Genomic DNA, 133,707 nt, shown 5'->3' with positions numbered 1-133,707 from the left:
AGAGCAACATCGAGCGGATCGCGGGCTCCGAGGCGGAGGCGAAACCGCGAAATACGGGGTCCAGGACGCGGTTCCAGAGAAAACAGGAACAAGACAAGAGGAACATTTGCCGGGGCTTTTGCCCGGTGCCGACGCGCCGCGCTGTGATTCTAGTCCGTTTCGATACAAATTACACGACCAGCGAGTCGACAGACAGGAGAGACACACGAGAGAGGGCGCGAAGAGGGAGCGCGATCCTCCAGGACGAGGAAGAACGCGGCAGGACCAGACCCTCGACGACAAAACTGATGTTATCATCAACGGTCCAGCCCAGCTTTTTCCCCTCTCTTTTTGTTTTCCCCTTCGCCGATCGCCGTTTTCTCATAACAAGTTCCTATTCTGCACTGTTTTCCCGAAATAAAGGCTGCTGTCTACATTGCTGACCGGAAATTAGCACCTTTGTCAGCCCAGAATCCTGCACTGTACGGATATGAGGTACATGCACAATATAATGCGTTTCGTCATCGGCGAACGCATGTTCACGCTTTTTCAACCTCTACGTCTTCAGGAATTCCTGACGCTGAACACAGCTCGACACCATAAGGTACCCATCAGTATCCTGGCAATTCATCATCCCTGCAGCACCGTTCAAACAACTTAAAGTAGTAACGTTTTTCTTAACCATTATTCGGCACCTAGGGGTGTAGACCACCTCAGGTTTAATTTTAAGTACTTAAACGACTGAGCTAAAGTTTGAGCCCTTAATGTTGAAAAATAAAAAATGATGCATTTATTTTCAAATAGCCATTTTTATATTTTTTTCTATTGCATTCTTTTTTTTAGTACACCCTAGTCTGGCAAGTACGTGATTCTACAAAAGTACGGCGAGTAAGAGTTAATGTTGTGAGCATGAATTTAACGATCACGTCTCACATGTTTCTGCATAAGACTCAAAACAGTGTTAAACATCGATAAACACAGTTGACGTCGCATTTGGTCTGTTTGAAGGAATTTTTGAGAATCTTGTGTCACTTAAGATATTGCTGAAATGTTTCTAAGAGTTTGAATTATTAGATCGCAATTTCGGAAATCTTTATCAATGCCGCAATCATTGGTTTGAAAATGTCCTTCGAAGTAATTTCGGCAGCAATCCGAAAACCGCGATGATTTAAAAGAGAAAGAATTTCAATAAAAGACAATGCGAGCTATTAATTTGAACTGCGGTTCTATAAAAAGATGGAGAATTTATTAAAAAGTAGAATGCCAACCGATCTCAGCTTTTTCGAGGCAATAGGTCATTTCAGCGCGGCGATATTCTTTATGGTTCGAGCCTAAACACATTCCATGTTCAGAAACGAGTTGAGTTGAGGAGACGGAGAAGTTCTCGACGGGCATAGCAAAACGGAGTGAGGACGATGCGATGTTCCCGGTCATTTTGGTCCTGCAAAGCAACGCAGCGCGCGACGTCCTCTTTGAGATTGATACATTTTTAATGCGCGAGCAACGCCGACGAAACCCGCGCGAAGAAGACAGAGGCACGCAAGGATTTCGCAACTGAACGGGAAAAACAAGGAGGAGACGCGAGAGGGGCGGACACATCAGGAATTCCCTTCGCTGACGTTTTTGCCCTGAAAGGAGAGACGGCGACGAAATTCAACAGTCGACAGTGCCCAGCTGGGCTGGTTAACTCGCCCCCGAATACTTCTGCTTCGCAGTAATCGTATACAGCGCTCTTAATACGTTTCAGTTCCCAAATTCTTAGTCCGCTTCTTTGGTCTCTGAAGAACAAACCGGATATCCACGGGAGGTTTCAACTTTGCCGCTATTCAATAACAATTGCAGTGTACCCTTAAGATGAATCCAAAAACATCTCTCCGTTAATCTTTTAACGACGTTTCAAGTACGCAGTCCGGTCAAAACAGTGTGGAAACGGAAAAATGAGCAAACATAGACTGAACACTTAGGGACCTCAACCTTTACGTTTGGACATTTTTTGAACTCGACTGTAAACATCGTGAACCCTCGAACTAAAAAGTTACTGTCAAGATGTCAGGATAACGTGATAAGGAATACTACGAATATCTACTGTACGTACAATATGGGACACGTAAAAAAAATAAGGGAAAGACCTGGCATAGAATCACAGATTCTGAAACAACCATGAGTCTGGAAAGAAACGGAAACAAGGGTCGGTAAAGAATATCGAATACCTCCGAGCACTTTGTAAAGAATGCGATAAAAAGTATTTACTCTTAAGTGAAACTCGAGCTCACGGTCATTATTTCTTATCCCCGTTAAACTTGAAGGTATGTAGACACTATTGTTCTCAACAGATTGAGTCCAAGCGATTGAAAAGAGGATATACACCAATTCGAAGAATGTTTTGCGTGGTTGTAATGGCTCGAGTTGTGCCTGGATACAGTTACTAAAATGACGTAGATCGCTCTCATTCTCACTTTTCCTCCCACCAGTTCACCGTGACTCATTAGATGACCGGTGCAAGAGCGTTTCTTCATTCGTAAGGTAATCATAATCCCACGCTCACACCGGCTGGAGTGCAGCAGCGCAGTCTTCACGGCGCATTTCTTGTCGGCATGTTACACCGAACGCTAACAACCCTCGATAACGCCGACTCAACTTCTCTCGCATTGTGCAGGCTCGTCAATGGTGCCAGTAAAACCGGACCGAGTTGAACTTTAGCACCTACTTCAAACCCTACGTAGGGTTTAAGGATAGTAAAGCGATTGAATTGATCTTACTTTGACGCTAACGATAAGAATTTCCGAAATTTCCTGACGTTCCAAGATTAGGTTCAAAGTAGAGTCTGTTTAACACCTCCTTTAACCCTCCAGAGGCAGTAAATTTCAATTTAAAAAAACAAGGATGAAAAAGTTCTGCGAACTGATCGAAAGACAGTTGAAAATTGATGGACTGATGAGACGTTATACTCATTGAAAACTGCGCCTGAAATTCAACTAACGATTCTTTTAGGTTGGATGGACGTATATATTTAGTCATTAATGAAAAAGATCTGCCGAGAAATCAGAAGGTAACCGAAATTTGGCCGACTAAAATGGCATACCAATTAAATACGCAAGGAACGAAGGTTGTAGAAGACATGAAAGAGTATCGAGCGCTTAGACCATGTGGTCTTTTACGAAAACCGTGAAACATTTTTTAGGTAAAACGGTTGTTTATAGCAGCGGATTTAGCAGCGGTAATTCGTGCAGCGCATTACCCTGGCGATGAATTAAGCGAGGAACAAACAGATTGGCCAAGTAGTAAATGGTATAATAGTCGGCTAAATGGAGGCGGCACCTTGTTATGCAAAAGCGGGAATGCCGGTGAACAAGCGAGCCAGGAGGAGACGAAGGAATGCGGTGGCCGACGTGTTCCGGTAATAGCGTTCGTTTACACTGCCTTTTAACATAGCTGAAGGGACTTGACATTTGTGCCTCTCTTTTCCTTCGGTCTTGTCGCCGATCCGGAGATACCCATGCATGCAGAGAGTGCGAAGCACGGAAGCAAGAAACGGTCCATCGTTTCGATCGGCGATGACGACGATGATCGTCTGCAGCGTTAAAAAGAGCGTGAAAATTGATCTCGTATATGCTCATGCGGGACGGAGACCAGCCAACGTCAGGTTAAGAGCCCAAGGATCGCATCTCGGAAAGGAGAGGAGCTCCTAGGAACAAGAAGAAAGACGCCGTGGTCGGAGCTGTGACACAATTTAAGGTCCTGGCCCTGGAGTTGCTGCTGGGTCCGTTTTTGCTTCGAAAACCGAACGCGTCTCGCGCCGCGCGAATCCCTCGGATATCTCTCGCCCCCCTGCATTATTTTATTAGGATGAATAATGGATGCGCGTCACTTACACGGTATGCATAAGTTGCACGCTTCCATCACCCGGTCCTCCACGTCCACCAGCATTCATACATTCACCGTCCGCTGCCAGATTCGCGGCAATCTGTTTGTCGCCTCATTTTGTTATTCCTCCTGTCTTCGACCCTCCCGGTATTTTCTTATTTCTCTTATTCTGCTCCTCTTACTCTTTTAAATTTCTTTTTGTTTCTTCTCTTCAACGATCTTCTCTATAACGATATGTTCGTCCGGTGTGTAGGTAAGTATATTAATGTTCTAAACGGTGAAAATACCCCTTAAGTTATTTGCTGGAACTACGCGGCTACACTGTATGCAGGGAGTGCCGTACTCTGAATTTCAATCCGCATCGCCTCGCGCTCCTTGGCCTATCAATAAGCCGACTCTGTAGGTGGTACGGTATCAAGCCATGCATCTTCTTTTCTCTTAATGTTTTTTATACATACTTATACGTATACATATCTACGGCCGAGGGTAAAATATTTGCTATGTCAATCAAGCTTACAGGCATTAAATACGCCGAGGAAAATTACTCATGGCTGTGTAAGCTATACTTGGTACAGCACTTGGCTATTTTCAGTTTTCGAATAAAATCGAGAAACGTGCTTCTGATTACAAAATTGAAAATTAGTTTCTACATGTAACTAGAAAATTTCTCTTCGAATATAGCCACTCGTAGCACATTTTCACGTAACTGGTGCGACGGTTTAATGATGATGAAACAATAAATAAAGTGATTTTAACGTTTCATTTCACTGAATAACATAGTAAACTATTCAAACAGATTAATCCTAGAATTGCCAAAGAACTTAATATTGGTAACTATAATCACACTGTAAATAGTTTCTTGTAATAAAGTTTCTTGTCATTGTCATAATTTAACGGGAAAAGGAAGCGATTTTCAAAAATCACTCTATTCTACAGATCTAAACGGCGACTTGCGTAATTTCGATGCAAAAAAATATTAATAACTTTTGCCTACCAACGTTCTTCAACCTTTCAACAATGCTTATAGAATCGCGAAGTAAGAATTTTTCTTGCGAATTCTGCAATTCGATAAAGAGATCGCAATTAAGACATTCCCACGCGTTTATCACGTAAAATTTTTTCATCTCACGATAAGTTTATCCGAAGGCCACGATTACTTGGTATGCATCGAGTATCCATTCGCGGCATGTGAATAAGGTACAAGGTGAATCGGTACATAGACAATGAATTCGGATATGCAGTAGAACCGGGGGATAACGGACGGTAAAAATTCTCTGATCTCGCGCGGGCTTTCTGCAGTCCGCAGCCTCATTCTCTCCCTTTTTACTCCCCCTTCAGCTCGTCAAAGGACGGCGGGATTCTCACGGGGCGACAGTTTCCGCGGCGGCATCACGGCCCCGACTTACATTCGCGCGGCCGCGAAAGTGCGACATCGCTCAATGTCAATCCCACTTGGCTTGAGGAGAAGATCCGCAGGACGATTTGAATGCGCGGCTACCTCCGGCTCCTCGGCCCGTTTCGGCCGCGGCCGCATTCCGCGTTTCCTCTCTTCTGCGCCGAAAATTCACATCCGTCGGTTTATTTTTACCGCACGTATTCACCGCGATGCTGAGACAATTAGACAGATTTGGTTCGAATCTAGAATTCTTCCGTAGATCGAGAATCACGCTTCAATCGTTTCCCGATTCCTTAAATCAGGAATGGCTCGAATTTAAATTTAATGAGATCTCATGAAATTTCATTCAAGCTTCCAGCAAGGCGGTATAAATATTTTTTGGAAATCACGAAAATCCTATCGTGAAATCTTTTCATACCTATGAAGCAGAGTCTCAAAAAGTCTTGACAGTTTCGATCTGGGCAATTTTTCAAATTCATTTCATCAGTAACTTCTAGCCTTTCGATCCCAGTTTCGAATAACGCAATCATAACTTTTTCGTCGTAATGCGCTAAGTGTAACGGCAAGTTGAAATTTTACGAGAAGAAAGAAAACACGAAGTATAAGATAATAGAATTGAACAAATCGGAGACAGAAATGGATCAAAGCTAGGTAAAATTTTGAATATAAGTATGAAATTCGATGCATGATGTTCATTCATAGAAGGTTCTCACAGGCACGGATATAATTCAATCAAAGACTTAAATCCGAAGAATATATCCTCGCTAAAACTGTGAAGACATGTTACTGCGCGTGTCAACGCGAACACGAGTCAGATATTAAACACTGATAGGTGAAGACTACCTTAGGCTATGATTCAGTGTCAGTGGAATCCTAATATCTGACATTTGACTTCCGCATCGCCTTCAAAATTAGTTTTTTATGGTCCAAAACGATAAATTTTGATAAATTGAAACACGAGAATTTTTCCACAGTGAATACTAATATCAAAATCGAAATTTGACCAAGTCACCGCTTCACCTATTTCTGTAATAAAATGTTCGGAATATGACTTCCGGGTATAATTTATCGGCTAGTGTAATGGGGTGTCGCCCAATAGTTACCGAGGTGGCTGGCAGTGTTGGGACTTGAGAGTTAACGGGTATATATCTCAAGAGTGAAGAGATGTGAGAGAGTCGGTATAACAGTGACGTTAAATCGGTTACAGTGGAGGTCAGGGCAGGGGACAGACCGAACGAGGGGTGGAAAACGGAACCGGGTATTATTATACGTCTGCGTATATCTGGCGTTGGCAGGGTGGCGAGACGGAAGCAACGCTAAGCGAACCGCATTACCAAATGTCGCAGAATCCCATCCACGACTCGGTTGTGTCCCATTGTTATTGTGCGGTAAGTGGAGTGGTATCCATGGCGACCCCTCAGCTCCGTGCCAACATGGCGCCTATTTGCGATCCTACGCCAATCGAGGACGGTTTCGCTGTGTGTCTCGATGCACACCCTCGCAAATCCTCAACTCTTTCGCTCCGTCACCATTCGACAATTATTTTATACAATGCCAGACATTCCATGCCGAGCATGGATCGCGTTGCGCACCTTTATCATGCACTTTCATCGCTTTTTGGCATTCCTGAGCTGAGGTCGACAAGTAAGTGGTCAGTCTTCTCGGTCCAAATGGCCAAAACTCCGAATGGTCCTAATTCTGCAAGTTTACGCAAGGAATTGACTCGATGTGTTGCTGCATTTGAGTGAAGCCACTATGTTTGCAGATATTCGTATTACCATACCGTCATAGAACCTCCATTTATATAGACTTTCGTCGATTTGGTACTAGTCTTGAAGTCTGGACATCGCGTAAGTGGCCCGTCTTCTTTCTTTCGGTAAGCTTATGGGGCGAATCGACTCAACGCAAGGATGTTTTACTTGAGTGAACTAACCCTGTTTTAAGGTTAGCTGATTATCGTTGAACGGGAATATAATCCTAATCCTTTTTCACCGTCCAACAGTTTTAAACATGATAAAATTTGCGAACAATTTCTTTCCTCAAATATTGATTCGAATAATTTGAATTGCCGAAATACTTACAACGATCCTGTATCATTGGCACAAATATCCCTACGTGAATAATCCAGATGCATCTTGTATCTCAAAAGTTGCGTATATACATGGGAAATCCTGCAAGCGACGCAATTACCCCGAGAATTTGGCGAAACCTGATCCCGAGGATAAAGAAAACTCCACGAGTAGCTCGTAGTTGCGAAGCGAAACGATAGGCTTCGGAGTGTGTGAAGAGGCGACGAGAAATCCCTAGAAGGAAATAAAATCCCATTCAACGGAACTGGATTCAGGTACATATTCAGTTTCATCGTAAACATTTTTATCTCGAGCGAAGAATAAACGTGTGTATATAGGCACGCGAGTGTGTGAAGGAAAGAGGAAATAGAATTTTCCGAATCCCAATCGGAATCGCTATTTCAATTCGGGATCGAGGAGCTGAAGAAAGAAGAGAGCGTCTGCAGGTATACGGAGCCGTGGAAAAGGGAGACAAAGATAAGGAAAAAAGAGAAGGGTGGGGGGTGGAAAATGGAGGAATGAGAAAAAGCGAAACACAAATGGCCGCGGATCGTAGGAACGGGGAAGAAGGGACGGAGCGGATGCCCGTCGAGGGAGACATTCAATTGTTTGACCGCAATGTCTTTTACCAAGATGGCGGCCGCCACCGCGACACGGTGTCCTCTTAATCGAGGCCGCCGCCACCCCCCGCAAGATATTTATGGATTTCCAGGGAATTGCCAACGAAATTGTCTTGTTTATAGCCTCTCCTTTCCACGGTTTACAATCCGGCCTCCGATATCTCGGCTCCGGGTACGCGGATCCGCCCGATCACCATGCTTCACTCGGATAACCTATTATCGGAAAGACCGACTCGATACACTCGACCGAATACCCATTCCGAAACTGGATCAACGCGATTCGCTCCCGACGCTCCGACTCTTCTCAATATCCGGCAAATTGATCACCCAACTCTTTCCAACTCCAGGTTACCGTGTAAAACACGAATTCCGAACTACTCGTTAACCTTTCAATACTGCGAGTATTTCAACTTCGTGACGTTATTGTAACGACGCGATGTGATAATTTGCATTTTATGAATCTTGGTAAACCGTAATCGAGTAAAACATGATTTGAAAAACTCACCTCGTTCAAAGTCAATCTATTAAAATTATGAAGTGGTGATTGTCGATTCAAATTTTCTCAACTTCCATTCTCGTTAAATTCTTGCTTTAAATTCTTCGACCCAATCTATACGATAAGAAAATTGATCGTGCCTATCCTTCTGCCGCGTATCAATTATACACGTAAAGAAAAATATTCTAGACTTCACATTTCCTCTAGTAAATACATGGCCAGTACATTTTTGGATTTAAATTATTTACAAATCCGATTAAAATAGTTACAAAACAAAAAGTAAGAATTACAATCTGCTCAGATAGATCTACCACAATTGATGTAGAATTGTCTGCAAAAAAGTGCTTTCCACATATTCACCACAGAATATCTAAAATTAAAATTACATTTTTTTTTTGTGTACCGTTGACGAGAACGCGGACAGGTTAAACATTAAAAAATCATGGTGACATCTATATGTAACGAACACGTGATCCTAATACTCTGGATCGCTTCAATGACGCCGTTTCGACTGTGTTCCCTGTGGTTTCTCGGGCTCCCGGGATTCGGATCCCTTTCGAGCGATGTGCATATGCCAGCTCCAGGCAGATCACGATCATCGATAAATTGCAAGCTCGTAGGTAGCGCACGTCTCGACAATGGGCTCTGCAGGCTCCTCGTCCTCCGGTTATACCAGACAGTTCGGGGCCACCGTGACAATTGACAATTGACAAATCACTCCGAGGGCTCCCCCCTCCCTTTCCTCCCTTTCCTCCCTTTTCCCCCTCCGCGGAATGATGTTCGTCGGCCATCTCCGTCAGCCTCTTCCATTCCGTTTCGTTCGTCGTCTCCGAGCCGCATTTTGCTGCTGCAACCCTCGCCAGCTAGCATCCCGGCAGCAGGGCGACGACGGGGTTGATCGTGACTATCGGTCTGACGACCCTGTTGGCGAGCAAATTTTTACACATATGTTTGCGTATCACGTGATGTGTACGTTCCTATGTATATCGGTTCCGGCAATTTTACATTCACGTCAGACCACGCCTGATTTATTGTAATGTACGTTTCGCGCTCGCCGTTTCTCCCCCTTCGAGGTAACTCTCTCTCTCGTTCTCTCTCTTTTTCTCTCTAAATCTCTCTGCCAAACCCCCTTCATCGTCGACGACCATTTTGTTTATTTTTGGTTCGTTTTTTTTTATCCTTCTTTTTATTCTTGCTCTTCAATCCTTGCAGGAGTTTTTACAATGAAGAGAAAAAAAGTCACATCGACTCAACATCGAGGTTATTGGCAGATCTGCTGTTACACGTATACTTATCACACGTATTAGTATGAAAAGAAAAGGGAATTACGAAGCACCGTTTTAGTATTTCATATTTTGAAAGAAAAAAAACGTATAGATAATAAAAATAATTTCAAATTATCGAATTTTGAAAAACGCGACAATTTTATTTGGAGGATGTGAAAATGTGTAAATTAGACGAATTAGAGCAAAGTAAAAATATGAAGAGGTAAAATGAAAGAAGAGTTAAAATGTTGAAAAATAAGAATACAGAAAGGTAGAAATGTAAAGAAATCAAAATGTAGATTGGTAAAAATGCAAAATCGTCAGATTGAATGTGTTAATACGAAAAAAAAGACGTAAATTCGGCCTGTAATTATTATTCTGGCAATCTGCATCTTTGCCTCACTATATTTTTCGGCTTTCTACATTTTCACAATATGTAAACCTCGATCAGTAGCACATTACTATAGATGAAAAACCATATTATGCCCATTGCAAAAATCATTGTTCTTTTAATATCGAGTACAACGAATAATTTTAAATTGGTAGAAATTATTCGTAACAAAAACTGCCCTATTGTTAGTCCGATAACATTTTCACATAAACTGAGAAAGCCGGTACTGTCGTCATTCGAAAATATGAATGAAATTCATGTAGGAAGATCAATTCAGTAATTCAGGATATTCATTGCTGATCGTTTAATCGCTTTTGAATAAATCACTGAAAGAATCCTCGTTCCTATACGATACTCGGGTTTGAGTTCCCTCTAATTCAAACTCTCATCAATTTAACAGGGTGATGAAAACGCGGGGTACCAATCTACACATGGTGTAGCCGACCGAGAAAAGCCGAGTGTGAGTTGCTGGAGCATCTCAACCACTGAATACTTTCACGCCATCTATATGGATATCAGGTCTAGTCGGAAATTTATTCGAACCACTGAATCAATTAGTATTTATTACGGTTTCATGGTCATCAGTCTTTCAGAAAATTTCTTTTCACTGTACCTCCTCCTCCTCTTTCTCACTCTCTTGGCACAAAAATCGTGCACACATAAACACAGCGTTTATTCAAGTATTATGAAAGAACAAATTGTTGAATTCGACACTCCACAAATCTTGACTCACTAATTGTATCACTAGACACTAAGCGATGTAATAAATTAATAGAAATACAAGATTTTAGTGGTATGTGAGTAATATCTTGACCGTATTAATCTGTTCTTGATCATAATAGGATTGGAATTGAAAACAGTTGGAAATTCAGTCGCCCATTTCTTCACAATAAGATGCAAGAAATTTTGTTGAGTGAATTCGAACAAGTGAAGAATCGCGTTGGGTAGAAACGTTAAGGATCAGTACGATATTACAAGGTACAGCTTCTTCAAAGGAGCTTATATGAGTAACGATGATTGCCCTTGGGCGGATAAGCGAGCAAGCGGCTAAAGATGTTCTGGTTTTTGTTGAAAGGTAATAATTATAAGAGATTTGTATGATACCTTGAACACATACACGCTGGGCTAGGACCGTCCGGCAAAGAGTCTCGGTGAAATTGCTATCGCGTGAGTCTTCACGGTTGTGCAAACAGGCTGCAGACAAAGAGAGGGAGAGAGAGAAAAAGAATAAAAAAGAGAAAGAGACAGAGATATCTGAGGGTGTGATAGACGCGTAAGAATCGCGGGCAAATATACATACCAACGTGTGCCTGCCGTTGTGAAATGAAAATGAAGAGAACCAAGGAGGGGTGGGGGGGGGGGGGACAACTGAGAATGAGACAAAGAAGTGAAGGGGAGGGATGCCACGCAGTTCGGAGAATTTTAACAAGAAGAACCCTCGCCGATGCCTCGAGGCGACGCCAGGCATCCATCCTCCGTAACAACTAACAAGAAAGCCGAGGATGCGAGACTGAAAAATAATGAAGTCTTTAAACCGCGGTGATGTGGCCATACTTAAGCCGTCGTTACACGTGAGAAAACTCTCCCCCAAACAGTTCGTATGCGATGAAGCACAGACGAATGCCTGGAGAAAAAGATACCTCGAAACTCAAACAGGGTGTAAAAACCTTTTCGAATATGGGCAATCGAGCATGCCCACCATGCAGTTTTTGGAGGTCATCCTTCGTAGACGAGACGGGACGGAGGATGTGCGGGATGAAACATAGCGAGAGTAATTTCACGGAGCAAATCAACCCCTAATCGTCGGACCAATCAGCGAACGGTTAGCTAATGTTGCGAGGGTATCCCGAGGGGGTTGTAAGCTGTAACTGTAACTGCGGGGTCGAGAAAGGGTGGCAAATTGGTAGGGAGAGCCGCGGTGCGATTTTATCGAGCGGGGAGTCGTGATGAATTACACCGTACGTATAATCTGATCTGATGATTCCAGATCCCGTCTTCTTGTCTGTTCGTTAAGCGATCATTTTTCCCGTGATATAAATTTTCTCGAATCCTGTAGGTAAGTATCGGAGCGTTTAATATAGTAAGAATGTGAAGAGAGGAGACGACAAGTTGGAAGGAATCATTCTGAAGCGAAAGAGATAAAGCCGGTCGTCCCATAATAATACATTTCTGCGAAGGACGAAGGGCTGAATACTGCGAGGGGAGTTTTGTCCCGGGCATATATAAGTTATCCCGAAAAGTAATTGTCTGGAACGTAAAATGTAAATAGCCGCCATGGCGAGGACTGTAGGGGTGGGAGAGCCATGCAGTGGCTCGAAAAGCGGGGATGGCAAACGGCTGTGCGGGGGATGATGTTTTGATAAGTTATTGATTGGCCTACAAGGGTGGGGTTTCGCCGCAGTGTCGCCATGGCGACGGTACTTGCGCGGTAGAACCTGCCGGTCGTTTAGGTAATACACTCAAGAATAGTTCGACGTGATTTGCCCGGAATCCGTGCGGACGAACAGCCCATCACCATCACGAATACCTAAAACTTGATTTCACCCCGGAAGCTCGAATTAATTTTGTAATTAATTATATTGCCGGGATCTAAATCGATTTCCCTTCAGCCCCCATCCTTCGAGTATATATAAACTTTCCAAGTTTCTTTTCTTTCCTCTCCGCAGCTAGTCTTTCACTAATTCCTGTCTTTTAGTAGAACAGTTGGCAAGTGTCCCCGGCGTTTCCTTCTCTCAAGGGAAACGCGCCCTTATTGGGAGGCCAGAAAACTGCAGTTCTGACCGATCTCATCGCCGAGGGTCTTTCGTGTCAATGTCAAAATTCGTTCTCGTCTGCGGGAACGAATCCCGAAGTCCTGATTCGGCGTACCATCGATCCGGGAATCGTTTCCGGGGCGTAAAATCGAGGGAAGGGAAAGGAAGTTCAGGTGAGCAAACAGCTCACGATGTCGACGGTGCGGAAAGTTCATCCTCCCCAAATTGCAAAGTTTTCATAATTATTGTTTCAATATACCGATGAATAATCAGCTACATAAATATTTACCACCTATTAGAGCCGTGTCGTTCTTGGTAGTCGTTGATGTTCTTCGTAATCGTGTATAAAATATGTACAGAGGTGAAACCTTCGTATCGAACGTCAAGACACGATCATACGAACGGTTTATTATATTATAAGTAAAAAGTAAACACGTGAATGGCGACACGATTTCCTACAAGGATCTTCGGTGTTCCGAGGTGAAGAAAGAAGGAAAGAAAGAAGAGTAAAAAAAAAACTTGCCAGCGTTATGTACGACCGCACGAAGAGTGGAAGACAATTTCCATAATAATATGTAAATCGGGCAGGATTACCTTATATTGCAAATTGGAAATTCAGCAGGCGTCCTGGACGAAACGCCTCCATCATTGCCGCGAGTAGCGGATGGCGGAGGCGTGAGTGAGGGGTAGTTTACCCCCGCCCTTATATATCACCCTCGATAATCTTCCAGGGGCTCGTTATACACATTAGCTAAACGGGTGCTGCGATTGGCTGGCAAACGAGCGGGGAGAGGAGTATTTTCTTTTATTTTACATCAAGTCTGAAGTGAGATTATGAGCCAAGCAATTTCGCCACGAGTATCAACGTTGAGCTTCAGATGATTTTGTTTTCGACGCTATGTTCAGTGGCTACGAAATCTGATGTCTGTTTCTAGGCTGCAAGGTTAGGATGCCGAACATGCGCCCGTCTACGGACATCGACAGCATCGAAGATTCCGATTCTGACGAGCTTAGCTCTTCGTTGACGAGCATAGTGACGCTCGACGACCTCCTGCACTACCTCGGTGAATGGCGTTTCGTAAATACGAGCCCCCACGACTCGATGAGTTTCTCGAAATTTGCATAACCTTACAGGAACTTTACCTTGGCTCCGAGGCGACTTTGGACTCTACCAGCGTATGGTGTCGGTTATGCTGATGCCTTTCGGCTTCTTTAACGTCTTCGTCTACTTCGGTCAAATGTTCATGACTCTAGTGCCCGAGGAGCACTGGTGCAGACTTCCCGAGGTCGACGGCATGTCTCGAGAGGAGGTCAGGCGCCGGGGAATACCTCCCAGTGAAGACGTACCCTACGAAGGTCACGAGCTTCCGTTCTCTCGGTGCTGGAGGTACGATGTACCGCTGGCGACTCTACTCTCGGTTCAAAGCCCGGACCCCAAGTGGCCTATGCAGCGCTGCCACAACTGGGAGTTCAAGTTCACGTCGAGCGATGTTCCATACACGACGATAGCTTCGGAGTTAGAATGGGTGAGCCAAACCTCTGAATTCGACGGATAAAGTTAACCGTTCTTGATAGTGAACGCTCGACTTTGATGTCGACCCTCAACTTCAATGGTCACTCTCAATTGTTCTTACGGATGAACTCTCAAAATTGAGAATGCACCCTCAAAACTTCAGAGTCAGGCTTCAACGTTGGGGATGAAAATGTAGTTTATTTCCACAAAGGGTCTCATTTCAGGTGTGCGACAAGCAGTACCTGGTGAACCTGGCGCAGAGCATTTTCTTCGTGGGTTCAATATTCGGCGGGATTCTGTTCGGCTGGATGGCAGACAAGTACGGAAGGATCCCGGTGCTAGTGGTGGCAAACATGTTCGGTTTTTTCGCCGGGATGGCGACGGTATTTGCACGATGTTTCTGGCACTTCGGAGTGTGCAGGTTCCTGGTCGGTTTCGCGTCCGACAACAATTTCACGATGATGTACATCCTGGTGCTCGAGTACGTCGGTCCGAAGTGGAGAACCTGGGTGGCGAACTTGTCGATCGCAATATGCTTTCCCTTGGCATGCTGCACGCTCCCGTGGCTGGTACTGGGTCTCTCAAATTGGAAGAGCATCGCTATCGCAACGTCAGCGCCGCTGGCATTTGCGATAGTGACGCCGATCGTGGTGCCCGAAAGCGTGAGGTGAATTCGATCTGACATCACCGGAAAGCAGTAGTCCACTTTTCGTATATTTTAGGTGGCTGGCTTGTCAAGGAAGACTGAGCGAAGCAATCAAGATAATGCGCAGGATCCAAAGGGTGAACAAAACCTCGGTGCCTGAGAGCCTGTACACCGATTTCAAAGAGGACTCGGAAAACGTAATACGGCTCATTCGCAACGAAGAGTCAAGGGTCTTGGACCTTCTGCGAACCCCGCGACTGCGGCGAATCACAATACTGTTGATAGCCATTTGGGGCATAATCGCTATGGTCTTCGACGGCCACATAAGGAACCTCGGCACCACGGGGCTCAACATATTCTTCACGTTCACCATATCCTCAGCGACGACCTTTCCCGCGGACATATTCGTCGCCTTCACCCTCGACTACTATGGCCGAAGGTGGTTGTCCTTCGCGTCGATGTTCCTCTCGGGCTTGGCCTGCTTTTTTGCCTCCATGACCAGCGGTGTGTACTTCGCTGCCTTCGGACTGGTCGGCAGGTTCCTGATCAACATATCGTACACCATTGGGCTGCAGTACGCCGCCGAACTTCTGCCGACGGTGGTGCGAGCGAAGGGAGTCGCTGTGATCCACATATTCGGGTACGCGACCGCCATCATCTCCCCCTTCATCGCGTACACGAGGATATTCGCCTGTCAAGTGCCGGTCATAGTTCTTGGGATTCTATCGACGATCGGCGGGATTCTTTGCCTTTTTCTACCGGAAACGCTGGACCAAGAACTGTCCCAAACGCTGCAGGTGATTATACCGTCGGGCAATTTACTCGGCGATTTTTCAACTCGATTAGAGCTGCACCGGGTGATCACGTAGGTAGGTATCATAGAAATATCGTGGGTGCGTTTTTTGTCCACCACTTTTTGTGACCAACGAGAGTAGATCATGTCGGACACGATCGCGGCATATGGCTGACGGCTGATCGGCGAGTAAGTATCATGCCGTGGGTAACCCGAGAGCCACTCGCTATCGGTTACACCTTGAATGGCCCGGAGATCATCGGACAGGAGACGCGGGCGAGGATATCAAGTTCGCCCATGAAATTAACCTTGACATTCTGAGACGGTCTAGTACTGTTGTAGATACGTTATTTCCTCCCTGGGTATGTAGATGCGATATCGAAACTAGACTGCAGCCGTTAATAACCGTGTTGCAGGAAGGCGAAGACTTCGGTAAGGACCAGAGGTTCTTCGACATGCCGTGCCTCGCGCCCAAGCAGCTTGAGCCCAAACCGAACAAGCATCATCTTCACGCCCAGCGGCCGGCGATCCGAGGCGAGATCCTGAGGAGCAGCATAATCTCGGGTGCCGTTGGGAGCAAGTATCGTCTTTCGGTCTGGTCGCGGCAAGTCAACTCTGAGGGAATGAGTCTGTCCTCGAGGAGCAACCGAGTAACGTTCAACGACAGTCGACCAGCCTCGTCAGGATCCAGCAAGACGAACATTTGAGACGTGAAATTGACCATCATGGCAAGCCTTCGTATGAAGCCAGGCTCTGCGTGGATGTGTTAACTCGATAGAGAAAGAGAAACAGCCGGATGTTAACCTCGAGCGGTGTTGTTAAGTCTGGGCGGTTAGAAAATCCTAGACGTTTAATGGTAGCGCAAATTCATCAACCCCGGACCACGGAGCTGATCGTCGTCTGATTAATGCGGAACTTGTTACATCGGGAGACCCAATGAATGTTCGGAATTAAATTTACTAGAATAACATGATCGAACTACTTTCAACGATACAGAGTAATCCGTTTGTAGCAAAGGACATGGCTTCGAAGCAAAAGGACTTTGTTACTCTGTCAAAATTGATCGAGACGTTTCTTCTTAATAAACATTTATGTAGGAACTTGATTCGTGGATGACAAATGGTGAATAAATTTGTCTAACACCAATCCTCAATCACTACTGATCCTTCGTGATCTATAATTTGCATCTCTTACAGGAAAAGTGATTGTATGAGCTTGTTTTGAGAAAGGTGTTTTGAAAACTTTCAAATAATTATTATAATAAATTTTTGGGCTTCTCCACACGTCTTCCAAGTCGAAAACAGATCTCCAATATCGATATCTTTTTTTCACTGACTTTCAACAAATCAAAATCAAATAACCACTGGATTCAACTGCACCTCGATAAAAAGCCAGGGTGTTTTGGAGTTGCTCGTCTCAAATTCCATTACACGTATTATTATTTCAACATATGTAAATACTACACCGGGTGTCAAGACATTAGCATAGAATGGTTAATAATCCAATAGCTTAAAAATGAGAAACCAGTGCTTATTCAACGTCGGTCTACTCAACGTCCGCCACGTTAGATCTGCCATTTCAAAACAACTCAAACGGTTGTAAAAGGCTTCCAAAAACGACGCTTTCTCGAAAGCTCACGTATTCCAAACCGCCAAAACACGAAGGAGTAACGACTGTTTCTCATAAATAGTGGTAAAAACTTTTGTCGTTATTTTGAACATGGAAACAAAATCCATACACTTTGGAGTCACGTTCTTCGAGCAAGCGTTTTCTTCGACATGCAAATGGCTTTGACCCGGGGTCGAAGGCTATTTTGAAAATACATTTTCTAAATTACGGAAATTAGGGCCACTCTTTCAGGTCAGGCCGAGGATAGCGCATGTGGTTTCGTTTAGCGGTGCATTCCTTGGATTGTGCCCGTAGTCTTGGCGCGGGCGGAGGAGGATTCAGGTTTCATTTCTTCTCGGAAAATGCATAAACAGCTAGTCTGCGACGGTATCGTCTGGTATTTTTTGCACGAAGGGGGCGACAAGGGGCGCGGCGTTAAGCTGGGGCCTGGAGGCGTGGCAGCCCGAAAACTGCGGGTGGCTACCTTAATGAATTGCAGTCTGAAGAAGGATTTTCACGGTTCTTCGACAAATTAGCAGAGTATATATATATATATATATATATATATATATATATATATATATAGTGTCGTTCGTGTGTCTCTGCGTCTGCAAAACACTGAAATTATCGAACAATACAGGATCAGCGGAAATTAGACTACTGACGAGGAAGGTTGAAAAACACTTCATTAATCTCGTCAACTTTTCGATTTTTCGTTGATCCTACAAATGTCATTTCCGTTTTGTTTTTTCGTACTCTTTTTCCTATTATACTTTCAAAGAAGCACGAGATCCAATAATACTGAAATTAATTTTCGATATCACTTCTGTCGACTTGTATGTACATACTGTAAAAGAATTTTTGCAGGCAGCTCGGAGATTTGGTATCAGATCTGGTTACTAGGTTGACATTCGTAGCATTAAATTGACACCAAATTATGGTTTACGCTGTAGTATAAGTCCGTGCTGAAATGTTGTTCACAGTGTAAAATAGCAAGAGTTAAGAAGTGAAAAGAGTCTGACTCTCTTTTGTAGAAAAAGAAGGAATCACTTGGCGCAGTGGCGAAGAGAAAAATCGTTGGACTTCAAAGGAGACGAAGTAATAAATAAAAATGTGTAGAAATTCGAGAGAAATATAAGTAGGTAAGAAGTCGATGTTGATAAATGTACAATTAGGCCACGGAAGAGTGCCGCCACTTCAACTATAACATATTTTAATTATACAGCCGAAGGTGTGACTACATAATACTAATATATAAATCCTTTGTAAACTGGTCGCGTAATATTAACGGAGTAAGAGAGAACTACAGAGTGTCGATTTGACGAGTTTTAATAAATTTGTCGTTTTTACGATTTTCCAGACGATTTGCATTCCCGAAGTTAAGGCGCGATCATGGGAGCAAGCTTGCAGCTCTGACTGGTCTCGCCTTCTCGTGAGGTTGAATTCCATTTTCACAAATAATCCCGAAACCCCCGATACACATACCAACAGTCGTAAAAAAGCACAAGGCAATCACGATTTTACGATTTTTCCAGCAACCGCGCAGCGCTCATCGTGCATGCGCAGTATTATACTCCACGAAGGCATAAGGTCCCCCGCTTTTCCCTCCTCGATGAAGAAAGAGGAGGAGCACCCAGAGTCCCTAAACTCCGCGCGTGACGTTAAACCTCTTGAGTTATCGCCCCGCGGGCGATGCTGCTTGCAACCTTCTGCCAGGGACATTTTCCGCTCGGTTTGAAATGGGCGGAAACCGGAGACGACCGACGGTCATTACCGAGCATTAGCTTCGCCGATTGACAAGACTCGTTTCGCCCCGGAGTCCACGAGTCGCGACAAGCTGAGCAAAAATGTAATCATTGTTACATACAGAAGAAATAAAATAATAATATCGTTTTACTAACTGAGGCTGAGAGACTCTTACACTTTAAAAAAATCACGCAAGTTTTCAACTTGAAAATATATAGTCAAAATTTCGGTTAGATACTCTGCAGTTTTCAAATAATTCCATTTTTTATCAAAACTGAGTTTCGATAATACAGTTTCGAATACAAAATGAAAATTACTGTTTCGTAGCTGTAACCAGAAAGTCTAGTGTTTGTTGCTATTGTATTTGAGCATGGTCACTCGTTTCTGTAACTATGGCGATAATTTGACTATGATGCAATAAAAAGTTCATGTAACTATTTAATTAGAGGAAATACAGTAAATTAAACAATCAAATAATTTGACAATAGCCTGGATAAGTCATATTGTCAACTACGATTACCTACTGCACTACCTCATGTTATTACAATGTTTTAATAACAATTGCAAACCTAGTTTTCTCACTGACGATTACACATCGATTTTCAACCATCAGCAGAAAACGTTTAACGATTTTATCCCAAAAATAAAAAATAAAAATGGACAAAACTGATCAGGCTTTTGTAAAACAACGGTTCAGATTGAAAGAGCAAAAAAGAGGGAAGTTTCGTGTTGCCAGCATCCGTTCGGAACCGGAGAACCCATTTCATAGCTCGTCCCTTTTTGCTCGAAATCAATTTGTAGTGCACAGTCGATTAATTTTTGGCAGGCTCTATGCACACTTTATATGTATACCTGTGTGCCTTATACACGCGTCTGCTATTGGCAAACGCGTTTGTGTCGATGTGTTTCAGCCGCAGCTGTGCAGGATCGGTGTGGTTGCCAGTCATCGAAGAGAAGTGAATAAAATAATCCCCGCCTGACCAAACCTTTATTACAGATGAATATTTTCATTCCTGTTACGTCGTTATAACCGGGGATCTTGGCGTTCCGATTTAACGCATCTTATACCCAGCATGCACCTGTGTTTTCAGTGTTCGCCGTAATTCGTCCCCACTTTGAATAATTGAATAAGCCCTGAAGTTGTCGTTATAATTATTGTTTTACCAAGAATAATCGTATAACTTTTTGTTCATAAAGAAATGAGGAGATAAAGAGACAGAAATTTGTTTAACAGTTCAAATAGAGTATGACTGAGATAAAATTACCTCGACTTGATGCTCCATCACATAATAACATCGAAAATAATACCTGACGACGAACGAACCGTTGATACGTTTCACTTTTCAACGTTGAACGTTCTCCGCTCAAACTCGACTCGAACAATGCAGAGATAAGAGACTTCGAGGAAGGCCTTCATCGCTGACGAAGAGTCGGACGGAAACCAAGACGATTTCCACTTTACACCTGAAGATGACCCTCGAGCCGTACTCGAACGTGCGCTTTTGCGCCGGCTTAAGGTGAATTACCGGAGAGCCAATTTATGGCGATAAAACGTCGAAGGTAAATCGCAGCCCATCTCGTTTGGCTACACGTTACACTTTTGAAAAGTTGGCAAAATGCGCGATGCTTGAAGAAGCGAAGGAGAATAGAAAAAAAAACGGAAACAGAGACTAGGTGTAATAAAAAAAGTGTAAAAAAAACGGCAAAAAAACAAGAAGAAGAAGAAGAAGAAGAAGAAGAAAAGAAACACCGGGTCGTAACTGCGGAGGCAATTTTCACCTGATCTTCTCGAGAATGCTTTTACTGCACCTGACAACTACTGTGTTTACACAGTGCACGGTGCACTGTCTGCACTCGCCGCTGCTGCTGTGCAGCGAAATGGAAGATAGTTTCAGGTTGTGGGTTTAACCTCATACTTGAGGATGATCATCACGCCTTCTACCCAAGGAAGAGTAGTTACCATCCACTTCTCCCGTATATTCTATATTTTGATTGCTATGGTATACGCTGCACGCACCCTGCAGGGTGCTACCGCCATTCTTCTAGGGGTCTATTACTCGCTCTCAAGGTACTGGCTCCAGGCCTTCGATCGTAATGCTCGACAATTTTCGCTACCATTTCCGGTCCCACGTTTTCTCAACAATTCGTGCCTACAACTATTATACCGAGAAATTTATAGAACGCGTCCGGGTTTTAGAATCATTATATTTTATGCTCTATTATACAGGGGGATTTAGGTACAAGAGTGAAGTGCATGATCGGTATAACAAATAGACTCTTAACGTCTTATTGTCTGCAACAATCATCCTTGCACGTTCAACGAAATATCAATCGATCTAGGTTGGTACGATAAATTTTATACTTTAAGGGGTTAAATGGGTTTCGAAGGGTAGGAAACATATACTTTGTCCAATTTTTTTTTTTTCATCTCGACGAAAGAATTTTTTTTTTCTTTTTTTTTTTTTTTTTTTTTTTCTTTCAAACTTCGGACATTTAAAATAACAATGTTTAAACAACATTTTGTGAAATATTCATACAAAATTTTCAAAAACCAAAAACCGTTGGGGACTGGTTTTCGTGGGAACAAGTATCCTCGCTGTGGACAGGATAACTCATGATAGCTTCATCTGAAATAAAAAAAACCAAATATTTTCTGATAGTAGGTGAGTATACCTCGTGATTGAACGAAAGATTATTTTTCTTTGATCACAACTTACTTTACAAGGCAACACTTGGTCTAGATTTCACTGAAAATCGTATAATTTTGCATACAACTCTACCGAAAATTCAAATTTCAATTTTTTAAAATCCTTCGCTCAATCACGAGCTTCTCTCATCAAATAACAGAAAATATTTGTTGTTCCACCGCAAGGATACTTGTTCCACCGAAAACCAGTACTCAATGGTTAAATTTGTTAATTCTTTTATAAAAATCGTATAAAACATTGTTCGAATATTGTTATTTTATATGCTTGAGGATTGAATGAAATAATTGGTTTATTGTGTAAAAAAAAAAAATGGAGGAATGTACATTTTCACCCTTCAAAACTCATGTAACTCCTTAAATAACCAAACGAACCGAAAACAGCCAAATTCCCGAGACAACGCGAATTTGATACGCGTTCGAAAAGACGACGAAGACCATTCGACTGTAGACGAGACTTGGTCGAATGATGAATTATCATTGTAACATCACGAACTCAGCACAAGAAAGACAGGATCTTTGAAGATAATATTCGATGATTTATCGCACGATAGTTATTATAATAATGTCCATGCAACTTCGCCTCATCGCTTCCTCTCTCTCTCTCGTTATCTGTATAAAGAAGACTCACTACAAGCGCACCTACAGGTATATATAATAAATTGATGCTGAGTGATAATTTGCCGCTGTAACAAAGATCATACAGACCTTGGGGAGAAAATACAGAGCTGTGATAATAAGCCCGTTTTTCGACCACGAGGCAAATGCGGTGTTGCATTATAACGTGGCGTTTACGGTACGCAGTGCTCCGCAATAAAGTAACTATGTATATTACTACACTCGTGTACATTTTCACCCGCATCGCTTCGGGCAAAAATGAATGATGGGAAAGTAGCAAAAACCCAGACAATAAACAAAGCTGGTCTTAACACATAATAGGCGAGCTGTGTTACGGCGGACACTGGATATAGGCGTCTGCTAAAAACTGTGCGGCAACAATTTTTCTCGCTGCTAAAAATTTTTCATTTTTGGTTTTTTTTTTTTTATTTTTTTTTTTCTATTACGTTTTAACATAGAACAGTTTATATTTGTTAAATTTCGTCGAGTATTATATTTATGTGACGGATCGATGGGGCGGAAATTAATCTTTAAAAGATCTTGAAGATTTTTCATTTGAATGAAAAAAAAAGTAGAAAACTATTATATTGTCATGTATAAAGAACGATAAGAAAAAGAGAATGAATGATGAGGCAACATTGAATGTTCATTAACTCATGCGACTGAATTGTAAAATAATAATATCGCAAATTGGCGGATCGAGCGTAACAAAATGTTAATTTATACTGCGGCGATTATGAATTTTTATAACAGTGTATCGAATATTTATAAGTGTGACGTATATGCATACATGTATGAAAATTCGGTCAATTGATAAATATATAATTCTCTGTGAAATGAAATCGGATCATTTTGTGCGCTAAAAATTCATTTGCGCACTTTATTCCTGACTGTGATTGTATAAACAAGCAATTTTTCGCACAGACATTTGGAGCATTCAGATCAATGATTATGAAAAGTCACGTACAAAATACTTTGAGAACAATTTAATAAGAATTATAAACAATTATTGACAAGTGTCGAAGTGTCGAATGTAATTTGGTTATAATTATTTCAAACTATTAACTGTCTGTTTATACTTTTCTTTTACATAATTCAAAGAAAAGTGATAAATTACGGAAAATGTATACAGATTATTGCTATCGCCAAAATATTTTCAGAAATTTATAAGAATCAAAATGAACGACGTGAAACGAATAGTTTCCGATAAAAATCGATGCAACTTTGCTATTTATTCTACATCCAGACAGTGACGATACGAAAATTACAATACAATATGGATATAATAAATATTAATTAAATAGCGAAATAAGCGCTGGTGTTGTGCAAATAATACGAGATTAAATGAATGAACGATCGCGGTTCCGCTAATTCGTAACAAGGATATGCGATAAAGAAAGTTGCAGCAAAAAAGGAAGAAAAGAGAGAGAGAGAGAGAGAGAGAGAGAGAGAGAGAGAGCAATATGTACGGATAGAGAAATTTGTAGCAACGTTAAATTAACGTAAGCATGTCAATTGTGTGTCAAATTTTATCTTATTTTGTCGAATTTTATAAAAACACTCGACAGACTGTGTTGATTAAATCTTGATCTCCTAAAGTATAAATCATAAACTGAATTAAATATTTATATGTTATCTTTACGCGTCTCATTCAGCGCTGTAGAAGATATCAGTAGAAATGATGCCAATATGAATGGTCAAGAGCAGCTGCTGCCTGGTAAATTATTGTACTAACCATGAGGTCAGTTTGACATAAATAAATTCGTCTGACAGATTAATTTTTGTCAGAGATAAATTACATGCTATAAAATGGTCCCGACTAATTTCAATTAACGATCATTATAAAATTTGACCATTGAACGCGAATAATGTGGAGAAATTGAAGCGCGGTTGCCCTTTTTTTTCTTTTATTCTGTATAAACAAGAATAAAATTCAAAACAAAAAAATAAAATAAATAAAAAATAAATAATACTCAATAACATTCAATTAAGAATAATTGCAGATTTTACAGGTCGTCAAAAAACTTCATTAACCTTTATGTGTACCCGCTGATTATAAATTGCTGACGGATTATGTTTTATCTTTCTTAATTCAGAGGAGAAAAAAAAGTGTATAGCTATTTAGGTGTGTGTGTGTATATGTATATGTATATAAATATTGTACAATGAATTAATAAGGAAAAAAGAATTCGTTTACGTACGTTTATACGTTTTTGTAACATAAATATATATATAACAAATTGTTAAGTGATTAATCGGAGAGAATTGAGCCTGTGCAAAGGTGAACGCAGCTGCTCGCAGCTGCTGTCTCTTCTTCCTATAGCCGGATATACATGTTTCTGGCGGCTGTCAATTACCGCAAACCGTATATAATCCGCTGTTGGCTTCATAGAAACGATATGCACTCGAGGAAAATGTATTTAACACATAAATTGTATATGTATATGTATGTAAATAACGTGTGACAGACGGTAAGTAATTTCATTGCATGTAACAAATATATGTAATATATAAACCTGTGTAACATAATGACGATGATATGCGGTGCGAAAAATTAACATACTTCGCTCAATCTCAAAATTTAATCAATTCATTTACTAAAGAGAAACCGTGAGAGAGAGAAAAATAAATTAAGACATCGTTTATACTTTTCGATATGAACGGTTGTCTAGTATCTATTTGATAAAAATCTGCTGTTTGTAGGAATTGCAGAAGAGATATAATAAATTAAAAATTACATAAAACCTCGACCTTTTTATGATTATTTTTTTTTTTTTTTTTTTTCGATTCTTGCAGAAATCGGACAATTGAGGAAAAAGATAATTGTCCGTAATACTTGGCGATACATAATAACTCATAAAAACAATTTATACCGTTTCATCGAGTAGGTATTATTATTACGTTGCAGACAAGTTAAAGATAATCTTCGTTCATTTTTCCACGCCAAATAACAAATTATATATATTATCTATATTGATAAACATTTGTAATTTGTTATTTGGCGTTAGAAAATTTAGTAACACCGATAGCTTTGAAACTCTTTCTTTTTCTTTCGATTCGTCTGACGGAGTATGAGTACTGAGTAGTTATAATGTTAATAGAAGAAAATTAAGTAGTTACATGATGTTAAATTGCAATTTTTTTCTACCGGGTGTTAAAAAAAGCGTGAAAATAGGTTGAGAACCGTCACATCTCGCCAGAAGCTAATGTACATTGTGCGGATAAAATAACAAGGGGTTGACACCCTGTTCACTCGACCAAGCGCAGTCTCCACGTCGCCCAAAAACATCCCCCATAAGAGTATATCGTCTATGTCTATGTACATTTAGTTTTATGTCGATATAGGATGAACCGCTTCAAGTATCTCTTACGTCGGTTCTCTTCCCTGCAACTTTCCGTCTCAATTTCAATTACCAAATTCCACAGGGATGTGAATAGTCGCAGGGAGAAACAGAGAGAAAAAAGAAAAAGTGTTACAATAAGCATACGATACACTTGCATTATTATATATAATGTGAAGATATTTGTCAAATCAATTGTCGTTACCTACGTAAATAAATTTTCAGTCGACATTTCAAGTACACAATTAAGAAAATTAAAGAAAATTACTGATCGTTGGAAAGTTGTCTGGTTAAATAATTGTCATTCCTTCGATAGATTTTATGATAAACTTTATCCAAAATTTTCATTCGACGTAGCATAAAAACGTAAATTTAACGAAGCTCTTTCAGTCACCAACGTATAGTGTAAAAAAAAAAATATACATATATGTATATATATATATATGGATAGTATATAGTGTAACGAACTGATGTTAATAGAAAAAAGTAAATTTTACATTTGTTTATATTCCAGCACACTATAATTAATTAATCAGTTCTGTCATATATAAATCTGTTTTCGTTTTTCATTGGGGGTATATTTTGTATATATGTGATTATCAGAATTTTTTTTTCAGTATGAAAATATATGTAATGTATAGTCTGTTATAAAATTTTGAAGAAAAAAAAAGAATCTGGGTTCATTTTACTACTCTTCTACATATCAAACAGACTAAATAATTTCTTAAAGTTTTTAAACGCAAGACTAATTTGTGTACATTGCGTACAAGAATCTGCGCGAAGGTTTATATTTTCTACGGTAAACTTTAATTAATGATTTCAAATAGTATTCTGATGAAAAAAAAAATTAATTAGTCGGAGTAAAAAACTCCCGTTAGAAAAGTATCGGAAAACTAATCAAAGTTCAATCAGAGTTTCGATTATTATTAGATATACCCTGTGCAATAAAGATTCTCGCAAATATATTCAATCTTCGATGATAGGATATAAACATCGTTAAACAAAATGGATAATTATTTATAAAAATTGTTTAAAAAAAAAACCTATGAACTGAATATTACTCATTAAATATCAAAACATGCGGTACAAGTACTAAAATTTACGTTATACGGTCTAGGATGTAGTGAAAAAGATTGAAAAAACTTGTAAAAGAAAATTGAGAGCGAAATAATACTTCTAGAGAACAGAGTTTGGATCCGTCATTTGACTCGGCCACCCTGTAAATACATTGGGGCTGTATTCTGAGTATCAATGGCAGATCCAGGGTGCCTCGGAGTTTTATACAATGAATGCCTATGGTGTGGTGTTTGTATACGGGAGAGGAGCGATCAGCCCCATACAGTAAACCAAATTTGGATTAAGGAGGCCGGTTATGTACTGCGGCAGGCAGCGGATAGATACAGACACACCCTGGAATAAGGACCTCGCTGTGCCGTCCCCCATGCGAAAACCATGGGGTGCAGTGTGTTCCGGTGATCTAGCAGACTAGCTATTTGTTTAATAGGGGTTATTGTATCGGGGATGATGTCGTTTCGAATTAAAATTAAATGACACGTGACACCCTTCATTCGCCCCCGTAACGCGTCGGTTTCACGCTATTCACCATGAAAGCCTATTATAAAGAGAACTGACCCGGAGAGCGAGATGCGGCAGGATCAGTGAATCCGATGCTGTAATGGGGATGAAAACGAGTGTCCAACTTTTCGCCAATTTATCTTACGGCGTACGGGAGTTAAAATTATTTTTTTTTGTTTCTCTGTGTATGTATGGAGAAAAAAATTCTAATTCAGGATCCTGTTGTTAGAGAGTCCTTAATTATTTTTATTTTTTACGGTAAAAAAAAAAACGGCAGAGTTCCGGGTAAAAAGTGAAAATTAATGATTTTATTCATATATATATGACAATTTAATGTTGATGCAAAAACAAATCAATCTTAAGGTCTTATTTAATTAAAAAGAAATGTTAAGCTACGCAGATTTAATGCGCGGAAACCGGAAGATTTAATATTGACAAATATAATCCCAATAAATAGTTCCTTTTTCCAAATTTTTGCTACTATCTCTGACAATATTTAAACCGTTATATTGTAACGACTGAACCCATGAATGAAATTACTGCTATGAAATGAATGATTATATCATACACTCTGAAAAATTTTTGGTTTTAAAAACGAAAATTTCGTTACCCGTATAATATAAAACCAACCAAAATGTTGCGTCGACGAATGAACGAAAAACCGTAGACTCAAATTATCTTTCATATAAAATAATAATATTTTAGCCCTTGATTCTAGTAAAACCGTTTGATTACGCCTCAAAATCTAAAAGATTCTGTTAGGAATACGAGAGTCAGATTTACACGTTCTAAAATCAATTTTGAAAATATTTTAAAATAATGATTCAAGTCGCTGTACTTAAAAAATGATATTATTTCAATGTGATTTAATTCTACATGAATTAAATATGCCAGTATAAATAACAAAATTCTATGACTTGCATAATTACATAGGTGTAGTCAAATTGTTTTAATATCGATCACTCTTCTCTTATTACCATTAAAAATTACGCCTTTGATTGGCATAAATATATATACATATATTATATACGATGAATGTGTGTGTTCGTGTGTTTGAAATGTACAAGCTAATCGATTCCATCTGATTTTATAGCGGCTACGCCTCCGAAAGAAATTTCGCAGGCAATCGAATTTTATCGTTATATCATTATTATTATTATACGTATATGTATATACATTATACATGTATATAAGGTATCATTGTAACACTGTCCATTTCGATTTTATAATTGCTACTTGATTTATTATTATATACGCATGCACCCGAAGCTGCAGGTATATACATATATATATATATATATACATAAAGTATCATAATACATATAATGGCGGAATTATATTACCAATTTCAAACCTTCCGTCTTTTAATTTTTATTATTCTAGCCACAGATACCGATATATTATTGTGTATAGGGACAATAATTATTACTATCATGCAGTCGCCTTTATACTGTACATATATATATATATATATTTATATATACACATATAAATATAATTCAGAAGAGTGTCAATATAAAAATTCTCGCCTTACGTGATTGAGACAGTTTTGAAAAATGTTTATCATATTTTCGTTATCATATATATTATATATTGAATTATAAACGTATGTAAACAACTATTTTTTTTTTTTGCCTCTATTCTCTTTAAGGTCATGCAGCAGTCCTACTTTTACCGACCGAGCAACCCCCCCCTCATTCTTCCTATATTAAATGAACAAATAACGATAAGGTTCAAATTTCGACGATCCATCGTTCTTTGGTAATTAGCAGAATTCAGGAAAGTTACTCATACCCTGAAAATCGTCAATAAAATGTGTGGTTTTTTAACACGAGTTACTGTTTTCACATGTCTCACATTTCAGGGGCCAAAAAGTGCACAGTTGAGATACTTTCCACACAGCGGGAAAGAATGTGGAGTAAAATGAGCCATAAGACTGTTTTCATGCAATATCGAGGTCGCTAAACTAAAACTGGGAATTACAATATTTTCTCAAATAAAATATGACGACCACGCCAAACACCAGAAATATTTTTGACAATTTTCGGGATACTTGTAACTTTCCTGAATTCTGCAACGAAAAAGCAATGCATCGTCGAAATTTCAAATTTTCTGTTCATTTGTTTATTTAACAGCTATAGGAGGCAAACGGGTGAGTTTACTCCGTCGGTAAAGGTAGGAATGCTACACGACCTTAATGACGCAAGTGTTTCCCCGTCTTGCGACAATGTTGACTACGTATCCAAAATAATAAACGACACAAAGCGATTCGTACAACTAATTTATCTGAAAGTGTAAAATAATTAATCAACACGCAGCGCTGCGGCAGCGTTAAATCTCTCGTTCACGATCCCAGGCTTCAGCGTCAAGTCAGCCGTTAACAACTGATAAGCTAATCAACGCTAACGCAATGATCACTTGTTCTTACGTCACATTGTTATTATACGTATGCAAAACGCGATGCATTTAACTGGTCTAATAATATTTCTGAATATCGGTTATTAATTCGTGTCCAATTTCGGAGCTTGTATAATTTTCTGAAAAAGTTATTCGCATTCATGAATGTTGCAAGTCGATACTAATTAATTTTCCTGTTTAATGTAATTACATATAATTCAATCGGCGAAAAAAGAAAATCTAATATCGTTAACAAGTTAGATAGAATACAAAAGTTTCTTTAAGTTTTGCTAATTTTTTCATTGAAAATAGTATTTTTACAGTTTTCCTGAATTCCATCATGACTTTTTGTAACAATTTCTCATCTACTTTATGTTTGCTTTAGTCGAGTACATTTTTCACGCAATATTCTTCAACTGCTTTAAATTAAATACTTTTTTCTTTGGAAAATATCATGTAATGTCTGTATTATATCTACGCGGAGAAAAAAATTTGATAAGGATGAACAAATATGTTTCACATTCGGCAGCGTATGATCCTCAAATGTTTGTAGTTTTTGATATTCACGTATATATGTATATAATATAACGAAGCAAACGATATGTAAATCCGTTTAAAACAGGTTCGTTTATACCTGCAATAAAAAAGGCCAATAAAATATCTTTCCACCCTGCTTCTCTCCCTGTGAATACTTATGTATGTATACGTATATCGAATGTAAAGTATAACGTATATATGCATAGACATCAGCCTCGGCCGAGTTTTCCCAAAAAACTTCACCGTTCTTATATTCTCTCTCCCTCGCTTTATTTATTATTCCTTTTTCTCTTCTCTCTCTCTCTCTCTCCGTCTCTTCGTCGCGAAAACTCCACCCTTATACATCTAAGATGTTATATATATATATGTATGTATCGTCGATATTATTATTATGATTATTGTTGGTATATTCCCTTCTATGTATATATATATATAATATATATCTGAGAAAAATAATGGATCATAAATCGTTTGCACGCGAAATAAGGTATGTATGTACACATATGTACGCACGTACATTATATACATATATTATATTATGTGAATATGCGATAAACAACAAGAAAAAAAAAAAAAAAGGAGAGGGGGGGGGGTAAAAAATGTAAAGTGAGAGAAAACAAAAGTAATAAGATGAAACACAACGAAAGGAAGAAAAAAAGTGAATAAGAAAAACGAAAAGAAGCAGAAGAGGAAAAAAGTTTTCTTCTTTCTCCTTTTTCTTCATACATATATATATATATATATAAGCAACCCCCTCGCGGCGACATCTTTCCAAAAATACGAGAGGAATCGCTTTACATATTGCGGGGAATTGACCGTCTTATTTTTCCCTCTTTTCTTTTCTTTTCCCGTTCTTTCGTATATATCCTACGTATACGTGATAGGTGTGTGGTGCCATGAACGTATGCATGTATGGATATTCTTGGGTATGACAGAGTTTCGTACGACGACGATGGCCGCGGCGGGTGAGCGGGAGATAAATGCCCTACGCGATTGCCAGAATTTTAGGGAAAATCCGAGATGATGTGTATAAATATACAATATACATATGTACGTAAACGGCGAGATGGATGCACAGCTAACTTTTACCAAGGAAGTGGAAAATTTATTTTCAAGTATAAACTTATAACTGATCTGTCTGTATGTTCTCTGATCGAAACATAATTATGCATTATCGCGGTTTTTTCTTTCAATAGACGATATATTTTTAAAGATAAGAAATGTTCTATATTTTTATTATTGAATTAGATAGATAAGTTTTAATGTCGACGATAAAATTATTGCACACTATAAAGTAGTACCTATGTTTTGAAAATTTTTTACTTTTTGTTAGTGAGATAAATACAAACAAATTGGGTATAATAATGACCGTGACCGAAATATATTTTTCCTACGCATGGGGTCAGCAAAATTGTATTAACGAAGTACAAAAATTAAGTCATAAAATTCTTGCAGGGTAAAGTTGTGTATTAGATGTTTTTCATCCTCGTTATACGATTATAAATGTAAGTCAAGGTATTTGATGAGAAAAGTAGAAAAATTAAAAACAGCGCTACAAGATAATCAAATTATAATAAAAATAATCGTTTCGCAATATCTCAAGATTTCTAAAATTCTTTTCTAAGTAGATACCAAGAATCTCGCGGATGATTAAAAATCTTTCAATTACTAATCACCACGAACATATTTACTTCATTATTAGATCCTTTCAGTCGTTAATGCTGTATCCGATTTTTACCCAAGAGTTTATTAAAGCGAAAAAAGGTATTTAAAAAAAATCGTAATTAGATGAAATGCAATAACGTTTAAAATCAAATAAAATTTATAAAAATCACGTAACGATTTCAAAGATAAATCAGAAATTTAGATACCTAACGATAATTCCCGGTACGCGTTTATTACGACGAATTATACCGGGTGTTTTCAAACGTTTTTGATATCGCAGCGTCCACGCGTCATGCAGCCAGCTAGTTATCTCTAATCCCGAGAAGATAATCGTCTTAATTAGAGTGGCGAGATTCCAGAAATATCGTAAATCGAGGCAGATGTTAATTGGGACACATAGTTTCCGCTATCTTCCCCGGCACATCTTGGCTGGCAGTCGTCGTTCGGACCCTTCTCACTTTTTCTTATTTATCTTCTCCCTCACCCCCTTTTCTCTTTCTCTCTCTCTCTCTCTCTCTCTCTTCTCTCTTTCTCTCCTTTTCCCTCTCTCTTTTCACTGGGTTCGATTTTTTCTGCCACGTTTTTCTTCGTCCTAGTTCTCCGTTTTATTTTTATTTATATTTGGTTTTTTTCACTCCGTTCCTCCTCTTTTCCTTTTCTACACACATGCATATACATATGTATATATTTATATGTATACCTTATACCTTGTTTAAGACACATACACAGCAGGCAAACACAACTGGCACGCGTTCGACGGCGGCGGCAACGCTTTGCCATCAAACCGGGAGTAATTTGAAGCAGATTTTCTAAAGTGGATTTTCTCGCCTAATCTAAGTATATATATATATGTATTATATGTGCATATATACAACATAGGTCCTTAAAAAGGTCATTTTTGAATTTCGACGGACGCAACCCCCAAATCGGCTCCGGATAATTCAAAAATAATTCCCTAATTTATTCAGATTTTTACCTCAACTCCAACACGTGCCCCAAAGAAAGTGGATTTCCACATCAAATCTACTGAATGGATTTAGATGAAATTTGGTGTAGAGTGTTTTTTTGGTTCGCTGTTTACGAATTTGAGTTAAAAATTTGAAAATTGCAAGCAGCGGATCAAATATGGTGGACCAAAATCTCAAAACTTGACATTGCCATATCGGATCCACGGTTCTGAATTTTCAAATTTTGAGTTTAAACACCACCCTAATATAGTATAATTAAATACAACGATATGAGCTTCATCCTTCCAGCTACCCTTATTCGTACACGTCTTTTCAAATTTCCACGAAGGAAAAAAAAAATAACTGTATTTGAATGCATTAATAAAATGAAAAAAAAAAAGCAAAAAAATCCATCAAAATGTATACATACATATATACACTTCTAACAAGTTTTTAACAGTGCAAATTAAAATAGCAAATGTCAAATTTTTTCTTCTCCAAGGAAAAAAATATGCAAACAAGTAGGCCACCGTGACGAAATATTTTGTCAGAAACCAAAGAACAAATTGATAAAAAAAAAAGAAAAATACAGCTATTCACTTTTCTTCATATTTTTCAATGGCACCGCTATATATAGATATTCGTGTGGCGGTTTGAGGTATGTAACCTTATGTATGTATCGAGGCTTTGGCGCATCTGCGAACTCTGGCATCGCTAACGACTCACTCTTTGACGGCACGGTTATACGATGACGTATTAATGTGCAGAGTACATATGGTCACGGTTAAAATACACGTGTGATATTCAGGGGGTGCAACATGGAGTCGAAACTTTACGATCCAGATTTCACGCTCTCCTCGCTTATTATCTATTTCACGCCTCCTCCATTCGGTCGGTGCGGTATTTTCGAGAATGCATATCCTGCGCCATGCACCACTGGGGTAGAAAATTATACGCATTATGGTTCGAACAACTTGTCAAATATATTGCAAGCTTATATAAAGATCTCGATTGGAGTAATTGAAAGATCGAAAAAGTCAGATAATCGACACGAAAACACCTGCGATTGTAGAATTGTAAGCTTGATAGATTTTTTGATGTTATATATGATGTAGACATGAGAAATGTGGCTCAAGTTTTACGCCGATAAAAATAAAAAAAAATGTTCTTTTGCACTTTTTTGGTCCACTTAACGACAATTTTCCATTATATATATATATATATAATGGTCTATATAAACTGAAGCGCGTTTCTCACCTTCGCAAGGTTTGAAAAAAAAAGAAAATATTCATTTTGATTATTTTTTATGTCTTTCCTCTCGTTTACATACGATAGTTATCGTGTATAAAATAACGCGAATGGCGGCATGAAATAAAAGGGATGAATGCCCGTGGCTGCGCAGACGAAGTGTTGGTTCGATGACGGAGACGCGGTTTTAACACTTATTACTTTATACATGTATGTATGTACGAAGAACTCGTCAAAGTCAGGCGCTTAATACTTCTCTGGGAGTTGTTTGTTTACTTAAACAGGAAAAAGCATACGCGCATTTAGTTTAAAGCTAACCGTTTTACTCCCGACCCGCAAGTCTCGAATGTACACAAAAGAGCGTCAATCAGCTTCTCGCTAAATGGATACAAATGCATTGAAAATTTTATTTATTTACACGTATATCTTGCAAGAATGAAGCTGTATACGTTTAATAGGTATAAGAAAATCCGGAAAATCAGGGGGAAGGTTGAAGAGCAGAAGAGAAATTCCGTGATATTAAAACGTATTGAAGAGAACTAAAAACAAAAATGATATCCTACATGTATAAACAAATAATAACAGGCGATACGCATCATGCAATGAAGTACAAAGAATAATTATTGTGTATAATTATTTTTCATTTTTTACTATTTCCTTTGATATAAATATGCGTGAAACACTTCATTTCTACCGCAGACATTATCATGATCTACGATTAATTTGAAATTATCTATCAGAAATTAATGATATATGATAATTATTCGAATCAGCCAATTACACAACTTATTGTATAGATCAAACGAGCGGGTACATGGAGAAAATTATAACAAACAACGATTGAAATATCCAACAATTAATTAAATTCATCGAATCATCAACATCCGATCATAAATGAAATAATTATAACATAGACTAGGAAAATATTTATCAAGTCAATGTTCCCATAACGTTGGGATTTCGTATTGTGGTGAAAATAACACGCGTATAAACATGTGATATTAACAACAACAACAACAACAACAACAACAACAACACAATGTTATATAAATATAAGCCTCTGAATATAATATAATTCAATATTGTAATAGTTCCTTATTCGATAGAAGTCACCGGTACCCATGAATTAGATTAATTTAATCCACCCCCGCGGTGTAATCGTACCAAAGATTTCGTTTCACTCCCTTTTCCCCCTCTGAACGCAGCCCCTGGTCCCTGACAAAGCGCCCTAATATGCTCACGCAATACTTGAACGGTCCCTGCTTATACCAACGTTCACGCGTGTATAAAACCACGTTAAACAAATAGTTTCCGAGACCATTTTACGACCGAGTGAAAGAAACGAACGATCAATTGAATGCTTGAACTAGCAGGAGCAAGAACTGATTTTGAGAGAAGAAGAAGCAGAAAATACCGATAAGATAAAACTGCAACGATGGTGAAATAGAAAAAAAAAACAAAAAAAAACACATCTAACAATGTACAAGGGAAAATTGTCTGCGTCAATAAAATTCATCCTATAGAAGAAAATTCAAACTGTAATGAAAGAATCTATGCGAACTCATTATGAACCCTCATTATGATTTTTTTTTTCAGCGGTAGAATTCATTCCGATGACGATATTGTCTTGATCGGATTCTAGAGCGGGTTTGAATCCGTTCCTAGTCGAAGTGGAGGTACGCCTCCGTGGCAATCTTCTCGCATCTGTAACTCCTAAAAGCTAGTGTGTTAAAGCGTTACGAAAGAGAGAGAGAGAGAGAGAGAGAGAGAGAGAGAGAGAGAGAGAGAGAGAGAAAGAGCAGAGTGTCGGTTGGATGTGTGCGCAGGCGCGCGAATGAGCGAGCGCGACGGAGTGAGGAAGGGAGGGGGGGAAGGCGGAGAGCATCGACGATGCGCATGCGTGCGAGCGAGCGCGAGCGATCAGCTTGGCCTTATAACACGGCGTATATACGCGGTGAGGTGTTGGTGCAAGGTTTAACAAGGGTCTGACAGGCTCGTTCCCGGTGTTATTTATAGTTTATGTCGGCGCATCTCTCCCATCTACGCGCCGGAGAGGAAGAGAAGGATGTTAAGAGAGAGAGAGAGGGAGAGAGCCATCGACTAGCTGCGCAAACGCGCATAACGCAGCACAATATACCTGAACGATTTGGAAAAAAAAAAATAATAATAACCTATGCACGCGACATGTTTATAGAAAATTATTTTACACAGGATGAATTCGCGTGCGTTTTTATGAAAAAACTTAATTTCATCAAGTTTCAAACAAACATAGAGGGCTTAATAATGCTTTTTTTTATTTTTTAATTAGTACTGGATTGGCACTAATTACTACCGCAGGTGTTTTACGTGTGAATCAAAGTTTCGAAAAGCAAAAACAACTGTTCGAAATTCTTATCCTATAGACGGTTGCAGTTCATCCAAATCACTTTTCTCTGTATGTATTGGTTTACCGGTTTCGATGGTTTTCGAGATTTTGGTGTTTACGGTGCTGACGTAATACAATTATTCTAGAATTATAGGCCAGGATTGAGAATTTTTCGACGAATTTTGCCTTATCAGATGTGGAGCAAACAATTGTTTTGGCAGCGGGACAATTTTCGAACATATTGTTATATTTATATCTTGGCTCCCAGCTATTTTCGGAAGATTTTTCAGAAGGAATTTGAAACCGTAACAATTTTAACTTTCATGATGTGCAATAATAAATTGTTGCTAAAATGTATCACCATGAAATTTTAGAAATATTTTTCTTTCTTTGGTTTTACCAAAGAAGGAATCATTCTTCTCGAAAATCTTTCCGATTGTAAATCCTCTGAGACAAAAAAGATACTAAAATTCGTAAAAGAGTGTTGTTCTCGTTTATTAATTTTTTGAATTCAGTTTTAACATTGTTTAATTTTCTTATTACAGGTACAGAAAACAACAATTTTTTTCATACGCGAAAGTGATGCCATTGCTTTCTTTCGACGTCTATTCAGGAAATTCGAAAAATTTCATAACAATTTGTTTTTAATGTTAGAAAATTTCCCCGCGGCTAAAAAACTTTTTTATTGCAGATTTAGCAAGATAAATATTTGATCCCAATGATTCAGCATAATTTGAGCTTATCAATTTATAAGAATAATTGTTCAGATTATTCTGGGTGATCAAGAACAAAAATCTCAAAACTCGAAGTTCGGTTGAGGCCACCCTCGTTATCTTTAAATTCATAAAATATGCATACAATTTATCAAGCGCACAATCCACCAAAATAAATTTATAGTTGTCGTTACTGTACAGTTTTTAACTGTTTTCATTTTTTACCATAACTGATAAATATAGATCTGAGTACAGAGTGAAAATGAATTTTATACCCGTGACCAGAAGTCTGGTATATCATATTGTCGTTTTTGATTCTTGTTACTAGTGCTTCATTGTTTTGTATTTATCACGATAAACAATTTAATTGGTGTAACAATAAACTGATATCAAGGCCTGAACTAAGAAAAATGTAATCAACTAAGCTGACAAATTTAAAATTAAGTAATAACCAGAAAATATAGTATCGACAACTATAATCACACTTAGATAGTTACTTGTACCAAATTTTCGTGTAATTCCAACAATATTTGAACCGCGATTGAAACGTTACCAATTTTACTAAAAAACAAGCAGCTTTAAGCTACCCATGAGCCAACCCTCGAACTTCCTGTTCTCACACTGCAGGTTCCAAGTGCACAGAAAAAATAATAATAATATCTAATTCGAATTTCGAACTACAAATTCGGATTTGTGATTAGGGATTGAAAAGCCCTCAAATACCATATTACTTTGAACCACTTTGAATCACTAATGGATCTACTATTACAAATTTTGGAAGTCTGACCTCGGGTTCGATATCGGTGACCCAAAGCCTACTAATTTCTATAAAAATCGAAAAATTTTCAGTTTCTTTTCCACCAATTTGAATTCATCATTTTGGATTTCAGAAACCTGATCTCAGATTGGTGATCAACTACCCAAGAAACCAGCGAGTACCAATTTTCATAAAAATCCAAATGTTTTTGGATTTCTTTTTGCAACATACTGAATACGTCAAATAAAAATTTTGCAAATCTGACTTTAGATTCGCGATTAGCGACCCCAAAACATACCTCGCGACACCGATTTTCATTCAAATCCATTCATCCATTCTTAAGATATGATCACTTTTATTTTATTTTTCAGAATTTAGTTATTTAAATTATTAAAAAAATACTGAACTGATCATAGCCAAAATCTAATAAATTCTAAGCTGCGAAAAGCCACATCGTTTAAGATATCTGTCCCAAAATGATCGGAAGTGATATTTTCTAGATCTCGAAACCAACGTCGAAACCATAAAAACTCAACCGTTCATTTTCGTGGTCATAAAAATAATTTCATTTTTTCTTTAAAAATAGCAATGGAAAGTTAAAAAATCTGTCAATTATAACAACACATGAAATTATTCTCATCGTGGTTCTTATTCTCTAGCCTACATGACATCCATGTCGCAAGATCAACAGACAAGTAAAACGTTACTCAGGGCTTACAGAGAGACGAAAAATAATGGCGATTTTGGGAGGGATGAGGAAGTGCCGACTCTCGACGCAAGCACGTGTTAAAAACATAACCACTTACTTGAACGGGGTTAGGCACCGAGGCATATTTATCTCCGAAGCCACTCCGGCAATTCGGTTAACCTGCAGCCCTTCTCTCGCTGCACCCGAAAACCCCCGCAGTTTACAACACATAAACGGATATGGACAACGTTAATCCATACTTTGTTCCTTTATGTGTAATATGGGTGTAAATGTGATGATTTTTGGATTTTTTTCTTGAATGTTCTTCAGATTCCGGGTTTCCGTGTTTGATTGATTTTCATACAAATCAACTACTGCAGACAACTATTTGTGCGATTAATTTAAGAGCGATTTGATGTTTAAAGGTTTCGTCGAATGTTCGCTTTCTTCGACAACTTTACCGACGAAATTTTTGGAAAATATGCAACTTACAATTAGTGGCAGATGTTTAAGTTTCGTCGCGTTACGTCAATCAAGAATTATCTCTCAAATTGCCTAATTGTTGAAAAACGGAAAATAGTTTACAATTAAATCTGCATAAGATCTTCTAGAATATGTAGTGACAAAAACAAAAACGGTCGAAAGCGAGCCATTTTTCGAGTCGACACACATCTTTGAAGTACAAAAACCTCGGTATATGTATAGAGTCTCGTGCCTCAAGTATGCAATACCAACACCTTGGAGCTGTCCCATAATTTAGGAAGATTTTGATGAACCGGCAGTCATGGCGTACGGAATGACATGGCATTGATTGCTTGGAGGAGAAGGAAGAACGAGAGTCAACTACGAACGAGGCGATCATTGTTTTCCGTCTAGACCGTTTGGACAATTATTGCAGCGAGTATAATGGCCGAGGTATTATAAATGGTCAGCAGTCCTGCGGTTGGTATCAATGGAAAGTCTAGACAAGATCGTTGAAAAATGCAGTTAACGACGGGTACAATATTAAGTTGCAGGAAACTGATTTTAAACCTTAAAAAAAGGAGCCCCGAGAAAAAGGAAATCGAAGAGGCGATGGTCGGACTGAAAAAACTGTCTTTGTGAATGAAAACCCGGATAACAGAAAGAGAGAGAGAGAGAGAGAGAGAAAGAGAGAAAAGGCTACTTCCGACTGATTGGTATTCCTCGTCGAGGTGATTCGTAGTTATCTCGTAATTCAGAAGCCACTTAGAATTAACTCAGAACTAAGATACCCAGAACAATGAGACAACGGTTATAACACGTAAACAGATAAGTTAACACGACTCGTAACAACAATACGGAATAGACGATGGGCATGAATAATATGATGTAGGTACACACCGGTTGCAAGGGGATTTTTTTAATTTCTTTCATTTCATTTCATTTCATTCTACTCTTGTGAGAAATTAATATTTACAATATGCAGCCTGACAATATGAGCGTATAGTGCAACAGAACGTTCATCAACCCATTCGAGGATAGCTCAGCCTCGTGTTTTATATACATAAGGTTTGGTTGGGGTGTGTGTCCAACTTTGAATATCAAACTATTCGGGGAATGATTTATCGATGAACCTAATATGGTTGGTATTCATTATCGACGCCTCGAGACTGCGCTGTGAGTATATATACATACAAACATACACATATATATATATATATATTACGCTGTACACGTGTACAGAAATACGTGTTATCCGTGCGTATATTATTTACCACCTGTCGATTTAACCGCTCAACTCAAAATCTCAGACTCATACATCATTTTGTTGTATGTCCTATATTGCCTCGTATATGTATACGCGGATGAAAGTATGAAGTATAAAACGATTACGCGGATGAAGAAGAATCATTAGCATTTTTGTTTATTGTGAACTGTTTTTTTTTTTTCATTTTTTTTCTGCTCAATTTGAGTGCAGTTATCTCGATGTCATTTTTTTTTTCAACAGTTCAGTTTCGGCTTTTGACGAGGGGATTTAGAGATTGAAGAAAAGAAAAAACAAAACGGGATTTCTACTAAAATTTGGAATCGTTTTTTTTTTTCAGGCGATTTAGAAATGTTTCCAGATTCTTGGAGTATAATTTTTTGTTAATAAAGAACCGCTGAAATGTCGTAGTTCTCAAAATTGTATTTTTGATAATTATTATTGCTTTGATAAAGCGTATTAGTTCAGCTTCATATTTCTCGTGGGATGATTGGAAAAGCTTGAGAAATAATTTGTCAGTCTCTCTGGTTATTCCAAGTGTTGATTACAAACAAAAAAAATGGATAAGAAAAAATTAAAAGGGGAAATTTCTTACAGATCCACCGAATCAGAATTGCTCAGCTGAAGGCTTAAACTCGATCTGCACTCATCCTTAAACTTAATAAGACTGTTTAAGCGATCTATAATAATTAGTAATACAGTTGAAGCAAGTCAATGTTTCATAAGAAGAAGAATTTTTTCAAAATACAGACTTATTGAAGATGATTCATTAAGCGTTTTTCAATCGATCCAACCGCTGACACCGTTTTTCGATATCAAATTTGTCGCGTATGTAAACGAAAGTGTACAGATGATACAAAAATAAAACATAAATAAATAATTCTATAATACAATTACACACAGCAATATTTCTTAAGCTGTTCATTTAAAGAAAAAGCAGAAGTATAAGTATGTTGTATTGTAAAAAAGAATGAACAAGAAACAAATACCTATTTGCACATGCAGTTTGAATTTTAATATCAAGCTCACACTGCACTGGGACAGCTATTTTGAAAATAGCCGGAATGAAAGGAAGGAAGGAAGAAAGAAATGAAGACAGGAAGGAAGGGAGGAAGGGACGCACGAAGCTTTTATCGCAGAGCGAAAGGTTAACTAACCCCCGCACAGAGAACGAAGTTAACTGCAGGGTGAGGACAGATTTACCATAAGATCCAGTGGGACTTGTCTGCACCGTGACTAAGCGCTCCCGGGGGAAAACATACGTTGCGGTATATAACAGCACAACGAATTGGTAAAATTTATATAAGCACGTGGGTATAACAGCCGACCTCCTCGCACGTTCTTTCATACCCTCCATCGTGGATATGGGTGTCAGGTATAAGGTGGGCGCTGCTCTTGATGGGGGTTGCTACACTGAATGGAGGATCGTGTCGCAGGATGTACGTTTCAACGAGGCAAATATCGCCCTCCTCCCTTCCCCCACACACACACACACACACACATACGTGTACTTCGTGTACAACGAAAACGTATGTAAACCTGCGTTGTATGCATATTTTATGCACGGCAGTTCAGAATATAATTTGTACCATCAACTCGCATCGTTAGCTCCGCATATTAACGCAATCACGGTTTCGCTTTTTTTTACTTCTTTTCTCTTCTTCATGTATCATGAAATTATACTTCCCATCGAGAGAAATTTCCAGTTGTGAGGTTAATTGTAATTTTCATTTCTTATCGTGACTGAAAAATGTGTACTGTTAAAAAAATCTAACTAAACTTAACGTACCAACCGATACATCATATATTTGTGTCACTTGATACATTTCTGTTAGTAAATACGACACAATAATGTAATTTTGTAATTTTGACATTCAAACTGTTATATCAACATTTTATTTATAATTTTTGCTTTATCTTTCATTCAAAAATGGCCAAAACTAAACAAAAATTACAGCGGGCCTGCTGGGCCACTAAAAAGCTAAAATTAGTTTTCGAAGTGTATAAACGAACAAATTTATTAGGTATGTGTTATTATTCTTGTTCATTTAATTTAAAAATAATTTCATCTTCATGGCCATATTTGTCTGAAAAAATAAAGTAAACTAAACAAACAGATTCCACGTTGCATTAACCACAAAATGTGGAACTAAGAACCATAATCAAACTATAAATAGTCAAGATTCGCCAAAGTTTCTTGTAATTCTAACGATATTTAAACAGAATTATTATTACGATACCGATTTTACTAGAATTATCTGGGCTTCCACCGTAAACAAATGTAATTTCTCTTGGTGTATCAGCGAGTAGGTATGTATGTACTCATATGACAACTCGATGACGGTAACTTGAAAGCAAGTATGTGCCATGTAAGCAGCAGCAGCAGCACGCCCATCGAATAATGGCTGCGGGTGCAATTCGTTGGCAAGCCTCGATGATGTCGTATTCGAATAGTAAATCGTAATCCCCCGCATATGGGTGACCCCATTTATCACTCGGCTTTACAATGGAACTAACCGAAGCCAATGAGGCTTGAACCGATTCTCGTATGTGCGATCACCTTCTGCCATAACTGCAGCAGCCGATACGATCCGATCCGATCCGATCTGTCCGATCGTTATTGAGTGGACGATAATTAACCTCCTGGTAATTCGATTTATCACCAGAGTCTATCCGACAAGAATATACTCAATGCGAACAATCTAGCTGAATTACAGCTCGACGTTACGAAAACCATTTTTCGATGGTTAAGGGGTTGGAATTTTGGTACAGAGGAGGGAGAAATGGTCGAATTAGTTTCGGTGTTTTTTTCAGTTTTAGTTTATAGGGTTGGTTAATTTTTTGAAGATATGGACGTGATCGTAGTGGTTTTGAGAAAACAAACAATCATCAAAATCTGGTGACAACAAGATTTCTTCAAGAGAACAAAGCGAAATAACGATATCTGCGGAATATCATAATTCCATTATTTCATCGTTTCTATTTAGAAGTAGGTATACTGCACGGAGAAAAGAAAACTAAAGAGAGCAGCTTTTATTCAAAACTGCAAGAAAACAGAATTTAGTTTAGAAAAACTGAAAATCACTGTCTGTGGAGTAAAATCTGCTACATTTATATTAAAAAGTCTACTCGAATCGGGTATTTTTTTACCAAAAACCTTGACGTGTTCCTTCTTCCCAGCAGTTTTGAGTAAAATCTGTTCTTTTTCTTTTCTCCGTGTGCAAATTTTCTTTTTTTTTTCAATCAACCGTAAAGAAGTTACTGTTATATACTTTGACTACAGCGTCAACTAAAACCTGTCGCCAAAATTCCCTGAGACTTTCAAGATTTTCCTGGTAATTTCATGGTATTTCAGATTCGTCAAAAGCGTAATTTCTCATTCATATGACTACCCAAGCAAAGCATTCAAGAAATACGACTCAAATCACGTACACTTATAAAATTACCTCTCTTTTTTCAACAATTTTTAGTATACAATTCCTTTGATTCCCACCGTCAATTTTTCAGTAAAATAATCTTTCACCGTCGAAAATTGTTTACTTGAATATAAAGATCTGTAAAGAAAAATTCCACGAGCAACTAGAAATTTCCAGGTTTTCCTTATCTTTTCAATCAATAGACGCTCTGGTGTCACACAATTGCTGCAAAATCTCAAATCAGAATTCTACCAAACTTAGCCTTCTCGTTGTTAGCCTTGTTGCTTTCCTCAGCGCGTTGACCATCTCATTTTTAAATACGCGTATAATTTATTTCGTTAGTACGTAGGAACCATGGAGAAACACGCGAGCCCCGCGGTGTACCAAATGAACATGGAACATCGAGGGATATATATATATATATATATATATATTCGAGTTGTCGTTGGATCGGTAGCTTAATTATTGTGTAGCTTGTCAGAAGCCCTGGAGCAACTTCAGCAGCGAGGCTGCAGGTAGCCAGAAAGAAAAGTATATGACAACGATCGTCAACGGCACTTATTATTAAAGAATATTGATACGACACGCTGTGTCGACACGGAGTCAAGTTTCTTTCGGTATAATTATCAAGTCGAAGAGCTTATGACGGGGTTTCAGATTTGGTAGCAATTTCACCCATTTTATCGCTTACAAATACTATCTGGCACTGCCTGATTACAATTTGTAATTACAATTGCGTTTGTGATGTGTAATTAGAAAAAAATATCATTGATGAAAATTACTCTGTATTTTTTAACTAGGGCTTTGAAATACCATGCAAATTAGCAGTGTAATACGAATAGCACTTTGCTTTTATTTTTTAATCAAAGTCAAATACAATACAAGTTATATTTCTTTTTTTTTTACTTGGAGTGAAACAAAATGAAAATTCAATTTTGACATTATTTCCGTCTGATTATAAAACAGATAATGTTATTTGTATTGTATTTAGCCTTGATCACAAAATACAAGTGCAATTTGTATTTATTTTTTCGTTCTACTACGTAAGTCAAGCACGGAGAGAATAGACGAGCAGATTTTAGATTTTTTGGTAAAATATCCTTCCTAAAGTGCATAATTCAGTGAAAACCACTGTGTGCAAAGTAAAATCTGTTACTTTATACTTGACATGGGTATTTTTTATTACCAAAAACTCTGATGTATCCCTCTTTTCCAACAGTTTTGAGTAAAATCTGCTCTTTTCCTTTTCTCCGTGTGTATTTTATAAAAAATTATTATAAAAAATATGTAGTTCGTACCTACTCTGTTTTAATTATGAAATTCTACTTTGTACTCGACTCTGTTCTAATTCCTATTTCTTTTTTTCTTTTTTTTTTCTTTTATTTTACTGCTGATTGCAAAATACTAACATAATTTTTATTTCATGTAATTTGATACACTTCATTGTCGTCACAGTTACAAATTATAATTCGTAATTTGTAATTTGAAACAGACTAATTACAATTCTGCCTGTATCACTGCTCAAAGGAAGGAGCAGGTGGCTGATTGCTTGTGACAAAAATAGTCCTAAGAACACCCAGAGGGTAATTTGTGGGTCCTAGTTGATCTCTCCGCATAGTTAACAAAAGTAAACGTGCGAAAACGACGGTCCTCGTCCTTTTGCCTGTAGCTCGGATTCTATTACCCTCGAAACACGCCGTGACAAAGACACCCCGCTGGGCATTCGCTGCTGGACCGTAGAGAGTTTAGAAACTAGCTTGCGAAAAACTCGTGGACGGATGAAAAAGCATTTTTCAATGATAATGGCTCGATTATGTTCTGCAACATTAAATTCGTCGTGTGTCAAACGTTTTGCAATTATTCTCATCGCATTCGACAATTCCCTCTGACAATGCAATCGAAGAAATTGATTTCTGAGGGTTTTCAATCAGATTTGTAATTTTCGTTTGTACGTAATGCGGAGTGATTTTTTTTTAAATATGGTGCCAAAGCATTTTGTATAAATAAAAAACACGATAAATATCTTAGAGCAAGTTTCCGGGCCCCGACATACGTTTGTTGCGATATTTTACTACAGCACGAATTTCGATAGAGGTACAAACGCGAAAAGACACGGATAAGAGGAAAGTGACGAAAAAAAAAAAATCATTTCTATGCGGAGAGATTGACAGAAAAATTTGTTGTGAAAGAATGTGCATATTTTGAAAGTGTTGAAGAAATTGAAAAGTGCGTTTCATCGGGATTATTATTAAAGCATTATTGTTTTTGCGTCAAGAATGCCATCGAACACATTAAATTTCGATTGCTGCATTGATTGTGAAAGCGTGATTTTGGGAAAAACTCTTATTTCGTTATTTGAGTACAACTACTTCGAAGTTAGTACATAAAATGCAAATTTATCAAATAGTTTAAGATTTTCAACTTTATTTTAAATCAAATTATAATAATTAATTTCAACCCCGTTGGTTTTATATCCGCACTCAGGGAAATCGAAATCACTGTAACTGAGACCCAATCGAAAAATCCGCATCAGAGAGCTCTTACAAGGGTTGACTGCGTTTTGTTTTTGTAATTCAAGACTGTCCGTGTTTTTTGTGTGTCGTGTGTGTGTCGAGGCCTAGGTGACATCGATAACGAAGAACCTGGAGGCTCGCTAGCCGGTCCTCAGGATAATTTGTTACGCTGATGATCGTCCTCGCGTTCACCATCCCTTCCTACCTTCCTCCTCTCATTCTTTTTCCTTTTCTTCTTCTTATTCTTCTTCTTCTTTATCGAACAACAGAAACGTGCAACATCTCGAGTTTCACAGAACGCTTGGTGCTCCTGCAGGGCTGCAGGATGATCTCTGACGATCTTCCGAGAAGAGAATTATATGGCAGGGCAGCTTTTCTCGTTCGGCTCAAATTTGTCCCATATAGAAGCTCGAGAAAATAACGGTACATAACATAAAACGCAAAAGAGGGCTGAAACGTGTGATTTACCGACGGCTTCCGAAGCCTCGACACCAATCAGAGACCATATAACTAAACAAAGAATTGGTTATCTCGAAATCTTGCTGCACCACCGCTGCGCAGGAGACGCGGAAGAATTAGAAATGAGAAGAAACTGGGAAAAGAAAAATGTCGAATAGAATAAATAACGTCAGGTCGGGTCGCTCATCAAGATCGCATTATTTATTTCTCTTCAACATTTCTTTCTCTCCCTGTCCTGGTACAAAATAAAATTTAAAGAATCATCCGCAGCCCGTATCAAACGTTTATACAACGATTTTCTTCACATCCTTCATCGGTAATTCATATTCCTGCAGTATTCAGAATAAAGTTTTTATTTTTCTTTCGATTCGTAGTCACTTAGTTTTTAATGATCTACAATAAGAGTTGTAGGAGAAAATAAATAAATCATCAAAACGCCGAAACGAGTTAGAATTTATAACAACAGCTGTAAAACCGTTTTATACAATATACCGTTATTATTGGGTCCGTAGATTTTCCCCTAATAAAGACATAATTTTGTTGAAGATAATATCGCCGATCTGTCCATGCATAGCTACAATAAATAAGCGCAGGTTCTTTTCAAGGGTCGTTTTTTGGCCTATTATATACCCGAAAATCCGAAATCAAGCATGATCTGAATGCTAATTTTTTGTCTTACGTTCGTTTTCCTTCTTTATGTATCTCTCTATCTCTCTCTCTCTCTCTCACTCTCTTTCACCAAAGCATTGACGCCGATCTAACCTTGCGATAGTCACACGAGACCATCGAGTCTCTGGAGTAAATTTAAATTTTTTATTCTTCCTTTTTTTCCGTTCTCCGACTTTCCTCCCTCTAAGTAAGGGCAACTTTAAGGGACGGAGAGAGCTGGTCTTCACAAGGAGATAAAAGAAAATTATAAATCAAACGAGATGAGGAAAAAGAAAAGAAAAAACTGTTCTCACGTGGCACCATATATACATATAACACTTATATTGTTATAAATCATAATTAACTGCAACCAAGCGGGATTAAATAGACTTAACGACTATATTTCCTAATGTCGGTTGCAGAGTAAATAACGAAAACTCCAAATCGAGAAGTATAGATAAATAGGATCGGAGATAAGATCACCCCTATATGTATATTGTATTGATGCTCATGCAGGGTTGGGGATGAACGACGCAAGAATATAACCGTGTATATAACACACACCTATACGTATATGAACTTTTCCAATAAGACGCCTGCAGTTCACAGCTCGAGTTCCGAGGGTGGGTGTAATAAATTTTTATTTGGTTTTTTCTTCAACTTGCGGGGTGTGTTGTATGTTATATATGGACCAGCGTTTTTTCTTATTTTTACTCAGTATTTTATTTCCGCTTCGGTTTTCGCGTATCATTCTTTAACTGATTATGGGCATTTGAAAATAACTTTTCAACGGGTGTGGAAGACATATTATTGTGATAAATGAACTTGGCACACGGTAAAAAAATATCAACTAGAGGAAAAAACTTTTTCAATTATATATTCATTAAACGAATAAACTTTTTTCGCGTCTTTGACTTATAATTTTCATAACCGCGAAAAGTTTTCGTTTCGACTTTTCGTTAACATAAAAAAAAAAATAAAAATAAATAAAACTAACGACTTAATTCTAGTCCCGCAACTTTATATCAATTGACTCAAAATATGATTGGAGAAATTAATCACTCTATGACGTATGACGTAATACCTATTAAAAGATATATTAGAATTTTTATTCTAATTATCACCGATCACCATACGACAACCACTGAAGACTTTATTGTTAATTCAATAATTCCCCGACAAATATAAACCAGCATTTCAAAGCTTAAAGTGAACCTTCAACTAAGAAATAAATTGAAAAAATTTACCTGCGGAAAAGAAATTTTCTAACATTATCGCACAAAGATTAATCATTTCTTTTTGACACTGTGTATCTTGATAAAAAAATCATGAACGCCATTAGACCGAACTTGATCGCCGTAATATCGGCGTCGCCATTCGTCACGTACATTATACGTTTATATGGTCAATGTATATGTATGGCATCTACTGTATGCCCATAGATACACAACGCATGTTCAACGACAGCATGACTTGACGCGCGAAATTCCGCATCGCAGCAGCATCTGCAACGTCGAGTTTGCTACATCGAGGCCTGAGATGAATATGTTCGTAACCATTAATATATGGCCTACGTAGCCATTGTTGCGAATTAGCCGGCATTCAGGCAGCTTTGTTAAACGCGACGGGGGTTGGACTCGGTGTAATGGTCGGTATATAATATGGTGGCTAGATCGAAGGGGAAACTTTTCTCCATCATGAAGATGAAGAAAAATGGTTAACATTTTTTCTTCTTTCGCCAGGCAATCGATCGGAATCTAATGGTCGACTGATAATTATATAAAACTTCATCAAATGGAAGATAGTAACATTATTTTTTTATTAAGAATATTTCTGTACAAATTTAAACATGTTCTGGACGTGGTTAAGAAAATCGATCTTTAGCTGATGGAATTGAATTTTAATCAGAATGTTTCCTCAGAATAAAAAAGTCATAACTTAATGGGTAAATTCCATGACCCAATTTGTAATGACAAGATTCATAATAATAGATATTAAAGTACGATCAACGCTCTGGATAAAATCATTGTAACCGGAATTTTTATAGCCTCAAAATTCATCGGTTTCGAAAAAAATTTCACGCAAGGGATGTATTGTTTTAATTAAATGTAACTTGATCATCGACTTTTTTTCTGCATTATTTATAATCATTCTCGAATCTGTTGGACGTTCTGAAATTCGTATTTCATCACACATCACGGTATAAATAGGATAAAAATTATGAAAATTGACGAGCTTAATAATTCTTGGTAATTGTTTCCTATCATGCAAGTAGCCTGGGGGTTAAAAAACTTCTACGAACTGATGTCCTGCAGCAGTGGCTAGCGAGCGAGTCAAGAGGTCGTCTCGGCTTAATTACCGTGTAAATTAATTATTATTCACGCGGGTCAGTTTCTTTTTTCGCGGTTTTATATACGCACAAGTTTAGCCGAAATAATGATGTGCTTATAAGGCGTGTTGTTCATGAACTGCATAATATATCGTGCTGTGTGATCAGCTATATACGCGGTAACGGCGCGTTAAAACAGTTCCGAGCATTTGAATATAGTTTTCAACATTTATACACGCGAACAGCCAGGATTTTTTTCAAGACCTAAACGTCTTGTAATTAAATGCAAATTTTTGATTAACGTTTTTTTTTCCTCTCTCCTTGTTCCTAGAATTACAGACCAATTTTGTGCGGCCAAGGCTATACGGGTGATTGTAAAAATACCACTAATGATCACTTTAATCGTGCAGCAGAAAAACGTTTGCCTAATCGCCATAATGTACCTTGAAAAACATATTCGCGGTCTGGAATTATAATATAGTTATAATATCTGAGTGATTTCTGCCAGCCATGATATTAACGAAAATGGTTACATAATAGCATTCCGTTTTCACTCGACCGTAAAATAATGATGATACGGTAACTAAGAATAACATTATGAATTATTATTAACCTTTCTGTGATCAATATAATGATATTAAGATTGCAAAGAATAGAGAAGTCAAACGTATATATATAGACCTAATAAACCCTCATTAAAAATGCATAAATTTTGTTCACATTCTATTTACATCTGTCAATCGGTTTGTAGTTTTCCGATTTTCGTGCCAAAATAGTTGGACGTAATTAATGCGTTCATGAATAGCATAATAATAATCAACGATACATTACACGAACTGCTTAATGTCCAATTTTAACGATTCCGTTTATTATATACGTATGATCTATGTAATATGTATAGACATTCACAAAGATGTGTGTGCAAACATGCTGACCAATTATAATATTATTTAACATGTAATTATAACTGTAGAAAAGACATTTCGCTCGTACATCATTCTGACAAGTTTAATTAACATTCCTAACTAATCTCGGATCTTAATTATTCTCTACCCTTAAATTTCAAACCCACCACCTTGACTGCTCACCCTCAGGCTATCTGTGAGGAACTTCTTGCAGCTATACACCAAAAACATATCGCTCGGTACAAGCCTTTCAGATTTTTTCTAACCGACTGCTGGCAATATAAAAAACAGCTCAAACCCGTTCCGTCGAGGGACGAGTTAATATTCAGAAAATTCATTTCCAAAACAACTGAGTCAAAATTAATCGAACATTGGACAAAGGGAATAGAATTTGAGGGCTGAAGAAATTGCACGACAGCGCAATCCTTCCACAGTACTTAGTCATGTGGTAACAAATAATCTGTCGTTAATTACTCACCGAGATTGTGTTGCGTCGATAACTTAACAGCGACGATCGGAAAGTGGCGGAACTAGAACGATGCATCCAGCGATAAACTGCTCGGATATTTCGTTTGTTGGCGTGTTGAAAAAAACATGTTGACGAGAAAAATGGCCGACATCGCATTGGGTCTGAGGGCAGTCCGAGACAAACTAGCAGCTGCATCGGCGAGAAGAGGTCCGGTACGTATTGAAAAAATTCCCATAACCCGTTTCACTTAAAGCGAAAAGATAGCGAATAATAATTCACCCATTTTTCTCGGTTGTTACATAAGCATCTACCTGAGCAACTCGTCCGTCAATATTTGCGGTTATAACCGCGCGACGTTCTTCTGTCAACCATGATCAGAGAGGTTCGATTTCCTGATAAATTGACACGATTTATCAGTTTTCTTTCCGCCTCGTGTCGCCTTGTTTCTCTGATTTTCAATCGCATATTCGTCGTATTGTTCTCGCACGCGTCGTGTTTTTCTGAGAATGTTTATACAGCTGTTCGCTTGGCGATCGATACTCAACACGTTCACTTACCACAAGTCGTCAGCTGACCCAAGTCTGATCGTCAACTGTTCTCACTCGCGCTCTTTTTTACCGGCAGTCAGTACAGCAGCGAGGCAGTTTGAACTTGTGTTAGCTAAGAATAGCTAAGAATCGAAAATTACACGATATTCGAACGCGACGCGACCTGACTTGACGGCGGCCTAAACAGCACTGACAACAGGTCTTCGATCCGGATCAAAACAGAACACCGACTCATTGTCAAACCTGGAGAATCGAGTAAACAGAAAGGCAGTAAATAAACGGAAAGTCTCGAACTTTGGGAAACCTTTCAGTCTACGAGAAGTACGTTATGTAATCCGTATATTACAACGAAATTAGAAACATTTTTTTACCGAAAAGTACTTGCTATTGTTTTAATATTGCGCAAACAATCTGCATTATATTTGTATCCCATCTGGCGATGTTTTCTGAACTCGTAACGATTTTTTTTAATCGTCTATTTCTTGCTCTTGATTTTTTCCACGTATATTATAGGTATATACTTATTTTTTATGCTAATGGATTTGTACTTTTCAACGGAAAATTTTTACACACATTGTTTGTGTTTAATTGCAAGTTTGTTATACTTACTTACGGGTGTTTGATACGTATACATTTCTAATGTATACCACGTTCATTGTATTCTTTTTATCTTGACCATTACTTGGAATTAAAACAAATCTAAATCACAGGAGTACCTACCAGTTTAGTTTTGGAATTCAAACATACACCGTCGTAATTTCGTTAACTTTTCATGTATTCACAATTTGAAAACAATCTGTATATAATTCATGACTTATATACGAACTTTCAAAGTACAAAATTTGGAATCAAAGTAGAAGGAAAAATAAGATTTTTCAATATCGTAAACAACTATTGCATTCAAAGGGTATAAAATGAAACTTTCAGACCAATCATTATAATACATCTAAAAAAAGTAGTTTTTCAAAACACGTACAGATATTTTTTCGCCTACTAATTTCGATAATCATTTCCGTGGTCAGTTGTTTACTTTTTTTTCTTATTTTAATGCAGGAATTAGCGCATTTTGAGCCTCGACTGGTTGCCGTGAGCAAAACTAAACCTGCCGCACTTGTGATCGAGGCTTATGAGGCGGGTCAGAGGCATTTCGGTGAAAATTACGTTAACGAATTGTTAGAGAAGGGCCACAACCCGGATATATTATCAAAATGCAAGGATATACGGTGGCATTTCATCGGTCACCTACAAAGCAACAAGATAAACAAAGTTCTAGCAGTTCCGAATTTGTACATCGTCGAAACTGTACATTCCAAAAAGCTTGCGACTGGGCTGGACAATGCCTGGCCAAAATTCCGAAAAACTGACGAATCGCTGCTGAAGGTGATGGTACAGATAAACACAAGCGGCGAAGAAGGTGATCAGAAATTCTATTTTTCATTAGATTAAAAAAAAAATGTCATGTTTTCTTCCAACAAAAGATATGTTTCTACTTTTAATTCTTCATGATTAATGATCATGTGCTCTTCTCTCGTGCATAGAAAAAAATGGCTGCGAATCGAGCGAGGCTTCTAACCTGGTGAAACATGTGATAGACAATTGTAAAAACCTGGAATTCACCGGTATAATGACGATCGGAAAGTACGGTTACGATCCCAGTACTGGTCCAAATCCGGATTTCCTCAGTCTGAGAGATTTGCACAATAAGATTTGCGAGGAATTGAGTCTCGATCGCAAAACCGTTGAGCTCTCCATGGGAATGTCGAGCGACTACGAACATGCGGTAAGTCCGGTCGTGGAATTCAAAAAATCCCAGATTCGTGTTGGCAAATTCGTATTTTTGTCTTACAGATTGAACTCGGTAGTACAAACGTCAGGGTTGGATCATCGATATTTGGACACAGACCGAAGAAAGGAGAATGAAGGTGATCTCTGCTAATGATGTTCAAAACGCATTAGTAACAGCGCCGAAGAGAACCGAAGAATACTTGGACCTGAAAAGTACTTGATTTACGCTTACAAAGACAATATGTTATACATATAATATTACCCGAATCGTTCTGGGAATACTATGAAGAATAGTCTGAACCGTTCGACAAACGCTTTATTACAGCTGACCGCAATTGGAGTACTTAAATCACTGTACCTAGTACTTATTGGTCACAAGTACGTTAACGTACGTACCTACAATTTAAACCGAACGGTGGTCGCATCTGTTATGAATAAAATCCTATGTTTTTAACAATGTTGAAATACAAACTTGTCCGTGCTTGAAAATGGATTCCCTTTGAAGGTATCATTGCTATTTCATGAGTGATTCTAAATCTCTTCCATAAGCTTCCGCTTCCTTTTCAATGTCTCTGGTCTTTTCAACGTTGCGAAGACCGCAAATATCTTGGCAGAATTTCACGTAGTCTATAAACGTGTCCCCGTCCTTTTTGTATAACGGCGCTTCCTCCAGGGCACGCTCTGCTTCTTTTGCCGAAAATTTATCACCCCAGGCCTGAAGATCGCGTTTCAATCTGTAAGATTTGAAATCATGATCTGAACTGTTTATCCTGATTTTTTTTATACGTTCATTCACCTTTCTTCAGATATCATTCCGTTGCCGAGGTAATCCCACTTCGATAATGCTGCTAGCAGCTCTTCTTCAGGGTCCAATTCCACAACTTTGTACCTGTTCATTTTTAAAGAATTACTGTTAACCCCGAAACCGTCGCTTCGGTGAGCTCTGCAAAGTTTGCATCCAATTTTTTGGAAGAGCATGTTCGTTTTGGTTATTTTGGCATCAGCATCGAGAGTTTTATACTCCTAACGGTTTTAACTAAGTTCTACTGCCTAATGATCAGTGTTCAGAAAATGTGGCACCTCTCCATTTCTGGTAAATAACTTTCCGTTTAAGAGACGCGTAAAAAAAGGTCAAACTACTAACCCAAACAGTTTAACAAACGCATCAAAGTCGACATCACTAGACGACATTTCGATGAGCATTTGGTCGAGTGCTTCATCAGTAACATCCGGTTTCCCCATCGAGGTAAAGGTGAACTTCAAGTCCTCTTTGTCGATGTATCCGTCTCGATTAATATCGAAGAGGTGGAAAGCCTGAAAGGTGTTGAAAATGGTTCTTAACATTGTCATGGAATGATTACCAAACAACGCAATTGTCAATGCTCGCCTCCTTCAGCTCAGCCAATTTCCGGAAGTCCGCCTCCCGCAGCATGATCACATCCTTTTTCTGTACTTTGGACAACGTTTCAACATCCGGTTTTTCCTCGACCGTTCCATTGTTGTGCGACGAATCATCAGCTGCGACTTCTCCTTGAATGATCTCTTCTTGTTCCTGGATTTGAACCACCGCATCTTCACTCTCCGCTGGTAAAACGGTCGACGATTTTCTGCTCGAACTTTTGGACTTTCCCTCGGACGTTTTAAGCGACTTCTTCTTCTTCTATAATAGTGATCGACAAGAGACACAAATTGTGTAAAAAAGATATTGAAACCGTAGACTAGAATTTGGTATCAATTCAACCCCGCCTGATGTCAATTACACAAAACTATCTTATGTTGAATTTCTGAATTGACCACAAAAAATGGTCCACACGAACCAATTACAGTTAACTTCAGCACCACCTCTTTTTACAATGTATACTGCATTTCCGAATGGCTTATGATGAAAGAGACCTTATCTTTGCTGGGATTAGACTCCTTGAACTCTTCAGAAGCAACCATCAAGTCAGACATGGTGTAGCCACAGTTTACGGATTCAAAAATGATGGCAAACCCCGTCGAATTGAGTCGAGACGTAATGTCGTGGACCAGCAACTGCCTGCTCAAACGTCGACACGGGTAGTTTTATAGAAGCACGGTAAGTGCCCGACCCCCACTTGCGGAATGAAATTAACCTCATCTCCAGCAACGAGATGTTTTTCTAGATATTAGATGAAATTATTGCTGAGCAGGGGGGCGTTTTTTACCTGTAGGTACCGAATTCCAGTGGGGCGGTCAACACGGACGGTGTGCTATTCGTCAAACTTAAAATCCAAATCCAAATTCTCAGGAGAGAGATCAACTCCCCCCAATCGCCAATATGGCGCTCGGCACCGTGCTCACTGCCTAATCAGGATCGACGATGAGTGACGAATTTCATCAGCTGCGACCCTGCAGATCCAGCCTGGAATGGTCCATTCCGATTCCGCCCACCATCGTAATTCGCGTCACTTGGCAAGTACTCATCGCATTCGCGCTTCCTGTTTCCACCTGTTCCTCGGATGTTACAATTTTCTTCCTCCGACCCGTTAACGCTGAAGGTTGTAACTCCGCGGATAAGTGGTTCGCTTCAGTCTCGAAGAAGACGGCGTTCGCCAGCCTGCTCATCGTCCAGAATCGGTGAGTCTGATCATATTTTTCACCCTTTTTTACTCTTTGAGTAAATTAATGTGTTAATTGATTTTATGCAATTCATCGACGTGAATATAGATTAAGATTAAAGATTCCGTCACCGCGTGGTGTGTTGAAAAAAGTAACATTTGTATTTAGATGTTAATTTTGATGGTTTATAACCCCTTCAATCTCGATAATGCCAAAGTTATAAAATAATTTCGTTGTATCGTATGAATAATGATGAAATATTGTTAAGATGTTATTATGAATATCGACTAATCACGTTCGTAATTTGAAAACGAGCCAAACCCGATATTTCTCTGGAAAATATTTCCCACCAACTTGTTAAAAGTGTAAACGAAACGGATAAGTTACACATAAAATTTAATTAACAATACTGACTGTTTTTTCATCACAAAAAGGGACAAAGTACGTATATTTTGAACATGATGGAACAATTTCACTTCTCAAGTAATGAACTGGAGTGTAGTTTCTGTATATCAGACCTTCATGGAAAAAATAATTCACTGGACGTGCATATTTTAGTGTTAATATTGAGATAACAAAAATTTCAACGATCGAATCAAGAATTTTTCCTGCAATGGTAAAGATTTTTCAAATGTACCAAAGTGCGATTCCCAATGTAGCAAACCCGTCAATCAAACTTGCAAAATTCGAACTGTTGCTACAAATTTTCTTGTTACCCTTAAATAATAACACTAAAATTTGCTGGTCTAGCAAAATATTTTCTTTCATATTTCGACACAGAATACAGATCATTCGTATTTTAATTATTCTAAATCTTCCAATCGATTGCGTAAGGAGTTGTTAACACTACAGAGAGTACAAATTTTTATTTTCATAATGTTTTGCTAATTGGCGACGTTGATAATATTTATGATAAAATCATTACGTTTTTGAGAACGCGCCAAAGATGGTGTATCAATTCTGGTGAACTTTGGTTCAGTTTTCTTTTTTGACCGGAATAGATATTGAAAAATGACTTCTAAATCACTTACAGTTAGTTTCATATTTGTCCATGTTACCTCTCTGATTATCTAGAATCTGCGGCGCCTTTTGTCTGACTTGACTGCAACTTGCAGCGACATCACGTATCCCTGGTAGGTTGATCACAGGAGAAAATATTCTCTGCATTGCTTATTTAATATTACCTTAATTTCCAAATACACTCAAATGGAGAAAATTAAAGCAAAGGAATGGTTTTAATGAATTTTACTGCAAAAGAATCTTCTTTCGGGTTGGTTTTCACGTCTCTTTCTCGTTCAGAAGTTTTAAATGACACATTTTTTTTTTTCACAGAAAAATTGCATTAAAAACGAATTTGTGAGAGCAAATTTGAACTCTTACAACCCGTGAAATTCATACAGCTTTTGCCTGTTCAAATATTTGTTTATGTACAGCTTATCAAAATGTAACTATTTTGAATTTTGATGCCGTTCCAAGTTTATGATGAAGAGTCGTCTTCTCTTGGGTAAACGGTGCCAGCAAAATTATAGATGCTTAAAGATGAAGATTGGGGTGGACAGATGAGGAGTTTAATAATATCGAGGTTAACTGCGTTATTTTGGTTCAAGCCGTCGTCACCCGGTAAGCGTTTAACTCAAAATCCCACTATTTTGACGACCGAGTAGCAAGATTCCAGAAACGAACCGCGATTAACTTTACTGCGCAATTAAACCTTGGAATCGAGTTATTACTCACAGTAAATTCTCGTAGTTTTTTATCTTGCAGCTCGGAAATGATTCATCATATGAAAATATTTGCCGTAAAGTACCGTAGGTCAGCTGCTGGCTAAAGTTATGAAAATATTATTTAATAAATATTTGCCAGACGAATTCGAATCCTGGCACTTAATCAACATGGCCGCCGTTCACTCGCTTGCAATTCTATTTCGAATCTACAGTCGTGTCGAGCACTCATTAGCTATCGGGTGACATTTCACTCCAAACAAACTCGCGGCAAGAATAATGCAGTCATCGTTTCACCCGCCAAAGGAGCGTAGTAATTGAAAATTTTTATCGTGAAATTCACCCGTGTCACGTGTAAAATGTATATGCCTGTTGAAAATGAAGTCTTGCATCCCTGATTTTTTTATCGTGCATGATCTTGTGCACGTCGTAAAACTAAACTAATAATGGTCAAAATTAACCAGATCTGAATTGTGGTGAAATCAATGTGATATAAGAGTTGAATAAAAACTAGAGCAAAGCTTTTTTCGTCGCAGAAGCGATATTACGTCATCAATTCATACGCAAAAACTGAGATGCTAAAATACGATATTAATATTTTTGACTTTTTTGAGGAGACTGATACGAGTGGATGCCGATCTTATCGCGGCTTAATTTAACTCTTTCGATAAGATCTTTCGAGCTCGCCTGAGAATTAAAAATATCAAGCTTGACACGAGTTAAAATATAGCCCGAAGAAAAATGTTGATTTCTAAATAAATTCTATAGAGGCACTGAGTTTAGGCAGTGGTAATGCTATGGTTATTATTCGCAACATTTCATCAGTGTGCTATTGCATAAATTCTGAGAACGGCTTTTAAGGTCCTTCGCAATTAAAAATAGCGATAAAGGTCGTTTCAAAAATAGTGAACATTACTGTGTTTTTGCCGATCGAAACTTTGAAAAAAAAAAATCATCTTGGATTTTTGAAAAAGAAACTTAAGAACACATCTGATATGTATAATTTTGGTAGTTGGCGCGGTTGCAAAATTAGCTGATTTTTTTTGAGACAAGTTGAGACATGATTATATGATAATAATAGAAATGTGCCTGGGCTTTAAAATAATTTTTTATTAGATGAAAGATAACGTGTGGTGAATATGTCTTTGAATATGCGTATGGATATGATGAATGATGATACGGTGTAATGAGAGAATTGACAATCTCACAGGTTGAAACAATAATCCGGCGATAGTTAATTTATGTCATTTTGCAAGATGATAATGAATGGTACGTACCTACATAGGATAACATCGCAAGACTTTTCCCCTCCTCCAAAATATCGATCGCAAGCTTTTCTAAACGTGGAATAACTCGAGTTCTAGCATCCTATATGTTATAAGATATCGATAATATACACGATATATATACATGTACAAATATATATATATATTATATGCGGAGCTTGACGTGTGAATTGTATTTAAATAATTTAAGTAATATATATTAACAATGTAATAGTATTAAGTACATAAGTATTTTGGTTTTTAATTCAAAAAAAAAACTCTGCATGTTGTGTGGAGATGTTTTCCCAAACTGCAGCCGTTCTTCACGCAGTTTTTCGACCATGCGCGTCATTTCTCCATTGTACGTTTATTGTTTTTCATTTTGTATTCGGTTGGTTATTTTTCCAATACTTTTCAACTTGTCTCACGCATCGACGGAGTCTCTTTTCCTGTGCATCTTGAAAATTGTTGTGTCCACGACTCCCTCTGTCTCTCCAGTTTAATTTAAACCGGTCTACGAGTCAATCTTGCGACGATCGTGGTGATGGTGATTGTTTAATTTGTTGTTTGCTGTTTACGAGGTTTGGTCGTCCTTCTTACTCGTCTTCTTCCTCGCCGGTTCCGGTCAACATGGCGATCAGGGAGGGTGTGTCGATGAATCCTTTGTCGTCGATGTACATCTGGTCGAAGGCGTCGTTGACCTCTCGTGGGGTGAATTTGTCTCCCCAGGTCAAGAGGGCGTGCCTCAGCCTGAAAAATTTCCAAAACAATTTCGCATTTATACCTTATCTTGTTCATCAACTAATTAGGCACCTCACATTTTTTCTTGTAATCAACTTCGTAAATCGTTAGATATACGTCGTACATCAAAGTGCCTCAGATCTTACTTTTATTATCAGCAATGAATTTTTTTAATCTCAGACTTAGATCGTACGATTTTAGCATCATAGCACTCGCATTGTTTCGAAATTGTATATTGATATAACAAATTTATGTCTGAAATCCAGATCGTTGGGTGAATCGTGACAAATTTTATATTCACCTTTCACCGTCGATTTTGCCGTTCTCGTCGTAGGTGTTGAAGGCTTTGATGACAACATCATCGTCGTCCTGACCTGCGATAAGAAAAAAAAGTGGAATGAAACTAGCGTTCACGATTTTACATACACTTTGGAATTGCCAATGAAATTTTTTAAAGTAAATGTCAGTAAAATGTTCAGCTGAAAAATTGGAATATGGGTAAAAATCAACATGGCCGCGGTCCGTGCACTTCAGATTCTATTTCCGCTCAATAGACGTTCTCACAACTCTCTAGTTATCGAACAACATTTCAGGCCAAAGAAAAGCATGGCAAGAGCAGTTCAGCTGTCATTTCACTTTGGGCAGAGGCCTAGGAGCAGAGTATTTAGGCTTGTGAATTCGATCAATATAGCGAACGTACCTGATCCAGACATGCGGGCGGCGAAAAGGTTGAGCAGTTGGGTGAAGTTGATGGGTCCTGGAGCCTCACCGAGCATCTCGTCAAGTTCCTTCTCGGTAGCGAGTTTACCGAGAGAGTCCATTGTGGCAGCAAGATCGTTCTTGCCAATAATACCATCCTTGTCGTGGTCCATTAGCTGGAAAGCCTGTCGATCGATCCAGAGTAAGTTAGGAGCATTTCCGGGCAAGGGCTTTCGGGCTTTTATCACACTAATTCTTTCACGATCTTCCGACCCTCCTAAACAACGCGAAACTCTCGAGGATGTGTTCCTCGTACGCACCAACGTTGCTCACATTCTGGCATAAATAGCTCTTTCAAATTCTAAGCTTCAGCGTACGAGAAAGAGATCATCCTCTTTTCAACTTATTTTCAAATAGAACTCATAGATAATGCGTTGCAAAAAAAATTTTAGGGTGCGAACTTTCATCGAAGTTAAGGTTTTTTTTTTCGTGAGGGTAGAGCTACGTGATTGACTGTAAATAATGCCAACATGACCCTGCTTGGAAAATGATGAATGATCTTGCAGGGAGTCGCGAGTTGCAAACCACTCATTTGAATAAGTCTAAACAATTTCCAAAAACTCCGAACCTCCTTGAACTCAGCAACCTGCTTCTGTGAGAACATAGAGAAGACGCTGGAGCCGGAACGCTTGGCCTTTCGGCTTCCACGGCTGCTTGCTCTCTGGCTGGCAGTTTGGGATGGTGGTTTTGCTGGTTCCGGTTCAGGTTCGGGTTCGGGTGCGGGCGGTGGTGCCGCCGCCTCCTCCTTCTTCTTGGGCTTCTTCTTCTTCTCCTTATCCGCCTGTAATCGTAATTACCGCATCAATCAATATTGGCGGTTCCCGAAAAATTGCTGATTTTCTTTATTTGGGATTTTTTAGGTACTTGGGGTACTCGGGTACGGTTAATTCATCTATCGAGTGAGCATAGTCTCTTAGACCAATGAAACAGTTCACTAAATATATTCAGTTAATTCCATCACCATTACCATTTTTTGTGTACAATTCATTTTAATCAGCTCAGGAATTGTTCTCAAGTATTTCAACAGAGATCTTTACCTAGAACATAGTCATTTAGACTGACCATAAAACTTTCAGGGCATGATGATCCAGAAACTTCATCATCGCGCAAATCTTGGCAAGTAATTTGAACTATTGATGAGTGATGAATGGATCATGGTTTCTAGGCAACTGTGAACGAACATGATAGTCGGTAGTTAATTCGACCCTGACGATTACGCGACAACTAGGTAATATAACGAGTTTCTCAGACCCCGGGAAGATCCAGGCGTGGCGGGTTAAATCACCAGGGAAATCTCGATCGAGCCGTGAAAATTTCTAAGGCGTCCCTCGCGCAGAGCTGAGTCTAATTATAAACTTGGCACCGGCCAAGACGTATTTAGACACCGGGGGCGGATTACGCCTCGACCAACGAGACCGGATCTCGAGTTACTCTTCCATTACGTAATTTTCTTATTTCGTATCACTGGGACGATTGTGAAAATTGACGTACTCCTTTTGCGCTATTGAATCGGTTTCAGGCACGTATGAAATCTATTACACAGTTTCATGTGTGTTTATGTAATTCAAAAATATCCCGACTTTTTTCGCAATGCAAATTGGTGCAATAATGATCCTATTTTTTAAACGGTGATCATTTCAAAATTTCTAATTTATCCTTGGTTTTCTTTACACGCTTACTGGGTACCGAGAAAATGTACTTTCAGGGTGTTTTGTTAATTACTTATTCGTTTTCATTTTAAAAAATTAGTGAACAACTTTGTAGCTGTCGAAATTTGAGTTGCAGTTATGTGGAAGACGATTTTAAATTATGTGCTGAGAGATATGAAGAATGTATTAGTTCATCACGCGTGAATTCCAAGTTGTTTGCATAGTTCTTGGTGCCAAATTCCTCGCCGCTACATTTCCGAGTGATATATCAACCAGCTACAATTACGGGCTTCCGTGCACTATTTATTTAAATAGGGCTTGCATAAAAGCATGCTGACACGCGAAATTTGGACATACTTCATTTCTGAGCAACGACAAGTAGTCACGATCGCGATGCTCCGGGAAGCCGAACACCCTAACGAGTCTAAAGTACACAGTGAAGCACTTGGTAATTCTTGTCGAATGGAAACACTGTACATTTATAATTGAGCACACGTAATCCAATTGTCCAAATGAAACGCAACCCTTGCATCTTCGTGCAATTATGGCATCTGTAATCAGTATCACACTTTTCCTTACATCACACCCGGCTTACATGGTATTTCGTTCGTTTAACAACATTCACTTGCAATTTTTCCCGTGACTATAAATTTGTACGACATTCACTTCCGTTGAAAACACTTGAGCTGGACTAATATGTTGATCGGTTTTTTGTTTTTAAATTTCGTTTAAACTTGATCATCATTAATTTTTCTTTTGGGAGGGGAGCTCATCCTGGATTTGTGCGGGTATCGTGTTGGTTTCCTACTTACCATGGCTAGTGTTGGTTTCTGGGAGGATGGATCGAGATGGTCACTACGAACCAACTGTCGAACTCGTAGAGGTGGACTTCTCTAAGTAACTTTCGTCCGTTCCCCCACCATCCGGAACTTGAGTGGTCGGGGTGTTCTGCCCGGCTACAACGCCAACGTCTATCTGACCATATTTAGTGCGAGGGGAACGAAAATAGCGCCCTTACAACGTTCGAAACTAAAACAGTTACCCAGGCTACGGGGACTAAGCCTGGAGATCCACGCTGCCATTACCAGTCTTACCCGATCGAGGGGGAGTTCGCCTTTCACTAAACCAAAATATATAAGTCAAGGGTGCGCCTATCCCACCCGTTCTTTCCCAAATACTGATGAGTGCGACGGCCATTGAGGGAACCAGTGTGTCACGGGAACTGATTATTATAGGCTCGAAACATTGTTTCTTTTCTCGAGTACCAGAACTTCGGGAAAATTCCAAAAAATTGTGGTCACTTTATGCCGTTCCAACATCAAAAACCAAGTTTTAAGTAAAACCAGTTGGTTTTTCACAAGGTTGAAGATACATACATTTAACTTCTAGAACTTAATGTTCTCTTCGAAAAACATGACATTTCTGCTTGTACCTGGGAATCTGGAAAGAACAATTTGGAACATAAAATTTGTTTATTTACCAGAGTTTGAAGTTGAAAACAAAGAAATCCCCCTGCTCAAACGGAAAAGGCATGGAAATCAGTGCCTTACGAAGTCAAATTGGACTAACGGCGAACTGTCAACCTCAAGACAACCATATGCCCTGCTCATTAATTGGTTACGTAAAATGTGGGTTCTGATGTTCAAAGAATAAATGTCAAATATGGATTTTTTGAATCCTACAAAATTTGCAATACGCGAAAAATCTGATATTTGCATTCTACAGGATGTAATCAGTTTCCTTGGCACATTAGTCCTCTTAAATGTTCAGATCTTATAACAAACATCGACGTTACTTCTTGGCTGCCTATAAGCCTCAGTCCCTTTTTCTCTTGGTAGGAATACTCAGAATTGACCTGATTTCTCGGACTTAATAACCGAAAGTCGAGCTTGGACTCAAGTGAGTGCATTTGACCTTCGTGATTACACCTAGTCTGCACGATTCTGGCTGAATTATGATCACCTTTGGTTGTCGTGATATAATCGCTGCCACCTGCGACTAGCTATACGGCTTGATCGTTGATTCACGCAGTTTTCGTTCTCGGCTTCCGATCTCTCAAGAGATATTCCAAGCACGTGGGTCCAGGAATAACTCTCTCTGCCCGACATTTGAGCTCTGGGATGCGTCAATGCTGCCGCCGCAAGTCGATGTATGTGCTTTTAACAGATAATCACGCCCTACTCTCTTCGTCCAGGGATTTAATCTCTTAATTCTCGATATCCCAGTGACGTGACACTGATCGTCACATTTACAGATTCCAATGTTCGTAAACGGTCCTGTGTAGCAAGAAAAAATGATTTTGTGGGTATTCGATGGTTTCATGGGGTGGAATTTATGTCGGGCTCAAAATCTGCGGGAGGCTTACCAAAATCTTGATATGCGGTTAGCCCAGTCACACGTTTATAGAATTGATGTGCGGTGATATGTGATATTGTAATTGCTAATAGCCGAATTCCTACATCTTCAACACCGGCGTCACTGCAAAAGGAATCGCTATATCTGAGCCGGCAGCCTTCTAAAATTAACTCGAGCGTCACTTATGTTTCACTCGCGTATACAATATTCCTCAGCCTTTGCGTGTTCCTATTATACTTTTTTTCTTCAGTTTCTGTCTCTTATTTTTGTTTCTCTCTCTATCTCTCTCTCTTTCGTTCTTTGATTTTCCTTCATTACAGAAGATGACCCAAATACTTGATTTTATTATAAAAACATCGCCGAGGCTTGTATCACTTTCATTTTTATCCAGACATGATGCGATTATGCAGTTTAAGCTTATTTAGAATTGGGAAAATCGGAGAAGAATTTTTTTAATTGTCAAAAGTTTGCCGCCATTATGAAGGTACAGATTTTTTCAGCTTGAGTTTCGTCTGTAAAAATCGCGGAAAAGTATTGGAACGCTACAGACGATAACAAAGGGAGGAAGTTTTATTTCGGGACAGTTGGCACAGATACAATGCGATCGTTTTTTACGTAATTCATTTTTGTACTCTTCCGCCAGAAGTTTTATACTACAGCGCATATAAACCTATATGCGTATTATGTAGTGTTTCACTGAATGTAATACACGATTACCATGATAAACGTGTTTGTGTTTTTTTAATAATTATCAGGGTACCCGCTTGTGCTTGATAAATGAAAATGATCAGTTTATTCCAAACTTTCAAGAGTCCGCATTGAAGAAGACAATTGTTTTGAACTGAAGACTCTACTCGACTGGATAATCATTTTTCAAATCTAGGCTGCATCTTATATTTCACAACAGACATTAAACTATAGATATGTAGAACATTAATGTCTACTCAACGAGATTAGAAATCGTGAAGACATCGACCATCTTTCTTCCTATCAAGATTCAGATGGACTTGGATGACGCTATTCGCTTGCTATGGCGGCGAGTATGCGCACAATCTGCTGGAAGGCTGGATATTTTTCTTTCTCTGCGCTTTCTGTTCAGGTTGCATTTTCCGGATCCAACGGAAACTCTTTGACGTCTTACCTTCTCGGGATGCTTAGACGGTCTTTCTGGAAGACCTCTCACAGTTGAAGTTGCCTCGCAGTTTCTACAGAAACAAGAATACCAAAAAAGTACCACGGCAAAAACGTGGTTCGGAATTCGTGCTGCTCTTCCACTGATTACTTAGTATCAAAACCGTATGTATACGCACCTGCGAACACCGGAAGACAGATTTTTGGATTCCGATTTAGAACCGTTGAGACGTGGAACAGAAAATGAATTCATGATGGGATCAGACCTGAAATAGAAGAACTAATTAGCAGAATACTGAAAGTTTGTCTACAAGTGTTTCAAAAGTAATTTGAATTCATTCATGGTCAAGGTTTTTGTTTTTTCTCTAAGTATTAATTAGACGTCTTCAAGAGAGTTATAATATGTTGACATGAGATCATCGATTATTTTTAGTTATTTTCGAAGTGGTTAAAATTCTGCGATAACACTTTAAATGAAAAAAGGGTAATGATATAAAGATAAACGCCCTAAGCGTTTCAACGGGTAGGTCGATTTCAGTTCGAAGCGCGATCATTAATGTTCTGTACTGGCAGTTTACCTTGGTATCGAAGTGGCCTGATCCATCCGTGGTTCGTTTACCGAAATCTGCGACGAATTTTTCGTCACATTTAACAGGAGTTTGGAGTGGAATTCCGACGATCGATAGGAGCATTCGGACCTAGTTGGTTTGGAAAGATTCGCACTTTTCAAGGGCGGCATGTACCGCTGCCTTTCTTGCAGACTGACCCACCAGTCATGGCTGACGTTACTATTCATTTTCCTTCGAAATGGCCGTCGAGTTTTTTTCAAGGCAAGTAGAGAGAGAGATAAAGACATGTAAAAGAAAATTCAAGCACTTGGACACCATGTCTTTCATCACGGAAAAAAACGCCCAACTTTGGTGTGAATTCGCACCTCAATTCGTAGATACTGATAAATTCCCATAGGCAAAAAGTTGAGAGTACAAATTTACACCCAAGTTGATGGTTTTTTCCATGAGGGTTTATGCAGTGATTTAGGAAACTGCATTCTGTTATGAACTAATACGGTTTTACTCGGAGTAAAAACTTTGTTGCGAGATGAAAAATAATCGTTGATAAAAAGTAGAGAGAGTAAGTTAAAAAGTACACGTCTTTGGCGCTCGATCGTTGATGGCCATTCTGGATCGTGGACGGACAACTATCGTCATAGTGTGTCACAGCCAAGACATTTTCTTCGCTCGTTTTCAACCTGAAATGCATGAAATACATCGTTGAGTGACGATTTTCGAGCTACAATTCATCACAGTTATAGAATTTAATCGAATCAGAATACAACACACGATCACTATTCCAAAATAAATTTGCGGGCAGAAGAATTATTTCTTTCCATAGAATAATCAATTCATCATACTTTATTCATTGAAGTTTAATGGCAAAATCAGAAATAAATTTATACTCACTGACGCTTGTTCGTATTGAGGCGATGATTATAAGCTACGGATGCTAAGAAATCGGCGCTCATTACGCGCTTCCGTTGATCCAGTTTGTGGTTGCTGCACAACAGAAATCCACATTCTTTACCATCATCAGTGTACAAAACTGCTGCAAATAAAATACTAAAACTTACGTGCATTTCAGACAATCGCACCTTATTCTGCCATTTTTTAAGTTTTCCCGATGCCCTTCGATTCGTCGAGCCTTTCGTCTTAATATCATTGAATAAGTATCGCGGTGGCAACGGCTGTAAAATGTGTAAGAAAATTTTCACCCTATAATTCCTTGTTTAGTATAAAATGGATAGACAACGAATATTTTTGATAGAAAATATTTATGCAGTTACATTATTTTTCCCATATGCGTGCTAAGAAATCGCACTGTTGCCTTGGCAAATTTAGGGAAAAAATCTGGCGAAAAAAACCTTCTGAACATCACAGCTATACCATTCGACTCTGTCATTTCGTACCAAATCATTTTTAGTTTTTTCTGACTACGGTTAATTTACGATTCCATTGACATTACTCGATGTTCAGATCACTAATATTCATCCAATTGTCATCTGCTCGAAAAAACAAACGGTGAAAAACCAGAACTCGTTTACGGGGATCAATTTCAGATCGGTTCTTTCATATTACAGGAATCACAATTGCATCGCCTCACGAGACTGTAAAATTTGTTTACTGTTACGCAAAAAACTTCAATAAGCCCGATAAATCTATATACTTTTAGTTTTCTACTCGATCTTCATAATTTTCTCCTGATTGTTCTGATCGAATGTGCAAATAAATGTTCGAAATATGAACTTCGCGATATTGCGCCTGATCAACTGCAATCCGTGTGGCACAGATTACCAACAGTTATCGCCAGCATTGGACAAGCCCATCTATCGGTAATTCAACGTACTATGCAGCAGCTCTTTAAGCACGATTTCCTAGTTCTCTGGCGGAGTGAATGAATTTTTCTGCCCGCAAAGATGTGGTTAGAAACCGATTGATTTTGCCGATTCAAACGAGGAATAAAAAAATAAAATCAACATGGCAGTGTCATTTTGTGGTAAAAGAATAATCCTCACACGATCCAGCCTTGTTAAAACCCCAAGGAGGAACGGATACATCGTACTGTAAGTAATAAGTAATCGGTGCGTCCCAATTTCTAGGTTACAGTTTCGTCATTGAATGCAATCGCCCCGATTATCACTCGTGGCTCGATGTTTAATTATTGAAAACTTCTTGTCTCGCCAGAAAATGTCTCGATTTCCTATTTTTTCACCTGGTTCCGACAACTCGTCGTATATCAACATTTATAGAAACGTTTCTCACCGCACAAACCGCCTGCCGAGTCTTTCCAGTCGGCAGCGCTTCACGCACATCAGTTTTCCACGTCTAATCATTTTTATTTTCTCCACGAAAGGATCACTCGTTATCTTATTATGTACCATTTTTCTAAACTTCATTCAAACGCCGTATCATCCGATTTACATTTCCATTCGCCCGGATGATTAACAAAGGCAAGCATTTCAAGTTGTCTTATTTCAAACGATTCGTATTTGCTTGTTCTACAAAAGATAAGACTCGGCTCTCTTCCATATAACTTTGATTAAGACAAATTTTTATACCTCTTGATGTGAAAACTATAATGATAATTTATCTGAAATACCGATCGATTAAGCTTGATCTAAAACTGTTGATAACAAGCTCTTGAATACAAAAGAAGACTTGCAAAGCTATCCGAGAGTAGAAAACGGTGATTCTTAATCCAAATATTACATTGATTTATACTTGCTTATTACCGTAACTCAGAATAAATGAAATTTAGGTGCATGGAAAATGTAGTGTTAAATAGTTGCTTCTGAGTTTCTATTTGGCACTGTAAAAAAATTTGAAAACCATTTCAGATGGTCCAAAACAACTCATCCAACATTGTAATCACACGCTTATTTTGAAAAATTGAACAAATGAATCGTATCTAAATCGTGAGAGATTAATCCTTCCAACCTTTCCTGATTATATTACTGACATTACTTACTTAATGTTTTTTTCCACTTAATCATTCTGTGTTCTAAATTTCAACCAGAGTACCAGAAATCGGCGAAGATCTACAAGAAAAAAATCCGCTGCTCAAAGATGATGGATTTCCAGAATTCAATCGGCTTACAATTGAGAAGTGCGTTGCTGCGATCGGAAAACAGTCTGTGGAATTCGAACAAGGAGTCAGGCACATTGGAGAGACTGTTGAAAGTAAATAAAATAATTTTTCGCCATAATTCTCTAAACCTAGTGAGATATTTTGACATTATATTTTTACTACTAATGTTTTTGAAAATTGTTTCTATAGAAATGGAGTCTCCCGACCTATTTAAAGACATGTTGAATCCCATCGATGAATTGGGCACTCCGTTAGAAACGACATGGGGTTTAGCCAAGACACTCTACCTCGGAAATAAAAGCCTCATGCCGACTAAATGTTACAAGAATATCCACAATAGAGCTAAAGGAGCCAGAGCGTCCAAGTATATCATCAAGCCGATATATCAGGCGTGTAAAAAGGCCAAGGAAGATGGGAGTTTAAAAATGACGGAGGAGCAGCAAAGACTTGTTTCCAAATTTGTATTGGAGGGAAAATTGAATGGCCTTGAAGTCCCTCCTTCTGATAAAGACAGCTACGAACTCGCAGTATATAGAATGCGCGAAAAACAGACTGAATTTCGGGATAAATTAGAGGTGTTTGATGAAAATTGTATAACAAATCTAATTTAGAACTAGAAATAAGGGAAATTTGTGCTGGATACATTAGATACAGCATTGCAACACTTTATCAGTCTTCAGATCTGAATGATGGAATGATATCGTTAACTTTTGGCAAAACTAACCTTATAATCTGTTTTACAGGTTTCAACAAAGCAATTCAAGCACATACTAAGCGATCCTAATGTAGTCAAAGACTTTCCTCGGGAGTTTCTGAAAAGTATCGCTGTAGATTCTTCGCAACCAGAGAAAGGCCCTTGGAAAATAACTTTGGAGCCTCATATCATGAACACGTTTTTAGGTAACAAAGATCTATTGTATAATAATTTTGCATCTGTGACGTGAAATACAAGCAATATCTGGTACAACAATTCAAGTGGTTGCATACAAATAGTTGTCTGGATGAATCATTGAATTGCATATCTGGACTTTCAATTATTCAATTCAATTGGGGTTTGTTTTATTTAAAAGTATGTAGATCGAGCTTCATGTACATATTTTTTTCATTAAAATCAATTAGAAGAAAGCCTTGTTATAACATTGACAATAACATCATCATTTCACTTGGTAATATTATTTGCCACATCTAAAATATCTCAGAAACGGCATACCTGATTTTCTTCAAATTTTTTAGCAGTATTCTTGAATAATTTATCGTTTTTGCTATGATCTGAATTTTTTTCATGAAAAATAGCAACCCTTTGATGATAAAATTCGATTTTTGGTCTAAAATTGACTTTTTCATTTGATTAACATAATAACATGATGGTCAAAGAAATAAATTTAGAATCATGACACAGTTGATAACCTACCCAAAAATACTATTTCCAAATTTGAATTAAATTGACTTGGCCGTTTTTCAGATAACGTGAATATCGTAAAACATGTCATGGGGCGAAATCGTTAACATTATAACCAATAGAAAACCTTCTTATTGATTGATACTGATTGATAAATGGCTTAAATGAATCGTAATCTGCATATGTTTAAACAAAAGAGATCCCAATCAAATGGAACAATTGTTTGTCTAGCTATAAATTCCAAAAATTGACCCGATTTTTCAGACATTCTCTAGTGTATACCCTCTGAAGCAAACCAGGAAACATCAGCAATGTGAATGAATAATTATTACAGAATACTGTCCCGATCGTAATCTCAGATGGAAAGTTTGGGTTGCCGACCGCGAGCGTTCGGTGCCCTGGGAAGACCGGCACGTGTCGACAAGCGTGACTCTGGAATATCTGAGAGACGCGCGTGCTAGAAAAGCAAAATACCTTGGATATAAGTCCTACACTCACATGAGCATGGAAACGAAAATGGCTGGAAGTGTAGAGAATATTTACAGCGTTTTCGATTCGCTGTTGGAAATAGGTGAATACCAGCTTGAATTTGGAAAGTGATATGCATCGAAAGCTGATGATCGATACTTGACGATTTCAAACTTGTATGTTTCAGCGTGGCCTGCGCAGCTGCAGGAATTGGACAGCTTGAAATCATTTGCGTATGACAGAGGTTTTGACGGCAATCTTCAGCTGTGGGATCTTCCGTATTGGAGCAGAAAACAACAAACGACTTTACACGGGTGAATAGAGATGATTGAATATTGTTTATTCTTGATGACATAACGATTGAAGGGAGAAAAAAAAAATTAGGTGACGTTTATGTTCTAAAACAGCATCAACGAAGTCCAGTTGAAGGAATACTTTCCTCTGCCGCAAGTGCTGTCCGGTCTTTTTAAACTGTTGGAAAGATTATTTGACATAAAGTTCATTGAGCGAAAAACTGCAGACGTTTGGCATCAGGACGTTCGACTGATCGACATTGTAGAAGGAAATGAAATCGAGCCCATCGCTAGTTTCTATCTGGATCCGTACGCCAGAGAGGACGAAAAATTTCGGATAGAGGAAAGCTCGGGATGGATGGTGACTATTCGGAACAGGAGCGCCATTACTCAAACAAATCCTCTCGCGGCTCTCATATTCAATTTCCAACCGCCTCGCCAGGACAAACCCTCTTTACTAACGTTCAAGGACCTCGAGGTCCTCTTTGCCAAGGTGAGAAATAGTTTAAAAAATCATTCAATTGTACTTTCAACATCATTAATTGATTTCAGAAAATTTAACATGGTGTATTGCGTTTCTAGTTCGGTCACGCAATGCAGCATTTATTAACCAAAACGAATCACTCCGAGGTTGCCGGCTTCTCATACGTCGAATGGGACGCTGTGGGAATCAGCAGCAACTTCATTTTGAATTGGTAAAGAGTATTCGATTCTGTTCTGCATTTTTAACTCACAGGTGGTACTTTTTAAAAAGTCTTCACTTCCGAATGCGTGAAAAACAAGATTGAATCGGATAAATGCCGATCATCGTTGACAAAGCTTGACCATGTCACAAAATTTTTCTCGTCTTTTTTACCAGGCTGTACGAATATTCGACCTTGAAAGACATCGGAACACATTACGAGACTGGAGAATCATTGCCAAAAGAGATGATCGAGGGATTGGCAAATATCAGATCTCACATGGCAGGCTACACACTTTGCAAGAAGCTTTACCTGTCTAGGCTCGACTTGGAGCTGCATTTGAATGCGTAAGCAGTTCTCAGCACCTGACTACTTCTCTTCAAGGATGCCCAATTATTATTGTTTATCGAACTCGCAAATTAACTCGACAAATAATATTTTTCCAGGGATATATTCTGGCTGGATCTTGTGAAAAAACTTTGGAAGAAACACTTCGCATTTGCCTTGGACAAAAGGGACGGTCATGTCTGTTCGTTCGAGGATATATTCAGCGACGAGTGGGGAGCTGCATATTACAGGTGAGAATGTTCATCAATAGAATCGGTTCTGTGAGCAAGGCGCAATCTTATTCACCGTATTTGGCTATTGTTTGATCTGAAATTGCCTGAAACGCTGTAATAAAATTGTGATTTTTGCTTCGTCAGTCATTTGTGGGCGCAAATGGTGGCTGCTGACGCGTACAGCGCTTTTCAAGAGGTCGCGCCTGGCGACGAACAACAACAGGCTGAAATTGGGAAGCGGTTTAAGGACACGTTTCTGTCGAGCGGTGGAGCATGCCATCCGAGCGAAGTTTTCAGACGTTTTAGAGGCAGGGATCCGAGCCCCAATGCGCTGATAAAGAATCTTGGATTAAAGTCGCAGGCTAAAATTCAGTAAGATTTCAAAAAGCACATGTTGGTTCTTGAACGTAATGATTGTTTGTGCGATTTACGTACACGAATTATTGTCCGGCGTATAGCTGGGGATGACATCGAGAGACAGTGTGAATAGATATCTCTTTTCTAGATAGATTATAGGTAATTCTACTGCGCATGATCTCTGCTCACTTTGAGGAACATCACTTGATTATGAATGAACAATTGCCAAAACTGATAAGAGAGCGAGACAGGGATAATCTGTGTGAATAAATCGTTGTCCTCCAACCGATGATTCAGTTATTTATGCACTGTTTAATCGCTTCTTGGTAACTGTAAACCAGTCTCGCTGGTCATCTCGCTGACTCTGAATTTTTATCAAGTATTTTCCAATCGTTTCCAATGCTGCAGGGCGAAAAGTGTTAATATTCGATGAAACTTCACTGCCGTTTTGGAGTATCCTAGAAATTTTCGAACGTTGTATCATTTCCCTCAAATTTTGGTGAATATTAAATTGAAATGAAATGTTTTCACCGCAAATTAGTTATCTTTAAAGCTCTCAAAGATAATTTATACAATCCGATTGCACGGTCTCTTATCATTTGGCCTTAATTGTTTACCCGGCCGTGTTATCGTCAAGTTTACCGTTGAATGACCCCCAGGTAAGAAACATAGGCGAGTTACTATCAATTGTAGAAATATTATGTATAATGTCTTTATAGTGTATTTAACATATGATTCATTCAAGTATATATAGTATTATATATACATATATAAGTGAAAATTAATTACATTTATACAAAAAAATCCTTTACGATATATATAGAATATTATTTGAATCGTGCTACGTAAATGACGCAAAATCACCAATTTATAAAAATTGAATTAAAGAGTAGGTTCCAATCTAATAAAGTGAACACTGTACCATTCAGGACGTTGGAATTTTTTTTTTAACTTATATTTAAACGAGAAATTTTTTTTCATACAAATTATACAACTAAGTACACTGAATTCGGTATAGATACATAACTTCTGAACCGTTTGATTCCATCTTCTTTTTAATATAAGAAATCTTTTTTCCGTCATTGTTCTTCTCGTCGACCTGGCAACACGTCTATATTACAATTACACCTCAAGTCCAATATTCGTTATATTGCTGTAAAATACAGTTGCTTCTATACATAAAAAATGCACACACCTGTTTCGAGTCAAAGCTTTTCGAGCGATCCTTTGATGATAGATGTTAATTCCGTGTTTTATGGCATTTTATGATAAATTTCATCGGTGAAAATATTCGTTTAGAGTATGATGAACGTATAATCTTTGCGAATATACGCTTAAATGGTGTCAGTTTATTGAAACTGTTGGCGACAATCAAACCATCGTGTTACGCATACGACCGAGACTTTCTATTTCCGATTCTAAAATGTCTCCTTTCTGTAACGGAAAAACAATGACTTATTTCATCGGAATTTGAGAAAAAAAAAATAAATAATAAAAATAGAGCTCATTTAACACTTTTTAGATTCTTTGCATTACATGTAAATAACGGTGGTACCAACCTTCAGATACTCCGGTGGATTGCGTGCAAATCCAACACCGCCAGGGGTTCCGGTTAGAATTACATCACCGGGTAGAAGCGTTACAAATCTGAACAAAAGAATAATGCATTGCTTAAAGGAGATTCAAGTTTACAATGAGAAAATAAACGTATGAACGCAATGTTAAGAGCTTATCTTTACAATCTATCTATTTTTAATTTTCTCTATTCTTCTTTTTCAGGTAAATTAATAACTCCATAGACTTGGCGATATTCTGAATAAGTTCAGTCAATAGAAATGATTCTGACATGATCGTTTTCGTTTTATTTTTCGCTGAGAACGTTTAAGGAAACTCACTGAGAAAGATAGGCGACAATATCGTGGGGCTTGAAAATGAGCTCGCTGGTATTTCCATCCTGCTTAAGCTGACCGTTGACCCACGTTTTGACAGACAGATTGTTTATGTCACATATTGCCTCTTTCGTAACAACGGCAGGTCCCAAAGGACAGAAATTGTCCATGGCCTTGCCGAGGAGAAATTGGCCCCCGTTTCGAGTTCCTTTTTGCCAGTCACGGGCGGATAAGTCCTGAGCGATTGTGTAGCCGAATATGTACTCCTCGGCCTCGTGGTTGTTCAGCGCCTTGCCCTTCTTTCCAATCACTATCGCCAGCTCCACTTCCCAATCTACTTTCTATGAGACGTTAACGTGTGTTAACTAAAATTAAAAGTTGGGAAAGAAGGGGAAAAAAAATCGTTTGAAAAATGCTCAAGCAATGTTATTTTCGCGTTAATGAAAGGGAACAGTAACAAATAAAACAACATTTGTACTTTGTAATAAAAACAAATCTGAGCAATTTCGAATAACACAAGCTATTAACGAAATATCGACGATTTGAGAAAACATTACGTACTTAAAATGTTACAAATTATTGGACTTCGGTGGTTTTGGTACGAATCTAATGTTTCAAGCTCGTTTTGATTATTGTCTGGATCTTTGCAAGTTGTTTGAAAAATCATTTGAGGAATCTTGCATTATTGTATAGTTGCAAGGTTCAAAAACAGCATAATCGGGTCAAAACATGCAGCGTTTAATCGTTTCAAACGTTTCAAATATAGAATCTCATCTCAAATTGTTGATTGATATCTTGACTTGTGTTATTAGAATTACTTTAGAACCATTTCTATTACATAAAGGGGATGTTCTTTCATTCGTGTTTCCTATCAATGGTGCTAATAACATCCCTGGCGAGTTTTTAAACGGTCTTTGCTCTTTTCCTGAATCTTTGATTCCGACGTTAGAATCCTTCATCCTCAAATAAATCTGGAATTACTGGAAAAACTTACTTGAAATATCTAAAAGTTTCGATCTCTCTAAACTCCTAAACAAGTTTTCTTATTCTTTCAGAAACTTCTTCGAAGGTTCAAAGCGTTCAATCATTGATAATATACAATGATAAATTACAGAATATGTTATCAATCGGTACAATAAATGTCATAACACACATCGCTGCAATCACTTACATCGGATATGCTGGGCAAAACGACGTCATCGTTTGGTCCTACGATATTGCTGGGAAACTTGCTGAACATGACAGGACTTTTTGGGGATTCTACTCCTTGTTCCTTGCAGTGTCCACTGTAGTTTAGGCCGACGCAGGCTAGTTTGTCCATCCGGGTAACTGGGGGAAGGAAATTTACGTCGGATTCTGGCACTATGCTTCTGCCCTCAACTACTATCCTGAAAAGGCGATAGGAAGGATCATGTAAAGGGACATTAACCTTATCAGATATTCATTTAAAGGATCTTGAAGTACAGAGAATTTATGAAAAAAAGAAATTATAATATTATTATGCAAAAAAATTGGACAATCCGTATGATTTAGGCATTAAAGAGATTGGTTGATCGCAGGGATCATAGAGCGAAATCAAATGAATCTACTAGATTTTCAACAACTCCCAAGTGATTCAAAATGAAATATTAAAATCTAAGCTTTTTTTTTGTACTTATAGTATTTTCTGATTTAGTATTTCTAAATAGTTCTTTATCGCTTGGAAATATTATAATTTAGCAAATACTCGACGTACAAAAGTGAATAGAAGGTACCAATTTTTGGCCAATCTACTTCATCAAAGAAAACAAAATAGAAAAAGAACAACTTGCATTCTTAATGGTTGAAAGCATTAAATTAGCCATAACAAGATGAACAGGAACGGACATCCTATGCCTGTTTGAAAAGTGTGTTGTAATTTTCATGCTCGTTCTGAAATATTTACCCAACTCGTAATGTTTCTAATGTTCTCTTTACACGTTACGAGCTGTGTATTATTAAACTTTCCCTCTGGATAGGCGACCAGTACATGATAATATATTCTGCCGAATAATTTTTGTTGCATCTTTAAACTACAGCCTCAGGCAGTGCACAACAATAGTTGCATCGACACGATGATACACTGACTGCATGATATACTGCTTGGCTACAATTAATTTCCAGCTTATAAAATTTTGAGAAGCAATGGCAAATGTGGAAAGAAATCGATTCTGACCAATCAAAAACTGGATATAATTATTTTTTTCGATTCATTCGCGTATTTCTTTAAATCAAAAAAGAAATATCGATCTCCTGAAAGAGTGTCTAAGAAAATTATTCTTATTTTTTATATACGTCAGGTAGCTTCTTTTTTTTTTTTAATCACGATGATTATCGTTACGTAATTGAATTAAAGAAAAAAAAGGTTGTTCAGATATAGCATATCTTACAAGTTATTACCTATTACGTATACGAAATCAAGTACATGATACTATATTACGTAACGTTGCAGTTATACTAACAACTCCTACATGTAATATATTGCCTTGAAACTGGCGCTTTATCTAAATTCGTTGTGATATCGTTAGGACCCCTGATGAGAACCAGACGAGGCGTGAAGAATTTCAGATCTATATGAGGCATTCCATGTCAGATTAACCAATGATTTTTGCTCACCATTTTTCATTTGCCTTAAGGTTTTTTTTTACGATTCTCCGATCTCAAAAAGCATTTCTGAATTTTTTCAAACTTTTTCCCATAACCGTTAATTTGTTATGATTATTGAAAACCATCTAAAAATTGGCTTTTTTTAAAAATCTCAAAAATAATATTTTTCATTAGAATCGTTGAAAAAACACTGAAGCAAAACAAAAATGATCAAGAAAAATCATTGGTCGAGTTGACATGGAATGCCCCATATGTATAGGTACGGGTTTCTGCTCCTCTCATCACTCATACACAATTTTCTTTTTCAGAGCATTGAGTTGCTTTTCTTGCTTTATGAAAAAGAAACGACATTTTTTTTATTTTCAATCCGAAATAAAAACACGTGTTAGGTATCTTCAATGATTAATTATTTTTTTTTTATTGGCCATTGCACATGTACTCCAATTGAATTTGAACAGTGGAAAACCCAAATGGATTTATAATTTCAAAGTACCCGTGATTTTGTGCTGTGAAATGTTCATTTTGCTCATAAAACCTTTGTCGATAGTAATTATCTTTAATAACAATATGTTGAACAAATTCCGACAGAAAAATCTCCTCTAATCCAAAATCGACCGATAAGAAAATATTATCTCTGATTCTGCACTGTAGCATAACTTTTTAATCATCATACCGGAAGAATATCTGAGAATTACTGTAGCACGATTAAAATTGAATGCTGATTGTGGGTGGAAAAAACTTTTTGTTCGGTAAGATAATCATTTTCAAGGTAAATATACGCGGCACATTTCAGGAATTAACAGACAAATTTTCAGCACACGTCGTCACAACAAGCTCGTTTGTTAGTTATCGTTTGGTATTCAACCTTGCTCTGTCGTCACGTGAGCAGGTGCTTTCATACACGTATATTGTATTCAAGCTACACACTCATCAGACGATTTTATACGTGTCATACATTTCAACAGTGAAATGTTTCTTTTTGTTTATGTGAGATGAAAAATATTTATTCAAAACACACGGGTACACATCATCACTTGCTGTGCAGTCAAGCAGATACTGACCAACCTTTTCACAGTGTCCATTAAACTCTCCTTCCTATAATGGAATATCGAAATATTGTAATAAGTATTTTGGAGGCAAAATATCAGTGTAAAATAATATAATAATCTGGGTCACCAGCCAGTCGATTTACCACGGAATGCCCTGTATATTCTCCCCTACTTTCGGCCCATTGATTAACGGTCAAATTTCACCCTGCCTAAGGCATTACCATAGACTGTTGTTCACCTCATTTAAAACTAAAATGTGCAGATACGGGAATGTTTGGGTATTTTTAGATGCGTTTTCTCCCGTTTTTTGTTTTGTTCAAGGCGAAGAAAAATCGGCAGTGGGATAAAATAACGAGTCTTTTTCCTCTAATGTTAGCTCGCAACTTACCGCCGAACGTTCTCGTACTTAAATGGTACTGATCGTACGCGCCCTTGACAGAAAATTTCGATAATACTGTAAGAGTAAAATACCCTGATTTTAATTTTTGTCGGGAACTAATTTTGCATCATTACGGCTCTTCGCGAGACATGTTTCCATATCAGTAATTTCCTTGAAGTTGATTGAAAGACTTACTGGATTGCTGAATTAACTTACCAGATAAGCATTTTACGATCAAGTTCTCATTAGCAATTCTTTGTTATACCCGAGTTAGAAAAGTTGCGCGAGCCTCAGAAATACTTCGGATTAATGGGAATTTAGTAATAACGGCGAAAAAAACTCTAAAACGTAGGGAATCTACGCATTAATTGCTTAAATTTATACTTCAAATCGATCATTTGCCGAAATCTTGGTAGAATCAAAAAAGCTTTCCTTAGTCAATAAATCACACGTGATTATATATATTTTTTTGTTAGAACAAGGTCTAAACTCTCATTATTGCCGAACTAACGATTTTCCAGAAGTACAGAATTTTTAGTTCAAGTATAACACGTGTCTCATTCCATACAACTTGTCAGAACATCTCCTAAATCCAGTTTCTTCGCAGAGTTTTCGAAAATAATCGTTTAGTAAGTATTGACAATTGGATTACTTTCATTTTAATACAAAAAAATCAGACCTGGTTCCAGCAGAGGAAAAAAATTTCCCCTAATCCGAAACAGCAATTGTTCTAATTTTCTCAACAGCACGTAATGCCCAAAAATTACCAATTCACGAATGATTTTGAAATCTCAGAATGGAAATGGAATATTCTCCAATGAATTTTCGGTTCCTCGACACTGTCGTGGTTCTTAACCCGGCAGATTACGTATTCCTTAAAATTTCCAATCGTACAGTCAGAATTATCCTGACTTTTGGCTAACGAGTTATTAGTGAAGTATAAAACCCTGCGGGCCCGATCTTTCGACTTCCGTAAGTGGGTAACGTAAACATCCATACCATCCAATTACGCCTGACCTTACATTCCTATTACGAGGAGTTTGAAGTAATGAAAAACTGTTTTAAAACAATTTCTAGGAATTTTAAACGATTCCAAACTGATTTCGAATTATTTTAAACGGTTTTAAACTCATTCCAAGGCGTTTCAAACGATGCAGTAGTAATTTCTAGCGATTTTAAACGGTTTCCAAATAATGACGAATTGTTTCAAACTATTTCTAAGGAGTTTTAACCAATGTCAAACTATTTTAAACGGTTTTAAACTAATTACAAGGAGTTTCAAATGATTTTCAATTGATTGTAGACGATTTTAAACGATTTCAAAACGATTAAGTATCGTTTCAAACTATTTCTAAGGAGTTTTAAACGAATTCGCAGTGGTCTCAAAATAATTACAAGCGATGTCTCAGTCATTTCAAAGAAATACCAGCGATTTCCAACGAACATGTAGCCCCTCGTCTTGCGCAAGTCTGAGCAGGGATCCGTATCTACTCGTCGGTGAATAAACAGGCTCTCGACTGGACTATCTCGACTGAGAAAGAAATAAATATTCTGCACCGCGATTAACGAACGTTATATAATTGACTGCATTTTTACCTCTTGACATTTTTTAGGAGGTCATCGCCGCCTTCCAAGAACTTTCTCAGATTGTTGGGGATCCTCGAATCGACAGCCGATATGTCTGTGATATCGCCGCCCGGCTGCAGTTGTACCCCAAGGTGCTGGGGGCCCCCGTTTTTATTCACAAACTGTACGAACCTGTCGCATTATGAAAAATACATGAATTACAAAACAGACGTATGTACGTGCGTGGTGGATAGAAACGAATAATAACAACAGCTGCGCAGCAACTCGGAGATGCTTAAGGCTCTTAGGCACATAAGTTTCTTTTCAACATTTTCACAGCTGCCCGCGTGTTGCGCAACAATGAACGGAATTGCGTGTGTAGGTCGAGTCGCGTGTACATACCTGCATAACGTATCAGGGCTGTGCATTTTTTTGATTTATGTAAACATACTTTACGAATCTGTGAATAGGAGTGTGCCGCAATCCTTAAAAGGCAACTTTCGTTACGTAATTCTCATTATTACTACTTGTACCGCTGCTTCTTGATAACTTATTATACAACGCTTGTATCTGCGTTTATAAACTATCACAGTTAAATACCGTTCGGGGTTTTTGCATCAAATTATATAATTATGCAGACACATATTTAAACATGCGGTGAAAATAGTCTGCTACTCGATGTTTAAGCATGTTTCGGAATACCTGTGGCTTATTCTTGACAATAAAAACAGAGGCGAAAAATAAGTGCAGACGAACGATGAAAGTTATGAAAAATTTAGAGTATAATTATATTCAGAAAGATCGAATCACCGGGATACAAATTAAGGGAGTCTGTCTTAAAGCAGGTATAAGATCGAATGAAGGGAGTTCTCGAATCATGCATGTAGCTTCGCCAAGAAGTTAGAAATGCGGTTCAAGTATACAATTCAAAAGAAAATTCGCAAGGTTTTGTGACGCACACAATCGCGCATAATTGGATGAGAATAATCGCACAAGGTTCCTAGCACAGGTATTCGGATATAAGAAAAAAGAAGCCGGGAAAACAGAGCGTATTGGAAAAGGCGATAAACAGAGGAGCCGAAGATGCGCGGCGCTTGCGCTCAGCGTGTGACGAATCGAAATACGTTGCTTCGCACTACTTCGCAGCAGGTAGGTAAAGCAGCGTGTAACGTTCGCGTATTCACTCACCTCATTTCGAGCGATCCGGTAGTTGAGAAGCCTCGACTTGCGACTCGCATAAAATGCGTCGCTGCGCTTTTAACAGCCGTTTTATCGGCTCCGGAGGGGCACTTGGTCGATAGACACGCCCTGGCTATCACTCTGATCGATCCTTTGAGTGGCATGATTTCTGAACGGCGTTAATTGCCCCCTTTTTTTTTATTCTATGAGTAAGTAAGTATGTACGTATGTGTATTATTATTGAAACCGTCTAATCGTGTCGTGGAAAAATGTCCGATCTGTAATCGGGCCTCGCGATACGATCGATTCACGCCGTGATAACGCTTCAGATTCCACCGTTCGCGATCTTTTCCGCACTCCACGCTAACCCGCTTTTCGAATTCGGATTCGCTTTTACATTCAGATACGCTCACCGTGCCCGACCAATTCGGACTGAAGACTGAACGCAGCGTGCTGCCGTCGTCGTGCCCTACGCACAACGTGCCGGCCGGTTCCGCCGGCAATTCGTTGCGATTTCTACCTACTTACCTTCACCATTGACTGAAGATAGATAAAGACTACGGTCTTATACACAGGTTTTGCAACTTGGGCGAAATTTCAATAGAAGACAGTTACTCCACTGTTGAAGAAAAATCTAGGTGGCGCTGCGATCGAGGGATACAAAAACATAACCTACATTCTGCGTGTGACGACGTAATGCATTTGTTTATATCTTGGATAATGTAATGTATCCCTCGATCGCAGCGACGCTAGTGGCTTGGCACGTCGAGAGGCCCACGTCGGAACTCACAGCTGCAGGACCTGTGTGTTGGACCGTGACAAAGACTCACAACCCTGGGTTAATTATTGTAACAGTTTTGTGGGCCTGGGGGTATTACCAGTTTCACGCCGTATTGCTGACTTCATGGATAGCGCCATCGAAGGGGTGAAGCGAGAAATTAAAGGGTAATTTATAGTTCGTAGCGGACATAAGCATGTGGCGGAGTACAACTCATACGCAACCCTGGCCGCTTTTCTTTTACGTCAATTTTCTGACACAACATGACGCTAAGTAAGTTCATTGGGGTTTTTCTGTTAGATTAGACCAATGAAATGACTTAGTGTCGTGTTTTGTTGGAAGTGTGACGTCAGTACGGCACTCCACGACGACTTCCAGATGCGTTGACTCCAGATGTTAGGCGCTTAGATTCGATCGCGCAGGCACAGCTAGACGCACGATCAGGAATTAGGGGGTCGGTTATGTAATTTCTCTTTACATTACCCATCATCCAACCATTCTGATTAGTTGGTAAATTTTAATCAATTCATCAGAATGCTTGGATTGTGGGAAATGTGAAATTACAATCAACTCCCTAACTACTGATATGGCTAATATGAATACTATACAATTTATGGACAGTAAACGGGACCATATTTATAAGTCTATGAATGGGACACCCCTCACCACTGGACTTCCCAGACTTGTATGCAGGATCTTATACATCTCACTCCGAATCGATTCGATCACCGATATCGTTGACTGAATATATATATATTCAGTCAACGTTGCATACCTATATCTTTTCTCTTACGACTATGATCTATATCGTGTTCAGTACAGTAATTTATAATAATGAAACGAACAAATACGTAAAAAAAATTTCCGACCCAGCATCGGAAGTGTAAGCGATATAGGTATTCTACTGAATCGGAATTGTATAGAAACGAATATCTCTGTAGATATGGGTGATTGAAATATTTAAATATTAGTAGTTTCTTTCGTAAAAATTATTATACGGAAGTCATGCTATCTCTGTATTGGCTATGCCGTGACAACATAGCTTCTAAAAGTCCTTAATTAACCTCAAACCTAACCCATGCGTCGATTTTTACTTCTATCGAGATTATCATGAGTACAAATTTAATATTATTTAATCTGATGTCGGTAATTCGTTGGCGTCCGGTTAATCCGGGTACTGATAAAAGAATCTAATGTAGAACATGTTCAAAGTACCTAACAAACGAAAGAATTGTGAAATTTTCTGGGATATCACCGTAATAAATGCCACGTATAATGTTTCAGTAAAATGCACAAACGGTTAATATAAAATCTTCACATCTAAATACGACTCTCTACAAATCTGCATTCATATACATAGTGGTATACAAACGAATATCCAGCAATGATATGTTATTAGTTTTAATCCTATGTTTACACTTTGACAAAAGAGAAGGTTGGTCGTTGTTTTCACATTTCCCCTTAGTTTTAAGCTGTTCTTTCGCCTGCAGTAAACAGAGTAGAATGCTCTTATTGGTTGCTTGCTAAGTACGGGAGGTGAAAGGGGGGGAGGAGGGGGGGGGGGGGGGGGGGGGGCTCGCACTCCGAGCGTTTTCGCTGCTGCTACATTCTGTTGCTTGTTGTACGTGAAAAAACAGCTTCACGCATATTTTATTTGGTCGGGAATCGCCAGAAAATTTCAATCGACGCCTGACTCCGCGTGAAACGGCAATTTTCCGACCATCCAACCGCGTTGTGCGTAGCTCGCACGCGTGGTGTTACCGACCGGTTGAGACTTGTTTCCAAGAGCAGCGCAGCTTCAGTCGCATTCGAGCAGCCGTAGTGAAACCACGTGAGCTGCGTTAGTCAACAATTCGAATTGCCATGTACAGTCTACGTGTTCGGGAAATGTCCAAGCAACGTTATTCGATCAGGGTATTTCCATGAAACTCATTGTGATCAGTATCCGAACGGCATGCAGCGTACGGACCATTACAGAACGCAGTTACTGAAACAAAAACAACCGGCGACATCAAAGGTGAGTTTTGTGTTACAAATTTTCAATCTTGCGCGCAACTTCAGCTCTTAGCGATTTCGATTCTCGTCTCGATGCGTCGGGTGTCGTTTGTTATTCTTTGTGTGGATGATTTTCGGTAAGTGCGTAGGTGCATTGTTTGTAATGCTAACTCAGTCCGAGTGTTAATGAAAAAGTGTGAATGGGCCTGGAATCAAGTGTAATTATTACACCGCATTGTCACAACAGTTTTGTGACCAGAAAATGCCCTGATCATTTTCCGTTGTTGTTTTATTTCTAACATTTTGAAACTATGGACCTCGCGGAAGGTGACTTTCGCGTGAGTTTCGTCTCGGATCGCTTCTCTCATGTGGACACATGTTTGTGGAATGAAAATTTGACTGCGTGGTTGATTCTGGCGTTGTTCCTTACGTAATAAAAAACTGTGAGCGATTGTATGTGTTTCCGAATTTTTTTCTGGGGATCGATCGATAGAGGTATCCTCAATTTCGTAATCCTTTACTACATTTAACAAACGTTAATGCATCAACGGCGGTACTAATTCATTTCGAAATTTCGAGTGAACCTAAATCGTAAATTGTTATTACTTTCTCGTAGTCATTATGTTTTGGACAAATATGATGAATTTTGAATGATATTCAAATCGTTATTAAAGTTACATTAAGTACTAAAAAATATTTCTTCATCTTACCTGATTGCAGAAAGAAACTGCAGCAACGTTGATTGGCATTAGCAATGCTAGATTGAAAGGCCTCATCAATAAATCTTGGAAGACACCACTCGGTAGTGGAACTGATGAACAACGCAGGTATAAAACAATTCCAATCATTTCTTACTTGTTTATGTAAATAATCGATAAGATTTTACAAAACTTGTCATAATACATTAGCTACAAACTAAAATTGCACGTGTTTAAACATTGAGTATATGGATTTTGAATTAGATCAAATATTAACAAAATGTTATGGTTTTGTCCTTCGCTTGATTACAGAATTGAACTACTGCAAGAATGCTCGAGGCTTGCGAGCTTCCCCGGTAAGTGACCCTGGTAATCTATGCTGGAGAACAAAATTCAGAAGCTGAGCAGGTCGCAATTTTATGGAAGACCAGAAAACAGGTACACATTTGAAATCGTTCTTGATTATGCCTTTGGACTAATTTCAATTTGAGTAAATTTGTCAGTTGAAATTGATTGCTTTTCAATCCATCGTGATATTTTACAAGAATAACAGTAATTTTCCAATGTCCTGTGTATGGATTTTGAAAAACAAGTTCTAATAAAATGTTGTTATATCTTATCTGTTTACAGAAGCACACTACATTACAACACCATTGACCACATTTAGCGATGATCTGAATGCCGTGACCCAATCAATCGATCTCTGACAACAAACTAAAAATTAAACCACCCGCTATGCAGTGAATAAAACTTAAAGGTACATATTCGATATGATTTTTGATTATCAGATCCCTTTTGATCTTAAACAATTTTAACTACTCATTAATTTTAGATATTTATTCAATATCTGTGCTTCTTTTCTTAGCTCTCTAGTATTAATTTTTGAAGATCATTTATAAATGAATCAGAAACCACTGGAATATCATGAAAGTAGCTCAATATGACAGACAGTCTGAAGTGACATAAAATCTGTTCCAAGTACATGGTGCGAGTAATAATTTATTATATTCTTATTGCAGTGTGAAAAGTGTGTCACCACCATGCAACCTAAGAAGCCACGAGAACTACTACATACACGTATAAAGTGTGGAGCAACCCGGAGAAGGTGAGAAAACTTATTTTAATTATTGTTTGATAATTCAATGCGCTGCATTTAAAACTTAATTCTTGTCATTGCGTGAAATGCAGCAAACAAATGTGGAAGTAGACAACAGTAATAATAGAAAATCCAGTTTGCTGAATTAATTTGAGCTTCCTTTTTCATTTTTTCAGAGTTAAGCAGAGACATCTGAGTAACTTCTCCATTACTTAGCAACGATGGTGAGTTTGCATGTGTTTAGGTTACGGGTATTTCCCTGGGACTCCTCTGTCACGTGGCGTGGCGGTAAAAATTGTTATACAAATCTTCGATTTCTTTACTGCATGGATAGGCTCATTCGCAATCTCAACGGTGCTTGACTTTCAGTCGATTCATTTTTTTTTCTTATCAGAGTTGACCTATTTTGCCACAGTTACTCAAAGTTCGAAATTTTGCACGTTGTTGAAAGTGGAATGAGCATCGCGACAGGTGACCATCACTTACTCGGCATTCGCGAAAACAGATTGTGTTTATGTACAGATTATATAATTACAATGAGGTCGTTTAAGTGGTGGATAAACCTGAGGTTTAAACATGTTCCAACGATTGTTTAATTGATAATGTTTCAAAGTCTGGCAGAACGTAACGTAATCAACTTGCATGATATATCTTGAATCATTTTCAATTTTTTAACGCCCAGCAACTATCCAACAATGCTTAGCTCGCTTAGAAACATGCTGATAAGCATGCAGGATGTTTTAATCCATCGTTTTGCTCCTCACAGGTCATCAATGAAAAAGTAAGTTACAGTGACCACGGCGCAAATGAGGAAGAATGATGTGTGTTGGAAAAAATGGAGAATCGTTTAAGCGAATATAGGTAATCGGGTAGGTAGGTGGCCGTTGTGGGATCCGTCGCATGGTTTGATGTGGATGTGCGTGTGAATCTCTTTTCAACATTTCCGTTGGGTGGTTCCGTTTGGAAATCAGGCGAGGGTAGGAAGGTCGCGATGCGCCGCGATGTTATTAACTTTTGTAATCCACAGCATCAAACGATCACAGTGATTTTCATCCAGAAACATGTGAAAAACTGAATATAAGAGTCTGTCTCCGAACTATTTATTAGTGAGTTTTCAAATTTCAACGAGGTTTAATTTCCCACTTCTTGTCACTTTGCTATCATTTTCCAGTCGTTATTGAATTCAATTATTTAGTCATTGTCTATCATTATTTCATTCAATTGATCTCTGTGATCGTCTGAATGGGCAAAACGCATCTCTGGACCATCTATCGCGTTCCGTGGTACGCTAGATGGGGAGAGATGCTGAGCTCGAAGACTTCGCGTCGAAGAGGACCGCCGACCGTCACGCCACACAATAATGCATGCCTTCCAACCTCCCTCCCGGACTTGACTCGTATCGCGGAAGAACAATTCGCATCGCAATGTGTCGGATTCAAAATGACGCAGATGCGGATTGGTTTTCTGCAGAATTTTGCGACAAGTCCTAGACATTAAGATTTTTTGACGGATTAATCGGCCGCGCCTTTTTGCGCGCAGATTAATCACGGGAATCGGACGCGTCATTTGCGCGACGATTGATAATCAGGGTGGCGACAGACCGGGAAAGCCGGGAATAGTTGGGGAAAAGTCAGAAAATTATGATGGACCATAGCGAAAAACGAGCACTTTTTATAGTTTTTTTTCAATCTTCAGCTATGCTCCGTAAATTCAGTTAAACCAACTTTCGGAAATGGTATCGTTCGATTTCCTATTATTCGTGTGAAACGAAGCAATAATATGTGTTTTTTAGATCCAAATTTATATATTCAAGGTGCACAACTTTTCGAGCTTTTAATCATAAAAACTCCCCAACATTGCCTAGATTTCGTGGGAAAATGTCAGGGAATTCTAAATGTTTTGACGGGAAAAGTCAGGGCAATGACAAAGAATTATGTTTGAACCAAATTGTCGCTATTCTGATTATGCAAATCTATCGATCGCTCCTTTTGCTTGACGATTTCGTCAACGGTATATGATAAAGTAAATCACGCTCGATGTGTTGAGCCTTCATCTTTTCAATCAAATTCGTTACTAACAACTGAGTTTTCAAGTCTGAATTATCCGCGCCTTTTGCGCGTTGACTTGATACTTTTTGGTTCTGAAAGAAACTTACTTATCGTAAGTATTTATAACACATATCTGAGGTGCACAAAAGTATTTTTTTAATGATTGTATTTTTTTTGTTGCAGGGCAAAGAACTATTTTTTTTTTACTAACATACTGCGAAATATTGAGACTTCACTCGAATAAAATATTTATTTAATTAATTCCAGGTAGAAAATTGATTTTAATTCAAACAATTTATAATTCTTTAGATAATAATTAAGTAGTAGAAGACTGTTTTCGCGAACTTCGTCTGTTTCAGCTAATCAAACCTTTTATTTGTTTCAGCTAATGATAACTTTTGTCTGTTTCAGCTAATCAAACCTTTTATCTGTTTCAGCCAATGAAAACTTTTGTCTGTTTCAGCTAATCAAACCTTTGATCTGTTTCAGCTAATGAAAACTTTTGTCTGTCTCAGCTAATCAAATCTTTTATCTGTTTCAGCTAATGAAAACTTTTGTCTGTTTTAGCTGATCAAACCTTTCGTTTTTCCGATGAAAATTCTTTCACCAACATCTGGAGCGATTTTCGGGATTACCAATAAAGCCTTGATAAATGCTACTGAATTGAATCGAGATGTGTAAAATTACTGATGGGAGAAATATCTCACCTCAGGTGGTTTGGCAGGATATCTCTTTTGCGGTGAAATATTTCCCCGATCAGCAATTTTCTATAGCACATTCCAATTCTATTTTTTTAAGGCTTATCAAGGGTCTATTGTCAAATATGAGGCTGGTAGCAGAAATTAATTTCGATTTGGTGACAAGAGTTACGCCGAAATTACTTTAGTTTGTATTTCTGATGCATCCTAAGTATTTCCGACGTAACTTATCCTGTCAACGTTAGCTTAAGTGTCATTAATATTATTGTGAACAAATGATGCGATTGGTTTAATTGTCGTGTATGCAGAAGCACTTGCACGATAATTACCAATGAAAATTTTGCATTCAATTTTTTTCTCAATCATTCTTCCAACAAAACATCATTTCTTTATATATTTGCAATTTATTTCGGTACGATCATTACAATGACCGTTGACTGAAGATACCTTCAGTTTAAAGAAGTTTAAAAAATCCCGTACAAGAAATATGTGTACGCCGAAATTGTACACCGGAAAAATAAATTTCAATCAAATACATGAACGTGTATCGTTTATATTCACATGAATATATCTCAAATTTTTTAATAGACGACAGTGGAACCTCTAAGACCGTCAATTTATTTTTTCTAAAGTTTTTTACAAAGTAAACTTTGAGCTGTAAATATTTTGAAAAATTTTGGATTACTTTATTTTTAATTCCAATCGTTTGAAGAATAGTTCCATGAAGAGTTTTCTTTATTGCTTTGTTGAGTACTTTTAAAACTATGAATTGAAAAAACTCAATAAGTTTTGCAAATATCCGAAAAATTCTGAAACACCTTTCTTTTTGGTGGAAGCACCTTGAAAACATGTCGAAAGCTAAAGCTATTTTATGAGTTTTTCCCGAAATTTTGAAGCGGTAATTTGACTTCAATTGAGAAAAATTATGCAAGTTCTTGAATATGTGTAAAAATAAATAATAAATATGAATCTATCATGAGTTTCGTTGCATATATAATATAATCGTCCATTAACTGGGGTGAAGAATAAAAGTCTTGTCAATTCATTCTAACTGGTTTTATAATATATATATGGGGCATTCCAAGTGAAATCGAGGAGTCATTTGCCTCATGTTATCAGACCCTTGCATAACTTTTTTTTCGCATTGATTCCACATCAAATGAAGCCCATTTTTTTTTAAGAATTCTCTCGCTACTCCTCCAGATGGCGCGACGATCGTTTTTGTGTAAAAAAAAAAAGGATAGCTAAAAAAACACTATTTCTAAAATTCTACAATTTTTTCCACAGATTCTAGGTCAAAAATAAGTAATATTTGTAATAATTAGAAAGTGGGCTGCGGCTGCCTCATATTTTTTGTTACATTTTTTTTTAGTTTCCAAAACTTATGCAAGGGTCTGATAACATGAGGCAAACGAATCCTCGATTTCACTTGGAATGCCCAATATATATATATATCGAATATTTGTGAATTAATCTATAATTTGCCTAGGAAAAATAGTTCCGCCTGTCCGAATACTGATAGCTAGCTGAAAGTGTGTAAAGTGGTCAACCCCTACAAGACCTGCGTGTACAGCTTTCCATACATGGGATTGGATCAAGGGCGAAGGAAACTCACAACGTTCTGCAATCATGAGCTCGATTCACATTACATTTACATTCAACGAGTCAATCAGTGCCAAAAAGTAGAATTACTTGCAAGCCTACATTTACGAACCAAATCTTGTCAGGCAGATTTGCGTGTCTACAATACATTCTTAGGTGAGTAACTTGGGATTAATTTCCGAATATTGATGAAAAACTCGATTACTAATAAGGGACTGCATCGTCTGAATGAAAAATTGATTAAAAATGAATATGCTACTAAAAATTCCTAGCGGTGTAACTTGTAACTTCAACCAATGACGATGAAAATACATAAAAAACATTTGTACTACGTAAAAGAAATCATCTAGAAGAAATTCGAATACTGTAAGCCGAAATATCAACAGTCTGAGAAAAGGTTACATTTTTAATCAGAATTTTTAATATGATTAAACTCAGGTGCTTTTACTCTTAACTCTTACATTTTGCACACTGATCAGATCCTCACAAATTGGATTATCTATGTTTTAACAGTTCTTATCTTTCAATTCTTGCTGGTTTTTCGCCTTTGTCTTTAGCTAACTTTTATTGTATATTTTCACATTTTGTTACAGAATGTGTAAAATTGGTACGAGCTCAACATATACATCTAATCTAATGAATTGATAACTGTAAGGGTCGAAAATTGTATTTTGTACAGGATTACTTCAAAGATGGTTTAGTTCTTGTGAAAACGAATTCCTCTCTAGTGTGATACGGGTTGTAAGGATCATCGACGTAGAATCTAGGACGGCGCCAGAAATTGGTTACCATTTTGTCTAATAGCCAAGATTGTGTAGCATTTACGAAGATGTGCTGTCTTAGCCGTCTTTTATTCGCTGGCGATTTCTTCCAAAGTTTCTTGTGTCGGCCTGCCCTTGTGCGAATCCAACAACCCCTGAAAAAGTAATACATAAAATTGAAAAAACATTACTACAACATCAATCAGAAACATGACCAATAATTCGATCAGGGTGAGCCGCATTACTTATTGGTCAGCTAAAATTATTCTTGTCACAGTTTTCTAAATGGGTTGCACAGAGAGACTTGAAATAAATCTTGATCTTCATATCAAAAGGTTTCAGAAGTATTTTTTTTTTTTGTTTCTACCCAGTCAGAAATTCTCAGATGTGCATCTGGTTATTTTCCCACTTACAAATTGAAGAATACAAACTCATGTCTTCGTAGTTTCAATCAACGAAAGAAAACTTCATCAGTACAAAGATTACCAGTGCAGTCTGTAGAATCGGTGGATAACCGCCTTCACCGTCTTTCGTTTCCCCTTCTGGAGTGAAAACTTAGTCAATGTTCTCGCAGGTACTTGCGTTGACTGACTAGGAGCTGACAGAAGCATCCTTCCCAGAGGTTCGCTGAGTAAAAGAAAGAAGGAACAAAAGAGAGCATGAAACATGTGAAATGTTATAAATTTTATTTGACATCTGTTACCTGATTATCGAAACTCGCGAATCGCTAGTCGAGTCTGCGAGGGGTTGAAAATGGGTAGAAAGGGCGCTGAAACATCGGCAATTCGCTGTCGCGGTCGAAAATCCAGCCGGGATAAGTTTAGGAAGATTCGAATATCCCGCGGTTACTCCGGCTGCGCGCGCAGCTCCAGCGGCTGGAAAATCAAAATGGCGTTGAGCTTAGGATTGCTAATCTAACCTCAAAACTGGTTGTAATTCAGCTGTTATTTTCTCCGCGAACACCATAAGAGCCTAAAATGCAGGTGGAAACACGGAGAAACCGATTACCTGGATGAAAAATGAGCCGTGGTCGAAAAATTTAAGAGAAAACCGAGAAACTCACCTCGCAAAGCTAGACCGACGATGCGCAGCATTCTGCAGCCGCTCGATTAGTTCCGCGATTCCGCGGTTCACGATCAGCTGTTTGACTGACTGCTGGTTCCCACGTTAGACCGTCGTTCCTTTTTTCCGCCTTGGCTGAGCGACCGGCCGCCCGCGAAAAATGTTCCGAATTGGATTAAAATTCCCGTGCAACGGTCTGAATCGGGTACGTAAAGCGTCTTTCGCTGGTCTAAGTCAACATCGAAATCAGGCGTCTGTCCGTCGCTCGCGACATCATCTCGTCGACTTTTTCCACGTTCATTAAAGTTTCCAGCCATGGCGAAGCTCGAGGGCTGACACGAAGGTCGGCCAAATCGCCTTCCTCGGCACCGCGGTTCGAAGATCGTCAGTGTTTTTTTTTTCTTTAATTTTTTCAATCAACACCTTGGCCTTCTCCAATCGGTTTTCGTCGGGAAAGTTTCAGTCGTTTTGATATCTTCATTGGCTTCTCTTCTGATCGGATGACAAGATGGCTTGACTTAGACAGAGCAGCTTACATAATTCTGTCTTACTTTGTTCAACTTTGCGTCACATGTACTAACATCCTGACCCTATGTTTTCAGGTTAAGAAACACGGGTACTGCAGACTTCATCTCCTCAATGCCAGGTATCACGAGACACGAACTCCCATCAAATGCGAACCCGATGGCAGGTGAGAATCGATTCTCTGTTTTCATTCCGCTGCACTATTGTCAGATTTCTGGAACTATTCCCACTTTCATGTAACCATATTTAGAAATTTATTGTGTCGATACCTTGATCCTTAAAACTTCAGAGCCAACTAAGTTACTTTTTTATATGATACAGCTCAGGATGATAAAACTCCAACCGAACTAGTAAATCTGCTGATTTGTAGTTAAATTTCTGCGAAGCAAAACGCTGCTGAAGTTGAGATCCTTAGAAATTACTTAATGTCAAAAGCACCGATGGGTCGAGTCAACGGTTGCATCGAACCATACTGCAATTAGTTTTTCTCTAAATCCTCGATAGTCAAAGTTTCAAAGGCTCTGTATTTTTTCTTTTTAGTTATCCAAAAACAGAGTTGAACTAAATTTTGTCTCACATTCCCTCGATTTACTGCATTTTATTGAAGCTTGTATTTTCTTTGGCAATGTGTAAATTACAGTGGCCAGTTTTTGCTTTCAGACTTCTAAAGGATGTGAAACTTATGTCCAGACTTTCTGGACGTAAGTATTCGACCGAAGCACCAAAAAGGTATTTAGAAATGTGTGAACAGAGATATTCGGCCAGTCTGCACGTTGTAAAAGTATATTTTTCTGCTGTTTAACGAAATTACCGCTTTTGGTTGCATGCGGGGGTTTTGGTAGCGGGTGAAACCTAGAGATGGAACTAAATTTTTTGTCTGTAATTCAATTACTGCGGATTGAAGCATTAATCAATTTGCTAATGATTATTTATGAGAAATTTGCATGATGTGAAACGTTAAAAGAATAATTACATTATTGTTCACTCATTATTAATTTTCTGACGTCAAATTTTCTTCAGAGAGAAAACTCGAGGTTCGGGGGGTCTGTTAACACTTGGAGCTTTGGCACTCGGAACGTTTAGTATTTTCGCTTATGCCAGAATGGATCCAGAGTTCAGAAAACTGTTGGAAGAATGGATTCCTGGCTCCGACAGAGCGGTCCAAATCATTTTCCAAGAAGAACAATCACTCTTCGATTCTCTGAAAAATCTTTACGAGAGAATTACGCAAAGGTAATCATAGTTCAATCAAAATACAATTCCGTAATAATTTGAGCACTAAACCCCTGATTCTATTCTTGATTAGTTTATTTTTCACCAACTTTATTGCTCAGATAAAAACTGAAAATAAATAATAAGATAAAGCAAGAACTTAACAATAAAACTTCATTCAAAAGTTTTCATTAAAAAATCTTTTTGCAGCTCCAGTCAACCAGACTGGAATCCATCGAAAGTGGGAAAGAATCCGGTGATATCAGCCTGTAAGAGGACCGTAGAGAATTACATACGTGAGACCCGTCCCTCCCATCCTTATTATCCTTCCTTGCTGGTTGAAACATTATGGTACAGTTAAAATACAGCTGCATAATCGTGTCCGGTTTAAACTAGATTCGATCTGCTTGCTGCCAATACGATACAAAGCAAACTGAAGCTGTTGATACTGTGAATGAAAATTCCGACTAAACTGTGCCATGTATTTTCTCCCAGGTTACACTGCCCTGTATGATTAATTTTAAACATTAAGTAGTGACTTTCAAATTGTAATTTGGTAACTTGACTAATTATTTGAATTGAAAATGAGTGAAAAGCGCTGTGTATGTGTCGAGCAGCATCTGCACAACTTACTTGACTAACAATTCGTGTGTTGCTCTTGCTTAGCTCCGAAATCAGCATTTGAGCCATTGTCTGACGTTAAGGAACCACCGAAGAATGACCAGTTTTCCCAAATCCGCTTCGTCGGGGATCCTAAAGATGATAATGAAGTCGGTATGTTGATAACGACGATGAACGCCTGTTTTTGCTAATTATTTTTCACTAAACAGCTTTCGAATAACGTATAAATGTCACAACAGTCCAAAAGACTAATAATAATCTCGAACTCGTTGCTAACAACAAATTATTCATCGCTGCGTACATTTTTTCTTAGCTCCGAAAGAGGTTTCTTCACCAGCCAAGGATAATCAGGACAATTTGCTGCCTGAAAATCTTGTTGAACTTGAGGCTTCCTGTGGACAGGCAGCTGCAAAAGCCATTGAAGCTTACCACACGGCAACGTGCGCAATCGAGAAGTACAATAAAGACGTAGTCAAAGTAATAGAAAGCACCGAAAACACAGATGTTCAATTTTGGGACAGGTGAGAAATCGAGCATCGCTTCTTTATTTTTTAGAAGTCATAAAATCCAACAAAGCCTGTAAAAGTCAAGTTTCAGTTTAATTCTAAATTTTTTTTATATTTTTACTCACGTTTGCGTTTTTGTTCTGTATTTAAAAGATTGAGGGATGCAACAGAGGCGAGGAAAAAGGCGCTGACCGAGGCGGAGAACAGCGCAGGCGAGGCTTTGCGTTCTTTGAGAACATTGTCGAGTCTGATCGACGATCCGAAGCTCGCTGCTTCCCCTGTTTCGAAAACAGTTGCGAGACGAAACATTAAGCAAATAATCGACGACGTTGACGAGGCAAAGCAGAAGTTCGACAAAGAGGCGCAGAGTGCTAATGTTACCGAAAGGTATTGGAAACAGGTTCTCACAGCGAGGAAAAACTTCGAAGACGAGCTGGAAATTCTCTTCCCAAAAGTCAACATTTCCGAGAAGAAATTTTCCGTCGACGAGGATTCCTTCGACCTTTTCGTACTCCACATGTATCACAAAGTTAACGCTCTTAACAAGGAACTTCAACGACTTCAGGTGAGAATCAGCAATTTAATAGTTTCGAAACACATATGTAAATAAAAATTAAAAGGAGAAAAAATAATCATTGGTCTGCAAAGTTGAAAAATAGGCCAACACCTTTTGCTCTGTATTTGAGTCATGACAAATGCAAATCTCGATTCTGAAAATCATTTAAAAGTCAGCCGATATTTCAAACCTCAAATTTTATTGATGCTAAGCATTTTATCTTTTAGACTGTGAATGCTGTGAAATTGGAGCACGCGTTAAAGTCGGTTGGTGACGAAGCTGAGCGGGCCAAAATTGAAGCCCAGATCTGCAACGAAGTAAACAAGGAAAGGCAGATTCTGCAGGATGAATTTGCAAAGAAGGTAAGAGGCAACAATTTTCCAAAATTAATTTCGCACCAGCAATTGTGAACCAGATTTTGTTAGCTGAAGTAGAGCTTATGCATGACAGAATGTTAAGAAAATCTATAAAAACCAATTATTCGTTTCCGAAATTGATATAAAAAACCGTATCGAATGTATAAGTAAATGTGAAGTAATTGATCCATGCCGATCACTGTGGATAAGATCGAATATGTCGTATACTCAAAACGGTGGAGAGTGCTCACAATAAAAACGAATGGTAGAAAGTTGTGCGGAGAAAAAAATTTTCAAACAAGTCAGTGAACTCCGATCTTGATTGCCCTTGAATTTTTTGCTGGTTTTGACTTTTTTCTCTTTACGTTTTACGTACTGAAACTTTGAAAGTAAACCTGTTAATATGATTAATTAGAAAGAGTTCTTCGCGATATTGGAAAGTGAGAAAAGTTGCCGAAGTTCGATAAACGGCTAGCCTTTATCTTAGCGGCCAGCGTGGATCTTCTAAATATTTTTTTTGTTGTTTTAGTTTCTATACAATTTGACAGATATTGATAGCGTCATAATTTTCGATTTTATAAGTTATTCGATGAAAAATTCGGCCGAATTACAAGAGCTTAAGAGGCTTCGTGGAGTCTCGCTTAAAAAAAGTAAAGGAGAATGAAGTTATTAAAGTTAACGCAACGCCACGAAACGTTGGAACGAAAATCACTTTTTGCAATTTTCAGAATGACTTTGAAGGGTTGAGTTTCCAAAATATGAGAAATGAGAATGTTTTATTTCATTCTAGTTGAAGGGAATATTGTTAGAATTTATTTCTCAAACAAAAAAAAAGTTATTTGCTTTCATCGGAGTTTATTTTATTCAAAAGTATAGAGATCCAGTTTCATTTCCATCCTTTTTTGATTAGAATTAATTGAATGGAAGCATTGTTATTAATAATAACAACATCAACCATTTCGCTCGATGTTTTGCGATGCCTAAAATGGGGTGCCCTTAAAATTAAAAAAAAAACTTTGTCTTTCAAAATGTTTTTTAAACAGTCAAAAATAACTTCTCTAAACATTGTTCAGCATTATTTTGAATTGTCAAAAATTTTCAAAAATCAATATTTACCCTGACATCTGAAAATCATTTTTATTTTCTTTGGTCACAATTGAAAAAAAAAAAAAAAAAATGCAGCGTTTATATTCCTCGAAAACTGAGTATTTCCTTAAGTACCCCGTTTTGCCCCCCCCCCCCCCCCCCCTCCCCACCCATAAACGTCAACGTTGAATTGTTTTTGTACAACTTTGAATCGATTCAGAATTTCTCAATATCGTACAGATTTTTATGTCTCTATCTCTCCGTGAGACATGACAAAAAAAAAATCCAATCCGACCGATGTTTTATGAAAGAATGAGATGCACAATGCGCTTTAAGGGGATGATATAGTCAATGCTTACCGACGGCGTTAAATGTCTTCTATTTTGGCTATTATCAGAAGCCATGCATCGCGACGAAAAAGCGAGTAATTCTGAAGAAAAACACGCTAATAGATTTTGATTTTACGCAAAAAAGTATTGGCGTGTTTATTGTTGAGAATTGCACGTGGAATTCGGCTGTTATTCCTTTTTTTCTATTTTGTATTATGCGATCCGCTTGTTTCTAAAAAATACGTCGTTACGTCAACGTCACAAGCCTCAACTTGACGAAAATAACGTGTGGATTCGAATATCGTCGGCACGTTGCCGCGCCTTTGATAACCGGATAAAGGATTTCGGAGGGTGCATGCATGCATGCATGCATTCAGAGTTCGGAATTCGACGTCGTACGTAGGGTGCAGAGCGAGAGAAAAATAGAGAAGTCCAGAAATGGATAGAGATTTCGGCGAGGGGGTGAGGGGGCGAGAGGCGCGGGTCTCCGGGTTAGTCCTGCAGCCTTTTGCAAGTTGACGATATTGCGCGAGGAGAGGACGAGGAGTGCAGTTTCTCTCTCTCTTCTCCTCTCTTCTCCTCCCCGCCCTTTCCGCCGAAAGAGATAATATTGCCTCCTGCCTCGCGGAATATTGGCCCATAGCCAAATGGAAATAGATAAAAAGTTCACCGTTATGCCGGGGATCTGCTGCAGTGGACCCTCCATTATTGATGGAGTAGCTAATAGGCGTACTCGGACCGCATTCGGCCATTGTCGCACCGCGGATTGTTGTCCGAATTCCTTTGCGTCCTCTGATTTACCTAGAACAAAATTTAAAATTAGCAGACTCTTTTCTTCTATTCTCTATTCTTACTGGGATTTTTGTACCGTAACTTTGTGTCTACTGGTTACTACTCAGTTTCACTTGTCATTCTAGTCTCCCTCCCTACCCATATTTATAACTCCTTAAGTCATGTTGTAAAGCTGACGTAATAATGCAGCTTCAACTTTGAATCACTATAATTCTTAGCATGAACTAAAAGAAAACTTTGAACACATGAAAGATTTTTCTTTAATATTTTTATATGTGATATTTGTAGATTGTAATTTAAGATTTGTAGATTGTTATCGACAAAGCAATTCGTTGTAATTATTCCAAATCAATTAGACACATTATATGTACTTCTTCAACGACTTTCTGAGTTTTCTCTTTATTTCAAGGCATTCGCACTTATCGATTTACAAGCTTAACCCTTAGAAGACCAGCATGCGCCATGCCATTTGACCTAAGATCATTGACTTACCAACATCTGACTTTGATTTGGTCCAATGTTCTGGACTTTAGATCACTTTTCTATAGAAAATAAGATTTTTACAAATTCCTCAGACACCGGTTATCTAAGTATTGTTGGGAGAAAAGTATCAGAGGTAAAGCAAATATTTAAATCACTTTTTTAAGGATAGGCAAAAAATTTTTTGGACACAAATTTTTATAACAGCTTGATTTAGCGCACCCTAATAAAACGTGGACACATCTGCCTATGATATTACGTAAGTAGTTCGCGATGTTCGGTCGGTTAGGAAGTTGATGTCGCCACTGCTAGCGAAGCCCTTTAGCATAACTTGACACGGAGTTTAATGATCCTTATGCAAATAACCTTACTTATGATCGGAATTTACATCCGTGAAACTTTATCGCAAGTCCCTTATATGTATATACGTTAGGGTGGTCCTTATTTAGGATGTCAACGAATTTTTTTGCCCCCACTCCCTCCAAATCAACTTCAAATGATTAAAAAATAATTGACAGAAATTTTTTTTTTTTTTTTTTTTTTCCTTCAATTTTTACCTCAATCGAAGTTTTTTTATTGTGGCAATAACGTGGGAAAAACATTTTTTTTTCTAGTATATATTTTGTTTTAAAAGTAATAATGTTCTGGAAAAAAAAAAAAATTTATCAGGTAAGAAAGGAATGAAAAATAAAAATGAACAGAAAGATAAGCAGTGATGAGTTTTAGTCGATGATTTCACAACGAGCTTTTGATTTAATTACGATTTTCACAAATTTTTAAGACAATATTTTTTATACAATTATGTCGCAATTAATATCCAGTTTAGGTATAAAAAATTTAACTGATGAATAGTTTGAAGATCTGTTCAGTGCTTTTTATTTTCTCAGCGTATATGTAGCAGCTGACTATATTACCGTTTCAATTTACTTATCGAATTCCGCCGTACAAGTTTTATAGTTTAACTTGTACAGGCACGGTTGATTAAATATTTCCTTTTAGAGTACCTCGAATGGATGAATTGTATATTCAATATCGAATTATATATACAGCAGCAGCAGCAGCAGCAGCAGTAGCAGCATAGGTATATAAATGTGATGAGGTAAATTTGAATATGAAAACAAGTAATTCACTCAAGTTCGATCCGTAATTTGCAGCGTCCGCAACGTTAGAAAGGAAAAAAGTTTTCATTTTCCGGCAAATAAATTGGCTTACGTGAGTGCAAGTAGTGAACTTTTTTTTTTTTTTTTTCTTTTTTTTCTTTTTTCAAACTAGAACTTTATTGCGTTCTTTCTTAATTCCCTTTTTTTTTTTTTATTAATTATTATTATTTTATTCCGTATATACCTTTATTCACTTTACGTGATAATTCGGTTGAATATAAAGTTTTCCGAACTGCAAAGAAGAAGAAGAAGAAGAAAAAAAAACTGCTGAAAAAGAAACTCTATGACAGAAATATATACATATATATATATATATATATTGTATATAATATATATAGGTATACGTACGTCTTAAAATTGTCTGCGCGGTTTCTCACTCTTATACCGCTATTGATCGTTATACTACGTATAGATATAGACGTAGATATCGAAGAATTGAAGTTGATTGATTATCGCTCTTCGACACAGCGCCGAGTTTCGAACTTCGGAGAATGACGTGTTCGAATAAAAAATGTTCGATCCAGATTCTCATGCTGGTATATGATACTGAAATACAATTTACATTGAATGTAAATCCTATGTGTATACATATTTATATATATATATATATTTTTTTTTTTTTTTTTTTTTTTTTCTGGCGTATTACATCTATATAAAATGTACATTCTATGTAGGTATACGAATTGTCGTAATTTTATCGTTTCGAGTACGAAAAAGAGAGAAAGACGAAGAAAGCGAAAAAATTTGTCAGTATGGTGACTGGCTATAGAATTTTAATAACTATTTTCATTTTTTACTATAATACAAAAACTTGGTTCTGAGTACAAAATGAAAATTGGTTTTGTCGTTATAACTAAAACAATCTAGTATGTGTTGTTATTCTTAATGATTATGGTAATTCGTGTCTATATTTTCTTTCAACTATCGTGATAATTTTTTTAGATTTACGCAATAATCGATAAATTGATTTTAAAATCTTATTTAACCGAGAAAAAAAAAAAAAAAAAACGAAGAGAATTAATATCGCATTGCAAAAACCAGAAAATATAATATTCCCAACTATAATTACATGAAATACATGAATCGAATTTTTTTTAGTAACCATGAAATTTTTTTCTGTGTGGAAAGAATCGAAGAATTTTTTTAATGCGACCGATAAAAATACGTTAAATCGATATTTAAACTATTGTGGAATTTATGAGATGAAAATACGTCTCTGTGTAAATTATCGCTGGTCATTTGGTGGTAGATACTACTAAACTTTCGCAGGGGAATCGCGTGTGGTTTTCGAATCGTTGCCGCGACCACAAAAATCATCATCCCTTGGTGTACCGCAGTCTACATATACATACATACATACATCCATATACCTATACCTATATATCTACCTTATTTTATGTCCGCCACACGTTCGCTGATATAGCCAAATATTTCACGCAGCTGTACAGTCAAATTTAATCCTGGTTGACCACACGTGTGGCGTTTTGGTAAAATAAGTTACGTTATACGATTCACTGCAGCAGCTTTTATCTCGTATTGTATATTATGTATACACGTGAATGAATGCACTATACATATTATATTGATATCTATATGCAAAGCAGAATTTTGTACTACTTTATTTAAAAAAAAAAAAAATTTTTTTTGTGCATATTATACTAAGTTTCGATTTTCTTTTTTCCCATTCTTTTTATTTTATTGTTTTATTTTCACTTAGCATTAATTACCGAGTCTTATAGTTTTTCTTTGTTTTAATTTTCTTTCGACTTTCTTATAATTTCTTGTGATTTAAAATGATCTGTTTTGTTACTTAAAGATCGCAATCATTTCGCGTCATTTCCTTCTACTGTGCAGACTTCATTTTATTCCAAATTCATTTTGATACTAAGATTTATAGAATGAGCATAAAGAAAAAAAAAAAAAAAAAAAAAAAAAAAATACACAGAAAAACTGTGCCCGAGTTGAATTTTCATTTTCATTAATTACTTTTATTTACAAGAGTGAAAAATATTTCAAGCTGCACCGTGTTTACATGTAAAAAACAATAGGAAAGATTTATTGGAAAATTTTTTCTACACTTCTCACGTGTGTATGTACGTGAAGTTGCTATACAGTGTTTGAAAATAATTGGGTTATATTTTTTTGTTATTTCCACTAAAAATGATCATTACAAAAGTTACCGAGCATTGAATATCCCTATTTTCGATTTATAAACTATATAGATATACTTTGGCAAAAAAGACATACGTTCTTTTTCTACTTGTCGTATATAATCTGATTCGTCTTTATTTCAATCTGAGAGAGAAAAAAAAAAAAAAATGCCCAAATAGTTACAATATGAAATGGCAAGGGTAAAAAAAAAAAAAGAAGAGAAAAAATAAAAACAACAGAACAAAACAATTCCCCAAACTTTCCTATTAATTAAAATGAAAATCGAGGCAAAATCCGCTGCAAATAATTTGACTCTGATTAATAACGTCCAAGGTATATAATTATCCATAGCGTTATTATAATAATATATATATACACACACACACACACACACACACACAGGCATATTATTATTTCACGCAGATATTCGGAGAGCTTAAGTTTGCCCCGGTTAGGCAGTGACCCGGGTGAAATCTGCTCTCTCTCTCTCCTTCTCTCTCTCTCTCTCTCGATCCCTCCGTTTGTCCTTCAGCCCTTTTTACCCTTTCCCTTCCCTGTGTGATCGGATTGATGTATTTTGTGTGCACGACGTATGTACGTCGCCCCTCTGCAACAGAAGCCGCAGAACCGTGTAGCCCTTATTTCTCTCTCTCTCTCCCTCCCTCTCTCCCTCTCTCTCTGTGTGTGTTGTTCGCGGATACTCCTAGAGGAGTGATACTTCACCCGATGACCCCTCTGTGTACCCATCCACGAGTATACGAATCAATATGTATATATAGATATACTGTATATATATATATATATATATATATATATCGTTCGAAGGCGTTACTTTTACCCCGTTTCGAAACTCGCTTCTCCTTAATCTTCGTGATAGTTTTTTTAATGCAAAAAAAAAAAAAAAAAGGCGAGAATAATCTTATTTCTCTCACAGTTAGTAAAAATAATTCTGGTAACATCGGATTTTCTATGTAGTACGATTACAATTGGGAATTGAAATGTAGCGCCGTGACATCTGGTAGCGAAATAATGCTTTAATTCAAGTTCTCCATATTTAATTATAAACGATTTTCTTCGTCGTTTTTTTTTTTTTTTTTTTTTTTCTTTTTGTGGTAGATCGATTTTATACATAAAAACTAAGAACTCACAGCTTATTGCACTGAGTCGTCTGTACCTGAGATTTTTTAGTTACGATTACAAAACTCATTTTCTCTTCGTAATTAGAACCGTAATTTTCTGCTACGGTAAACCATAAAAATAGGCGAGGACTCTATAGTAAATATAAGTAAAAATTTCACTCGACATATTTTCAGGGAAACTCGTTGTTCCGCAAATTCAAACTAGTCTGAAATTGAGTGGAAATCGTGCAGCTTAAAAATTCCTCTGAAATTGCTGTTCAGCAATTTTTTTTTTCACAACCATTTTTTTAGACCTTAAAATTACCGACTTTAATCTCGTGTAAAAATTTATTGCAAAGCAAAGAAAAAGAAGTTAGCATTAGGCTGTAGAAACAGTATTTTTTGTGTCAATTTTCATCATCTAAATCTTTAAAATGATTCTTGAAAATCATTTCAATTATGCTATAGAAGTATGATCATCGAGTATGATTAGAATCGAGATTAGATCTTTAGTTATCCAATTGTTGAGACTTGAAAACGCGAAGATTCGCTGAAATTGATTCGAAAAATTAATTTTCGACTGAAACCAACCGCATAAAAAGTTGATGAAGAATAAAAATAGCAACGACACAAAAATTGCTTTAAATTTTCCGGATAAAGGGGTAAAAAATGAAGAAAGGAAAATAAAAAGAAATTTATAAATATTTTTCAAAAATTTTTTGCTGCAGCTTCTCGCGGAGACGAAAAAATACAACGACGAACTGAGGACGCAGCTGAAACTTCAGGCTCAAATCCACGCTGATCATCTTCGCGACGCTCTGTCTCAAAAAGATCGAGAAACTCAGAGGGTGATAAATCGGACTTTGAGCGAACAGGTCGAGGCTGAAGCGAGCAAGTATAAAATCCAACTCGCCGCCGTTGTTGGAAGGCTGCAAGGGCTCGACGCAGCGTTGAAGGGTACGTTTTTTGAAATAGTATTTTAAAAGACACGTTTTTTCTACACAAATTTTCAAATATTTTACATCTAAAATGAGTTTAGTTAGATTAGATCGCTTTTATTCTTTTATTATGTAAGTATAGTATTTTTTTTTTTTTTTTTTTTTTTTTTTTTACCTAAGAGCGTCTCGTAAACGGGAATTTAATCTCCGAATCATCGAGTATAAAGTGATTTTATTTTGAAGATATTTTGTCTTATGGTTCCGTTAACTTTGTTAATTTTAACGATGAATCGATAGTTAAAAATGGACACAAAACTGTTTAAAACAATTGTGCCCAACTAACTTGAATTAATCGATAAGAAACAAAAGTCGCATTTTTTTCCCGCCCACCGAATCTCGTTCAATTTTTTATTCATCTGGGCTCTAAAATTGAAAAAAGTGTTTTTCTTAAAAAATCCGAAAAAGTCTGGGTATAAGTTGAAAAAAAAAAATTGATTGAGTTTTAGTTAATTTTTTTGACCAAAAAACTTCCGGAAAAAAAATAACAACATTCATCTCGTTGTTTTACCGTAAATGTTTTATCAGGGGTGAAATAAAAGTTGAAAAGTAAAAATGGAAAACGTAGAGTGAAAACTGTCTGAAATCAATCTTTTCGAACCTTTTTATTATACTAAGCATTTTTCTCATCGAAAAAGAGTTTTTTTTTTTCAACTGTTGAACACTCTTCTGTGTTATTATATTATACAGGGTGTCTCATTTTAATCACTCCAATCAAATATCTCGTAAACCAGAGATATGAGTGAGAAATGTTTCCAACAAAAGTTGTGAGGTTTAAAGGGGGAACAACAAAGTTGAGATTGTTCTTACATTTGCATAAACAAAAAAAAAAAAAAAGAACTCGATATCACCGAAATTTCACCGTAGCTAATGATAATTTTACTTTCGTTTAAATGTTTCTCATTAACTCACTCAACTTGAGATTCATGACGTAGGCTGAGTTCCCATTTTTTTGAAACTCGGTTGCTTCCCTCCCACTTTTTCGCTTCTCTCATTTTTTCGCCCTGCGACCAATTCACGACCCTTTTCCTTTTCTACTCTTTCCTTCTCTTCCTATTATCTCTCGAATGTCTCGCTGTATTTACACGCCTCCGTTCTACGCTGCTCCATTTACCATTTTCACTGTCTCTCTTCTTTAAGGTTTTTCCGACGTCCGTATTTCCCTTGTATCACGCGTTTACTTACTTCTTTCACGCCTAGACGATCCCTTCTCTCTATATAAATTTCCCCTCATTTTCCTCAACGTCAATGCGTTGAAAAATCCTCGCTCTTTTTCTACTTTCGACTTTTTTTTTTTTTTTTTTTTCTTATAGGTATATGTATACGCTTTCTCACTATGTCACTACTATGTTTTTTTATTTCTCTCTCTTTTTTTTTTCCTTTCAAGTTTCATTTTGTTTTTAAAACAACATCCCTGACTTCTATACCTAGCTAAATATAAATTCTTCTTTCCCAATCCTGAATACAACCCCGATCCTCGAGAGATTTCTCAACGGAAAATGGAAACTCCGATTTGTGTTTGTTTATTCAATTTCTTCTTCTCTCCGACACTTTTTTCCAAAATCATTATTTTATAAACTTTTCACCAATATTATAATATCACAATAAATAATTTACCCAAAACATACTCCCAACTGTATAAGAATCGCCGTTATGCAAAAATTATCAGTATTAAATTTATACCTTATTTCTGAAAATTTTGCGGATTTTCGAATCGAAAATATTCACCAATTTGAATTTTTTTTTTTTACGTTACGCCTTAAAATCAGCTTGTACATATGATTCCGGCTTAATCACTTTCTCAAAATTCACTTTCCTTTCATTATTTCTCAACTATTGTTGCTGTATTAACGTTGAGCTTATAGCACAATTCCACCTTATTCCGTATTTTTTTTTTTTGTCTCTTTTTCTTTTTGCTCTCTTCTACAAAGTGTACAAAATCGCACCTCTTAGGTTTTTTCGTTGTGATCTCTTCCAGCTGTATGGAGGTGAATTATAGCTGTGGATATATTATATTATGTATCCTATCCATATAACGTACCTTTTACAGGCTATACGGTGTAGCCACTATGCAGTAGTATTTTCAATTTTTCAGCCCATCCTGCATGCCAATATACTTACGCGTACTCAGGTGTATGTACATTTTTTTTATTTATTTATCCGTTTTTTATTTATATACTTTTCTTACCTTCGATATTTACTATTCGGAGCTTACCGTACACGAGAGTTCAAGTTCGTTCGATTTGGAATTCGAGGGTATATATATATATTTATATATGTATTTACATTATACATATAAATGTATCTACAGGAAGGGGGTGAAGCTTTCGTATCCAAATGAATGGCTGGAAGGCTCTTTTGAAAGTTCACGCATGCAGTGACATGTAGGAATGAAAAAAGTTGTTAGAACGTTTTATCAAAACTATCTTGTGTCAAAATATATGCGTAAGTGTATTTATAGTGGGGAAATTATTTTTGAAATGGAATATTTCATTCGCTGCGTTCGTAAGAAAAATAAAAACTGAAACAGGATAAAAATGTAGAAGGTTAAAACAAAAAAAGTCAGACGTAATAGGGATATGTCTGAATTTTGACGATTTTATCTTCTAGTTTCTTTTTTTTTTTTTTTTGTAATTTACTTTTCTACTATTCTACATTTTGAATTTTTACATTTAAATAATTCTCTATGGTAGTTGTTTGTGTCTTTAAAAAATTCCACAGGGTTATATTTTTATTTTCTAATTACTCTACATTTGTACCCCTGAACCCTCAAAAAACTTCATTGTATAATATCTATCGAAAAAAGCATTTCTAATTTTTTTGAAGCTCTTATCATATCGGAACATGTTTTGTTTTCTCTTGAATCATTTTTTGGATAAAATTTTTTTCTGATGAAACTTGACAGAATTCAAATCTAAATAATAGTAAAAATGTAACGAATGATTGATTGGCTCGTAGATAATACGTGGCTCAAAATTTATGAAAAAATGAATATTTTTTTGCAAAAAAATAAAACTATCATAATAAAAAAACAAATTTTTCACTTATAATTCACGGAAGTTGACTGCTTTTCAGGATGTATAATAAGTTTATATTTTTTTTTCACGAATCTCTGATTCCAGACGGGAAGAACTTGTTCTGACTTTTTTAGTAAATCTTTTCGATTTCGAGTTGCATACATTTTGCAAAGTTGACGAGAGGAACTTTTGGAAAATTATCGGTGAAGAAAAAATTCACGAATTCTTTTTTCGATAGAAAGATTTGTGAAGTTTCAAAAAAAATCAAATTAATCAAAAATTTGAGCTCAACTCATGCATAGAAATTCTTTGTTATTATTACTTCTATCATGTTTGACTAATCAATTTTTAATGATTACATTTAAAGAATAAAAATTCGGAATTTTATTACACCAGTACGATTGATCTTTCAGATTAAAAATGTCTTAAGTCGTCGGGTGATAATTTTTCGAAATACATATTTCATAATTGATAAGTTACAATGAATAATAACTACAAGTGGCAAAAAAATCCATTTCCACACTTCTTACGTTGAAAAAAGTGTCGGTAGCGTAAAAATTTCAGTAGCATTGAAGTTTTAGATTTCAGAACCCCTTTAGAATTTTTGTCCCAACGCCGACGGAAATGATTAGCTCTTATCGCACATCCGGTAATTTTGTGTGCTAATAGCTTTTTTTTCTTGCACGAAAAAAAAAAATTCAAGCATCACACTTTCATGCCTTTCCTGGCATCAAATTTTACGCTCAATTTGCCGATCAGAAAAACGTTACCTTTTATCTTCTCTCTCTCACCTCTTAATCTTGGGAGTTTCGTTCCTCGATCACAGTTCAGAAATACATGAAATTTTCAAAAGATGCGAGGTTTTTTTTACGTCAAAGAAGTCATTTATAAATTCTATCAAAAAAATTTTCATCTCCTAGAGAATTTATTGTATACGTATGCTGTAAGGAAGCAGGTGTGAAAATTTGATCTCAAAATGTTCTCAAAGTGCTTCGGTATAATTCGTTTTTCAAAATTCGCTGTATTAATTCTTCGAATTTCGCCCGCATTTGAGAAAAAAAATAATGTTAGTTTATCGCCGAAGAATTTAGTGCAGAATATTTCGATCATCCGATTAGCGCAAACTACTTACGTAAAAAAAGCTGCAGAAATTGAAAATTTTTTCAGTTTCATTTATTCTCCTAATCATATTTCACTTTTATAATTGTAATTCGTAGAGTTTAGTTTCAACAGAAAATTCTTTGACTTTCCTTTTGTGTTTTTGCTTCTTGTTTCACGCTCCCGTTCTCTGAACGGATGTTTATTTAGAAATTTTTGCACAAATCAAACTTTGACATGAATTCTCGGTTGATGGATAAAAAATGCTTCAAGCTGACATTTTTTTTCAACGTATGATACTTTGAATAGAGATACTTTTTTATCCTCGTAAAAGCGTAGAATTTGTTCACTACTTTTTTTTTTATTTTTAAATGTTAGGCATCACCATATAGTAATACTACGAGCTTTCAGCCTTCGGGTATCTAACCATTCGCAACTTTCTTGTTTCACAAAAGTTGTATTTCCTTACTTTAACTTTCGCCACTAAATAATTCGCAAGTAGCTGCTTTCGGAACTTCAACATTTGTTATTCACAAATTATACTATTGCACAATGATATTTACTATAACAAGTAATTAAAGGAGAGAATTAAAAAGCTGTAAGTGTCATTGCTGTTTTTTTTTTTTTTTTTTTTTTTTTCATCTTTATCAAAAAGTTTATAATTACAAATATATAATTGCAAACATAATGTATGTATAATGTACATCGTCCATAATATTATCTGTACAACTTCCCGTTGAACTTACAATTAGAGCTCGCCTGCAGGCCAATTCTCGCGAGGGTTGAAAACAAAAGGTTAAAACGTATGCAGCATGTGTTGCAATTATAACTTTGGACATTTATCCTCACGGTGCGAAGGAGCTCGTGCCTTGCTCTCTCCCTCCCTACCTTCCCCTTTTCTACCCTCTCTTTCTCCCTCTCAAGTGGTATCATTAGCACGGAACTCCCGCTCCTTGGAATAGGGGTTAATCTCGTCGAGCCCAGTTTCACACCCCTTGCTGCAGCGTATTTGTTCCTTACCGCTTGTCCTCTTTCTATCTTCTTCGCTGCGTCTTTAAGAGGAAATTGAAAGATTGAAGAATCGATGTGTAAATCGAATAAAAGATGGTTATGAGGTGGTTAAAATCTATACGACTGTTGAAGAGACGTAACGTAATCTTAGAATATGTGAAATTTGAAGCGAGAAATTTTGGATTTGCAAAATTTCCGAGTCGGTTGAAGAATGAATAAGAAGAATAAGAAAAAAATAACGATTTCGAAATTTCAGTTTTTAACACGTAGTATAAATAGCTTATGACGGTTTCTAATTTTCAAATACTTTGACTAATGATATTCATATGTGAAATATTTTGGATTCTTTAGAAAATACTAGACCAACATGTCACCGATTACGTTGATTCTAAGTAAGGCCAAGAATCGTTTTTCAGGAAAGCTTAATTACATTATATTATATTTCTGATTTGAAAACAAAGAATGTTTTGTAACATTTCTCCTCTCTGTATGATCATAGAAAAAAAAGGGAATAAAATGAAAAGTTGACTTTTCTTACCGAGAGTTTTCACAGCGTTCAACGATTTTTGGACGGACGTCCGAATCTTTCCGATCAATTTTTTGTACAGCAATATCTCGACAACGAATCAACGAATTTCGACAATTTCGATATCGTTTAAAGTGGTTTTTCCTAACTTGGAACCAATTAAAAAATCCGCTTAGCCGTTCTTCAGTTAATTACAAAAAATGCACTTTTTCCCCGTCCTTTGAAAACTCGAAAACTAATAATCTGAGTTGAATAAAATTTTTCTTTCTTTCTTTTCCCCTCTCTCTCTCTCTCTCTATAGCGAGAATGAAAATCTTTTTGTCAAGAATCCTTGCGACAAATTTCGCAAATTCGGTCCTCGATTTTTCTCCAATCACCGACGTTTTCTTCTTTTGTAAAAAAAAATCTATGACGCAAGGAATATCCAGCTTTGTTTACCGCATACGAGTTCAGGGACTTGTGCATATATCGGAGAGAGTCGATCGCGATAGAGGTGCGAAACTAATCCGCAAGCCGATTTTCCGCACGAATAAAATTGCCGGCCGATCGCTCCTCGTTCCAGTTCATATTCTTCTATAAAATATACGTACAATGCCCATGTGTGTATACACATATACATATACATATCCGTATTCAACCGTATGCGATTCATCCGGAAGAAGGAGAAACAAGTAGAAGCGATGCTGCAGGTGCGCCGACAATCTGCGGGGTCCTTTGATCGATATATAAGGACATACAAAAGCGGCGCAAGCCAGCCCTTAAATTTTATCCCTGAGTAAATCGGACTTTGATTCATATACGCGTTCGAAGGATTTACTATATGTATAAGTTTTTACCCAATATGTATAATATAATTTGTCGGACGATACGATTTACCAATTTTTTACCAGATTTTTTTCAAAATCTTTTGAAAAGCGAATTTTGCTTTTCTTTTTTCAATTTGGTAAGACAGTTTATCGACTTTATAAGGTTTTTATTAAAAAAATACTTACTTCGCCTAAGCGTAGACGGAAAATAAAGATTCTTTCGAAATTTTCTAGTTGTCTTTTCAAGGCAAATTATCAAGACTGAACTACGAAAAAAAATACGGGATTTTCATTTCTTTATGATACGCAAAAAGGATAAAAAGAAATTGATCAGATATTTTTTTTTTTCCTTCTTTTGTACAAAAAAGAAAACATCACGAAGTATATCCTTAAATTTTCGAAGCGAGATGAAAATGAAATCATAGTTAAATTGGTACAAATATTCCCAAGAATATTTATCAATGTTTATTTAATCGTTGAAATATTTATATATATACTGACTCAATCAACATCTTATTTTTATTTCAATCAAAAAATTTCTATATATACTCCGAAATGTGTGCTTTTTTACAGAAAAAAAAATAATCGAAACAACTCATTTTCATCCTCCTCTTACTTTCAGGATTGAAAATGTCGAAAAATTGTTTTCTTTTTTGCTGTTTGTAAAGTTTCATCTCGGAATATATTTCATAATATGAAGAATCAGACGTGTTCTTACATGAAAAATACGTTAGGTAATATTCTTTTTTTAAAAATTATAATAAATATTCGAAGATAAGGTAAAATTGAACAACAAGTGTTTACTGGTTTTTTTTTTCTTCAGTTAACTATACTCTGAGATAATTGATTTTCGACTCTCGAAGAATCACGTATATCGAAGATGTTTTTCGCAAGAATTGAATCTGCGGAGATCGCTGATCTAACCTGAAATCCGAATGATTGACGGCTTGTTTTCATCGTCGGTGAAAATCTTCACTTATCTCAACTTTCGTGTTATTGTGGGGTGTCTTTCAATAAATTGAAAACTATATCGATAGTAATATTCACAGCGTCTATCTAGATATTGCATATCTACTTGTACTTTGTATTTGCTTGTCGATCGAAATTTCAAAATTTATAGTCTCGGGATCGGTGATAGATTAAGGAATGAAATTTAATACTAGATACTATGAAAAACAAAAAACACCAACACACACATATTTACATTTGTTTCTTCTTCTCAATCTTCAAGAAATTTTTATACATTATTATAATAATGAAACATTTTTATCATTTTGATCAAAGTTGAAATATGCAGTCAATTACTTTTATTTTTGAAGAAAATTCGAAAATTCGAAAAAAATCAAATTAAGACTGAATAATCGTATAAAATAAATAGCGATTCGTGACGATATTTTAGCCATGTAAACTATATAATACATACAGGTCTAACATATGTATAATGTGAATACCTGTGTGAGGGAAGAACTTAAACGAAAATCTGAAAATTTGTACGCGTCACGCGAGAGCTTCTGTGTCTATATATATATATATATATATATATATATATATATATATATATATATATGCGAGTAATATACAGTCAGATTCAGCGCCTAGATTAACTGCCGCATATAAAACTTGCGAAAGGTCTTTTATTCTATTTTACCTTTCTTTCTTTCTCTTTATTTCACCCTACTTTTCACCTTGTCTTTTTTTCTCGCGCTTTTAACGTTTCACTTGTTTCTCCCAGAACTTTGACAAATTTTCGGAAACTCTGTAAATCTGTAAAATTAATTGTGTTTATGTTTTTTTTTTCTTTCTTTCTTTTATCTATATTCATCCAAACGACAATGATGAAAGTATTTTCAACAACGATGCTCGTGCTAATAGCAATAAATAGAATCGTCTCGAAAGAAATAACTTCTCGTATATTAAGTAAATATACCATCGTTGGTAAAAATTAGAAATTTTGCGAAATTTGAAATTCCAATGATTGCGACTCTTCCTTGAAACTATCACTCAGGTTGACAAAATCGGGGCTTTAACGGGCACTCGATTATTGTCAAAGAGCCGTTTCGGGGCGAGGCTTGGTATCCTGCGGGTCCTGGCAGCGCTGGATCGGAGGATAATAAGGTATTCAAAGGAAGCCAATTGAGAGACTCGGGAATTCTGCGGCTAATCTTGACCCGCGGTAAGCTCTGCGGTCGCATGTATAGAAGATCCGTAGCCAGCATCCTGAAAGCTTTAGGAGTATACCGATACGACTGTGTCAGTCCGCCATGCGCGAAGTTTTGGCTTTTGTCACCGTCTATCAGCGATTCCAAGCCAAATTTATCTATATCTTTATTTGTTTATGCGTTTTTAGTTAAAAAAAAAAAAAAAAAAATAAAAAAAAAATTAGGGGTATTTATTTATTAATTGATGTTTTAGATTTTTATGCTACACTCTTTCTCGCAGCGTAACATGATTTTAAACACACCGAAATTATCGAGATAAATTTCAAGCAGCATAGATATATATATATATATAGATAAAAGTAATGGTTTAATAATGTAATAATAGTTATTCGTTATTTTGTTATACAGATTCGATACTGTTATCTGTGAGTAATCGAAACGTTGTGATATCGATCAGAGCTAGAAATTTCTCGTTTAAAATCTGTAAAAATATCCACGATTGTGGATTTGTGCTTTTAAATTTTTTTTTTTTTTTTTATTATTATTATAAAACCAATCAAAAAGTATAAAATCCCTTCTGAATCTGAGAGATTTATTTGATGTTTCTAACTTAAGAATGAATCAGGGTTAACCGCGTCTCAGAAAATGGACAAATTTGAATTAGTTTCAACTAGATAAACAAAAGAAAGAAAAATAACATATAAATTTGCGAAATCATCGAAATATAGGGATAGAAATATATTTTTTTGATTCGAATAAATATATCGATCAATTTATTTGGTAATAAAAATTGTTTTTCACGTCGATGCGGTTTTGTTCAAGAATGAAACGATCAAGTTCTGGGAGAAAAAAAAAACATATTTTGCAAATTAAATACGCCAGGTTGATTTGGCACGGAATGCCCTCTGTATCCTGCAGTGTCTTTGCGTCCCATCGGATAGACTCGGTCCTCTGATCCTCGACTTAAACTTCGCTCCTTTAAACCGAGAGACGAGGATCCTTCAACTTCCTTGCGCTGATCCACATCCTTTCGATGTGTATGTTGGGTCGAGTGCAGGTTGTGGAGGTACCTTATACCTACATAGTAGGTACATACATACCTTGGCAGGTCATCTTGTTTTATCTTTACGCGAACGAGCAGTGAGGAGGTGAATTGAATCGAGATTAATTCGATAAATTGGATAAACTTTATCCCAAGCTTATTTTTATTTAATTTTGTTTTATTTATTTATTCTTTTATTTATTTATTTTCTTTGCCGACTTACAAAGCGGCAGGGTTGAAGGTCCGATTTTGAAAAGTTCCGAAAGCGCTAAATTCGGAATTTTTTCCGTGGCGAAACTTTAAGTAAAGGAGGAATGAAACCTTGAAGGAACATCAAAGTTTCGAATGGCCGGAAACCCGACGAGTTAAAGTTCCGAAAGTGCGGAAATGAGAGATTTTCAAAATCTGAAAAGTTCCGAATGATCGAAGATTTTTAATTCTTTGAATTTTTGGCGTGATGAAATTTCCTTACTTTGATCTCACTTTGTTTTGGATTTTCGATATTTTTATGTTCGAAAATTTCGTCGTTCTGATTTTCAGTTTTTTAGTTTCTCAGATTTTCTTAAATTTCTAGTAAACTACGCTGTGTGAGTATATTTTAATTTTCGGAATTTTTTCTCTATCGTGAATTGAATTCTTGAAATCTTGCACTTCGAAACTTTGAGCCGTCGGGATTCGGACTTGATTCGAAACTTTGCATTATCCCAAAAGTACATCAAGTTTCACTGCCAAATTAAGTGTTTTTTTTACATCTACGTGTAAATTCCTTTCGTTAGATTTCTTCAAGGGTTGAAAAAATACTATAAAAATTTCAATCCGAGTTACGAAGTATTAACGCAATTAATTGATGAAAAGAAAACGAAGAATATAATAGGTACACGGAAGGGACAAAGAATTTTTATCAATGCACAAGATGAAAAGTAAGTATAAGAAACAAAATGAAATTAAATGGAAAGGAGTACAAGCAGAAGAATAGAAAGCACGAACCTCCCTCTGTTTCAATCCAGTTTCTGTCTGTCGTATTTCTCCGCTGGCCTCGTTGTTTCGCTGTATATGTAGAAGATTAGCGTGTAGGATTAATTTTCATCCCCGAGCAAAGCGGGGAGGATGGAAGATGAAATTAACACCGTTATATTAAATATCAAACTGTTTTATACATGCATAAATTTAACCACGTAGGTATTAATATTGATCGTTCCATATCCATATACGTAATGTACGTAATGTTTATTATACGTACAGAAATTTTATTGCGGACAATTATTTTAATTTATCAAAGTGAATACCGTAACCGGAGCGAAAAGACGAGAGAAAGAGAGAGAGAGAGAGAGAGAGAGAGAGAGAGAGAGAGAGAGAAGAGAAAAATTAATTTCTCATGCAATATTTACTGCAAAATTTATTCCACGTCGTGCATTGTTTCAGTAAATCAATATATGGGGCATTCCAGCTATAACTGAACAGTCGTTACCTCGACATTTTTTCAGTTACATTTCGATATAGAAAAAGACGTTCGTATTTCTTAAAAAGAAAAATTATTTTCCATCCTTTTTCGTTTTAACACCTTTCATAGTAGGAATTCTTTGTTTTTTTCTTTATTATTTTGCTTAGAGTGTATCCTCCGACTTTTTTTTTTCAAACAAATTCACTGAAAATTGCATTAAAAATCACAACTTTTGATTTCTATCCACCCCATCATGGGAAAATTATTTTTCGATTTTTTCTGTTGGTACGAAACTGTGAAAAATATGCTTTTATTCGCGATAAAGGAGTAAATACACAGTTAAAGTTGTTTACGCTATTATTTGTTCATTAATGTTGTTTGTGCTATTATTTATTAATTAATTAACAATTTCATACTAATAGTAAAAATCGAAAAATGATTTTTCCACGATGAGATAGATAACAATCAAAAGTTATCGTTATGAATGTAGTTTTTAGTGAATTTATTTGAAAAAAAGTCGGAGGATACACTCTAGGTGAAAAAAAAAAAAAAAAATCTACTTTGAAAGGTCATTTAATTTACCTTAGCTATGCATGTACAAATTTTTCGAATATCCGTAACTTTCCAACGAATTAGAACGAGAATTTGAAAGAAATAAAAATTTTCTTCTTCAACGAACAGTTCAGAGCTTGAGAGAAAAAAAAAAAAGATTGGTCAAAGCTTGGTGATTTGTCATGGAATGCCCCATACATTATACAGGTCACAGCGTAATATTATATACCTATAACTTTGACAAGTAAAAATTTGTACAAAATTTTTTTCTCACTCAATAATGTGTAGATACTAATTTATGCATTTTATTTCCCTTTGCTTGTCGATTTCTTACTTTTCCCCTGAAAAGAATATCTACTTTTTAACTTCATGTTGCATCATATTTATGGGGCCTCTTGTGAGGGAGAGCTGCAATGTAATATAACCTGTATATGCAGGGTTAAGAATGAACCGACGGAATTCGCGATAAAATATGCACTCGCTGCGGCCGCGGATTGGATTGAACAAGAATGAATACCCAGAGAAAAGCGTATAACCCGCGTAACGTTGACAAAGTTCGCAATTTCATACTCAGCGATAAATTCTACACTACATACATACACATACACATACATACACACACATCCTGGTCATACAAGCAACGCGAATGTAGGCGATACGTGTGTGTGTGTGTGTGTGTGTGTGTGTAATGTATGCCTGTATATTTTTCTTGTCGCGGACGGGAAACGGATGAAAAAGTAAATGCAATACAAAGGTGGTTGGAAAAAAAGGTGGATAAAAAAAAGTTGTGTGCGTGGAAATTTTTTTTTTTTTTTTTTCACATCGTGAGTGGAAAAATAAAAAATAAATAAATAAATAATAATTTAAGTTACTAATTGAAAGGACAGATTTATAAATCGAAAGAAGAAAACACATGCATATGGTAAAAGTAAGGACAGTTATTTTAGCAACTGTTAACGAACCAGATTGGATTTCTGGAAAAAAAAGTGCTTTTATTGAATCTATGTATTCATTAATTTCGTAAATTCATTAAAGCATTATATTTATAATTCTTGATAACGATTTCTGGGTTCGATGCGAAGTATAATATGGCGGTTAGATATAGGAAACGAATGATTTTTTTACTAACTAAAATAGTCTCGTTTGATTGAACAAAAAAGTGGAACCTTACATTTTGATTGAGCGAAAAAGTAAAAAACAAAGAAAAAAAAAAAACACGACGAAACGACAAGTCTATGTTATTTTATTATTATTTTACAAACCCTAGTATCACGAATCTTATACAAAATTTATTTTCCGTCTACACTCATAACTAGGAAACGAAAATGGAAATATAAAAATGTAACAAGAAATTACTCGCCTCTGTTTCAGCCCGGATCGAGGAAGAAAAATCGGCATCTAACGCCCAGATGCTCTGGGGTGCTTGTCAAGCCCTCGCGAGAGCTGTAAAAGTCGCACCTCCGGGTGTCAAAGCTGAAGATGCCGTCAGGCCTTTGGAGGCAGAAATCAAAGCGGTTTCAAAAGCAGCCAGTGAGTTGATATTCTTCGTATAGAATTTATCTCAGCTATCTAAGCGTCAAGGGGAACATGACGCAGATTCTTACCTTCGAATTTATCAGAAAAAAATGAACGAATGAAGATCAAAATCAAAACATACACTCAAAATTATGTTTCGTTTATTATTATTATTATTATTATTATTATTAGTATTATCTATTTATTTTTTAATTTTTTTTTCTCAACGAAATTTATCAAAATCTTTTTGCCATCGTGAGCAACAGGAATTTTAATCGTATACATTTTCAAGTTCCAGATATAGGTATGTAAATATGTCATTGGAGAACGATCGAAATAATATTCGGTAACAAAAAAGTTGAGTCTGTTCTAAAATTGCGATCATGTTGTCATAAGAAAAAAAAAAAGAAAAAAGAAAAAAAAAATCGAATTGGATTAAAAAAAAAAGTTTCGATTTGGCACGGAATTCCCTGTACTTAACAAAATTTCGGACAATATATATCATTCCCTAACCGTTTTTGCAAAGTTAACATCTTCGTCGTGTCATTATCTATCTACTATTCCTGAAGGCGGATAATTTTCGTGATTGAACTTCCCTTTGTTAATTTTCATTTTCTCCCCAATTTTTCGGGGAATGGTGTTTATTTTTCAGCTGGTTCAGATCCGTTGGTGAAAGCGGTGATAAACGGCATACCCGAGATAGCATCTAAGAGAGGAGTTTTCCCGGAGGATGCACTCAGGGAAAGGTTTCTCAAGGTGATTGTCCTTCTTATTCTCCTTCTTCAACCTCATGTTATTATACTTACTTACTTACTGATTCGTGTGTAGGATATACTTACCGGATTTAACTGCTCACATGTTATACTCTTGCTTTTACTGTCTCGGATTTCGCAAGCGAAGGCGAATACCTTATACCGTTTTGTAACGTTTAAGGTTCGTTCAGGTGTACAGTCTAGTTACAAAATTTACGAGTCAAAAGAACAAAAGAAAAAAGAAAAATGGTTAATCAAGGTTTAAAGACACGGACAAACGAACTAATTGAGTTATTGTTATAACATTACCTAACATTTCTTCGATATGAGGAAGGACGAAATTAGATCTTACAGCCGATCTATATAATTTACTTAGTAAGATAATTTCGAGTGGCTATTCAGGTAGAGAACAATTAACAAACGATGTTGAACGAGTTTAAAACGATTGCAGACGGTTTCAAACCGATTTCAAGGAGTCTAAAACATTTTAAAAACTGTTTCAAACCAACTTCGAGGAGCTTCAAACGATTACAAAGTGGTTTCAAGTGATTTTAAACGGTCTCAAAATGATTCTCATCGATTTCTAACCAATTTCAATGAGTTTTAAACGGAGTAGAAGTGGTTTCAAGTAATTTCAAACAGTTTCAATCGATTTTGACAAGTTTCAAACGATTTGAAAGTAGTTTGAAATGATTTCAAACGTGCTGAAAATGATTCGAATCGGCTTCTAACCAATTTCAATGAGTTTCAAACGATATGAAATTGATTTCATGTAATTTGAAATGGTTTCAAACTAATTTCGATGAATTTAAATTAATTTCAAAGTACTTTTGCGTGTTTTAAACAGTTTTTAAATTGTATAACGTTTAAAATTAATTTTAACAAGTCACGAACGATTTCAAACGGCTTCAAAATTGTTAAAACTGTTTTCAGAGTTATTTCAAACAAATATTAATAAACTCATACGATTTCGGAGTCATTGGAATGAAAATTTGTTTGCGATTTTAAGGAGTGAATAGACCCTCGGATAATTCATTCCTTCCTACAAAAAAGTACGAAGATCTCCATATCTTTTTGCGTAAAAAAATATATATTTTTTACAGCTTTTTAAGTATTTTTTTGTGCTTAACGTCTTCCGAGACTTCTTTGTCCGGACTGTACACCAGGTATGTTTTTAAAGTGCTTCATCGTGGTTTCGCTGAGAACAGAGAGCAAAAGAGAGACCCTTCGTATTTGCTGTTTTCCACGTTTCGTCGTCTCTGATTCTACAACTAAATCCTCTTTGATTCAGTTCGTTTTCTTATACGCATCTTTTGCGCATTTTCATAGAATAAAACCAGTCTCAAAAAGGAGGAAAATCTCGAGTGTGGAAACGAAGACGATTAGAAAACTTTAAATAACAATCATAACAGTGAGAGAAGAAAAAAGGTTTATCACAAATAATAATATCTTGACGATTTGGTTCTCAGGTAGAAAACATGGCGAGGAGGTTAGCGCTTGTGCCAGAAAACGGTGCTTCCTTACCAATTTATCTCCTCAGCTACCTGCAAAGCTTTCTTCTCGTCAAGGCGGCCAGTCCAATACCAAAGTCAGAGCTTGACGACCAGCCGATTGATCCTTCAGAATTGAGCACTTACGACGTTTTGCAGCGGGCTAGGTAAGTCTCATGAAATTATTGAAAATCTGTTGTCTTTTTTGTGTCGATATCACAAGCACTTAGATTCTAATATTTATTTTCCATATTCTATTGCTATCAATTGATTTTCTGCCAACGAATTTTCGCGATAACACTTCCCTGTGTTATCCAGAATAATCTGAAACTATATATAACACATTAGGAAATGGTAGAAACAGCGAAGAAATGAGAAATAAATCGAGGTAAATAGGGGTGGGGGGGGGGGGGGGGGGGGGGGGGGGGGCAGACAAAAAAGGTGTCATTAAAAAATCTTCAAAGAATCCCTCTCGGCTACCATGCAGGCCCTTTTTTCACGATCTCAGGTTCCTCTCCACCTTCCAACCGAGAAAAAGAAAACCGGAAGAATCCCTTTGGGAAATATGAACACATACCGGCGGGGTAGCGGTGTAATCTCTACCCTTAGTCCCTCTCTCTTTCTCTCTCTCTCTCTCTCTCTCTCTCTCTCTCTCTCTCTCTGTGTTTCTGGAATGAAATATCCAAAATACTTTGCGGTAACTGTAATCAAACAACGTTTTCACCGCAAGGCGTGCAGGAACTTTTCCACATGATATTCAGATGCAAAACATTTGCCTTTGCGCACTTGTGTTGGTATATCTATACCTGTAATACACGTATACAACGGGTGTTCCGTTTCAAATTGTTACAGTATCAATACTTGACTTCGGAGTTTCTAAATTCAAGAGTTGTTTGATTTCAGTTGATTTGCTCTGCAGGTGAATTTGGAATTGGTTTTTATTATGTTCTAAGTTTAGTTCTGTGCTGTTAGTTGTCTTAAAACGATTCTTTACTGTCCGATGTCTAATTATCTTTTGTATTTTTCGATTTTGAATTACGATCTCTTTTCTGTCTTTCGAGATTTCTGGAAAGACGGAAGTGGGAGTTTGAAAATTAGATATTCATTGAGGAGCTGGGTTCTTTGGTAAGTCAGCACAAGACTGTTGGTCTATGAGCGCCAATCGGTAAGTGCGTGACAGGACGTCTTGTCTAGTCGCGTTTCTAGGAATAGACGCTGTTGCAAAATGCTTATGAATTTCCTGTTTCACGATTTTTGCGTTTTCGTTTGCAGGTATCCCTTATTTGTCTGATTGTGTTTAAAATCTGATCTTGCAAGAATTTGTTATTACGAATCTGAGATTAAGCATCCTGTGCTCAGGGTAATGTTAATGCGGAAAAATATATATATATATATATATATTTTTTACGTCTGTAACACCGCTGCAATTGTGAAATTTTTTGAGGAAAAACTTAAAGAATGAAAACCAATTTTTTTCACCCTCAAGCAAAACTTTTGAGCAGCTTTTAACGAGACGAATTCGGTCGATTTTGAATTTTTTTTCCCCACGATTTCTCGTCGACATGTAGCGTTTTGAATTTCATCGTTTCGTTTGAAAATGAAATAGATCCAAAGAAAATGAACAGTCGTCGGTAAAATTGGATACCTTGTATATACGGGAAAATACGGAGCTTCGTGAAAGCTGAGTAACAACCACTGTCTTCTCTCTCTAAGCCATTCGTTCTCGAAAGTCCAAGTTGCAAAAAGTTTCGAGTCGATTTCACGGCGAACGTCTCGTTTCTTAGGTTCATTTAAATTTAATTGTTGTCATTTTAGCGGGAGAAAATTGGATAATCAATCTTTAGTTGTAACATATCAATCGTATTAGAATTACGCGTAGCTGTTCGCTGTCGATGAGCAGGTTTGATGTCAGTGAATCATAAAGTCTGTAGAATAAATCAAATATCATCTGGTATAACGATTCGTTGAATTTTCTCTTTTATCACTATTTTTAAAGACGCAAGATGTATAGAAAATCATAATTTTGGTTCTGGAGAATCTGGAAAAGTCGGGGAATTTTTCACAATTCGAAATTACTGGCAACACTGCTAATGTATCTGAATATATTTGCTCCTGTAACTTGATACTACGTTTATTCTATTCGAGTGAATTTGCACAGGTTTTATGAATTCTACTATTTTGATGAATACGTTGGGAGAAAAAAAAAAAGAAATTATTCTTCTACTTTTCAATAACGCCGAATTTTTGATTGGATAATTTATTGTTTTTTCCTCGATTTCTTTCATTTTGATTTTATAATGTGTGAAAAATGAGAATATTATTATATGTATAACGATTTTCGAGAATTTAAAGGTTGTGAAATTCAGTTTTTAAGAAACCGGTTTTTTTTTTTACATCTATTTACCTGAGTTGTATGTGAATTTCGAAAAGTCTAACCTAACCGAATATAACGTGATTCAGAATTAAAAAAAAAAAGAAAAAAAACATTCCACTGAAAAAGAAAATTTTTCAAAATCGTCGAACAAAATATTGACTTTGCGATTAGTAGAGAAAAGAGCGAAGAACCATGGCTGAAATAACGGAGTCGTTTCATCATAGAATATTTTGAAAATAACTGTAAATTTTACTATTCATTGTTATTTTTTTTTTATTTTTTTATTCTTGCCGATTTTTCGACAACGTTAATACAACGTAGTTTGATTTTGAATTTGGAAACGACATTACATTAGATTGTACATACATACGTATTGGTATCATGAAACTCAACGAATATTTCACGTATTATAGTCTGCACAGGACGCCTTTTCCAGCAGCTTTTGCGTTCCGCCTCTGGCGAGGCAATTTGCTATTCTCCTTTACACGCTTTTCTGTAATTTTCGCGCGTACGCGTAGACTCACAATCAGTGTTTGCCAACATATACGCGGAACATTCCATGCCAAATTAACCAATTTCGACCCTCATTATTTTTAATTTTGAAGTAACTTTTTAGGCGATAACAGTATTCGTGAAACCCCAAATTATAAAAAAAAAAAAAAAAAAAAATTCACGCCACCATTCTTGAGTCACAAATTTTCTCACTTGCCACAATAGATGTTCCGCCTTGAATAGAATTTCTCGCAAAATTGTAAAAAATTTCATATCTTGTTGCGATTATTTTAAACATTGGCCCTATAACACAACAATTTCATTCTACCCCTTTTTTTTTTCAAAGTACTTTGAAGTTTTGATTTAACGAAAATCAATATTTACATTGAAAAAAAAAAAAAAAATAAAATAAATAAATAACAACAGACCTTGTGATAGATCAATATATGTTTCAACAAAATAATAAATAGTGAGGCGCGAAATTTGTTGATTTGACACGGAATGCCCGTTATGTTGAGTGTATATCTACCATCGTGTACCTTATATAGGTGTTCAGAATTGGTGAAACGATCCTGCAGGCGCGTCGGACGTAATCATTTATTATTAAAATTAATTATTGAGCTCACCTTACGACGAAATGGGGAAAATTCCGACTTGGATAACGCTCTGCAACCCCTGTGTACATACTTATACTTCTATGTGCTTTTGGTCGTTATCCGTTTTCACCTGTGTATATATATATATATATATGCAATATATGTGTATATATACATATATGATATGTACTCGCTCGCCTGCGAGAACCGCGCGAATTTTCATCCTAAGTACAGGTGAAATGTTCAAATACACTAACATATTTAACTTAGTATAAATCACACGGTATTCTTAATAATTTGTTTGTACAGATATTATTATCCGATATCGAAATATACTATATATAATAAAAATGGTAAAAACGTAGAGAATTTAAATTCGAAAGGGTTTAGAAATTGTTTGTAGACTTTTTTCTGATAGCATGGTAAACAAAAAAAAGATCAAATTTTCAAAAAAATCCAAAGTATACAAAGACTATTTAAAATTTCAAACTTAAAAATCTTAAAACAAAAAGACTGAATATTTTTGTTGTATTATTTTTTGCAAAAGGCTAAAAACAAAGATTAAAAAAAAAAAATGCTTTAATTTTGATCATCATTAAGACTGTTGTATGAACAAAAAACCAAAAAAGATCAATTTTTTTTAGGGGGTACTAAAAAATATCAAAAAATTGGGGAAATAAAAAATTAAAATTTTTCAAACTGTACGATTTGACGTGGAATACCCCATATATATTAGGATGGCTTAAGAAAAAAAGTTTTTTTTTCCGCTCTGTGAGCGCTCTAGCTCAAGGTCTAACAGGTCGCTCTTTCAATTTTTATGTTCTATTCATTTAACTTGGGAAAGTTTCACTTTTACCTGAGAGTTGAAATATTCGTAAACTATTCAAGATTTTTTTTTATTTCATGCATAGGTCCTTGAAGCTGATTCTTCGAGCTTTCCAAACCTTTGTAACAAAGCATAGTCATCAATATTAGAATACTATCGACTTTCTCTTTTTCGGTGAAAGTTTGTAGTTTTCAGATGACTCTAATTTGTCTTGTAACGATGATAACTGTGCTTTGCTGCAGTGGCTCGGAAAGCTTAAAGAATCAGCTTCGAGGATCTGAAATGAATTTGAAAGAATAAAAAGTAATCATTTAATGAACCACCTTTTAGAATTGAACTAGAAAGCTGATCTTTTGGGTAGTTTTTTTTTCTATAAAACACTTGAATTTTACTCGACAAAATTTTTCTACATTCAGACATTTCACTTTAATTCTTTCGTGTCGATTGAATTATTTTCTCAATTTATAATCAATTTAATTCCCACGAGTTTGAATTGTTTTTTGTTTTCATTGGTGCAATAGATTGTAATTTAGGCTGACATCTGTATTAAATTAAAATATTATAAATACAGGTAAATAATCATCTATTTTTCAAATTATTCATCAAAATTTTTCTATCCAATAACCGTGAAAATTATTTAAAGAGCTAGAATGACGAATAAACTTGTATTGTACATACGCTACGTGTGAATTTATTTTCGCTCGATGTGGGTATTATACAGGTGTGCAATTTCATTCTTCAACATTGCGATATTGATCCTGTATCGCCGATCGCAATATACATGACAATAAGTAGGTACACCCCAAGTCGTGAATATTTTTCAAAGCAATTTATGCGGCAGCTTTATCAAATCCAGAGATCAGAAGGTGATTTTTTTTCTTCCTCTTCATCTTTCTTTGTGCAATCCGAATGTTATTGCAATATTTATGTATTTATATATGTATACGTTTTATAATACTGAAAATTTTATAATCTGTCGGCTTTCAGATATATTGCGAGAAATTGCAACAAAAATTTTTCTACTCAATTTATTTTTCGCGCGCGGGTTCATCGATAAAATATTATTAAATTACGAATTCTTATCTGTTTATATGTAAATAATAATCGTCATGTCGAACTATCAACGTGTTTTATAGTAACGCTGTATCATTTATCAGATTTTTTTTTTCGATTATTTGTAAAACAGTGATTATGTTGCAGATGGAAGATGATAAAAGTATTGAAAACAAAAAGAAAGAACAACAACCGATAGTATTCATCTCAAAATCTGCAAAAGCCTTTTTTCTCTCTTCTCAGATTTTGTTTTTAACAGAATAATTGAAATTCTTGAACTTTTGAATGTCAAACATTTTTTTTTTTTTTTAATTCTTTTATTCCTGTTTGATTTGCGGAGAATAAAGCTTCAGAATTAAAAAACTTGGGGAAATGTCAAATTCAATCAATAAACCGTAGATTTTTGTCTTCTTTTATAATTTATTTAACCCTATTTATAATTTTGGTTAAATATATCGTTCGAAAATAGATTATCCAATTTTTTGGTAACCACAAATATAAAAATTTCTGCCGTTGTTTGTGAGTCGAAACAAAACGTATGCAGAGAGAGATATACGTATATACATGTAATATGTAGCAGCTGCAAGCTCAATGAAGCGCAAATAGTTTGAGCATCGAAAGCTTCGCGACCTGACGACCCGCTCTGCAGTTCTAACCGCAGTTCTCGTTGCTGGGTTGTTCTTGTTACAGTTCTTGTTCTTGTTTCGAAAACTACATTAACTCGAGGAGCTAGTTTATCGGGACTCCCATGGAACGGCATCGCATTGCGGTGAGAGAACGTCATAAGCTAAATTCAATGCTCAACTTGCTCGGTACACGGTTTCACCTGAAACCCCGTAGCGTTCGAGTCTAATGAGAAAAAATTTCCTGCGTAAGAAATTGTCATTTGTGAAGGAGATTTAAAGATAAAGAGAAGGCTGGAAGTATCCGGAAAACAGTTTTTTCTTTGCTGCATAGCAAAGAATTTTTTGAAAAAAAAAAAAAAAAAAAAAAAAGAGTAGCACGTATAACCTTTTTTCATTTTTCCTCTTTAATTTAGAATTCTAGTCTTTGTCCGAAAAGTTTATTTCAAATGTTGATAAGCATATCTGGTACAGTAACATGAAGTAATTATAGCATTTTGCACATTAACTGTAGATTATTACCGAACCGCAGTCGGATTAAGGTTCATTTTTCTTTGGTAATTTCCGTAACTTCTTGATTGTCTCTTCTCTCGTATGATTACGTAATGTGTAAAAATCTAGCTATAACAGTGACAGAATAAAATAATTAAATGAACTAAACAAAAAAAAAAAAAATTGAAGAATTCTTAAATTTTCGACACGCGATTTACACAAATTGTATTAATTAATTATTATCAGTGATTTTTTATAAATTGAAAATGCGATGAACAGAACTGAGTACCTATAACGAATTCATTTCTGCATACATCGGAACGATAGAAATTGAATTCCAGAATTTTCAGGGAACTAAAGCGGAATCCGAAGTCAAATATTTTATAACCACGAACCGCCGTGTCGAGCGAAACATAAAAATGGTAGTTATATTTTTATTTCATTTCCCCTATAGGTACATACATAGGTATTCATCCTTATTTTTCTTTCTCTCTTTCTTATCGCTATAGTTTCAATTTATACGCAAGGAAGCGATTTTGTCGATTCAACTTATTTCCCTTCTTCTTGTTTTTATACTGGCCTCCTCCTTTTTTTTTTTTTTTTTTTCTTCTCATCTTGCGTACGATGAATTTCTTCCAGCAGAGCCACGAGGCAAACCGCAGAAGGTGAAAATGTTTTTCCATATAAAGGGCGATATAAATTATATAAGGGATGGGAGTTTAAAGTCATATTATATGGTAATGCTGCGAGCAGGGGAAGAAAAACCAGCAATACAAAAAAAAAAAAAAAAAAAAAAAAAAAAAAATAAGAAACTTCAGAAACACGGTCACGTCACGCGGTTTTGAAACAGGATTTTATTCAAAGGAAAACAGGTAAAAATGAAGGCTTTTTAGACGTGTGTACGTGCGTGTGTGTATGTGTATGTACGTATGTGTGTATGTGTGTGCAGTTTTTCTTTACGCGCGCGAGCGCGTGTGTGCATGTGCGACGTATAAACTCTTGCGTAAGGTACAAAAAACACCTTGCGGCATAAGTTGAAGAGGATGAAATGGGGTTGGGGGATTAATTGCCCGGTGCAAATTACCGTCCTCGGTGTACATGTTGTATATAATGTAAAAGGGTTATGTGCGTATTATATACCTGTATATATATATATATATGTGTGTATATGGTGTAAAAAGAGGCAAAGGGACGAGGGTTGAGGGGAAAGGAAAGCCGCGATTAAAAAAGCTCCGCTCTCGTTATCCCATTGAACATGATTTTCGCGATCTCGGATAAAAGGATTTTTAACCCGCAAAACGTTAAATAAACGTTGCGCGTTACACGCGCCGGTGTAAAATAGAATCGCATCAGGAACCCTTTGCAAGGGATTCCTTTTTGTATATATATTATATACACTACTTACCTACCTTATATACCGAACCGCGTGAAAAATTTAAAAACCCTCCGGGAATCTCAGAAATTCTCTCATTTTCTTTCTCTAACTTTTCCGATGTTCTCTTTTTGTCCCCCCCCCCCCCCCCTCCCCTCCATCTCACCCTTCCACCCATATTTTTTTACACGCTTTTCATTACACACCCAATGAGAATAGAAAACTCTGAGCAATATCACGCGATGAATTTTATCTTGAGATTATCCATGAATTCCATACTATAATGTTATAGTATTTTTGTATTTGTGTGAGAAAAAAAAAAAAAAAAACACGCGAAACTTATTTGAAATAATTTTGTTATTCGATCGAGTCATGAAATTCAATTTCGTATATGATTGTATGATTATGTGATTTACTAATTTGAATCATAATGTTATGTAATCTTTAAAAACTCAACATAATCCATGACTGTAGAATCTAACCTAAAAGTACAAAACTCGACGCTCGTGTTATGTTGTGTAAGGAATCTAACCTAAAAAAATACAAAATTCAACGCTTATTTTATGTTATCTAAGAAATCTAACCTAAAAATACAAAATTCGACGGTCATGGGTTATGTTACGTTTACATAGATTAACCCAGTTTCGCGGTCAGCCGGCGATGGCGCTGCGGGCTGATTCCGCTATGCCTACCAACGTAACCGACTCGTCGAAAAAATTAACCGTCTCGAGAATCGTTGCGGACAAGTGTACCTAGATTACATTCGTATAATAAATGTACGGAACGTCCCTGGTTTTTTATGTTTCAGATACTGGCTCGACCGCGGTGACTTCAAGATGACACTGCGGTACATGAATCTTCTGAAAGGCGCGCCAAGGTCTGTGGCAAATGACTGGATAAACGAGGCTACGATTCTTCTCGAAACACAGCAAGCGGTCGACACTTTGATAGCTCACGCAGGTGCCGCTGGTCTCGTTTTCTTCGGTGGTGGAGATTCGCCGAAGGTACGGAAAATTATACGAACGAATTTCTTTTCCAACGAATAACGCACCTCGTCACGGTGTTGCTACACAAAAACGCTTCACAGTTTTTCAAATTAACTGATTTTTACATATTCAATTCTCGGTTTGATTAAGGCCCCGGAATGTGGGAAAATTGTTCCCAACAGTTTTTTTTTTTTCGTTTTTTTTTTTCTTTGACGCCCTGTTTTTTATTAGATAGAAATTTTGTGGTATTTTCGGTATAATAATAGAACAGAATGAAAATCTTGCAAAAATCTATGAAGATTATCTTGTTGGTTATTTTTTCGTTTTTGTTAAACTGGAAATATCTTGAAAGTTTGAAAATTGATGGTTTTTATCTCAGCTTCTCATTCAAGTTTCGAAATGTTTCCGTGAATTAAGTCATAAAATCAACTCTCAATTCATACAAATTTATTTATTTATTTATACAATTTTTCTCGATATCGATAGAGCAAATCATTATAATTACTTCTGATTATGTCAACTATCGAAATACTTCCCCTCTTTCCAAATTCATTCATGTTCTGTTTTTTTTTCTTCTTCTTCTTCTTTCTTATCATCGATTGAAATTGAATCGTTTAAAAAATTGCGTAAAATTCTAACTTGGAAAAAAAAAAAAAAAAAGAAATTAACACATTTATATTTGAGGCGAGAATTTACAGCCGCATTTATTAACTTTCACAACATTTGATCTGAAACTTAAAAATATTTGGCGACATTTGATGCCCGGTCTGTTCATTTTTCATCTCTTTTCTCTCTCTCTCTCTCTTTCTCTTTTGTGCTGTTTTTGCGCTTCTTGTTTCTTGTTGACCCGACATTCCTTGCACGTCCCGACGTCTTACGTTTCCCGACACGTCGCATCCTGGCGGTATCAGCTGCACCCTATACGTCGCATCGCCATGGGGATATGGACGAAAGGGCTGAGTGCCTGACTGCCACCTGCGTTCCGTGTCAGCATTGCGAAAATAATGTCCGGCACACACGACCCTCGTCCTTCTTCTTCTTCTTCTTCTTCTTCTTCTTCTTCTTCTTCGCCCCTCGCTTCTCCTTCGTCTATAATTTACGATGCCCATCCAATCGTCAAATTTGTATTTGTCTCTATCCTTGCACGATGCTTAGACCACATTTTGTCTTTGAACGTCTAAAATTTCCGAATATGAAATCCATTTTAAGATAGCTCTTCAGGAACCACCAAAAAATATGTTTTCTCGAATTTATCATAGTGAGATCTTTAGATACTGGCAAAAAATGAATACATCAATTGATATCCTATTTTCATTCACTGAAAATTTCTGGATTCATTTCTGGAAAATGGCTACTTCGTCATAATGAATAATTTAATATAAATATTCTCATCCCCTCATCTCAGAGTGTTGACAAAAACGTGTTTTTGGTAGTTCCTGAGAATTGTCTACCTCGAAATGGATTTAATATTTGAAAATATCGAAACATTTTTACACGGAAAACACATCGAGTCAATTTTTTCTTTGCCGACCACAGGAACTGCTTGGAATTCGATTACTCAAAGGCTATGCTATGAAATATCCAAATTACAACCGTTTCGAAAGTTTTACTTTGCCCATTATACGTCATACGATGCGTGCATATTTTTTGTACCTTCTGTTACAGGATAAGTCAGCAGCCGGTAAGAAGTAACTAGAATGAAATGGTAACGTATATTATACATTGAAAATAAAGAGCTGCCGAAACTTTAATAACGGATACATAAGAGAGGGAATGAAAAAAGCTCAAGCTAGCCAACCAGTCGTCAGCCTGCCTTAATATTCACACGATGTTTTGTACAGTGTGTGTATTTTTTTTTTCCTTCCTTTTCTTCCTCCACATTCGATTTTTTTTAGTAAATTAATATTAATTAAAATAGAAAAGAGCGACGAGAGGAGAAAAAAAAAAAAAAAAAAAAGTTGAATTAAATAGAGAAAATTAAGTGATTCGTGTAAAATTTTATTTGCAAACTTGTTGTCGTAGTAATAATTGAAAAATAAAAAGTAAAAACAAAAAGAATGATTTGAAAACAAATAAAATAAAACTAAGCGTTTGTCGAGACGCGGCAGTGCGAAAACCGATGATAGATCATTACAGAAGTGACATAGAATTATGGACTTTAATTCCGTAAATTTGTGGAAGAAAAAGTTTAATGGTATAAACGCGAGTGAAGAGATACAAAAAATGATCATTCAATCAACGCGGAACGATGAATTATATGCAATAATACAGAAGATAACGAAAAATTATCCCGTCGTAGCGACAAATGACATTTTTGAAGATTTCTATTTCATTGTAGTAAGTATATAAACGATATAAACAATACGCAAGGAATTATCATGATATTAATTAGGGACTTTTAAAGAAATTCTCTCGTCGTATATTAACAATTGTATATAGGCGACAAAATAGAAAAAAAAGAAACTGAAGAAATGAAAAAAAAAAACCAAACAAACAAACTAAAAATCAATAAGTCATTAGAGCGATTGTTCTTTTCGATTTCGAGTCATTTGTCCTTATGTTATTATAGGCATACACGTTTGTATATATATGGAACAAATGATGGATAAAACTGCTTTATTCAATCTCGTCGAATGAATAATAAATATCCTTAATACCGTCTTATTTAATAATATCAATTATCGATCAGAGTGTATACGTACCGGGAATATTAAATGAGAATAGCGAAAAAAAAAACGGGATTTTTTTCTACTGGAAATAAACCGAGAAAAGTGGGGAAGTTTCTGGTATCTTAGAATAATAAGATGAATTTTACCCATTTAGTGCATATAGTTCATATTTTTTTGGGAATATTTTTTCTCCATTCTGCCTGGGTTTACATTTTTTAATAATATCGCGTATCCAATGGTTTATATATGCAGCAAAATGGTGAATTTTGTGGTAAAAGGGTGTATAATTTTTCCTTTTCCCGGCATTCGCTATAAAAGCACTCAAACCCCATATCTATACGTTAAAGCTTAGTGGTGGATACGCGCCTGTAGCACCGATATATATTTTATTCATCACATTTGTTAGTGATACAAGGTCGCATCCACCATTTCTGTGTTTTTTTTTTCTCGAAAGACGCAAAAACTTTGAAAACATAAAGATTTGTCAATTTCGGAAATAGTTTATTAAAATTTTATATTTTGTCAAAAAAATAATATCGGACGTAACGATATAACGTTGCAACCGCCATCTTCTTCTTTTTTTTTGTTATCGCAAATGCTTTAAAACTTTTGATACGTGAACATTTATAGACCTCGGTAAGAATGTTAAAAATTTTTTGTTTTTTCAAAAAATAATATCTGACGTATGCATTTTTTTGTTTCAACGTTTTTTTTTTTTAATGTATTCTTATGTTTTTCGCGTAAATACAAAGGAGAAAAAATACGCCTTTTTACCTTTACGTGTGGTAAAAGGTCGTATAATGGCGCATACATTGATGTAACATTAGACACGCGATGTACTTCATGCCGAATAAAACTTCTAATATATTTTAGGTATTCAAATTATTAATGTCTCCTGAAATCCTTTAAATGGATTTTATTGATATTGATTAAATTCATCCCAATTATTAATATATTATAATACCAAATCCAACGGAGAAAGTGGAGATAAAAAAAAAAAAAAAAAGAAAAACAACGGACAGAGAATTACCATTTTTGTTTACTTTGTTTTTTTAGCGCTTCTCTGTCGTGTGCAAATAGTGTTGGGAATTCCTATAAATCGGTAAGTAAAATATATATATTTGTATATGTTTATGTTTATGTATAAAGAAATATAGATAATCTTTTGATTGACGATGCATTACATGACTGTAGCAGCAAAAGTTTTTAAAATACGTTTATCATAAGAAATGACAACGCGAAGCCCCTTGTGTATTATTATAATATGTTTTTATGTATTTATAGTATTATACACGATAAATGTTTGCAAAACAGAAAGAAATGAAAATTAATCAGTTAGATTTGTGTATATGTTCGAAAAACTGCGAATCAGACGACGATGAATATTTCGGCACACGGTTGGAACAATAAGAATTTTTATGTAAAACACATTGAACAATATTTTTCAACAGGTGTCTAACTGAGCTTTTTTATTGTAATTTTAACACAATAAGCAAGCTGACGGGTGGGAGTCCTGAAAAAATCAAAAAGTTGACTGGTCGAAAATCCCTAAAGTTTCTTTTAATCGAAAAAGTATTACCAGAATAGTCTGCAGTACGAATGAACAAAGCAAAGAATGTGAAGATACAGAAAAATCAAAGTTTCGAAATAAAAAAAATTTCGAGCGGCTATTACTTCGAACAGCCAAATAATAAAAAAAAAAAACTATTTATTGAAAATCAAAATTGAGAAGGAGCAAAATTTCGATACGCAAAATGCAGAAGGATTAAAATCCCCAAACGACGAAATACCGAATCTCCTGAAAATTCAGAATTTGTAAAATTCGTCAATACGATGCTAATTTTATCAAAATTATTTCATTGTATTAGACAACCGTCTGTGTCATCTAAAAAAAAAAAAAAAAAGAAGAAATGATGACATTGGAAAAAGTAAACGTGTTTCTCACTTCCTGCAACCTTTTGGTATTTTGGCCGTACTGTCTCAGTGGGTTTCGGGATTTTTTCTCTTCGACTCTTTCGTTACACTGATGAATTCGGATTCGTTAATTTTCGAAAAAGTCACGAGCATGACATTTGAAAAGTCGACTTTTTGACTGTTCGGTGTTAAGACAACTTTTCGTATGGATGGTATTTTTACATTTATAACTGTCAGTTATTTGACTTTTGAGATTCGCTCCTGACGACTTTTTGGTCTTTCGCATTTTTGCATGGTTTTCTATTACCATCGTTGTTGGTCAAGTATTATTGCTGCCGCCGTTTTTAATGAAACGTGAAACTGCCTTAATTCCTCGTCTAATATCCTTCGCGATGGTGGTCTTAACCGCAGTTCTCAATTTGCATTCATAACTGCAGGGGGAAAGCGCGATGTGCAATGTAGAACTGTGATTGGCATCGGCGGGCTGCAGTGCC

At 36.8% G+C, this 133,707-nt stretch overlaps 8 protein-coding genes across 11 annotated transcripts; 4 read left to right on the top strand and 4 right to left on the bottom strand.

Moving 5' to 3' along the window:
• The first annotated feature begins 3,052 nt into the window (after positions 1-3,052).
• Positions 3,053-16,492, top strand: LOC124409040 (solute carrier family 22 member 13-like). Its single transcript, XM_046886432.1, has 8 exons — positions 3,053-3,085; positions 3,161-3,384; positions 6,447-6,883; positions 13,769-13,897; positions 13,989-14,359; positions 14,571-15,013; positions 15,069-15,789; positions 16,202-16,492. The coding sequence occupies exons 1-8, from the start codon at positions 3,053-3,055 to the stop codon at positions 16,490-16,492; spliced, it is 2,649 nt and encodes an 882-aa protein (XP_046742388.1).
• Positions 16,493-51,244: 34,752 nt separating this feature from the next.
• LOC124409790 (pyridoxal phosphate homeostasis protein) lies at positions 51,245-53,946 on the top strand. Its single transcript, XM_046887625.1, has 4 exons — positions 51,245-51,371; positions 52,761-53,121; positions 53,246-53,487; positions 53,556-53,946. The coding sequence occupies exons 1-4, from the start codon at positions 51,285-51,287 to the stop codon at positions 53,625-53,627; spliced, it is 762 nt and encodes a 253-aa protein (XP_046743581.1). The 5' UTR covers positions 51,245-51,284; the 3' UTR covers positions 53,628-53,946.
• On the bottom strand, positions 53,796-55,624 carry LOC124409788 (myosin regulatory light chain 12A-like). Its single transcript, XM_046887624.1, has 6 exons — positions 55,386-55,624; positions 54,880-55,152; positions 54,637-54,806; positions 54,289-54,381; positions 53,991-54,226; positions 53,796-53,954 (listed from the first exon to the last, which is right to left on the bottom strand). The coding sequence occupies exons 1-5, from the start codon at positions 55,443-55,445 to the stop codon at positions 54,007-54,009; spliced, it is 816 nt and encodes a 271-aa protein (XP_046743580.1). The 5' UTR covers positions 55,446-55,624; the 3' UTR covers positions 53,796-53,954; positions 53,991-54,006.
• Positions 55,625-58,883: 3,259 nt separating this feature from the next.
• Positions 58,884-63,175, bottom strand: LOC124409791 (myosin regulatory light chain 2). Its single transcript, XM_046887626.1, has 5 exons — positions 63,020-63,175; positions 61,127-61,339; positions 60,500-60,683; positions 60,101-60,173; positions 58,884-59,808 (listed from the first exon to the last, which is right to left on the bottom strand). Exons 1-5 carry the CDS (start codon positions 63,020-63,022, stop codon positions 59,655-59,657), a joined length of 627 nt encoding a protein of 208 aa, XP_046743582.1. The 5' UTR covers positions 63,023-63,175; the 3' UTR covers positions 58,884-59,654.
• Positions 63,176-68,116: 4,941 nt separating this feature from the next.
• LOC124409786 (probable cytosolic oligopeptidase A) lies at positions 68,117-74,567 on the top strand. The gene is made up of 11 exons (XM_046887621.1): positions 68,117-68,310; positions 69,264-69,427; positions 69,525-69,910; positions 70,079-70,235; positions 71,069-71,305; positions 71,390-71,516; positions 71,610-71,988; positions 72,078-72,190; positions 72,355-72,525; positions 72,625-72,756; positions 72,883-74,567. Exons 1-11 carry the CDS (start codon positions 68,225-68,227, stop codon positions 73,112-73,114), a joined length of 2,184 nt encoding a protein of 727 aa, XP_046743577.1. The 5' UTR covers positions 68,117-68,224; the 3' UTR covers positions 73,115-74,567.
• Positions 74,362-82,208, bottom strand: LOC124409787 (fumarylacetoacetate hydrolase domain-containing protein 2A). Of its 2 annotated transcripts, XM_046887622.1 has the most exons (7): positions 81,792-82,208; positions 80,634-80,795; positions 78,675-78,704; positions 76,156-76,372; positions 74,991-75,325; positions 74,655-74,742; positions 74,362-74,529 (listed from the first exon to the last, which is right to left on the bottom strand). In XM_046887622.1, exons 1-7 carry the CDS (start codon positions 81,944-81,946, stop codon positions 74,467-74,469), a joined length of 1,050 nt encoding a protein of 349 aa, XP_046743578.1. In that variant the 5' UTR covers positions 81,947-82,208; the 3' UTR covers positions 74,362-74,466. The 2 variants fall into 2 exon arrangements, with proteins under 2 accessions (XP_046743578.1, XP_046743579.1); XM_046887623.1 differs by lacking the exon at positions 78,675-78,704.
• Positions 82,209-91,182: 8,974 nt separating this feature from the next.
• LOC124408646 (39S ribosomal protein L35, mitochondrial) lies at positions 91,183-92,667 on the bottom strand. The gene is made up of 4 exons (XM_046885743.1): positions 92,522-92,667; positions 92,162-92,333; positions 91,945-92,085; positions 91,183-91,613 (listed from the first exon to the last, which is right to left on the bottom strand). Exons 1-4 carry the CDS (start codon positions 92,550-92,552, stop codon positions 91,379-91,381), a joined length of 579 nt encoding a protein of 192 aa, XP_046741699.1. The 5' UTR covers positions 92,553-92,667; the 3' UTR covers positions 91,183-91,378.
• LOC124408644 (MICOS complex subunit Mic60) lies at positions 92,587-130,473 on the top strand. 3 transcript variants are annotated; one of them, XM_046885741.1, is made up of 15 exons: positions 92,587-92,725; positions 93,123-93,211; positions 93,706-93,774; positions 94,066-94,278; positions 94,468-94,526; positions 94,924-95,031; positions 95,192-95,399; positions 95,538-95,949; positions 96,168-96,302; positions 104,141-104,369; positions 117,431-117,589; positions 118,227-118,330; positions 119,796-119,983; positions 128,453-128,648; positions 130,296-130,473. In XM_046885741.1, exons 1-15 carry the CDS (start codon positions 92,681-92,683, stop codon positions 130,320-130,322), a joined length of 2,241 nt encoding a protein of 746 aa, XP_046741697.1. In that variant the 5' UTR covers positions 92,587-92,680; the 3' UTR covers positions 130,323-130,473. The 3 variants fall into 3 exon arrangements, with proteins under 3 accessions (XP_046741697.1, XP_046741696.1, XP_046741698.1); XM_046885740.1 differs by having other exon boundaries at positions 94,468-94,553; XM_046885742.1 differs by lacking the exon at positions 94,924-95,031.
• Positions 130,474-133,707: the final 3,234 nt, after the last annotated feature.

The sequence above is a fragment of the Diprion similis genome, chromosome 8 (assembly GCF_021155765.1).
Source record: "Diprion similis isolate iyDipSimi1 chromosome 8, iyDipSimi1.1, whole genome shotgun sequence".
NCBI lineage: Eukaryota > Metazoa > Arthropoda > Insecta > Hymenoptera > Diprionidae > Diprion > Diprion similis.
Note: the sequence above shows the minus strand (reverse complement) of the source record. Positions and strands in the feature narration are given on the sequence as shown.

What these genes read in the sequence shown, in the direction of transcription:
- LOC124409786 (XM_046887621.1), top strand. Translation starts at nt 68,225, where the DNA reads ATGGCAGTGTCATTTTGTGGTAAAAGAATAATCCTCACACGATCCAGC. An exon ending in CGATTCGCTGTTGGAAATAG is followed by an intron (nt 71,306 to 71,389) that starts GTGAATACCAGC and finishes TGTATGTTTCAG; the next exon opens with CGTGGCCTGCGCAGCTGCAG. An exon ending in TCGAGGTCCTCTTTGCCAAG is followed by an intron (nt 71,989 to 72,077) that starts GTGAGAAATAGT and finishes TTGCGTTTCTAG; the next exon opens with TTCGGTCACGCAATGCAGCA.
- LOC124408644 (XM_046885740.1), top strand. Translation starts at nt 92,681, where the DNA reads ATGTTCCGAATTGGATTAAAATTCCCGTGCAACGGTCTGAATCGG. An exon ending in AGGATGAATTTGCAAAGAAG is followed by an intron (nt 96,303 to 104,140) that starts GTAAGAGGCAAC and finishes TTTTTGCTGCAG; the next exon opens with CTTCTCGCGGAGACGAAAAA. An exon ending in GCTCGACGCAGCGTTGAAGG is followed by an intron (nt 104,370 to 117,430) that starts GTACGTTTTTTG and finishes CCTCTGTTTCAG; the next exon opens with CCCGGATCGAGGAAGAAAAA.
- LOC124409791 (XM_046887626.1), bottom strand. An exon ending in AGGTTGCTGAGTTCAAGGAG is followed by an intron (nt 60,684 to 61,126) that starts GTTCGGAGTTTT and finishes ATCGATCGACAG; the next exon opens with GCTTTCCAGCTAATGGACCA. An exon ending in CGCCCGCATGTCTGGATCAG is followed by an intron (nt 60,174 to 60,499) that starts GTACGTTCGCTA and finishes TTCTTATCGCAG; the next exon opens with GTCAGGACGACGATGATGTT.
- LOC124409790 (XM_046887625.1), top strand. Translation starts at nt 51,285, where the DNA reads ATGTTGACGAGAAAAATGGCCGACATCGCATTGGGTCTGAGGGCAGTC. An exon ending in AAACACAAGCGGCGAAGAAG is followed by an intron (nt 53,122 to 53,245) that starts GTGATCAGAAAT and finishes TCTCGTGCATAG; the next exon opens with AAAAAAATGGCTGCGAATCG. An exon ending in CGAGCGACTACGAACATGCG is followed by an intron (nt 53,488 to 53,555) that starts GTAAGTCCGGTC and finishes TTTGTCTTACAG; the next exon opens with ATTGAACTCGGTAGTACAAA.
- LOC124409788 (XM_046887624.1), bottom strand. Translation starts at nt 55,445, where the DNA reads ATGTCTGACTTGATGGTTGCTTCTGAAGAGTTCAAGGAGTCTAATCCC. An exon ending in GCGTTTGTTAAACTGTTTGG is followed by an intron (nt 54,382 to 54,636) that starts GTTAGTAGTTTG and finishes AAAAATGAACAG; the next exon opens with GTACAAAGTTGTGGAATTGG. An exon ending in GGAATGATATCTGAAGAAAG is followed by an intron (nt 54,227 to 54,288) that starts GTGAATGAACGT and finishes CAAATCTTACAG; the next exon opens with ATTGAAACGCGATCTTCAGG.
- LOC124409040 (XM_046886432.1), top strand. Translation starts at nt 3,053, where the DNA reads ATGGCATACCAATTAAATACGCAAGGAACGAAG. An exon ending in TCCTGAGCTGAGGTCGACAA is followed by an intron (nt 6,884 to 13,768) that starts GTAAGTGGTCAG and finishes GTCTGTTTCTAG; the next exon opens with GCTGCAAGGTTAGGATGCCG. An exon ending in AACTGTCCCAAACGCTGCAG is followed by an intron (nt 15,790 to 16,201) that starts GTGATTATACCG and finishes ACCGTGTTGCAG; the next exon opens with GAAGGCGAAGACTTCGGTAA.
- LOC124408646 (XM_046885743.1), bottom strand. Translation starts at nt 92,552, where the DNA reads ATGCTGCGCATCGTCGGTCTAGCTTTGCGAG. An exon ending in CGTCGGTCTAGCTTTGCGAG is followed by an intron (nt 92,334 to 92,521) that starts GTGAGTTTCTCG and finishes TTGATTTTCCAG; the next exon opens with CCGCTGGAGCTGCGCGCGCA. An exon ending in TCGCGAGTTTCGATAATCAG is followed by an intron (nt 92,086 to 92,161) that starts GTAACAGATGTC and finishes TCTTTTACTCAG; the next exon opens with CGAACCTCTGGGAAGGATGC.
- LOC124409787 (XM_046887622.1), bottom strand. Translation starts at nt 81,946, where the DNA reads ATGCCACTCAAAGGATCGATCAGAGTGATAGCCAGGGCGTGTCTATCG. An exon ending in CTCCTAAAAAATGTCAAGAG is followed by an intron (nt 78,705 to 80,633) that starts GTAAAAATGCAG and finishes ATTCCATTATAG; the next exon opens with GAAGGAGAGTTTAATGGACA. An exon ending in ATTGTCGCCTATCTTTCTCA is followed by an intron (nt 74,743 to 74,990) that starts GTGAGTTTCCTT and finishes TCTTTTGTTCAG; the next exon opens with ATTTGTAACGCTTCTACCCG.